At 43.4% G+C, this 144,179-nt stretch overlaps 1 protein-coding gene across 4 annotated transcripts; it reads left to right on the top strand.

Annotated features, from left to right (window-relative positions):
• The first annotated feature begins 45,939 nt into the window (after positions 1–45,939).
• On the top strand, positions 45,940–143,109 carry ARHGAP29 (Rho GTPase activating protein 29). Of its 4 annotated transcripts, XM_090047127.1 has the most exons (25): positions 46,121–46,159; positions 47,159–47,266; positions 48,733–49,078; positions 96,404–96,547; positions 107,728–107,824; positions 108,237–108,309; positions 118,054–118,120; positions 118,630–118,767; positions 119,019–119,083; positions 119,639–119,749; positions 119,873–119,953; positions 120,250–120,438; positions 120,708–120,845; positions 123,994–124,184; positions 127,767–127,933; positions 129,997–130,125; positions 130,312–130,410; positions 131,887–132,050; positions 132,175–132,363; positions 132,518–132,655; positions 134,601–134,833; positions 137,113–137,419; positions 137,593–137,701; positions 138,084–138,203; positions 141,167–143,109. In XM_090047127.1, exons 3-25 carry the CDS (start codon positions 48,817–48,819, stop codon positions 142,066–142,068), a joined length of 4,113 nt encoding a protein of 1,370 aa, XP_089903253.1. In that variant the 5' UTR covers positions 46,121–46,159; positions 47,159–47,266; positions 48,733–48,816; the 3' UTR covers positions 142,069–143,109. The 4 variants fall into 4 exon arrangements, with proteins under 4 accessions (XP_089903252.1, XP_089903255.1, XP_089903253.1 ...); XM_090047126.1 differs by lacking the exon at positions 47,159–47,266 and having other exon boundaries at positions 45,940–46,159; XM_090047129.1 differs by lacking the exon at positions 47,159–47,266 and having other exon boundaries at positions 46,025–46,159; positions 118,054–118,114.
• The last annotated feature ends 1,070 nt before the right edge of the window (positions 143,110–144,179 follow it).

The raw sequence follows: 144,179 nt of genomic DNA, 5'->3' as shown, positions 1-144,179 counted from the left end.
CGTCACGATTCCCCTCATCCCATTAGGTTCATCTGTGACACCATTTTTGGCTTGCACCTCTTTTAGGGACTTTACGGTACCAAAATTCTAGAGTGCCCTTCTATTAGGGTCTTCACAGTACCAAACTCTGCTGGGCGGCTCCCCGGGTGGTAACAAGCAGTTCCAATTTCCGCAGGGTCAACAGTCCTCGCTCTAAGTTCCCTCTGGGGAGCTCGCTCTCCGCAGGAGTCTCCTACTGGCTCTCCACATTGCTCTCAAGGTTCCCTTCAGCATGCATCAGGTTGATCCTCCTCCTTCCGGTTCCACGTTACCCCCTCTTGCCTGTTCCGGGCTCTTCTTTATACCAGCGTTGGAGTTCCCATCCCCTTCCCTCCAGAAACACCTGGTAAGGAGGGTTTCTGCTGGGCTCTTTGGGGCTGTGGGTCTGGGGCCGCTGACCCTTTGTTTAGCCCCTGTGCTTTTGAGCCCTATGACTCTCTCTCTCACACATCCCGCCCCTCAAGACATCGCTAGACGCTTCGCATTCTTGCCTTACTAGGTTCTCACTCTGTTTGCTGGCTTCTTCTCCTTCTTCTCTCCTTTTCATCTCATTCGGGTCGCTTTCATCACAATGAGATAGGAAGTCAGCCACTGTTTTCACGTTTCCTGGCCTGTACACAACACAGAATCGGAAAGGTTGGAGAGCCAACGCCCACTTCATTATGCGGGTATTATCCATTTTTGTGATGTTTAACTATCTCAAGGGGCATGGTTGGTTATCAATTTAAATTCACGGCTCAACAGGTAGTAATGAAAATAGTCCACTCCCCAACGGATAGCGAGACATTCACGTTCCACGGTGGAATACCTTTTCTCATGTTCGTTCAATTTTTGACTGGTGTAGGCCACTGGCCGCTTCACTCCATCCACATCCTGAGATAAAACTGCTCCCAGCACGAACGCTGAAGCATCGATCTGCAGGGTGAAGGGCAGCACGAAATTGGGGGTATGGAGTATTACGTCTTGGCACAAGGCCTGCTTAAGATCTTCAAAGGCTTTCCATCGACCTGCATTCCATTCAATGTGATACGACTTTCTGCCCTTAAAAGCCTTGACTAAAGGGATTGCTACCTCCACAAACTTAGGCATAAACCTCCAATAACTCGCAAGCCCTAAGAAGGCCCTCATTTGCTTCTTCATTGTAGGAGTGTGATATTCTCTAATAACTCGCACTTTGTCAGTGAGGCGCCTCACACATCCTTGCCCCACTAAAAATCCTAGATATTTAGTTTCCCTCTTCCCCAATGCGCACTTCTTTGGGTTTGCTGTCAGTGCTACTTGCCTGAGCTCGACTAAGATGGCTCTGAAAGCCCTTAGGTGTTGTTCCCGTGACTTTGTGTAAATTACGATATCATCAATATATGCCGACGTGTAACCTTGATGCGGAGAGAGTACCCAATCAATCAGCCTCTGAAAAGTGGCTGCTGCCCCATTAAGCCCAAATGGCATTCTTTTAAATTCAAAAAGACCCCAGGGTGTACTGAAGGTGGTCTTGGGTTGGTCTTCCTTTCTTAAAGGCACCTGCCAGTATCCTTTGGATGAATCTAGCATTGATATAAATCTCCCCTGTCCTATACGCTCCACTAATTCACTCACCTGCGGAATGGGGAACGCATCAAGTTGGGTCATGGCATTTAGTTTGCAAAAGTCTATGCATATCCACAAACTTCCATCCAGTTTTGTAGCTGCTACCAACAGACTACTCCATGGACTACGTGATGGCGTGATAATCCCCTGGGCTAGCATCTTTTCTAGCTCTTCCTTAACAGGTTGATATCTATGATACGGGGTCTTCCGCCATGTATCCCACACTACATGACCCTCTTTGGTAATAATTTTATGCTCAACGCCCTACAGCTTTCCCTGTTCTATCCATGAAGACATCCTCAAACTCTTTGACTAAAACTTTGTAGCTGTTCCTGCTGTCCTACCTCAAGTTGCCTCCCAACGGGGACCCTGTCAAGGTCTCCTGGGTCGCCAGGATTATCCGTCACCTGGTGCCCAAACTCCTGCGACTTGCAGTCGGGAGAAATCAATAGGCCCTCAGGTTCGTGCCACTCTCTAAGAAGATTTATGTGGTACACCTGTTTTTCTCTCACTGGGCAAGGCTGTGCAGAGATCTGAAGTGAGGTGCCATCTGTATGCTAATAAAACCCAGCTTTACCTCTTCTCTCTTCTGAACCTGGCCCCACATTCTCAGTCCTTTCCCAGTGCCTCACTGCAGTTGGGGACTAGATGCAGATGAACCAAATGAAGCTGAGTCCAGACAAGACGAGGGGGGCATGGAGGTGGGCAGACTGCTCGTCTTGGGGAGGGGGGTGGAATTAGGGGGCGAATTAGGAGTAGGGGATTCATTGATGGGGTTCAGCCTCCCCTTGTCATGGAGGTGAGGTACTTCTGTATCCTCATCTTAGCGGTGGCTAAGAGTACTTTTTACCAACTCCATCTTGTGAGAAGGCTGAAACCCTTTCTTTCAGATCTGGATCTGCCCTCATAACCTCAAGGTTAGACAACTGCAAAGTGTTCTACCCAGTGCTGCCCTTGAAAATCATCTAGAAGCTGCAGCTGGTGCAGAATGCAGTTGCCTGCCCTCTGACAGGGGTGGCTTGCCTGAAACACATAATTCCAGTGCTCCAGAGTCTGCCCTGGCTTCCATTTGCTTTCTGGTCACAATTTAAGATGCTTGTTTTGACCTAAATGTTCTGGGCCTTATTTACCTAAGAGACCACCTTCTTCCCTATACCCTGTTACAGTCCCCAAGGTCAGCTCTGGAACTCACTCTTGAGGCCTGCCAGTGCCTGAGCCTGGAGATATTGTTTTGGGCTCTCTATTATATATTGATATTCATTTTAAGTTGTTTTGTTCTCTTGATGCTTTCCTGTTTTATAAGTTATTCACAGAATCATAGAATCAATGAGTGGGAAGGGACCTAGACAGATCATTGAGTCCGACCCCCTGCCATGGGCAGGAAGGAGCACTGGGGGTGGGCAAGGTCATAAGACCCCAGCCAGGTGCCTAGTCTCCTCTTGAAGTTTGCCAGGGCAGGTGAGAGCACCACCTCTCTGGGAAGCCTATTCCAGGCTCTGGCCACCCTTACAGTGAAGTAGTTCTTCCTAATATCTAACCTAAACCTATCCTCCCTCAGCTTGTGGCCATTGTTCCTGGTGACTCCAAGGGGGCCCTGATGAACAGACTTTCCCCGAGTCCCTGCCGGTGGCCCCTGATAGGGTTGTAGGCAGCCACAAGATCCCCCCTCAGTCTCCTCTTGCAGAGACTGAAGAGATTCAGGTCCCTCAGCCTCTTTTCACAGAGCTGGCCACGGAGGCCCCCAACCATATGAGTGGCCTCCTCTGGACCCTCTCCAGGTTCTCTACGTCCCTCTTGAAGTACGGCGTCCAGAACTGGACACAGTACTCCAGCTGCGACCTGACCAGCACCGCATAGAGGGGGAGCAAGACTTCTCTGGACCTGTTAGTGATGCCCCTGTTGATGCAGGACAGATAATGGTTGGCTCTGCCTATTGCTTCGTCGCATTGGCAACTCGTATTCATCCTGGAGTCAATCATGACTCCAAGATCCCTCTCTGCCTCTATGCTGCTGAGAGGGTCAGCCCCTAACCTATAACCATAATACTCGTTCCCTCTCCCCAGGTCCAGCACTCTGCACTTGTCCTTGTTAAACCGCATCCTGTTCTGTTCTGTTACTCTTAAGCTGCTCTGAGCCCTTGCTGGGAAGGGAAGCATATTGTAAGGGAGCGGGGCCTAGGGGCGGCCGTGAACTTCCTAGCGCCCCCTACCGTCACATTAGGGTGAACGTAGCACCCTCAGAATCTCGCCCGCCACGCCTTTGATGACCAATAAGTAGTATGGGAGGCTGCCTGTTTCCCTAGTGGACGGTACTGATGTTCCTGTCCCTACTCCAGAATGGGGTATCTATATGCGCCCTGCCTTAAGGGCTATGCGTGCCTCCAAACCTCCCCTTTAGCACGCCCCAAGCCTCGCAGCTGTTCTGGGGGACGTTTGTATAGTCCCTCGCCCCTCGGGTGCCCTCGTTCTCTCTCTCGGGCACCCTGGGCTCCTGGCCCACCTGGCGCCCCCTTGGGCCGGGCTCCTATCTCCAGCCCGCTCCCTGCGCCCTGGGCCTGTCTTGCTGGCATCCAGCTAATCGCCGGCGCCCTTGGGTCTGGCGCGCTCCTGCCGCCCTCTCTGCCGGCGCCCTTGGGTCTGGCGCGCTCCTGCCGCCCTCTCTGCCGGCGCCCTTGGGTCTGGCGCGCTCCTGCCGCCCTCTCTGCCCCACTCTGGGGCCTTGCCCTCTCTAGGGCCGACGCCTAGCGCCTCATGCTCTCTTTCTCTGCCCCACTCTGGGGCCTTGCCCCCTCTAGGGCTGACACCGCGCGCCTCGCGCTCCGTCTCTGCCCCGCTCTGGGGCCTTGCCCCCTCTAGGGCTGACACCGCGCGCCTCGCACTAGGGGCACAGGCACTCGCCGCCGTGCCTGTCCCCTTGACCCTTCTCTGGGTCCGATTGCCCCACTGGGCAAAACACCGCCCTTATGGGCTGAGGTCTGCAACCCTGCACACCGCGCCTCCCTGGCGCAATACGGTGCCTCTCTGGCACTGACAATAGTGCTCCGCTGGCACTGTGCCCCTACTGGGCACCGGGAACCCCCAAGCTGTTGGGGAGCCCCCGTGAGGCCTCCTCGCTCCCCTACAGCATCACCCAGTCCTCTGGTGCAAACTGTAACATAAGCTCAAGCCATCTGGCTGCAACATAAACACAGAGGCTCCATACGCCTAACCATAACTCCAAGCCCCGCCAGGGCTCTCAGTCCTACCTCCCTTCAGGGTGATCTTGTTCCCCGCATCATTGCAGCCGGTTAGTGTGGTAAGGCTGCGACCACTTAACTCGGGCCACTCAGCTCAGCCGCAGAGCTCCTGCTTCTGCAGCAGCCAGAAGGGAACTGTGAGGCAGGCTCTGGCCTAAGCTGTTTATAAAGGCCTGGCCCTGCCCCCTTCTGGCCACGTGACCCGCCTGGTCGCCCTGGTAACCGGCACCTGAGCTGCCCGGGTGATTGGCAGCTCTACCAATCACCCTCACAGTCACGGGGCACTTACGTGACTCCGTGACACATATAAATCAAATAACTTACTAAATAATCAGTAGGTAAGGAAAATAGCTCTAGTAATTGTGTTCTACATGGACAAGAGTGCAACAAAGAGGGAATTGGGCAGTCCAGGGAAGAGGACAGACAATCATAGCAGACAAATTTAGGTGTATAGAAAATATAGGAAAGAAGGATTATAATTTTACCATCTATAGAAAAAGGAAAACTTTGTTTGTTACTGGTTCTGAATACAGTTTACTCATAGTGATCTGATGGTGTTAGATAGCCATGCGGAAAGCCAAAAGAGTTCCTCTGCTCAGGGTGTCAAAGCAGAGTGTTTCTTTTTTCTGCAAAACAGCTTTTTTTTTTTTATCAGAGAAGCAAAAGAAGTTCTCTCTCAGCAAGGTCAAATATACACCCATATAAGCAGAACAGCCCTCTGATAATTTGGAAAAAAAACAAAGCAAATTAATCTTTCTTTGACTAAAAGAAAACCATCAGGTATAGCAACTTTTCCCTTTCCAGCAAGAAAAAACAAGTGGTAGACTTTAGCTTCAGGACACAAGCATACATTTTCTGTAATCAGTGTGAGAAAACTCTCAGCTCCTCCTCACAAGCACTCCACCCTTTTGTGACTAATCCATAATGAGGCTCCAGTCATGCTTGCTAATTAAGACAGAGTTTACAGGATATTTACAGCTTTCACTTCAGCAAAGCTGACACCTTTACTGTTCAGCTGGGTACACAGTAGAAATAATAAGTATTATTGTTAAGCAGGCACCATTACAAATGTACTCAGTAATACAATAAAAATTCATGCTGGATATGGACCAAACCTTTTAGAGTTTGCCTTTGTTATTAAACAATAAAGAACATAACTCATCCTAACTTCATCAGATTTTGGATATGCCTCATGTTTCTCCCTGCAGGAATATTCTCAACCCAGTGCTAAGTCATCAGGGTTATGATTACTTTTGTTATTGGAACTATGAGGACTTGCTTGGTGTAGCTGCCAGGGTAAGAGAGCAGAATGGCTCTAAAGATATCCAGCTACAAATACAGTAGATGCTCATTACTAATAACATATTAGTGCCTTGCCTACAGATATGCCTGGAGGCTACCCCGACACACTGTAATTACAGCGTGTTGGAGCAGACTTGTAGGGACGCTGATACACAAGACACCACGGGAACTTTAATTAGAGCAGCTCTCAGAGCTGCTCAAATTAAAGCACCCCTCCTCCCCCACTCCTGAGGCACGTGTAAAAATGTCCAGCTACTATTATTATTGTATTGTATACTACTATCTGCCTTGAACAGAAGCTAAATTAGATAACCCCCTGAGTTCTCTTCCAGCCCTAAAATTCTACAATTCTATGATTATTTAATTTTTAATATGCACTCCATCCAGTGCATTTTGCTGTAAGTTTCTTGTAAGTTACAAAGCATTTTTGGGGGTGCTTACACATACTATATCAAAGTAGTAGTATTGACTGAGCTTCCTCTATAAAATGAAGTCTACAGTGGGTATCAATATTAGTAGATTACTGACTGCTAAAACAGTACAGTAAGTTTGGCAATATAATACTATGATTTAGTCACTAATAAAATTACACCAGTTTAAACAAAAGTAAAATAAAACATAATATATGATGATACAAAACATAGATAGAATGAAACAGTATACAATAGTAAAGTAGGGAAAAAAAACCTCAGGGGAATTCGGTTTCATTTCGGCCAAATTCATTTGGGCTGAATTTGGGCCAAATTCATTTGGGTGGCAGACATATCATCTTTTGGGCCTCTCCTGCGACCCTCACTGGGGTAGTGGCCAGCCAATTACCCAACCAGGTCTAAGCTTGCCCTGGCCCCTTTCTGGGGTCAACTCTATACATATAAATATACTGGGCTCTCAGCCTGCTGGTTTTCCCCCTTCACTGGGGCTCCACATCTCACACTGTCCCCCTTCACTGGGGTCACGGGGCTTCCCTCCCCGGTGGGCTTAGGAGCCCACTGTGGCAAAGTGGGGCTCCCCAACTAGCCACAGTGCTACTAGCCACTTGCCTTTGGCATGCCACCCACCTGACTCTCCTGCCATGCCTTGTTATTAATTAATCAAGCTGTTAATTAAGACGGGAGGCTGCCCATTCTTGCCCCAATGCCAGGGGGCACTATCTGTGGCTCCGTTCCTCCCCTACACCACAGCCCAAGCCTTGCAGCCCAAATCTCACTCCTCGGGGTCTTGCACCCCACAAGGCTCAGGTGGCCGCAGCCATGCCTGGCCCTACTACCTCCGATGTTACATAACCCATCTGAAGGTGAAGGCTAGGGTTAAGGCACCCCTACCCACCTTTCACTGGGGTGATAACTGGCCTGGCATTTCCTGGGGGTTCCCATGCCACTAAGAGTGGGAAGGCATGTCCATACATTACATCACATTACATTACATCTGGCCTTCACAAATTTTGTTCTTAAATAGCAGCTTCATTGGTGTTACTGAGTGGATAATACATGGCTGGGAAAATGTTTGTGGGAGAACTGTTACTCTGTAAGTGGTTGTTGCTCTTAAAAGCTGTTGCTGCAAATTATCATCTACCCCAGCTACATTTTCCAAGTATCTTGCTGTATAATGGGTCCTATGGAAACTGATGCATAAGAGAATTGTCAAGTATATTAAAGATAGTAAAAAGATCAAGGTAGATGAGGATGGAGGTCCCACAGGCAGTTTACACAGAGATTAGTTCACTCACTCCTAAAATCCTACTATCTAAAAACTCTGCAGGATCATTTGCCTTGCTGTCCTGTTGCAACAGCTTGAGGCAGCTTTTCTGATTGCAGATGGACCTTCTCTTTCCTGAGAGTGTTTTTTTTCTTCTCCTTCCCAAGATTTTCTCAGTTCTGTGTTGTTTGGTTGCACAGAGGGAGGAGAACCCTGAACCACTCCTGGTCAAAGGGAAGATGACTATGGGAGTTTTTACACATGCTCCTGGGCATGGGGCTTTAATTAAAGTGACTCTTAGCAGCAATAACAATTTAAACAGCAGCTCTGGATGCCCCCTTGTTAGGAAGCCCCAACCTAGAGGGAGGGCAAGGGCTTTTGGAGTAAAGCAGGGCCTAAGAGAAGGGCAGCAACAAAGTGAATTTTATGTTGTGTAAGGATAGGAAACCAAAAAATCGTTACAACTTCTGAAGTAGAAGACAGGGAATAAATTATAGGAAGAGGGACTGCTGAGAGAGAAGAGAGAAAGAAAAGTGGAGAAGAAAAGAAGGCCTTCTGCTCTTTGACCACAGATGACCTCTTACCCAGTTTACCAGCAAAAAAAGCAGACCAGTGTCTTGCTGGAGGAAAGCATGGTTACACATGGGCACCTTATTGGGTTGGTAAAGGAAATGTGGGGTTCTTCCCACATTTGCTTATACACATTGTTATTTTGATATTGATTGAAGCAGTCCTTTGTATTTGCTTAAAATGTTTGTGCTAATTTTATGTATGCTTGGGGAGGGGTTGTTTATTTTTTGTTTGGGGGATTTTTTTCATCATTTCAATATTGTGCCAAAATGTCATAGATTAATGCAACATCTTTGTGCAAACCACAGAGTGATATTTTTTAAATGTCATAAATTCTTTTTTAATAAGTGAAGTGGAGCAAGTATGGTGGAAATTAAGAATTCTCTGGATGTTGCTTTAATCCCAAGTAGTTTCCCTTCAGCACTGTAAAACCCTTCCTCCAGCCTTTGAATTTTCTTCAAAAACAAGTTAATAAAATGGTGTCCTGGAAAAGCTGTACTTATGGCAGGGAATCCTCCATGGGCCAGGACACCAATGACCAGAGTTAAATCCAGAGCGGGGGCAGTGGAGTGGTTACACCTGCTTTTGGGCCTGGAAGCAGCAGTCCAAGGCCTATGACCCTGGGGCAGGTAAGAATTCTCCACTCTCTTCCCCTCCATGCTTAGTGCTACATCCCCTTTCCTCCCACTTCCTACCTCCCCTGCTCACTCCTGCTAGTGCTTCTGGCTGAGCCAGGGACCAGGGGAGGTCCAAAGGAGCTCCTGCCCCAATCCAAGTAGGCCGCATGGGGAGCTGGGCTCAGCCAGAAACAGTAGCATCAGCAGTTGGATTCCCCCTCCCTGCATCTGCTCCTGAGCTGCCCAGGAACACCTTGGGAGACTGGGCAGGAAGGCATAGTAAAGGAATCTGCCTGCTGCTGCTGTTACTCCCTCCTCCTGGTGTCAGTAGAGACAGCAGCAGTGGCTGGCAGGGAAGAAGGGAAATGGTAGGGGAGAGGATGTGCTTCTGAGCACAGAGGGATAGGGATAGAGTGCCAAGCATGAGCATGAGGGCAGGGGGATTCTTAACTGATTTGAGGACTTAAAAAAAGTCCCTGGCTCCTGCTCTCACAACATGGTCTATCCACCCAGGGGCAAGCTGGGAGGAAGCATGTAGCTACCCTGCATCACCCGTCACTGCTCCCACACGCTCCTTTACAAAATCCTGAATTTGCCTATGCCAGAGCCAGCTCATCAGTCTTTCAAGCCTTTTTTCCAGGTCACCATTTTATAATTAAAACTGAAACTTGCAAAATATTCACAGTCATGGACTGTGGTGATCATGAAGCTTTTCACAGTAATCCTGCTTCTCATTGCTCCAGTACTAGTCAACAGAGCCAATCTTCCTCATGTACACCTTTTCCCCAGTTAAGTTTTTGCCCTTTGTAGACAGTGCTTTCTATCTTCTTAACAGGATCCATTAAATGGACAGGACTAACCAGTTCCTAGCTGATCCAGGTGAGACTGGACCAAATTCACTATAAAGGTCCAGGCTTGGAAACATCTCCAAAATATAGCATTTCAGCTGCTGGACATAGATGCTGTCCCTGTCATGCCCCCCTCCCCTGCAGATGGCAGGGGATGACACTAGTACATACAACAGAATGTTCTTCAGCTGGGGCTGCAACAGGGGTCTGAAAGAACATGTGGATCTGCTCCCCTGTCCCCTCCACTGCATGGGTGGAGCAGAAAAGAGTGTCAGTGCTGCCTTGTAGCTCCTGTCTTCCTGGGCTGGTGGCTCCACTCTTCCCATGGGAGTGCAGCCAATACTAGTGAGCGCTTTTCTGCCACTCCACTTCTGCTCTCCCAGAGCACCCCCATGCCAGGACCAGGAGACCAGAATTGGAGAAGTATGTGGAAATTGGGAGCTGGAGAGCTCGAATCCTGGTTCCTACATGGCACAGAATTCCCATGGTGGTGGCAGGGACATGGGGGACCTGGTAGCAGTGGCAGGCCTGCTGCACTCTCGTGGTTGGTGGTGGCGGCATTCTTGTGGCGGCAGTGAGGGTCTCAGGTAGGGGCACTATGGGTCTTGCAGAAGAGGTGGAAGTATGGAGGTCTGTGTTCTTCTGGCTCTGGTGGTAGGTGGTTCAAGACAGCAGAGGCAAAGCAGCAAGAGAATACTCACTGACAGTCTTCCCTGATCTCCCTCCCCATAATCTACTCTCTCCATTATGGGTAGTGGAGAGAGAAAAGCACTGTGTGATGCTGGAGGACCCAAGGGCCCCCTGTGGCATTTTGTAGAGCATACAGATGTAAAAAGAAGCAAAGCATGTCTAAAAAGTACCTCATCCTAACGGGTACTATTCTGGAAAACCTCAGCTATTCAGGAGTACTTCAAGGGGCACATACATCACTATGGGTGTGATTTATATGTTAGTGGGTGCATCTACAAGACATTTACTGTACAGTAGATTAAATAGTACAGTGAACTTCACATATCTTCACACTAAACTTCACACATCTACACGTGCCCCCCATTAGGCTGCCATAAACTAATTTTCTCCGCAGCAGGATAGCATTTATAAGAACAATACTATCTTGCTGTGGAGTAAAAAACTCCACAGCAGCACGTGTAGATGCTGCCCCAGCTGGCTGGGGCACGAGGGTGCTTCTTCATGGGGACTGCCTTCCAGCTAGCCCCACACTGAAGTACCCTTGTGCTCCAGCTAGCCAGCCCCTCTACAGCATGTTAAGCCAAAGCAGAGTACTGTGCGAAATTTCACCAGCTATTTCATTTTGACGCTGTTTCAACTTGTTTCTAGTTTGAAACAGCAAAATCGAAATGAAATAAAGGGCTTCAGAACAGCCTCAAAACAAAACGAGGCATGTCAAAACGCTTCGAAAGTTTTGAGTTTCAAAACTCAAATTCAGCTTGCCTGCAGGGAAACAAAGTAAAGAGAGGGAGGGGGAAGCAGGGGGAAGGACTGCTCTCATTATTGACAGTGTAGCTGGCCAGTGACTGTCATCCTTCCCTGAAGTCCCTTCCAATCCCAGTGCTCTGAACGAGGGATGGAAAAACAGCATAAAAGGCACCATGGTTTGAACTGCCCTGCTTTGTCACCCATGTCACAAGTTTTGCTTGTCAGCAGCCTGAGGTGCAGTTTCCCAGAAACCCTGGCACCTATGTCCTTGAAACCTTGCAGGCTTCGTGGCCTCAGGAGGGGGTACCCTCCCTGCAGTTTTCACCCTGCTGCACCTTAACACGCACACAGTGTTACCCATGTCATGAGTTTGCTTGTCAGCAGCTTGAGGTGCAGTTTCTGAGAACCCCCTGAACCTATCTCCTTGAAACTTGGCAGACTTCATGGCCTCAGAAGGGGCTACCATCCCTGCAGGTTTCATTTGAATCAGGCAAGAACTGACAAAGTTATAGGCAGTTTCATGGTTCCCCAATATAGCCTATGGGTGAAACATTGAAATAGCGTTGGAACAGCAAAACAGTTTGAAAAAAAACGAAATGAAATAGTGGTTTCAAAACAAAATGCAACTCGAAACAAAACACTGTCCTGGCAAAACAGTGAAATGGAAGTCTAAATGAAATGGTACTGTTTTGCATGGGCCTAAAACAAAGCAGCTTCCAACTGGCAGACTGTCCCACCCCGGCTTAACGTGCTGCAGTCCCAGGTGCATGTGAACGTGTGCCTGGGAACAATAAACTCTGTAGCAATAGGCTCCAGAGTTTATTTAAACACATTAATATGCATGTGTAGATGTATCTAGTGAGTGCTAGTTCTAAGGAATTATTTATTTTGTGGATGCAAATCCACGGAGCCAAGCAATAGCTGTTATGTTAACTGAATTCAAAGTTATTAATCTACCTCTTAGTTTGTAGAGGGGACAATCCTCAATAATGTGTGACATTGTTTGTGTCTCTCCACAAGAGCACAATGGGTTAGCATTAAGGCCCCTGGGATGAGGGTTGGCTGCACAGGGGCCTTGGCCTGTCCTGAACCTGTTTAGCAGAGACTACTCTCACCATGTTAATCCAAAGTCAGAAAGTTGATGAGTGGGGTTTGTCACAGGGAACTTACTTGTGACTTCCCCTGTTTCCCATTCCTTGATCCAAGGGTATCTGCAGACAGGTCCTGATCTGGGAGGTTGCTCCATAAGGGGCGTCGCAAGAAAAGGCAGGCCTTGGGTGGATTAAACAGATCATCATAAAGTGGTAGGTGAGATGCAGCACAAATGGTTTTGACCAATTTTCAAGACATCATCAATCAATGGATGTGTGGGGAAGTGTTATTTGCAAGGACAAGAAGCCAAGGGAAGGGATTTGAACAGAGGGTTCCAGTTATGATATGCATGGTTGTGTTCAGTTGGGTGTCAACAAAATATGTGTGTATAGACCTTTGCTAAACAGGTGCACAGTACTGTGCTACTGAGTATGATAGGGCAAAAGCTGAGGTCTGGAGTGTTGTAGCTACAGCTCCCCATGTTGATTCGGCAAGCTTGGCTACTAGGTTATTTCAGGATTTTAACTTTTTGCTGTTTTCTTTAGATGTTCCCAAAAGGTCAGGGCTCTGTGTAAAGATACTTCCAAATATGTTGGGCAAGGATTATGCTTTAGGCTCTGACCACCCATGTAGATGTTAAGTTCTGTTTTGGTGCTGGCATTGTGTAGGTGGAATACACTGGATACAGTCTTGGCAGGACTTCATGTGAGCTGCCATGTGGTACAGCAGGAATTCTTGCATTCTGAGGAATGTAAGTCTGTGTTAAGGTTAACCAGTACTAGTAATCAATCACACATTTGGAATTAATACCTCCTCTAATGTGCGCTGCTCAGACCTGCTGCTAGAGGGCTGGGAAGAGGGTACAAGTATGCTCCATGCCTGCCCTTCTTACCAGCTCTCTAGCCACACCTAGGGAAGTGGGAGTTGGGGGAAGGGCCCCTTTTTCCTATTGGATCACTCCGTCTAGCCTTCAAAGTCACCCTGCTGCCATTCATTAGTCCCCAGATCACCCTCCCACCCTCCAATTGGCTCCTGTCATCCCATCAGCTCAAGAGCATTGGTGGCAGCAGCAGTGAGGGAGGAATTCTCCCTCCCTGCCTGCTCCTGGGCTCCCTGCAGCCTGTGCAACCCCCACATGCCTCAACTAGTACCCACCGTGCTCTGCAGCTGCTTGTCCCCACCCTCTTCTCCTCCCTGCCTCCTCTTTAGTTGCAGGGCCTGGCAGCGGCTGGATCTGGGCATGCAAAGTTGATGAGGTCTGCAGGAACCCCAGAAGCAGGCAGGGAGAGGGAACTCCCACACTCTCATTTCTGCCACTCTAGGGCTGATCCGGGCAGCAGGGTAGCAATCTGGGGTTGAAGCGGCTGATGGGAGGGCAGAGGGAGCAATTGGGGTGATAGGGGGAGCAATTAGGAGATGGAGAGGCAATTTGGAGGGCAGAGAGGGCAGCAGCCTGGCAGCTCCTCCTCCCTTCCCCCCCCCTCCAATCACACCCCTCTCCCCCTGGTTTCCCTACCTTCTTCACCCCTTTTCTCTCCCTCCCCACTAACCTATAGCCTAGCTGTTGGCCCAAGGCCTTGGAGTCCTGCATTATAGCTAGTCCACCCAGTGCCTCCTAGGATATTGGATGGTTTTAATCCAAAGTGAACACCCCTCAGAGGTTAACTCAAGCTAGGTAGCACAGCTCAAAGATAATCCTTCTCTGAAATGGCCTAACTTTAAGATGCCTGAAGGGTACTTAGCACTTGTTAATAAGCATTAATGTGTGATCATTCAAATTTTAAGTGCTCTTGATATTGGGCACAGACAGAAGTGACAATTTTTGCCCAATCTGGCCATAGAAAGCAGTTTGCAGCCTATCAGGGAGCAGGAGCCATTACTAAGGGAAAATGGCTGCAGGCCTGCAGCCAGAAGCTAGATTCCCCTCCCTCCTGGAACCAACAGTGAACTTCTGTTTGTTCCAGGGAATCCTTGTAACTCAGAATACTTCCTGCAAAGCGTTCTCAGTTACAGCAGGAAGCTGCACTTCTGTCTGCACCCAACATGGTCTAATTGTTATGTGTAATCTTACCCTGTGTCTTGTCCTTTTGATCCCTTCAAAGGCATTTGAAATGCTTTTATATGTGATGTCTGTCTGCTTCCTCTAATATTTCTTTGAGGACAGTTGATTTAGTACTAGCCTGAAGAGGTGAGTCATTCACACCATTTTCTGTAGCTAGTTTTTACTCAGAGATGTTTTATCAAAGTGTTTACTACATCTAGCTCAGCTAACAAGTTAATGTCCTTAATTTTATTTTCAAAGTTGCTCATAACTTATTAGGTAATCCTCAGAATAGCTCTATGAGTAGGGAAGGATTATGATAGGACTGGAAGGGACCTCAGGGTAATGGAGTCCAATCCTCTGATATAAAAGGGATCATCACATAATCCCTTTCAGAAGTTGATCAAGCTCCATATTAATAGTAGTTAGGGTTCTTGCTCGTGGAAAGATGGAACAAAATATCACCCTTCTTAAAAGGGACCTTAAAAGGGGTCTTTATTCACAGCTAGTGAATACATTTATTCTTGTGTTAACATTGTCCTTTGGATTAAATAGCTCTTCTCCTTCCACGGTTTTTCTCCTGTTCATGCACAGAATACAATCATACCTCTGCTTGTTTAGTCTAGGAAAATGAAGGCTAAGCTCTTCTACCTTCATAGATTGTAAGGCTGGAAGGAACCTTCGCAGATCATCGGGTCCAGCCCCCTGCACCAGGCAGGAAAGACAACTGGGGTCAAGTGACCCCAGCAAGGTGACTGTCCAGTCTCCTTTTGAAGATTTCCAGGGTAGGCGATTGCACCACCTCTGGAGGGAGTTTATTCCATAATCTTATACCTTCTTATCATACATCTGGTTATCCTAATGGCCTTTACTTCGCACCTGTAGCTGAGATTTCATGTGCTAGTTCTTTCAAACTATTGGGATGGAGATCATTATACATTAAGTTCCTTAAGTTTTTCTTCTACCTCAGACACAGTAATTTCTGTTTCCGTTCCCTTGTTCCCATTATATATCCTGGCTTTGCCTCATGGTCAACGTTATAATTATTTTTTTAAATTGCATCAAAGTATTCATTTATTATTTATGCCCACCTAGATTATTTTTAATTACTACTCTGTTTTTGCTGCCTAGTAGCCTCACTTGTTTCCTTGTCCATTCTCTATCTATATATCCAAATCATCTTTGTTATTTGTTTAATATCCTTTGTAAGGTCTTAACTCAGCTTGACTTTTCAAAAACTCTGGCTTTCTTCCTATGCTTCTTGATCCCTAAAATATCCCTTTCTTTTTTCTGTTCCTTGTAGGGCCTCTGCTTTTTCTTAATAACCTTCTTGAGGTGCTTAATCATACATTTAGGAGTAGAGATCTATCTTACAGCTTTTTCTGAATTCTTGGAATACAGATTCCTGATAGCATTTGCAGCTTTGACTAGAAGACATGGGTCTCCCTGAGCTCTTCAGTCCACCTGATTTGTATATATTCTGCTTTACAATCAAGTGTAATGTTTTTAATATATTCCCCATAAATATGAAGGTTACCATATCAATTAGGTAAGAACAAATACTTTTGTAATAATAATGAAAATCTATAGTATCAGTGAGGCAATGAAAGGGACTACTAACCTCAGCCGTGATACTGACTGGGGGGAGTCTGGATATGCACTGGAGAAAAGCCAGCCAGTTCCAGCACCAGCAGTAGTTTTCAAGATTTCACTCTACAGTTTTCAAAATTTACATAATCCCAATATAGGCCACAAGATGGTGCTGGATGTTTAGTTTTGTAAACCTTTCAGCTGCACCCTTACCTTACAGTAGAAAAGCTAATACCAAAGAAATAATCAGTTTTAATGTTATACATACCAGGATGAAGGACATGATCCTGGATTCCCTGTTGTTGAACTTCAACCTTGTGCAGAGCTGTCATTAATCTGCCTTAATTTGTTATCCTGTTGTGTTTCTTTTACGTGTAAAGTTTCCCAATACAAACACAACACAACAGTAACAGAAATGTAACTGCATAAACAAAACCTTTCTTCTATAATATTATTTTCCATCTTTATAGCTACATAAAAAAAGAAAATAGTATATCTTACTATATTTAAAGTAACAACTGGCACGGATCTTTGAAAACTCCTGGCACTCTGGTGTAGTGCCCGAAGACTGGAAGAAGGCCAATGTGGTACTGATCTTCAAGAAAGGGAGGAGAGTAGATCCGGCTAACTACAGGCCCATTAGCCTGACTTCTATCCTGGGGAAGATCCTAGAAAAGTTTATTAAGGAGGCCATCCTTGAGGGACTGGCCCAGGCTAACATTCTAAGGGATACCCAGCACGGGTTTGTTGCGGGTAGGTCTTGTTTGACCAATCTCATTTCCTTCTATGACCAGGTGACCTATCATCTGGATAAGGGAGAAGAGGTTGATGTCATATATCTTGACTTCAAAAAAGCTTTTGATCTGGTATCCCATGATCACCACTTGGCCAAACTGGCCAGTTGTGGCCTTGGCTCCACCACGATCCGCTGGCTGGGAAATTGGCTCCATGGTCAGACCCAGAGGGTTGTGATTGATGGCAGTCACTCATTGTGGTGCCCTGTGACCAGTGGGGTCCCTCAAGGCTCTGTCCTGGGACCCATACTGTTCAACATCTTCATTAACGATGTGGACATTGGAGTCAGGAGTGGACTGGCCAAGTTTGCCGATGACACCAAACTTTGGGGCAAAGCATCCACGCCAGAGGACAGGCGGGTGATCCAGGCTGACCTGGACAAGCTCAGCAAATGGGCAGACGAGAACCTCATGGTGTTTAACACCGAAAAACGCAAGGTTCTCCACCTTGGGAGGAAAAACCTGCAGCACCCTTATAGGCTCAGCAGTGCTACGTTGGTTAGCACTACAGAAGAAAGAGACTTGGGGGTCATCATTGACCACAAGATGAACATGAGCCTGCAATGCGATGCTGCGGCTAGTGAAGCGACCAAAATGCTGGCTTGCATCCATAGATGCTTCTCGAGCAAATCCCGGGACGTCATTTTCCCCTTGTACTTGGCCTTGGTGAGGCCGCAGCTGGAGTACTGCGTCCAGTTTTGGGCTCCACAATTCAAAAAGGATGTGGAGAAGCTTGAGAGAGTCCAGAGGAGAGCCACGCGCATGATCAGAGGTCAGGAAAACAGATCTTACGATGACAGGCTGAGAGCCATGGGACTCTTTAGCCTGGAAAAGCGTAGGCTCAGGGGTGATCTGATGGCCACCTATAAATTTATCAGGGGTGACCACCAGGATCTGGGGGAACATCTGTTCACCAGAGCGCCCCAAGGGATGACGAGGTTGAACGGTCACAAACTCCTGCAAGACCGTTTCAGGCTGGACATAAGGAAGAATTTCTTTACTGTCCGAGCCCCCCAAGGTCTGGAACAGTCTGCCAGCGGAGGTGGTTCAAGCACCTACACTGAACACCTTCAAGAGTAAATTGGATGCTTATCTTGCTGGGATCCTATGACCCCAGCTGACTTCTTGCCCTTTGGGCAGGGGGCTGGACTCGATGATCTCCCGAGGTCCCTTCCAGCCCTAATGTCTATGAAAATCTATGAAACTGTATGAGTCTTTCATGCAATTCTAATAAATTGGACTAAATATGCTTAAAAGGATACTGTAAAATAGTTTACACACCAAATTCAGGTTTTTGTTTTAAAGAATATTGTTTAAAGAGATTTAAACAAAATCTCTGATCATTCTAATATTATAAAAGCCTACATCTGTCTGTCTGTCCATAACACTTTGTTCGCACTCGGATCAGCTGACGGAAACAGCCAATCATAGTTTCATAGTCTCTAGGGTCGGAAGAGACCTGAGCAGATCATCTAGTCCGACCCCCTGCCATGGCAGGAAAGAGTACTGGGGTCAAATGACCCCAGCAAGATGTTCATCTAACCTCCTCTTAAACACCCCCAGGGTAGAAGCCTGCACCACTTCTCTTGGAAGTTGGTTCCAGACCCTAGCCGCCCTGACCATGAAGTAGCGCCTCCTGATATCTAACCTAAACCTACCCTCTGCCAGCTTGTGACCGTTATTCCTGGTCACTCCTGGCGGTGCTTGGGGAAACAGTGACTCCCCCAATGCCTGCTGATCCCCCCTGACTAGTTTATAACAGGCCACAAGATCCCCCCTCAGCCTTCTCTTTTGGAGGCTAAACAGGTTCAGGTCCCATAGCCTCTCCTCATAGGGCCTGCCCTGCTGTCCCCTGATCATGCGAGTGGCCCTCCTCTGGACCCTCTCCATGCTGTCGACATCCCTCTTGAAGTGTGGCGCCCAGAACTGGACGCAATACTCCAGCTGCGGCCTGACCAGTGCCGCATAGAGGGGGAGGATCACCTCCTTGGACCTGCTCGAGATGCATCTGTGGATGCATGCCGAGGTGCGGTTGGCCTTCCTGACTGCCTCCCCACACTGCTGGCCCATGTTCATCTTGGAGTCAATGATGACCCCCAGATCCCTTTCCGCCTCCGTGCTGACAAGAGGGGAGTTCCCTAACCTGTAGGTATGGTGCCAGTTGTTTCTCCCGAGGTGCATCACCTCGCACTTGTCTGTGTTGAAACCCATCCTATTCTCATCTGCCCACCCTTGTAACCTGTCTAGGTCTGATTGTAGCCTGTTGCATCCTTCCAGTGTGCCCATGTCCCCACACATCTTAGTGTCAGCAGCAAATCAGAACAGGGTATTTTTTACCCCCTCGTCCAAATCGCTGATGAAGATGTTGAACAGTGCGGGCCTGAGGACCGAGCCCTGCGGAACCCCACTGCCCACGTCCCTCCAGGTTGAGAAGGACCCATCCACTACCACCCTCTGGGTGCGGCCCTCCAGCCAGTTGGCGACCCATTTGACTGTGTGGGTGTCTACACCACAGCCCCCCAGTTTCTTAATGAGAACGGGGTGAGAGACAGTGTCAAAAGCCTTCCGGAAGTCTAGGAAGATTATATCCACTGCTACCCCTGCATCTAATGATCTGGTGATCTGATCGTAAAAGGCCACCAGGTTGGTCTGACAGGACCTGCCACTGATGAACCCATGTTGGTTGCCCCTAAGCATGTAGTCCCCTGCTGGCCCCTCCTGGATGTGTGCCAGCATAATTTTCTCAAACAGCTTGCCTAGGATCGAGGTGAGACTAACCGGCCTATAGTTTCCTGGGTCCTCCTTCCTGCCTTTTTTGAAGATGGGGACAACGTTGGCCCTCTTCCAGTCCTCCGGTACCTCACCAGAGCACCACTAGTGCTCATAAAGTTGTGCCAGGGGACTTGCAATGACCTCGGCCAGTTCCTTTAGAACTCTAGGGTGGAGATCATCCGGACCGGCTGACTTGAATACGTCCAACCCCTCCAGAAGCTCCCTAACTAAATCCTCGCTAACCCGTGGCCCAGGTGTGCCTCCCCTGGGGCCCGAGGGGGGCCCAGCAGGGAGGTGGCTGTTCTGGTCCCTACTTAGGAAGACAGAAGCAAAGAAATCATTAAACATGTTAGCTTTGCTGTCTGGTGTGAAGACCAAGTTTCCCATGGCGTCCTGCAAGGGCCCCACATTACCCAGGACCTTCTTTTTACCCCCTATGTATTTAAAAAAGGACTTCTTATTGTCCTTAATCTGGGAAGCTAGCCCCAGTTCCATCTCTGCCTTGGCCTTCCTAACTACCCCCCTACATCCCCGAGCAACTACAGAATAGTCGTCCCTGGTGATGACCCCTTCTTTCCATTAGGTGTAAGCCTCCTTTTTAGCAAGGAGACATTCCTGGATGCTTTTGGTGAGCCACAGAGGCTTTGTGTGCTCTCCTGCTCCCTTTGATCCTCGTTGGGATTACCTTCCTTTGGGCTTGGAGGATCGTCTCCTTAAGGAGCGACCACTCTCCTTGGACACCTGGCTCCCGTCCCCTCCGGGACCTCAGCGCTTCTCCAACTATCCTCCTTAGCTCGTTGAAGTTTGCCCTCCTGACATCTAGGGCCGCTGCCTTACTGCATGCCTTTGCTACCTTGCGCTGGATGGTGAATTCCAACAGGCGATGATCGCTGTCGCCCAGGTGGTCGAGCACCCGCAGCCCCCTCACCAGGTCATCATCCGTGGCCAGCACTAGGTCCAGCAATCAGAGTGCTCCAAGCGTGGGGGAGCGCTGCCATGATTCTAAAGCTGCGCTGAGGACTGGACAGAGGGTGGAGGAGGCTCCCCAACCCCACTCCCTGCAAGAGGCAGAACAGCAGCAGGATGGGGCATTAGGTGGCAGCACCTCACCCCAGCCCTTCCCCCCACCTCTTCCGTGTCCTCCCCCCCCCCCAAATGCTTGACTGGCAATTGGCTAGTGTTACTAGATTTAAAAAGTAAAGCCGGTGTTTGTTTAAGTTTAAACTCTTCTGAAGCTGAGTAGAACAAAAAGGAAATGTATTAGTCTATTTCCACAAGGGGAAGTGGAAAATATATGCTAAGTAATAACAAATAACAAGTAAAATAAGGCCTTTCTCAGGCAAGTCCACCTTATGGATAACTTAACTTGAGCTGAGTTTTTTAGTACCTGTCTCTGGATTTTTCTAAAGCTCTTTCCATATTAACAATTTAAAATATTGTAATACAATTAAAAATCTATATTCATTTTAATCTTAGAATGCCTCTTAAGCCTTTTACAATTCAAATACTTTCCATCTTCTTAGAGAATGAAATAGCTAGCTTTAAGATGTATTAAAATGCTTTCTTAAAGACATTGTGTTTTTTGTTTGCTTGTTTTGGGTTGGTTTTTTTCTGGTATAGTTGAAAGTCCAAAAAAGGTAATGTTACCAATAGTCAGTACATTCTTTCAGCTGTACCTTCTCTGTACAGTTGAAACTCAGAACACCAGATGGGTACCATATAACATAGCTGTTTATTTAATAAAGAGCAGGATTAAGGTGATATCATGCAGAAAGAGAAAGAGGTGGTGGTGCAAACAATAATGAGAATGAAAAAAACAAACAAAGAAGAATTTTTTGAGGAGACAAGAAAGCAAATTAATATGAACGGTCATAAGAACTGAATAAAACTCCAGATGTTCTTAGGATGTACAAAATATATATGGTAATAGGTAATTGCTTTTTGTTGGGATACTTGCTGTTCTTAACCTTGCTTGCCTGCCTTGGTATTATATCTTTACAACGACAGCTATATGTTACAGACAGTGCAAGTTTTGTGACGTCCTGAACTTAGGCAAGAACAACCAAATGCATAAATAGAAATTGGGGAACAACTGGTTGGGCTGCAGGACCTGGGGGTTATAGTGAACCACAAGCTGAATATAAATCAACGTTGTGCTCTTATTGCAACCCCCACAATAATATACTGTATTAACAGATGTCTCCTACAATCAAAGGAACTGATTCTTCAACTCTATTTAGCACTGGTGAGGTCTTACCTGGAGTACTGCATTGGGTTTCAGGCACTGCTCTTCAAGAATGATATACTCAAATTGGAAAGAGTTCAGTGGAAAACAATAAAAATGATTGGCAGTCTAGAAAACATGACTTGCAAGGAGAGATTGGAAGATGGCTTAAGCTGGAGAAAAGAAGACTGAGGGGGATTTGATAACAGTTGTCAAATACCTAAAGGGTAGTTACAATGAGGATGGTGATAAAATATTTTCCCTGGCCACAGGGGACAGGACAAAAGATAAATCCTAATTTGCAACATGAGAAATATAGTTTGGATGTCAAGAAGGGTAAGGCTAATTAAACGTTAGAAGAGATCACCTACAGCACATCTGTATGTCACCATACAGTGATGTTGCTATGGCACCATGCTTTACTACTTCCTTTTAGAAATATTAAAGCCCAGCACAGCATGGGCAGTTACTGTGCCATGTGCACGGCCCATGGTTAGATTTCACTGCTACGTCGCCATAGCAATGCGCTATAACTGGGAAGCATGCCACTGTGGCAAAGTCACTGGCAATCGTGTAGACCCACATGATCGCTATGTCACCATAGCGTGTTGTATGTCACTAGACTGCATTGCTACATTGCTGTAGGGCAAAGTGTAGACACACCCCTAGAAACATTGTGGAATCTCCATCCTTGGAAGTTTTTAAACAAACTCTTGTCTACAGTGGGTTAGACAAAAATGATCCTGCCTTGAGCAGAGATTTGGATTTATGACCTCCTGAGTTTTCTTCCAGCCCTATTTTTCAGTGGTTCTGTATAATACTACTACAGTTTGATTTCTTTTGGATTTGATCTTACCCCAAGGAAATTAATAGTAGCTTTATAACTGGCTTAGTGAAAGCAGATATAGACCCTATAGGAAAAGGAAAGGTATAGTAGCTAAGGTGAAATCCTGGTTGGAAAGAAAGCTACTTAGTCTGCAGCACTGTTCCTGTATGATCTTAGTGATATAACTTATCACGGGGCTTCAGTTTCCCAGTCAAGAAAATTGAGAGTATAGCACTTTTCTAAACTTACAAAGGTGTTGTTAAGCTAACATAATTACATTTGTTCATGTTTTAGATGCCAAAATGATTGCTATAGATATGTCTGCCAGTCATTTAGTCCTCCTCTTACTCATCTTCATTTCTAGTCCCAAGGCTAATGATGTTATGGTTGACCTTGAGCCTCTGGATATGAACTTCCAGAATCCAGAGTTGGAATTAGAGTTTTGGTTCACACCCAAGTCTAGACTCAATTCAGCTGAATTGAGAAAGTACTATTCATAATACCAGTATGTTCTTCTCCATTTGAGTCCCTTTTTCTCTCTTATTTACCACTTGATATAGCTTAATATTAAACACAAATATGGTGGATATTTTAAATCGGTTATGAATATAATCAATGAGTAATAATACTCCACTAATGATTTTCCTTCTTGTCTCAAAATCTTTGTTGCCAATACAGGATGTTCCTGGCTAAAATAGCAGTTCTTTTCCCCATACCTGCTAGTCCTGCATGTTAGTTTACTGTTCTCCATATCTTGTAAGGTACAAGATACCCAAATAAAAAACCTGGGTGCCAATCAGTTAGTTAGTACAACAGTATAACCCACCATCATCAATGTCTTATCTACAAGCCAGTTACAATACAGCACTGATCAAAAAGATTGCCATGGTTTTTAGATGCTCTGAAAATAATGACAGACAAGCTTCTTTTATTAGACTAACTCAAAGAGTTGGAAAAATTCTTATACCCAAAAGCTTGCAAAGAAGAATTTTTCCAACCCTTTGAGTTGGTCTAATAAAAGATACCAGATTCACCCAAATAACTTTGTCTGCCTATGTCCTTAGACCAACACGGCTACAAGCTATACCACTGTGGAAAAATGACATGCACAAAGGGTATCCATAATTTAAAAATATTCTGATTCATTCCACCAGCTATACAACCAAGAATTACAGTATTGCTCCTCCCCTTGCACTGAGGGAGGTAAAACAAGCCATCTCCAGCACAATTATACTTAGCAGAACTACTCTACATAATGAACCACCTTTATCAACTCATAGTTACACAGCCCAAACTTCACACCCAAGTATTGATAGTTGTGAAGAACTGTTAGCATACTTGACTGATAAGATCAAACAAATATGCATGGAGTTAATTGGGAAAGAAAATGCCATCCCTCATTAGACTGTATAATCTGCCTAACTGGACCAGACAGAGTTTGGCTTATTAACATATCCTGAAGCTCAAGAACCCCAAAAAACATTTTAAAGTCACAGCCTAGGGAAGGCCCTAGCTTCTGGCTGGTTCTCTTCTGCTTCATGTCCTTGTGACAAATTAAGCTGTCAACTGTGCACTTCAGTGTCTGTGCCAGATATGTTGTGATGTTTAACTTTTAGTAAAGCTTCTACAATTGTAGAATGCCCCACTGGGGTCAGATTAACTAGTCTGTAATGTCCAGGTTTCTCCTTCCTGCAGCTCCTTTCTGAAAGAATAATAGGTGTGCAGAGTCATTCCCTCTCTCTGTGGAGCCATCTGTACTATCCATTATCCTCCTGGTAATCTCAGCCATCTTTTTTAGGATCACAGGGTATATAACCAGTTCAGTCTGGAGTTTGATTTATCTTTAGGAAGACTATCAAGATTCACTCAGCTGGAATTGCTAATATCCTTAATCTTCCATTGTTTTTCCCTTCATGCTTAAAATTCAATTTTCCTTTGGCCATTTGGTTTCTTAGGACCATTCACTAAGTAAGTTTTATTTTATTTATTTATTTCTTGTCCGTTCATTGTTAGCAGCTTCCTTGGTTTACCGCTTCCCTGTTATGCATTTCAAAAAGTCATTGTTTTTGCTCTCTCCTTCTGTAACTGAAAACATTAAAGGTGGCAGTCCATTTTGACACAATTTCATCTTGGAGGCTTGACTGGTGAAGCTCAGAACCAGGCTGAGAACCAAAGGCTACTCTTCCCAAGAGAGTGGAATTGTCCAGATTCAATGGTGTCATTTTCTTCACTTATGTGGGTGCATGGTTTTCTGCTTTTAAAACTGACCTACTGGATCCTATATGATCTTGCTTTTCTATCAGGTGGAATAAATATACTGCCAGATGATAGGAAACAGGTGACCAATACAAAACACCCATGGAAAACCCTGATGCATTACAGTGTAGAATGGAATTAGGACTGTTTATTTGAACTGTTGTAGTTGCATCGTTGTTGACCATCTACACTTTTGAGCAGTTATACAGTAGCTCTGCTGTTAGTTTCAATCTTTGCTCAAAGCAACATCAGTAACTGTGTGTACTGAAAATAAAATTACCATGCTAGGAAAGAATATCTTAGGTCTGTATCAACTTATTTCTTTTTCAAGGATTCCAAGTTCTTCTTAGCTATAGGAAACCATAACAATGTATCATTGGGAATACCGGTGATGACCATTTAATGCGCTGCTTAATATGTTGGTGTTGGATGCTAATTCCATCTGTGGCTGCTGAAGTGACAAAGGCAGATGGCATGTTTGATGAGTCTTCCTTATACTTGTAACAGAGATAAACAGGGTGAAGTTTTTGGCTGGCAAAATGCAATTAACTCTTTTAGCTTTCTTAATCTTGATTTCACAACACTAGTGCAAAAACAAGCTGAAATCATATTAGGTATGTTGTTAGTGAGCTTATTTGTATGCCATAGTAGATGCATTTGTTTGTTTTCAGTCTTTCTAGTGTATTCAATCAGTATACAATTCTTGCTGTGATAGTAGTTAAACTATACCAACAGATAATCTGGATAAAGTTTAATTACTCAAGGGAGCAAAAGACATGGTAAAGGTTACCTAGGAACAGAGGTTCCATTCCATTTCTATGCTGAACAGTAAGAAGTGTTTCATACACAGAGCTCTGTGCAATAATCAAGGGACTCCATCTGGATCTTTTTTAAAAGTAGTGTTTGCAGCTATGTTATGTACTTGTGCTTAAAGCAATTGTTTCTTCCAAGCACATGGAGCTTCCTGGAATCACCATCCAAATCATCCCTCCTACAACTCCTGTTCCAACTTACAGGTTCTTGCAGGAAGATTCCTTTTCTATTCCTTCACAGAGAAGGAAGAGGTACTAGGAATGCCTACCTAGCCACATCTAGATGCCAGAGAATAACCACTAAGATCAGTCTCTGCAAATAGATGCATTTTTTGACTGGCATATTTGGATATTTTCTATGGTGGATACAGAATGGCAAGGCAATTCCCTTTTCAGTTCCACTTTAATGGAAGTCCTTCCCATGTTCAAAATCTTATATTCTCTCAGCTTTACTTGGACGGTAATCACATGACTTTGCAAGACTATTTATAGTTAAATACATTTGTGGTCAAACATACATATGCTGACATCAAGGCTAGGGACAGAAATTACACACAAGTGGTTGGAAACTGGTTCATCTCTGTAACACAACCAAAGTTCAGGGCATATAAACCACTTTTAAAATGGCCAAAAATCAGTTTAAGATAAACCTGGATGGATGCAGTATCAGACTTAACTGATTTAGGTTACATCAGTTTATTAAACTTCTGTCCCAGATCCCCTCCAGATTCAAGTTAACTCACAGTCCCCCAGAATCCCAGGATGCTTTGTACCTCCCCTACAACTCCACCCCTTCCTCTCTACAGGGTGTGTGGGCTAGCTTTGACTCAAGCTTCCTGTTTCAGCAGAGCAGGGACGTGTGCTCTAGTGCATCCCAGCTTCTGATCTGAGCCACTGCAAGCATGTGGCTGCATTTCTGGAATCAAAATCAGTGTCTGTTCACTTGCTTATCAGTTCAGTCTACACTGCTTAGACTAACCTGTGAAGATTGAATCAATTCAACCTTGGTCTTTTTTACTGTCTGTACGTAGCCCAACTGTGCAGCATTTAGCGACTCCACAAAGCAATAGCTGTTTCCTTGCCCATAGGAATTAAAGCTTTAAATTTGATAAATGTCACTCCAGTGTAGGTCTGTATACAGCCAGTAGAAAGAGTTTTTTCTTCATTCAAAATTATCAACCATTCACTTCTACTTTTCCAGTAGTCCCCCTACAATATATTAGTCTCTCAACTGGTAGAACAAAGTCTGAATGAAAATCAATGTTCCATTCAGCAAGACTCGTAGACCAAAAATTGATGAAATAAAGCATTTGCCAGTTCCCTCTTGGTGCTGCTCATACACATGGTTATAGTGTTGCATATGTTAATCTTTTCCTGAATTAAATGCATCATTTCTAGTTCTTTGCAGTTTTGTATCTTTCTTTACCATCTAGTCCCTTTTAAAACTGGATGGATGCTCCTTATTGGTCTCAGCAGGTTCAATATAGTAGTTGAAATACCAGTAGATAGTATATGTTCACTGATGGATCTGAGTTTCTGGAGGTAATGGTAGATTTTCTTCTAATTTTTTCTTTTCTTGCTCTGTTTTTTACTTTTCTACTGAAGTTGTGCTCTAGGACCTTATTCCTATCTATTTTTATGCTTTTAAATTCCAATATAAATCAAGACCACTAGGTTATTTCATTGGAAGTCAAATAGTGAATAACATACCATTCCAGATAATATAATACAAAATATACTTTCTTAGTAAGTAACTATTGCAACTTTCTTATTTTTAATCATATTTCCTATTGCTTATCCTACATAGAGCTTGCAGACTTGGGCTAGGGATAGAAGTTGCACATAAACCAGTTTAAGTCATCACTCAGAAATTGGTTTAAACCTGTAACAGAAAACAGCTAGGGACAGACATTCAAAAAGCCTGAGCCTGCATTGATTCAGTCTTTGCTGGTTAATCTAGTCAGAAGTCTGGGGGCACTACAGCAGCCCTCCCTTCCATGGGGAAGCTAAGCTGGGGGGGGCATGGCCAGGCCCTGGGAGGCCTGCCCCAGCAACTCCCTGACAGCCAGGAGCAATCTGGGCACACAGGGCAACCAGACCCCAAAGGGGAACTCTTCTCCCTCCTCCCTCTCCCCCACCACTGCGGGGCCAAGAGGGAGATGCTGTTTGGTGCTGGCAGGGCTCTTCTCCCTCCTCCTCCCTACCATGTGGTGGGGTGGGGAGGGGGGCTCTGTGAGGTTGCCGGGCCCCAGAGGAAGACTCTTCTCCCCACCAGGGCAGAGGCAGGCTCTGTTCTATGCTGGGGGGAACTCTATCCCCTCCTCCTTCTCCTTCCCCTGGAGGGGCAGTGGGAGCACAGAGCTCAGCTAAGGAAAGTGTGGGGCTGTGGGGACCCCCACACATTCCCCCCATGGTGTGCAGTCCCTGGTTCCTCACAGCAGCAGGCAAGAGAGGTCAGGGTGCTCCTGCCCAGTGCAGGCACAGCTCCAGCCAGTGCTGTACAGGGGGACAGAGCAGAACTTGCCTTATCCCCATAGCTCTGCTCCCTGAGCCTGAGCCTGAGCCTACAGCTCCAGCCCTTCCAGTGCAGGAAGCCCCGTGCTGTAGCCAGCTGTTTCCCCCAGTCCCCTCTGTGCAGGGCCCCACACTCTGCTGGGAGGGAGCCCCACCCCATTTCCCCGCAGAGTCCAGCATGGGGCTTCCCCATGCAAGTGTGGAGCTGCAGGTGCAACGCGGAGTCATGGGGATAGAAGCGGCCAGGCAGGCTGTACAGGGCTCCACTCTTCGCCCCCAGCTCAGCGCGAACTGCCTCTATCATAACTGAACTGCATCTGCAGCTCCGCACTCAGAATCCTTCTGCTATAATTCTGGACTGCAAATCCCAGAGACTTCAGGGGCAGCAGGAAGAAGAAGTGAACACACAGCCCATACTGGCTATATGCCAGAGAACTGTGTTGTAATGCCCCCCCCCCCCCGGCTTGTGACCTGAACCACTGCAGGTATGTGTCTGCATTTCCTGAATCAAAACTGAATACTTTTCCAGTTGCTTCTCAGCTGAATCTCTGCAATTTAAACTAACTTGCGAAGACTGAACTGATGCAGCCTTGGGCTTTTTGACTGTCTGTTCTTAGCCCTGGTCATTAAGTTAAATTCCCACATCTTTTCTAACATGTGTGGCCTAGCTGAATTTAGAAATGGCTTCTAACTTGTTTATAGAACTCGACTCACCTACTTGCATGAGGATGAATAACTTTTGTGCCTGGGTTGTATGTCTTCATCACAGATTCACAAGATTGCTTTAGCACCCTTTTTGTCCATGCCTGTGTTTCCAGCTTGGGCTCTGCTTCCTCTATCTGTTGCATGTTAATATGACTGATTATATCAGTGAATCTTTCATTTACCCTGAGGTAGTATTCAATTATGTTAGTTCGTAAAATTAATTTTTACCCTGTTCTTTAACCATTCATTTCAGGCATATTTGTCTCTCTAAATCTATGTATTTTATTTTATTTTAGAGTTGTATACCACCCTTTGCAACAAAGACTCAAGGTGGCTTATAATAAGATAAACTATACTTCTTGAGGCAGTACTTTAAAGTATGCAATACATGCCCAGTATAACTACCCAGGCAAATAATTTTTTTTTTTGATACAATCACAAAAATATATTACTAGATTTGAAAATTGAAACAAATAATTTCTAAAAATGTTTAAGTGGTCCCCAATTTATAGGATCTCAAATAACCAAAGTCTAATTATGATCTATCTTGTACCGAGGTAAATCAGAACTATAGTATTACCTACAGCATAAAACCAGCATGAATCTGAAATAGTCTTAGGTCCTTTATTGTCCCTCTCAGAGTTTGAGGATTGAAGCAAGAGACTCAGCAAAGACTCTCTGTTTTACAGTTGTATGAACAGGACTGTAATAAGTATCATTAGCTTGATTAGATCTGTATACTCAAGTCTGTCAGCAATTCATTATTCCAGTTTTGTTATTGAGCTGTTTGTTTACAAAGAAGCATCAATTTTCTGTATGGCATTTATTTCATTCCATTGTGATTTATGACTTTCCCGTTATTCTGCATGATTTTTCTTCCTTAAGGCACTTCACATGTGAAATTTGGCCTAATATCTGTGATGAATAGATTGTGTGAGAAGGAATTGCCACTTTCTGGGTTCTGGAACTAACTCCGGGACATTTGGATTGTCCTCCTCAATAATGCTGTGCACCAGATATCACACAGACTTGCATTATTGTGCATCTACAGACCCACAGGTGGAAATCAGCTTTAGTTATTGTTCCCTTCATACAACTCTGTTAATCTTCAGTTAACAGTTTTTAAAAAAAATCTCACTCACTGGTACTGCGCTTGCAGTACAGACATACCTTTTCTTTTCGCCATCAGTTCTGAACCTCATATTTTATCATATCTAGCAAGAGACACTTTTAGAGAGACATTTATATCCAAGGGTTCCCAAATCATATAATAAGGAAATCCGTATGTTTATACATGACTATAAAGCAGACTGCATCAATCTACTGAAAATTTAATGTTGAGGTGCTGCAGAAAAGAATAACACCTCTTTCCAAAAGATGCCACCCTTACCTATCTTCTCCCTTCATAGGCGCTAAATTAGCTGACAAGAATGCAGACAGTGGGCTCCAGGTGAAGACAATTAAGGTATCCTAGCAAATCTGGAATGTGCTGGGAGCAGTGATGACTGGTTATAAAGGTAGGAAGGAAGCAATGTGTCCTGCTTTTCCTTGTTAGAGCTTGCTACCACCCTGAGGACATGGGAAACTGTTTATTTTCTATCTAGTGAGAAAAAGATAGTGCTTTTATGTTCTATGAGTGAAGGATGATCTGAACAATTTAATCCTTTTCTAATGGATTGGACAATAGGCCATAAAATTCCCTAGACTGGTCCAGGATTTACTGGTCTGTGTGGCTGTGAATCAGGACAATTATCTGATGTACCCTAAACACCTGCCCACAAACTCCTCGAACACTAGTTCTGTCAGGCGCTTTTAGAAATTCCTGTTTGGCATGGGGTTGGGTAAGGGGCATCTGCTGTGCCCCCCTAGCACATAGACAGTGATCTAAGTCCAGAGTGGCAACACCTTCACTGGTTTTGGGAACAGTAATTTTTACCCTCCTTTAAGGGAATGCCTTTTGGGTCCTTTGCTTTTATTATAGCTTTTAAATTGTTAACACAATTTTTCAGTTCAATTTTGTTTGACTTACTTGAATTATGTTGAGATTGAAAGTAAAGTCCAAAAAACTAAGGTAGATTTGAACAAGCATAATTGCACCATGTGAGACTCTTTAACAACAGTTCTCAAATGCCAACTTTACTACTCCATAAGTAGGTCACATATTACTGTCATCTCATCCTTCTTCTCCACAAGCTGTTTGTTTTCAACCTGCCATGTCACTAACCAAATCTCCAGGCCTGCAATCTGCTTTGTGCAGGGGCAGGAGTCCTTCTACTTGTAGTAGCTTGAAGGACAGGAACCTAAGACTGTAAGCATGACAGGCATGTGTCTCTTGGACATACATGCTACAATCTTGTTTATATGTGAACTAGCACAGTAGAACCCCGTGACTCTCAGCTGTTCCTCATTTAGAAGCAAGTCTACAATGTCAGTCCCAAACTTGTTTACCTTCCACACAGATGTTGGGTCTTCACACTTATTGGTGGAAATTATTTACATAAAAAATAGAAAATAAACAACCTTCAAAAGTTATCAAAGAGTTACTAATGCACAACATTTTAAGTTTCCTGCCTGAATACTTTTTTGTGATTTTAATGTTGGATGCTTGCCATAAATTCCATTCCATATTTGGGCTCTAGTAGGCTAGGTGGCATATAGGCCCTGGTCTTGTTTCAGGACCACTACTATACCAGTACTACTACTTTCTAAACTGTGTTATAAAAGTCCTACTGTGCTCCCGACTGATAGATCTGAAACATGATTCTGGTCTGGTTTCAAAACATGTAACATTTATGCTTTCCACTATTAACTGTTGTGCAGAAATATTGGCTACTTACTTCAGTGCAGAAATAATGGCATTAACAACAGTTAGTAAGTAACTATTTTTCTATGGAATACAGTATTTTTCTACTATTTTAATAATGCTGTAGAGCTCAGATTGGTAAACTTCCTGCAGTAATAACACATCACAAAATGAAAAGAGTTCATTTTCAACAAATATCTATAACAACTCTGTAAGTAGGATTCGCACACATTTGCTTTTAGTGAAATAAAAAGTCTGTTTAATAATGTAAAACTAGGAAAGTGTACACAACATTTTTATGTCACTGAAATTACATATGGGGTTCTTCCACTTACTTCTAGTAACTTTGAATCAGGCCCTTTCAAATCAAATTAAATATGTTTATACAAGCAAATTGACAGAAGAGAATCAGTGTTGCTATCATATTGTACTCCTCATTATACTACTTTCTATTTTTAGTGGTCCTTCTGGTGCTCTCAGTAAAAGGTTGCATTTTATTTTTTCACATCTTCTGGATTAGCGACAACAATATTTTAGTTTCTCAGTAAATAATACATGAATAATTAATAATAATAATGACCCTGATCTTGCCCTCATTGTTCAAGGCAGACATCCTTCTAAAATGAATTTGAATGTTGCTTTATAAAGAATGACAGTACCAGCCTGAATTGTGCAGGAAAATGTTAAATGATAGTATAAAAAGTTCTAAATCAAATATGTCATTAAAAACCAAGGTTACCAAAGCCTATTTTCACATCCGGTATTCTAATCTGACAGCAGCTGCTGTCCTAGGACTAATTAGATTAATCATCATTATCCAAAGTAGCAGTAAAAACAAAAATAAAAGAACCAAGTCAGTGTTGGTCTTGGAGTAGAAATTTTGGACTGGATCTAATGTGACACTTAACTTGCAGGCTCTTAGACTCCAGAGTTGACTCTTTACCCTAGGAGCAATAGGTAAGCTTCCTGTAAAATGCCTGAGGAGCATTAGAATGGGATCCACAAATGCAAGTATGTCAAGTGAACAACTACTCAGGTAAGAGTCTAGTTAATTCTTCAGTGAAGATGTGTGCTTTACTGGAGAGAGTTTACCTTTCTGTCTAAATAGTACCCTTCTTAATAAGGCATAGATTCTGTGTTTTTTCCTCCTGATGGTCCACAGGAAATGATTAATTATTACAGAGCGGCCTGAGTTGAAGGGACAACCGTGTACCCTGGACGAGGAATAAAACCACAGTCTCCTGACTCTCACTTCTGTCACTGACCTTCTGTGTGACTCTTTACATTTCTGTCCTGCATATAAGACTGTGAGGTTTTAAAAAGTGATTGATTGTAGTTGAAAGATTTTAAAGATACCCCATATACCTAGATGGACTATTCTGTCTAGTGTTCAAGAAAGAATTGCAATTTTAACAGTCCAAATTCAGCTAAGTTAGAAATATGGTATGGTAAAAACAGACTACATCATCTACCATTATGTGGTCTGGCAAGAAGATCAAAGCAAAGAAGAACTTGATAGAAGCATTCAAATTATGAAGGCTGAAATAGAAGCAAATTAGTTCCCCGGTACCCATCCTCATCCTGAAGGAACAAGGGGGATGAAACTCTGTATAAAAGGAAATACTTCCTCAGGTAATGGGTAGTTGTGTGCGTTATGGAATGCAGTGCAGGTGAGCGTCAAATACTGCAACTGGATTATCTTTTCCATTCTTGAATGATATTAAAACCAGATGTGCTATCTAGAATCATGAGTATCGATGCTTATACTTCAGAATATAGATGGATTAAACTACAGAGCTGAAAAAAAAGATTTCCTTTTCCACAAAAATATATTATTTCACAGTAATGAGTTAAATTACCTGTGTTTTCTCCCTACAGCTTCTAAAGTATCAAGTATTGGCTGCTACGTCATGTATGACAGAATACTCTATAAAACAGTGGTTTTATCTAGTACTGAAAGTGTTAAGAGCCTGATTTTGCAAACCAAACCTAATTAGTTGCACTATGTGAGGGAGTGGGGCCTAGGAGCAGCTGTGTACTCCCTAGCGCCCCCTACCGTCACGTAAGGTGGACTCAGCACCCTTGGATTCTCACCCGCCATTTCTTTGATAATAAATAAGTTTAGATGGGAGGCTGCCTTTATTCACCTGGTGAACGGTACGTATGTTCCTGCCCCTACTCCATATGGGGTACCGCTGTGCACCCCTGCCTTAAGGGCTATGCGTGCCTCCAAACCTCCCCTTTAGCATGCCCCAAGCCTCACAGCTGTTCCCTGGGATGTTGTGTGGTCCCCTGCCCTCTGGCGCCCTCTCTGGCAGCCCGGGCTCATCACTCACCTTGCGCCCCTGGGCCTGGCCCATGGCCACCGCCCTGCTACCGGCGCCCCTGGGCCTGTTACACTCTTGGGCTACTACTCAGCCCGCTGCCCCACTCTGGGGCCTATGACGCACTCTCCGCAGCTGTTGCCCCCTTCTGGGCCTATGCCACGCTCTTCACACGCACTCATTGCCCTTTCTGGGGCCTCGCCCTCTCTGGGGCCTAAACCGCGCTCCTCACACTTGGGGCTCAGGCGGCCGCAGCCGTGCCTGGCCCCTTGACCCTTCTCTGGGTCGTTTGCCCCACTGGGCAAAACACCACCCTTACGGGCTGGGGTCCGAAACCCCACGCACCATGCCTCTCCGACACAAACGGTAGTGCCCCACTGGCACCGCTGACTGTGCCACTACTGGGCACTCAGGACCCCCAGGTTATTGGGGAGCTCCCGTGAGGCCTCCTCTCACCCCTACAGCCTCACCCGGTCCTCCAGTTAACTATAACTGAAACCCGAGCCAACTGGCTGTAACACAAACACCACAGAGCCTCCCCGCTCATAAAGTAAACTCCAAGCCCCTCTAGGGCTCCCACCCTACCTCCCTTTAGGTTGTTCTCATCCCTGGCATCATCGCAGCCAGTCAGCATGGTAAGGCTACCACACCACACCACACCACACCACACCACACCACACCACACCACACCACACCACACCACACCACACCACACCACACCACACCACACCACACCACACCACACCACACCACACCACACCACACCACACCACACCACACCACACCACACCACACCACACCACACCACACCACACACACACCACTGCTCCTACTTCCTGGGCCCAGGCCTGAGCTGTTATAAAGGGCCTGGCCCTGCCCCCTTCCGGTCACCTGACCAGCTGGTTGCCCTAGCAACCCACAGCTGCACTGCCCTGTTGATTGGCAGCTATTTACTTATCTAAGGCACAGGACACCTCAGTGCTCCTGTGACACACTACTTCTGTGAGCAAGGACTATGTAACAGCTGCATGTATTGCTTCCAGCGTGGGAAGGCCCCAGGAGGTGTAGAGACCACCAGAGAAGTTCAGCCAAATGCCCAGTAAGGGTGCAAAACAGCCAGTCCTTACCTGCAGGTGTGGAACTGACAGAAGTGGCACGGCGAGCAGCACTGCTATGGTGATTTATAAGCACCTGTGGCTGTGCAGGTGCTCAGGGCATGATGCCACAGATGTAGGTGGAGGAAGAAAAAATTATTTGTGGGGGGACTGAGTGTGCACGCACCTGCTATTTGAGACTTGCTATATGAGGGAGCCAAGAGATCCAACATTAAATGGGAATGAAGACCACCTTCTTTTACATCAGCTAAACTATACCAGAGCCCAAGCAGGACTAGAAAACTGGTAGTGTACTACCCAACTTCCTGAAGCAACATGCTCAGTTTTATCTATGGTGATGCTCAATTTCTAGGGGAATCGGGGTCCCTCTCTCTTGCTGATGTGACTGAATAACACTTGTTTTCATATAATGCATTTCCGAGTTACAGTGAACTATGCATTCATTAAATTATATCTTACAGTGAGTCTGTTAGCATATGCATGGAGCAACAGAGCCAATATCCTGAAACTGTTTTTTAACTGGAAGTGGGAAAGTAGTACATTCCTAATCTACATCAGTGCACTGTGTACTAATGGCTGGAAGCTACAACACAGAGTTGAGAATGAAATGAAACATACTGAAATATAAAGATGTTTTAAAAGAGCACATCAAATTATATAGCCCCTCTATGGTGTATTTTAGGTCTACATCCCTCCCATCCATCATAGTCTAATCCAGATATTTCTGAAACTAATTTGTACAAATGTCCTTCTGGCCTTGGTAGCAGTATTTTACTTTGTTTGAAGAGTATCTTCCTTAAAAGAGTATTTCCATGGACTTCACTGGGATCACTTATGTAAGTAAAGTTCTACTTGGTATACAGTAAATAAAGATAGTAGAAACCAGTGCTAGAAACTTACTTTGTATGTTTATTTTCATTTAAAAAATCTTGCTGGAGTTTTTTGTTTCCTGAATGTCTCTTAGTTTATGGACCTTACACAGTATGGACATGATCTGACAAGACGGTCTGGCACAGTATGGCACTCCTTATGTTTTAATATCTATTAGAAAAGTCTCATAAGTGATCTTTTCTTTTAACAATTTGAAATTTCCTTTTAGCTGGCATTGAAATCTCTCCATTTTTCATAAGAAGAAGCCTGATTTTAATATTTTTCCTCAGAAAATACATTCTTGAGACATGGCATCATCTTCACTGCCCTTCCCTGCACTGTGAGACCTAATTGTTTATTGTCGATTGTTAGATCCAGACAAGCTACACTAGGGAGTTACAGGCAAAAGTGGCTCTACATCACTAATGCACTTGCTTTAGTCCTGGAGTTGTTCATGGCTCTCCCTCAGTGCCACTCCAAATTACATTTGTTTGTGGCAGCTCTCAGGGGCCAGCACAGTAGCCAAGAATAACCAGAATATAGAATTTCTCTACCCTCAGCCTTCTCCCCCAGCAAGTCCATTATGCTGAGGGGTGAGAATGATACAGAGCTGTGATAGCTCATTTAATAAAATTAAATGAAATAGTTCATTTGACTCAGAACATTCTGATCTCAGACACTTAGAAACTATCAAGGATTAACCTTTCCACAATGTGAAAGACCCAGGTGCATGTTGCCTCAGATGCTATCCAACATATGCATTTACCAGGGCAGTGTCCTCCTAACCACCACACTGTAAGATATCTCACATGAGGATACCCTCGGTCTTTCTTGTTAATATTATTCCACTTTCCAAAGACTGCTAACATTTTCATTCAGCTGACAGGAGAAGAAAAATGGGAATGGCTTTATAGTTTGATGGTTAGTGTAACACCTGGGAGGCAAGACACCTGGATTCTAGGCACTGTATTCCATGTATAATAGAATAATGTCAAGTGGAGAAAGAGACTGAAGGACCCTACCCCAGTCTACAGCTTGGTAGTTAGGCTAATCTCTTGAGAGCTGTTGATTCAAATCCCCTCAGGTAACTTTAGCCTGGGTCTCGCGCCTCCTGATTGGATGCTTTAATAACCACTGGGTTATTAATTAACGGGTTTTCCTGAAACTTCATTATTGGCTTTGGGGAGCACCCTGGAGCTGAGCTGGCTTCACATCCAGCTGCTCACCACCCCTCCCACCCCCCGCTGCCGTGTCCACACAGGCTGATTTGCCCTGGGCCCCACACCCTGCTACGGTCATCTCTGGCCAACACCATCTGTTTTAGGGATGTGATATAAGGGAGGATCCAAAACTGCTACCAGTGTACCTAACTGTAGGCTGTCTGAAGGAATGGAGATCTGGCCTAACTTTGGATAAAAGCTCAGTATGGCTGAGTTGGCTTATTCTTCCAGCTGGATTTTAACAAGTGACTAGAAGCTGTACATTTATATTAGAATACAGTTGCTTCAGCCTATTTGCAGTGGAGAATTATACTACCATAGCATGGTTGTCATATTGCCTATGTAGAAAAATCTGAAAGGAATAACATTGATTCTTTTGTATTTTAGCACTTAGTGAATACATGTGGAATTTCTTCACCCTTTTTTACTACTACTCTGCACTCATGTGACAGTTTCAGTGACTTTTCCATAATTACTCTCAATCCTTTTCCTCATTGTCTGGTGGATTGCATTATTTAGGACATATTCCCTATTCCTTGTTCCCACTCTAAATTATTTTACATTTGTTTACCCTGTCCTGATTTTGACATCTGATGGATCAACCACCTGAATGACCCAAATCCTTTTGAACCTCATATCATTGTTCTCCTGTGTTTGCTTTCCCCCTAAACTTAGTATCAGGAGACTTAAAGAGCTTGTAACCATTTAATGGATTCATAAACGAACACTAAATTTTACTTAAGCAAATGAATTAAACAAATTAGAAGAAAGTAAAGAAAACAAACATTGATTAATAGTGCCTAAAATTTGTTACCAAAGTGTTCAGAGGTATTTCTTTATTAGTAATAGTGATTAAATGTTACTTAAAGTAATAAATAATACTTGCTTAGTATCCTTCATAAAATTCTGAAATTCATTTAAAGCTCTAGCAGTAGATCCCAGTCCAAAAATCTCATGTGCAGGCTGCAGTCACAGAAGTACTGCATTTTGGGACTTCCATTTTCAGGCTAAGAGCACCCTCAGGCTTACCACTGGATACATAAACAGCAAAGCACTTTTTTTTTCTCCTGGCAATTTCCTAATGTGTTCCTTAACTGGACAAAGGTTGGGCCCTGGTTGCCTGAGGAAAACCACATAATTGAAGAGGATGTCTGGTGCAGACAGCACAATGCACCATTCCCAAAGCAGGAAGCAGTGACAGCATTTTAAACCCTATGCAAAGGGGAAAATGCTAATTCAGGTTTTCAAGAAACAAATTATCCCTGGGAATGACTATTTCAGTCAAGACAGAGTGGTGCATTTTGTTGGTTTTTAGCTTTATATTTGTTTTTATTTTTTTTAAAGAAGTTAGGTCTGCAGGATGGGGGGGATTGGTTGACTGGGGACATCTAGCAGGGGGCTTGGAGAAATCTGGGGGGACTAGTGAAGTATGTGGGAGGTTGCTGGGGTCTGAGAGGCTTTGGCAGGATCAAGAAGGCTAGTGAGATCCATGGAGGAGTTTGGGAAGATGGGGAGGCTGTCTCCTTCCCCAGGACCAGAGGCTATTTTTAGTCCCCAATGAACACCCCCAGCAAATCAAACACCATGATGCCACCCACCCTTCCCTCCATCACAGCTTAGTTTGATCGGCTCCCCACACCAAAAGCAGCTTGCAGAATTGGGTGTTCGGCAGGGTCAGGAGGGAGGAAGGGGTATGGGGAGGTAAAAGTAGCTTGGTGCCATGGAGGGGACATGTAGATAAAGTGCAGCCCTGGGACTGGCTGCACAGGAAACTGTACAGAATTTCAGTTGGGTCAATCTCACTGGACTAAATTAGAATACTTGAGAGGTAGGGTTAACTTAGATTGGGTTGGCCATTTTTAGATGGATCTAAACTTCTGTACAGTTCACTCTTAAATCCCTAGTTAGGTCAATTTAAGTGTAATGTCCGCACTTGGGTGATCTAAGTTAGATTGGATGGCCATTTTTAACGTGATCTAACCTCTCCCCTAACTTCCCTGAACATCTGTACCTAGGTTGTCCAATACTCCTTGTAACAGGGGACTGGCTCCAGCCCCTGTTCCAAGCATTAAAAGCCGGTAGGACAGGGTTGGGTAACAAACTTACCCCAGGAAGTCCAGCAGGGTTGCATGGCTGTTGGAGCTGCTGGGAAAAGTGTCTGGGGTGACCTGCAGAAAGGGAGCAGGATCCCAGCCCCACACGGTCATGTTTGTGGGGAGTGAGCCCTTGTTGGACCCCTGGAGTTCCAATGGAGCAGAAGAAGGGAGCTGGAATACAGATATTCCCCAGAGAGGGTGACATACAGCTGGCTCAGAGAGCTGTGCACTCTGAGTGGAGACATGGAGCTGGAACACTGTGGCTGGACCCAGTAAACCAGGAGAGTCAGGATGGGGCTGGGGAGATTATGACAGAGAGAAGAGAAGTGGAACTGATAAACCAGTGGTGCTTCAAGGGATTTGATGAATCCATTGCTACTGACTCCGAAATACTGATGAATTGACTATTTTTATATTAAGAATTTGATTATTTATCTATTAGATGAAGAATGGATGGACTGTCTGTTGATTGACTGAGGGTGGGGATAATTAATTGATCTTATATAATGAGGAGAGACTGATGGATTCATTGAGGATTACTTGGAAGAAGGAAATGAAGGAAGACTGCTAGCATTGCAAAACTGATTAGTGATGGCTGAGAATCCTAAATAGATTAATTAATTTATTTGTATTGGGGGGGACTGATGATTTACCTTTGCCAACCCTGAGGGGAGAATTAGCTTGGGAGTGCTTTATTCAGAATTTGACTGGTTTGATCGTTGAGCTTCCTGGAGAGTCATGAGACTGAGTCAATTGCTATAGGACATGGAACTCCAAGTCTTATTTATCTGATGAGCCCCAGTGCCCTTTCAAGCAAATAGGACTGACAAATTCAGGTGTGATCCCTTCCTGGATACAGACAAGAATTGGACATTTTGATTGAAAGCATATAAAGAATTGGATAAGAGATGAAGTATCGCCTAACACATGAACTGCGTCTGTCCTGGATGGTGACATGCCAAGTGGCAGTTGCTTTCTGAGTGGGTCTGAACTTGGGAGTTAAGGCCACAAAACTAGGCAACCGACCTGGAGTGGAAAGGGGCAGGGTGGAGAGGGTGAGAAGGCCTGAAAAGAGGACTGCCCTCAGCCAGGTGGATTTTTGCCCCTTTTCATAACTTCCAACCTCCCTCTAATATTGAACAACAAGTTGTGGCAGGAAAAGTGAAGCTGGGGTGGAGACCCGGTAAGCCCAGAGAAATTTGCACTCCCCATTAGAAAAAATATTCTTTTGGTTTTCAGCTTGGCCAAACTTCAGTCACTTGGACTAGCATTTTCCATGAGAAGTGTCTGCCTCAGCCTGACTTTGTATTTTTTAAAGTTTCAGCTAAAATAAATTAGCCATTTTCACATTTCCAGTCAGAACAGAGGTTGTTTTGCCCATGTTGCTCAAGGGGTACAGAGCCATGTATTACGCCCTTGGCATCAGGGCATTAAATGGGCAGCCTCCCACCTTGAAACAACTATTTAGTTACAACAAAGGTGTGGCCAGGGAGTCAGGTGAGCAGACTGCCCTAGACAGATAAGAAGGCCAACATTTGGACCAGCCTCGAGATGGCCCCCTGTCACAGCGTGTAATTGAATTCTGTCCAAGGGGGTGCCTTTGCTTTACGAATGCACTTTGTCATAGCAAGTTGGCACATGTTCAGCAGAGACTTGTTGAAGCCTGTCAGTTACTTTCTTGGAAGATTTCACCTATAATAAGCACGCTCAAGCTCAAAACTGCAGGGATTGAACAAGATTTCTCTACACTGCCCCCTCACTACAGCTAGTAGTAGATTTGATTCCAGGCACAGGAACTGAGAACACAGACTTTTTCTCCTGTATCCTGCTTCCACTTCCAGTACCCTAGCATCCTGGATGAATGAAGGGGAGGAGTTGAGTTTTGTGAGGAAAAGGAATGGAAGACTGAAGGAGTAGACTAGTTTAAAGAGCAGATTGTGGCAAGTAGTCTGTGGAGAAGATGGGATAGGAGCTGGCAGCGTGGGCTTGGCTGAGCAAAGAAATTATCTCAGAATTTGGAGGAGGTGAATGACTAGTGCTCTGATTCAAGGACCAGAAATGGAGCCTGGAACTGGTTGGGGAAGGAGACTGGCACTGAGATTATGAGGAGGAGCTGGGAGAGGTTAGGAGAAGGACACTTCCCTGCAGAACCTGTTACTGAATTCAAGAGTCCTGAGTCTTTCTTCTGCTACCAGCAAACAAACAACTGAAAAGCATACTAGTGAAGTGTGCCTTCTGCCCCTAGTGGCTAGACCACACAGAGAATTGCTATCAATTCAATTAGTTCAAGTGGCAGATGTCTGTGAAATGCATTTAAAGGTTCTGACATTACCAATGAATGCAATGAAAATCAATGTGATGTCTCACAGTGGAATATTTTTTCAATTTGTCTTTTAAAAAAGCTAATACATTTCAAACACGGGAAAAGCTGTGCTAAATTAACATTCATGTTGCATAGTCAACAGTCAGCTAATGTAATGGTCCCTCATCCATTGCATGGTTTTTAAATTATCTGGTGGTATTTTTTTCCCCTCCACAAGACCTCTATCTCATTCAGCACTCAGGATGAATTCTGATCAGGGGAATAATCAGGGTTGTACAGTGAAGGAGGAAATTATTTGTAGGACTCAGACATCGTGCTACAAATGGATGGCATGTAGTGAATGAGGAGGGGGATCACAAACAGGGAAGAACTGGTGGGGAATGTAAATGTGGATGGTAACTTGGGCAGCAGCAGCAGCCACTAAATGATTGAGTTCAGGATCCTAAGGAAAAGGAAGGAAGGAGAGCATCAGAATAAAGACCCTGGGCTTTACAAAAGCAGACTTCAACTCACTCAGGGAACTGATGGGCAGGATTCCCTGGGAGGCCAGTCTGAGAGGGGAAGGAGTCTAGGAGAGTTGGTTGTATTTTAAAGAAACCTTACTGGGGGTACAGGAACAAATCATCCCAGTGCATAGGACAACTAGCAAGTATGGCATAAAACCAGCTTGGCTTAACTGGGAAGTCTTCAGTGAGATAAAGCACAAAAAGAAAGCTCACAAGAAATGGAAACTCGGACAAATGACTAGGGAGGAATATAAGAGTATTGCTTGGGTATGCAGGGATAAAATCGGGAAGGCCCAAGCACAACTGCAGTTGCAGCTAGCAAAGGATGTGAAGGGTAACAAGAAGGGTTTTTACAAATATGTCAGCAATGAGAGGAAGATCAGGAAAAGTGTGGGTCCCTTACTGAATGGGTGAGGCAACCTAGTGACAAAGGATGGAGAAAAGGCTGACGTACTTAATGCTTCTATTACCTCAGTCTTCACAAACAAGGTCAGCTCCCAGACTGCTGCACATGGGAGCACAGTTTGGGGAGGAGGAGAGCAGCCAAGTGGCAAAAGAACAGGTTAGGGGCTATATAGAAAGCTGGACATGTACAAGTCCACAGGGTCAGACACTATGCACCTGAGGGTTAGTGTGATTGCAGAGCCACTGGCCATTATCTTTGAAACTGTGTGGCAATTGGGAGAGGTTCAGATGACTGGAAAAGGGCAAATATAGTGCCTATCCTTAAGAAAGGAAAGAAGAAGGATCTGAGGAACTACAGACTGGTTAGACTCACTTCAATCCCTGGAAGAATCATGGAGCAGGTCCTCAAGAAATCCATTTCTAAACACTTGGAGAAGGTGATTATGAAGAGTCAGCATAGATTCACCAAGGGCAATTCATGCCTGACCAACCTGATTGCCTTCTATGATGAGATGGCTGGCTCTGTAGATGCAGGGAGACCAGTGGATGTGGTGGACCTTGATTTTTAGCAAGCCTTTTGATACAGTCTCCCACAACATTCTCACAGGCATGCTAAGGCAGTATGGGCTAGATGAATAGACTGTAAGGTGGAGACACAAACTGGCTACCGTGTCAGGCTCAGAGGGTAGCAATCAATGGCTCTGTGTCTAGTTGGAGCCAGTATCAAGTGGATGCCCCAAGGGTTGGTCTTGGGGCCGGTTTTGTTCAATGTCTTCATCAATGACCTGAAAGATGGCATAGAGTACATCCACAGGAAGTTTGCAAATGATACCAAGCTGGGGGGGGGATAGTAGATACACTGGAGGGCAGGGCTAAGATTCAGAGAAGCCTAGACAAACTGGAGGACTGGACCAAAAGAAATCTCATAAGGTTCAACAAGGACAAGTGCCAAGTCCCGCACTTAGGATGGAACAATCCCATGCGCCGGTACAAACTGGGGACTTAACTGGCTATGCAGCAGCTCTGCAGAAAAGGACCTAGAGGTTAGAATAGACAATAAGCTGAATATGAGCTGCCAGCATGCCCTTGTTGCGAAGAAGGCTAACAGCATGCTGGGCTGCATTAGTAGTATTGTCAGCAGATTGAGAAAAGTGATTATTCCTCTCTATTTAGCACTTGTGAGGCCAGATCTGGAATACTATGTCCAGTTTTGGGCCTACCATTATGGAAAACAGGCAGACAAATTGGAGAGAATCCAGTGGAATTCAACAAAAATGGTTAAGGGCCTGGAAGACATGACTTCTAATTGGGGATGGTCTTACTTCAAGCAGGGGTTGGACTAGATGACCTGAGGTCCTTCCAACCCTAATTTTCTATGATTCTATCTATAGGGTATAGTGAATGAGAAGAGGGATTACAGGAAGAGAATGCATGATTTTATGGCTTAAGACAGCGGTTCCCAAACTCTGACAGATTGTACACCACCAATTTAAAACCATACAACCTTAAGTACCAGCAGCAAATTTTTCAGTTCAACCTTAAGTACCATCAGCACATTTTTGTCATATAAAGTAATTATAATAAATCTGTTAACGTATATCACTAACAGGTTGTCTGCGTACCACTGGTGGTACAGGTACCAGATTGGGAACCGCTGTCTTAAGAAATTGAATAATACACTGGAGAAATGGATTCAATGCTTGCTTCTGCCAAACAGTTCCTGTATGATGGTATTAAACTCTTCCTATGAAAACAGTACAACAGTAGGGTTTACATTTAGCATTTCACTAACTTTTGTGCGCTTGATTCGGCAGTATGAACATATTTTACAAATAACTCTTTGTGTACTTAATTTATTTACATATAATACATTACACCTACTATTTGGGCTCTCCATTAAGTTTATGACACATCATCCTTTCACATAAAATCCCAACAGTGCACAGGAAAACATGAAATTTTGAGTAACTTGATTCTGCCTAGGACTGCCCACCTTGCACTCCTCTCCCCTTCCAATATTCCCTTGCACAAAACCAGGAACAATTGCTGATGCAGAATCACACCAGTACACATATACTTCCTGTTGTCAGCTAACAATGCACAAGCCTCTCTTTTGTTTGTTTGATCAACAAAGTAAGTTGCACCTAGTTTTCGCATTTTGTGGTTTGGGATCATTTTCTGGAAGCCTATTTTCCACTTGGTTAGTCCTGTACATAGCCTTGATTTTATTTACATGATATTCACTGAATTGACTTCTCCTTTGCTTTGTGCTGGGGCAAGTTAATTTCCTGGTAGGTCTCTCATCAGAAGGCTTCTTATCAGGACATAGGGTCCAAACTTTTCTTATTTCTGGCAATTGGATATTGCTATTTGGACACTGGCTGGCCTGGGAGAGACACTGGGATGCTGGCAACCAGCTTGGGCAAGTGAGATCCAGTGGCAGCTGGATCACCCTGCTGAACTGATCAAAGGTGCTGAATCCTGAGCCTATGGGCAGATCCAGCTCAAGGAGCCGCATAATCTGGGCTGTGGAGCTCCTCACAGCTCTGGAAATTTGGCAGTGGGAGAGAAGTGGCAATTAACACTCTCACCCACTCTCTCGTTGCCAAATTTCCGTGCCCTGCACAGCTGCATGGGGCTGGCAAGGCTAGTGCCCAATGCTGCCCTGTGACTGCAGTGACCATCCCTATGCTGTGGCATTAGCCCCTATCCCTGCATGGCTGGATCAGGCCTTTTCTGTGTGGTTGGATCAGGCTCACGGGTTGTTGTTTTTTGTAAAACTTTTCTTATTGCAGGTCAAATTAGCAGTTCTGAATTTTTTTAATGGAGCACACAATCGTTCAAACACCGTATGTGATGCTACAACCAGCAGGTATCCTCCACCGCAGATTTTTCAGCCCTGGGCCTCCAACACTCCCAAATCCATTGGTGGGCATCCTCCATGCAGGCCCAAGCCCAGAGGCTTGTGGTTTGGATGCCCTCAGGTCACTTAGCCAAAGGCCGCAGGAGCAAGTTAGGGAGGAGTCCCCCACTTCCATAAAGTAGGGTGTAGCCCGGATCCTCCCAGTGGCCGCTGTCCCGTGGGAAGCCAATTACAAGAGTGGTGGGGCGTCCTGGCCTCAGCGCACTGAAGGGCTGCACCGTCCACTACTCAATGCCATTTACATCCGTCTCCTCGAAGTAACGCACCCGTGCAACAGCTACTCTCGGTCTTGGCCCACACGAGGCCAGGAGCGACGAGCCCCGCGCCGCTCTTTCAGGGCCCTGAGTGAAGCGGCCCGCGGCAAACCGCACAGCTGAACCAGCAGAGGAAGCGGCCCTCGTCACGTCTGCAGCGGGGCGGGGGCTGCGCCTGAGGGCACGTGGCACCCGCCCCCTCTAGCACTGCCCACCTGTCGTATATTAGCATAGCCCCGCCCCTAGCGCGGAGCCGCCCAATGGGGGAGGCGGGGGCGTGTCCGGGGCGGGCGCGGCGACTGAGGGGTGCGGAGGCCCGCGGCTGCGGCGCGGATGCTGCTCCCGCCCGGGCGGCCCCTCGCAGGTCGGTAAGCGCCGCGGGGCGCAGCGCTCGCGCCCAGCCCGGGAGCGGGGAGGGTCCGGTCCTGACCCCCACCTGCGCCCGCGGCCCGGCCGCTCGTGCGCTGCGGGGAGGGTCCGCGGCGCTCAGCCCCACGCGCGGCAGGACGCGCGCGTCGGCAGCTGCTGGCCGGGCCGGGCCCCCGAGGACGCGGGTCGCGGGGACGGCCTGGCCGCGCTGGAGCCGGGAGCCGCGGGCAGGCGGGTGTAGCTCAAGGGTCTTGATTCCTCTTGGTAAGAAGGGCGGCCCGCCCCGCCCGGCCCCGCCCGGCTCCCGTTGTCGCGCCGAGAGCAGCCGCCGCTTGGCCGGAGCCGGGGGAGATGGTGAGGGAGCGGCGGGGCGGCTCTGGGAGGAACACGAGACACTTTCTCAGTAGTGGACAGCACGTGTCGTGGGGCCCGAGGCTCCTGGCCCTTCCCTCCCGCCCCGCGGGGCGGGCTCGGGCTCGGGCTCCGGCTCGCCCGCCGCCGGCTCTCGCCCTTCTGTCTGAACCTTTCTCTCCCCGCCCCCTGCCGCTTCCTCTCTCTGGCACTGCGCTCTGCCCTTCTGCTGGGGTTTGCACGCAGCAGCAGAGGAGAAACTTCTGCAAAATAGCTCTGAAAGGAGCTTGAAAAGGTGATGGCACTGACAAAGCATGCACCTGTGGGGGGACCAGATCCCACGCTGCTGCTTCTCTTCTGGTTTTGAAATCCTTGGGACTTAAATGCAATGGCTTTCTCTTCAGTGAACATGAAAATGTTGCTCGAGTCCCAGGAGTAGCAGATTCCATGCTCCTTAAAATAAGGAAGGGGCTCTGCAGCAGGCAGGGTCGTGAAGTAGCTTTTTGGTCATTAGAGTGAAGGAGGTTGCACAAAGGTTTTGCTCAACACTTTGTTAAATGTAAACTTTGCATACCCCTGCCTTTGGTCAGAGGCCGTTTCTTTGCCTGTAGTTGTGCGGTTGAATTACTTTTTTTTTTAAAAGGGAGAAAAATAATTGAATTTCATAAAAGTGCTACTCATCACATTGCACAGTGGGAGAATTCAGGAGATGTGATTTGGCTTCGAAACATGGCTTCTTCAGCTTGAACTGGTACAGATATGAGTGTGATGCTATACTGTGGCTAATATCTGCAATTTAATCTGCCTTTGTGTAACATGCATGGTTTAAATTTACTTCATCACCTACATGCAAACACCTCAGCAATCCAATTCTTAACCAGTGTGTTGCAATGTACAATAGCTTTCTTTGATAAAGCTAAACATGCAGTTTAAATGTAGTATTTTCTCCTTTTAGTGTTTAGGGCAGGGCTGGGCAAAACATGGCCCAGGCCGGATGTGGCCCGCCAAGCCATTCTATCTGGCCCATGGGGCCCCTAAAAAAATTAGAAAATTAATATTAATCTGTCCTGGGCTGCCTGTCATGCGGTCCTCGATGGCTTGCCAAAACTCAGTAAGCGGCCCTCTGCCCAAAATAATTGCCCACTAAACCAGGGGCGGGCCATAGTAGGCATTGTGATTAGTTGCTGGAGCTGTACCTCACTTTGCCACCTGGAGCTTGATGCTGTGAAATTAATTACTTCACTTGGCATAATGAAGTAGCCATAGCTGTTTTTTTCTTAAATGGATGCAGACGATTGCTTAGTTCTATCAACATGCTTGCTTCAAAGTATGAACTTTCCTTCTGTGTAAAATTTGTAACTGTGCTAAAGTTTTAAAATAAAATAAAACCCTTCAACTGATAAATAAAATCAACTTAACTGAAATCTTACAGATTGTATCTGATATTAGAGAAGTTGCCTTTTGAAAAATCATTAGCCTCTTTCTTCATCTTCTGTTTTAACAAGTTCTCTCTTAAAAATGTAGTTGGTTTTAACATTTCATGTAGCTGTTGAAAGTTCATCTTCTTTAGAACACGTTTCTTTTTTCCAGCAAACATTAGTAAGTCAAAGAACGCTAAACCAGGGTTATGTTATGAAAGTTTAGCATCACTGAATGTAGTGGCCTCTGATTTTACCAGCTGACAGGATGCTCAACATCACTTGGTGACTGAGGTTGGGCAGAGCACTGAACAGGAAAAGTAGTTTCTTGGTAATTTTTACATAACTTCTAGCAACTGTGTTCAGTTTTGAAAAAATGTACAGTGCAAAACAGACCTCAGTCTGCATTACAAAGATGAGTGTTAGGACTTCAGAAGGAAACTAACCAGGAAGCAAGTGATCTGGAATGAGTTATAGAAGTTATATTTGGGTAGGGAAAAATTAATTACTGATTTTTGTGGTGATTTATTTACTGATTAAAACCAGCATCGGCTATTTGGGGGTTCTGTCTTTGGTATCTGCCTTACAACCGAAGTTAACTTCAAGTAAATAAAAGATTTTAAAATATATACTCTATTACATATTTTAATATCCAGCTATTTAGTACTAGAAAGTCATTGTCCCCCTGTGGGATTGTTAGTACAGAAGTTTATATATTTCATAAATATTTGTTTATTTTCTTGTTTTTCTGTTTCCACTAAATGTATTCCTCTCTTTTTCTCTCCCTCTTAATTTTAAGGGCTTCATCTTTGGCTTGTCAGATGGGCATTAAGCGAAGTTGACTGTTAACTGCAGACATTTCAGAGGCATTGTATTAGCTGGGATGTTGCGACAGAACGGTGGAAGTAACAAGCGTGGTTTGGGATTAGCCCGACTATCTACCTCCAGCTTCTTCACCATCTCTAATTCAGGAAACTGGGGAATGGGGCGCAGCACCAAGAGCAGTTCTCTGAGCAGCATTAGCTCCAACTCTGACTGCTATGACAGTCCTATTGTGGATCCAGAGTATATCATGCAACTGGTAAACGATGTGAGAAAATTTGCAGATGTGCTACTATATTTGAGAGAGGCCATTCTTTCAGAAGGTACGTAAGATATTTTTTCTTCATTTCCTAATGAAGAAGTTCTTTAAAAAAAACTGCTCATAGGAGCTGTAATAACTTTATTGTGATTTTGTTTGTTTGTTTTGTTTTGTTGGGGTTTTTTTCCTCCCTGTCAAGCACTTTCATGATGCTTACAGGAAATGGTGGTTGTTACTTTGGGTGCTATGTTTTCTCAACAGAACACGGTGCAATCTGTTTCATAATCAGACATAAAATCTAGAGCTGCTAGAATTGGTAAGACTTGAGTAAAGAGAGGAGGAGGGGCAGGGGAAGTCTGTTTCCCATCAGACTGACTGAACTGACATTGGAAAAATAGTGCGACTGTTTAGATCAGCCCATTAGAGTTTTTAAACTACTGACTGCTTTTGTAATTCCAGAGTATGCTGTTGGTGATTTGGCTGAGATCCAGTCACAGTTGTAATAACATGGGAGACTGTTCAACAGTCTGTTATTTCAATCACTTGAATTTACTTTTCAAGTTCTGTTTTGTTTTTGTTTGTTTTTAAATAGATTTTAACTCTTAGGAATACTACCTCTTTACAACTCAAGGTACTTAAATGCTACGTTTAGAGAAGCAACAGGTGGAAACTGTGCAGGTTTTTTGCTGAGCCTTAGATCCAGCCTCAAGAATGGGTTGGCAATGTTTTTGACACAGAGGCAGTCCACTTCTAACCTGTCTGCCGCTACACTCTCACTCCCCCTACATCTCCCCCATGCAGTACTGCTGCAGCTTCTCAGCATGGGTAAAATACCCCCTTCAAAGCCCCCTCCCCTTCTCCCCGCCCCCCCCCCCCAAAAAAAATGCTTTAGAAACCCCCTAGCTGTGTGAGCCAGATAAAATGACTCCATGGACTTAGATGGCTGACTGCTGCTGTAGAGCATGTAATTTTTTTTCCTTTCCTTAAGGTGGCAATGGCATTGGGTTCTGGTTTTGTTGAGGCTCAATAACCTTTACTCCTTCACTATTTAAGAAGGATTTTGTTGGTAGCAATTTATATTGGACAAATCTGGACAGAGTTCAAGATCTCATGAATACAACACTTATTCCCCTCTATTTACCTTTAGATGGTTTATCTCCTTTATACTGTCATCAGTGCCACCACCCCAATGTCCTTCTCTAATTTGCAATTTGTGCTTCTAATGAGCATGTTCAATAAGTCTTAAGTTTTAAAGTACAGGCAGAATCTTGAGCTATTCCTGCATGGTTTGATTGCCACTGGGCATGTATCTGTCTGCTAAACACAAAAGCAGTGGACTTGCTGCTGGAGTTGATTAGCATCATTTTTGCTGCTGAAGGGACTGGAAAAGGCAAAAAGCACTGGTGGTTTGGATTTCATGACATTTGCAGCACATCGGACATTTTTAGTCAGGACAGTATTTTGCAGATACCAAGAGTTAAATTAGCTATGTGATCTGATGGCTTTCAGTTTCTTCTTTGTGGGAGAATACTAACAGCAGAAAGGTTCCTTAATTGGAATGTGGCTTCTTAAAATGAAATTATGATCATGTTTATACCTGGTGTGTAGACCACATTTGACCTTCCTTGTATAAATATTTTGAAGATTTCCAGGCAAGAGGATTTAGGATCTCTCGGATACATCCAAGTTTGATCATAAACAGGATAGTAAATATTACCTGGAATTAAAAAAAGCTGGTGTATTGTGGATTTGAGGCTTAGCCAACTTAGGCTTTGTTTAGACTGGGAAAAAGGGTTCAAGATGGGAATATGGATGGCATCGTTCTGAGCTGCAAGGCAAGGGATTACCTTTTTTATTGTATAATTGGCAGAGGTTTAACAAGCTTTGGAGCATACTCTGTTCTAACTCAGGTCTAGCTTTGAGCCTGTACTTAAACTGAAGCAGTTGCACCAAAAAGTTTGAGTGGGTCTAAAATACAGGGCAACTTTGAGTTTAAACTTAACCACTTTGAGGTGAGTCCTGTTCATGTCTCTGAACCAGATATCTGTCTGGCATATTTTGACATCATATTTAGGCATTTCTTGGAAAACAGCTTCCAGAACACAAGTAGATTCTAGTAGCCTCAAAGACCATTTTAACTAATAAGCTTGTTCAGTTTCACTTTAAACTCTGAGGAGCCAAACAAATAGTATGGAAGATGACTAATACAATTAGTGTGTCATCTGTATACTTGCCAGGACTACAGACCCAGGTCCGCAGCCCCCTACCCCCGCCCCCCTGCTGCAGACTTGGGTGGGGTGGCTCCCCACCACTGCATGCCAAGGGAGCTGTGCCCCCCCAACTCCTGGGGGGGCCAAGGGGACCTGTGCCCCCCAGCTCTGTACACAGGGCAGGTGCAGGCTACGAGCTTGGGCTCCCACCCTGCTTCCCTCCACAGCTGAGTGGGCACAACCTGGCACAGCAGGGAATGGCTGGGCCACGCAGGGATCTCCTTGCTGCCGTGAGCACCACGCTGCCCTGGTGACATGCCTTCTGTGTGAAGGGCTCAGCCCTGCACAAAGGGGGCATGTAAGCTCCGCTCTGCCCTGGTGACAGCAACGAGCAGCTTCTCCGCAAGGCTCCTTTGCTCTATGCCACCTTGCGCCTGCTGGGTTGTGGAGGCCTTGCGGGAGGGGACCAGGGTGGAGCTTGCAGAGGCGAGCAGTTTCTCTGTGTGAACCTGTAGTTCCCTGCTGCCCTCCCCAGGGGCCTCTACAGCCTGGTGTGGCAAGGAGCTGGGGAGCTGCGTGGAGAACCTGCTCTCTGCTGCAATCTCCGTGCTGCCTTGGTGATGTGTGCCTCTTGTGCAAGGAGCTGAGCTTCTCAAAGCAGCGACACGGCCAGGATGCACATCGCCAGGCAGCATGGAGCTCACAGTGGTGAGGAGATCCCTGTGCGACCTGGCTGTTCCCTGCTATCCTGAGTCATGCCCACTGGGCTGCTGAGGATCTGGGGGAGGGAAGCAGGGTGGGAGCCTGCAGCTTGCGCCTGCCCTGTGTACAGATGTGGGGGGCACAAGTCCCCCCTGCCCCCTGGGAGTGCGCGTGGCAGTGGGAAGCTGACCCTCTCCCTCCCCTGGATGTGCCACCTGTGGCCTGGTCCTGCTCCTCGCTGGAGCCCCACACATTGCAGCCCCAGGCCCCAAACATTACCTGGCTGGGCAGCAGCCTAAACCCTGCCCAGCTCCCTGCCTCCCTGCAGGGGCCTCAGTCCCCCTCTTTCTTCCCCTCCCCCCTTATCTGCTGGAGCTGCTCTGCAGGCTGCCTGGGGCCATGTACTGTACATGAATGTGGTGCCCCCTGTCTCACCACCTTCCTCCCACTTCCTGTCATTGCAAATTGCTAAATCCATGGGTTTCTCTGATAAAACAAGACATCTGTGATTTACTCTGTTTTTCCGTGGGAAACGGAAAACCCGGATCCTACTCACTACCTTGCCAGAGGCCTGGCTGTACCTGCAGTGGTTGGGTTTGCCTGTGGTGCCACTGGGGCTGCCAGCACCCCAGCTCTCACTGGTATACGGGGTGCCACAGCGGAGACCTGTGGTACTGCTTTGGTTGCCAGTGGCTGCCTATGTAAGAAACCCTGCCATGGTGGCGAGAGCCCTGGCTCTGGTCACAGCAGAGGAGCTTCTGCCCAAGGAGCTGCACATGCCCCTGAAGAAAACAAGGGTCTGGCTGTTGCTGTAGTAAGCTGCGGCTCTTGCCACCGTAATAGAGCATCTGACCACGGTGTTTTTGGCTGCTGCCGGTAGCCCAACCACTTTGGCTGTAGGCGTGAAGTTTCTGACGACGGTGCTGCTCAGGTTGCTAGCACCCTAACTTGTCAAGGGTTCTGGATGCTGCCACAGGAAGCCTAGTCACCGCAGGGCTTGGCATGTGGTGCTGCTGGGGCAGTCAGTTCTCTCTGAGGAGGGTGCAAGCTGCTGCTGTGGGAATACGTACACACACACAGACACACTGTCTCTGTACATGATATGCCCACACGTTTAGTTACAACAGTAAGTGAAAAGAATATAGCAATGGTAGGTAATTGAAAATTAAGTTAAGTTGCATTAATTACTCTGAATTGCACCTCTACTCAAAATGGCCCAATATTTGGGCTAAAACTAGCAGGTGGCAAACTGGAGTAATCAAGGAATAATGGAATGCTGTGGTCTTAGCATGATGAGAGGTCCTTGAGGCAAACTGTTAAATAAAAAAAACAAAACTTCTGACTAGTTATACAATTTAAGAATTGTATAACAGATTTGTTCTGAAACTGTAAAATAGTGGTTCTCAACATTTCTAGAATTGAGGCACTCCTTAGTCTTGAGACATCCCTTGGAAAATGCCAGCTCTTAGTTTTTGTTCAGTTTCTGACTACAGAAAAATAATAGAACAATTTTTCTGTTGCAAACACCTCAGAAAGATTCCAATAGATCAGAATGTTTTTAATGATATGAATTTGTATTTGAAAGGTTTGGGTTTATCTTGTGAATCATGTTTGCACACCTAACAGTAGTAGCATTGTGTGGCACCTTTAAAAGCATCCCACGGTACTACGGCACTGTGGTTAAGAATCATTGGTGCAAAATAATCAGCTGCAGGGACCAGATAAGAACTTCCCATGCTCCTTCAGAACAATATTGCTCACATGATTTGTTGCAGAAGTAGTTGTGTATACAATTTTTAGATAGTTTTAAAACTAAAAACTCAACTATGTAGAAAGGAATACATCCATTTGACTTCAGAGGACTGTATGGATAAATAACTTATTTATAAGTTAACAGAGATCCAGACTTTTCTATAATTGCTTGTCATTGTGCTGTTTGGGTTTTGGAGGGAGTGTTGCTTTTAACCTGCGAGAGTCTGCTGAAAAACATCATGACAGTGATTTGCTGTGCTTTCTAACCTGCATTAACTTTGACCTTTGTCCTACTTAAGAATTGGTGCTACATAAAGTGGGACTTTAAAAAGAGTTTGTGTAAAGTACTTATTGGGAGTAAGAAATAAGCTTTTTCACTTGCAAAACTAAAGATTTTATTCTTTATGTAAAAACAATTAATTGGGATTGACAAGATGGTCAATTGATTGGTCAAATATTATCGATTGACTGGTCAATTGCCTGTATTTTTGACCGGTCAAAGATTATAGCAAATTACAAAAAAAACTACTTTTTTTTGTAGTTTCTTGGCAAAAGTATTATTTTTCAAAATTAGTTTTTAACACATTTCTTAATAGAAAATTTGTGCTTTTACTTATTTGTGCTTTTATATATTTTGGACCTATTGGCAACTGTTTACAATTTTTGACGAGTCAATTGACCCAACTTTATTTGACCTCTCAAATATCCAATTCTCACAATTATACTGTGTATGGATATAGAGAGGACCTCTGAAATATAATTGGAGTATAAACTACCAGATATCCTTTTCCTGAGTATGCAGGCAGCTCTTGGGGCTCCTCTGTGGATCACAACCGGGCAAAGTCATAGGAGAGCAATGTTCACTAACTACAACTTTTGAATTGCATTAGTTTATGAACCTGTGGCACAGCTGTATTTCTGATCTCTGGAGTTTCTTGTGGGATAAGAGCCAAAAATGGTACTGGAGACAGAGTAATGGGTATTTTCATCCCTGATTTCTGTCTCTTCACAGCCAGCACAGGTAACTGGAGAGAGGCAGACAAACCGGAAGGCACACAAGATGCGACTGAGGGTGGTCGAGCATTGGAACAGGCTACCTAGAAAAATTGTGGTATCTCCATCCCTAGAAATTTTTAGGAGCAGATCAGACTGACACTTGACTGGGATGGTTTATTCAGGGGTGATCCTGCCTTGAACAGAAAGCTGGACTAGCTGACCTTGTGAGTTACCTTCCAGCCCTACTTTCCTGTGATCCTAAGGGAAGGGATCAGACGAGGCCCTTTTCTTTTTTCAAACTCTGGTTGCAGTGGCCTGAGCCTTCACAAAGTGATGTTAACCTTTGGGCTCCTCTAGTGGCAACTGTTACACTTTTACAGACCTCCCTCCCTCTCTCCTCTTGATTCTCTTCTAGGGCTCGGTCCTATTGCTTATAGCTGTATTGAATGGTGGAGAAATCATGTTCTAACTAGAGTGGGCCTCTGATTTCAGACTTAGTTCCTAGAAAAGTGTATATCCCAAATTTTAACTACTAAAACATTCCAGCAGCTGTTTAAAAGCTGAATTAAACAGTTTTGAAAAGTCTCAGAAGTTCAGCTTTGTCCATCCTGTTGGGGGTGGAGGATAGAAATACCTTGCCTTGAAGGATGTTCTAACAGGTAACCTATTATCTGTGCTGTGGGCAGTTTGCAACATATCGTACTGGAAGAGAGGTGGTCTCTCGTATAGAGAGCATCCACAAGGAGACTTGGGAAAACACTAAAAACAGGCAGGTGCCTACGTTTAAGCCATTTAAAAGCCCTAGGGAATATAGTGCTAAATTGTTTTTGGTTTTTTTTGTGAGTTTGAAAATATTCCTTTGGGCTTTTATAAGCATATGTAAGGCCCTTTAGCTCACATGCAGATTATTTTGCCTCGCTTGTAATATGTGCGTAAGCAAGGATGCCTTTTAATGATTAGGGTGCTGAATTCTCCGCTGGCTTCAACATGTTTACAATGTAACCACAAGCATTACAGTAATCTAGGGTTGAGCTGGCAATATCATCAGTTGGAGCAGCAAGGTCTGTACCCAGGAAGGAAGGCTGCAACCTCCTGAGCAAACTCCAAAGAAGAAAAGCCCTTTCTGGCTACTTTCTGAAAGCTGGTATCTGGGTCTTTAACTAGACCAGTGGTGCCCAATCTTTTTGGCTTATGAGCCAGATGAGCAGTGCCAGGTGTATCTCTGGGCCAGATCTGGTGTGTTGTACTGGTCCAGCCAGAATCTAATGTAGAGCTGTGTGGGGCTTGGAAATTTGGCAGCAGGGGAGCAGTGGGGGTGGCCGTGTTAATTACCATAGCTCCCCCACTGCCAAATTTCTGGACACATGGGGGGACCGGCAGTCTGGATTACATGGCTCTGTGGCTCAGATATGCTTTGTAGGCCGGGGGCTGAGTACCCCTGAACTAGATGCCCAAAGTTACAGGTACACACCCCTGATTCAAAGAGATGGGTGCAGGCTTTGTCTAGTCTGCACGCCAGTATCACTTTGTTTCATTCATCTGTATTGACTTTTAGCTAGCTTGGCCTCTTCCATGTCTCAGTCCCAGACCCCAGGAAGGGTGATAAGTTCATCATTTGTAACAGAAGAAAGATATTAAGTTGGGTGTCATTTACATATTGAAGACGTTGTTGCTTGTGTTAATTGATCTAATTCTCTCACACCCTGAATGAGGGTGAGAGAGAATAATTCAGGTTTGCTGTTGGAGTGGAAAAGTGGAGCAATTGCTTAGTGTCTCCAAAGGACTGTGCATGCTGCAAAGGAAAAACATATCACTGCCAAAGGGAGCATGCTTGCCTGCTGGACCTAGGCCAGATCCATGTCTGCAGAGGCACATAGCTCATTCAGCATCTATGGCAGGGGAGGGGATGCCACCTGACCAGTGGCAGCTGCCTTCTCCATGCAGAGAAGCCAGGCAGCAGTGGCACAGAGTCTGGCAACAGCAGCCTCATGGTGCAGGCTGCCTGGGAGCTGCCCATTGGGGTTGGTCCCTTTTGCTTTAGCCCAGCCCAGATATGCTGCTGGGTGCTGGGCTGTGCCCTACTGTAAGAAAACTCAAGGGGCAGGGGGAGTGGACATTCAGCTCACCATGTCCCTGGCCCCAGATGTACTACCTGGCTCTCAGAGCTGGATAGCACAGGGTTACCCCTGCTGTAGTAACAAGTCCTAGGGTGGGTACTCTGAAGCCTGGGGCTCAGGCTCTGCTGGCCCTTCACTCCCTAATTATGTTAATTCATGCTTGCGTGCTGGATCTAGGCAAAAAAAAATTGCATAATTCTTTCAAAGTCTCCAAAATATTATATTGCAAAAATGTTCAGTACAGCATCTTTTTAAAACTAAAAATCCAACTGTGTGGAAAGGAATACATTTGGTTAGCTTCAGAGGTCTATATAGAAGTACAGAGCTTCCACTCCAACCTTGCTGTCCATCCTGTTAACTTGGTTTTTACTGGACAGTCAAGAATCTTCCAGTAAGTGCATGTAATTGTGTTGTTGCATTGGTAACCATTAACTGTACCAAATTACAGAAGGAAAAAGTGCTTTCCTCCCATCTTCGATTGTAGCAAATGACAAGGTCCTGTGACTGTGCCCTTTGCAATACTCTGTAGAAATTTAATGCATCCCTTTCATTTTTTTGGCAGGTGTAGACTGCAGTTTCTAGGTCTTTCATAGTAGCTCATTAGGAGCAATTGAAAGACTAAACTTTGCATCTGGTATTAGTATGACTGCTTCAGCATTTTATTGTTCTGGTTTTTGTTATTCTTTGCCTGTAGTTTACCTGCTGGTTTCAATAAAATTTGTGATGAAAGTAATTTTCAAAGTGGTGTCCTTTATACTTTATGCAGGTGTTTCGGGGTCCTTTCTTGCACAAAGCTTATCCCCAACCCCCCCTCCCTCCCCCGGGTGCATTCTATCTTCGGTTACTATAAATGTAGCTTACATTCCAAAATGGTAACTTGGTATTTTGGAATTCTGCTTGGATATTGCCTTTAATACCACACTTCTTAATCATGTTTTGCAGCATAGCTTCTAGGAGTCTTAATATCTCAGCTTCCAAACTGCAAGATATTTTTAGAGTGCACAGTGTGCATAAAATGAATACTACAATATTGAGTCCAGGGTCCTAGAAGGATGTGTTACAGTTCAGGTAGATGGGGTTGCACATTTTCCTTCTTTATACTGAATCAGTGAAACATTTGTTAGAAAAATGTGGCAATGTGTAGAGTACTTTTTTCAAGCGGTAAAGAATTTTGGATGTGTAAACCTTCTGCTTGGGTAGGTAATTAATGATCCCACCTAAAGAAAGCAGATATTGATTTGTGGCAGGTAAGGAGTTGCCTTTGGTAAGCTGTAGCTTGACTTCTATAAATGATGCAAGATACTTGACTTAGACATATGTAGTAATTGCAACTTGTGCAGACTGTATAAAGCACACCTTTGGCAAGGCTGTCTTCTCTGCTTTGTTCTCGGCATGCTCAGTGAAAGCAACTTCAGTTGTGTGACTTCTGTTCAGGATGGTACCTAAATTGTGAGCCCTGTGGACACAGGGCAGCAAGAGAGAGAATGCATCCAAATATGGGAGGAGTAGCAACTACATTTCTGTTCATGTAGCAAGGCTGCATTGCCTTCAAGATGCTTCTTCACTAGGACTCTTTCTTCTGTTGGTTGGCCACCCCTGTGCTACACTTGCGGCTCCAGAGTCCAAACTTCGAGTCCAAGCTGAGTAATGAGCCCACTGCAAGCAGTGACATCACATGATGTGACATAAGAGCTATGGAAGTTGGTCACTCTGTACTTATGCAAAGATGCAAGAAGATGCATATTAACTTCTGAAAAGCCACATGTGGCTCTGGAGCTGCAGGTTGGCCACTAGCATCTTTGCAGCTGGATTACAACAGCTGGAAATGCTTACATACTATCTAGATGCTTTAAAAAGTGTCCTGACCTTTCAGAGGATGAGTGGTCAGCCCTTCTGGAAATTAGGGCCTTAAAATGTCAAGGTGGGCAGCTCTCAAAAAGAGACTCTTCAAACTGATAGTCACTTAAAAAATGGCTTATCATAGTCTTAGGAGCATTGGTACTTTTCCTGGTTTAACTTAAAGCAGTCTCCTAGCATCCCAGGTGCTTTGCAGCCCTGGGCTGGGCTCTGTGCTCCAGAGAGCCCCTCCCCTCTGCTCCCGCACAGGAGTTACAGCAGAAACTGCAGGTACAGTGGCATCTGCCTGGCTTCCCCCTGCCCTAACTTCCCACCACCACTCCCTGCTCAAGCAGGGATTCCCTCCTCCCTTCTCGAACAACGCTGAGTAGCCAGCATGTGGTATGCTAGCTAATGCTGAGAGGTGTCTGTGTAAGGCAGACAGGACAGTGTCCACTTAGGGCTTTTTTAAACTAATCAACAGGTCAGCTGGTAATGCCCTTGGTTCCTTCCTTGGAAAAAGTGGTTTAAGAAGAGCTTAAACTGATGAGAGAGGCTTTTGTTTTCTGATGGGCTGATGAATGCTTTATTATCAACTCTCTGCTGGGCTGGGGGTAGGGGCAGAGGCTAGCCATGCCCTCCTCAGCTCAGTTTAATGGAAGGGAAGGGAGGGCTGCTCTAGTGCCCCCCAGCTTCTAGCCTGAGCCACTGTAGGCATGTGCCTGCATTTCTTCAGTCCAGAGGGGATGTGTCTGTGGTTACAAACTGGTTCAGCCTGGCAGGTTAGACTAACTTGCAAATATTAAATCAGTTCAGGCTCAGGCTTTTTGAATGTCTGTCCCTAACCTATCAGTACTATAGCAGATGTCAGAAGAGTAGGGTGGTTAAGGCAGAAGAGTTGCATATGAAAGATTGCTTGTTTCAGAAGTCTTTTAGTTCTTGGTGTTTTGGTAATTTTGCCAGAGTCAGTATTCTAATCAAATTAAAAATAGTGCTGGGTTGTTGGTTTTTTTTAAATCTAACTCTTTGTTTCTTTTAGGAATGTCTCTGTGTCCAAAACATGAGCTTCAGTTTTAACAAAGTTCTAATAAACTAACTCGAGTAAGTGAAGAGATCTGATATCAACAGTTGTCTGTAATAACTCTAGAGCTAATTAAAGAGAGAATGCAATAATTGTTATAATACCAGGAATTGTTCAATATTTGTTGTTTACCCTAGTTGATGATTTCCTAATCCATTAGTTCTGGTATGTTTCAATAAGAGCTCCTCTTTCTCTAGTATGCTGCATTAGAAGGACCAATCTAATGACATCTGAGACTCTAGAAGAGTAGAATCTGTATTCTGGGTATGAATACATAAGGCAACTCTGATAGCTGTTGTAAGCCAAGTTCTGATAAAGGTTTCTTAACTTGCCTTACAGTCACTAAACAAGTTCTGCCTCTCGCACGTTAGCGTGCTGAGCCACATTTTTTTTTTTTCATTTCTAAAACTATAGTCATACTCTCAACTGGTGGCTTCCTGTTTTATAAGGTTCCTTAAGGTATAAGACCCAATTAAAATACATAAATTAAACCATTATAAAGCAGTTATGTTCTGTCCTTTCAGTAAAGTAACTGTCACATGCATAAGCAATTTGCTTGTTGATTAAGTAACCTTTAGGCATCTTGGAGAAAGGGAAAAGTAATTCAGGTAAAGAAAGACATGTTGATCCTGACATAGCAGATAGAGCAGAGCAAATTAAAAAAAAGTCAGTTTAACCTTCTCTGATTATATCAGTTAAATGATAACACAGCAGCATGGACATGGCAGCAGCACTCCCTTCCTAGGCCTTTGAGGTGGGGAGGGGGTGGTGGCAGACCCTGCCAGACTAACACAGCCCAAGTGAAGGGGCAGGAGTGGGGGGCAGCAGCAGGCCATGCGTTTTCCCAGTCTTCTGCAGTGGCTAATAGGCTGGGTGGGAGGGAGCACCTGTGAACAAGCAGTTAATTGCTTAATTGATCATGATATCACTAGGTCATCCACTGTCTGCCTCTTTAATTTCATAGGCTATGGATACTAGCCCCCCTCCCCTCCCCGCTCCTCCCTTTCTCTCTCCATCCCCCCACCCCCCCTTCTTGACCTGCAGCCTTTCTTTTCCTGAGCTACCACGTGGCTCCCATTCCCTACCAGACTGCACCCCACGCTAAATGTTAACTGGTAATGCATTACTGGTCTAAATGCACTTATTGTTTAAACATTTAACCTTTTACATCCCTAGAACAAATGGGTAAAACAAACTGACCTGTCCAATTTAATACCAAATCCTGTAACAATAATTACAGAATCCCAGAATATTGGCAACTTTGCCTAAAGCACTTTTCAGTTCATTTAACTTTTCTGAGGATTTTATAACTATCATAAACTAATTTAAGGTTTAAATGGGTATCTGATATCTTTTATCTTCTAAAGCAGCACCTCAGACTTGGCCCATAATGAACTAACAGCATGTTTAAATGCATCAGCCTACTCTTGCATAGATGTGACTGTAGGTGCGCCACAATATCGGTCCATATTGAATTGGCACCGATAAAAGGCAAATTGATATTATCAGCAACAAGCTTTTTTTTGGCCAGTGTGCCTGATTAATGTCAGGGATAAATGCCGTGTGCAGCCGCAGCATGCACACAGCCAGGAATGCAACCCGGCAGCTTGGAGAGCAGCATCTGGCCAGTAAATCTGTGGCGGGGAAGGGGTGTGGGGGAGGGATGGGGCATAGGGAGGGCAGATCAAGGCCCCTATGATGAGGGAGGGAGTAAAGCTGGGACAGGCCTTGCCCAGGCAGGGCATGGGACAGAGCTGTGAGCAGCTCATCGGGGTGGGGGGGGGGGAGGGAGGGGTATAAAGTTAGGGCAACTCCTGCCACTATGCACCCTTGAAAGAGACACAGAGGGCATATGCCCCCATGGATTTGTACATAGGGTGGCCATCATAGAGGACAGTCCGGTTTTCTGCTACTCTGTCCTCTATTGATACACAGCTGGATGCTTTTGTCCTCTCTTTTTCTCTTGAAAAGAAAAATAGAGGACATAAAGGCATTGGGTTTTGTATCAATAGAGGACAGAGTAGCAGAAAACCGGACTGTCCTCTGTGATGGCCATCTATTTGTACACGGGGCAAGGGTGGGGTGCTCGCTGTGGGCTTAGGGCTTAAGGCTGGGGGCTGTGTTGGCCTCTTCCCAATGCAGGGGGCTGGGCTGGAGCTGCACTCTGGGTGGGGAGGGGGCTGGGAGGCAGGCTATGGCAAATTTTGGGGTGGCTGCAGTCCCCCTCCACGTAGTCCCCCTCCCCGTGCCACTGCCACCTGCCCCAAGCACAGCCCTGGCCCAGCCCCTACTCCAGGAAGAGGCCGGTACAGCAAGCACCTGCCCTTGCCCTGCATACAAATCTGGGGGACACATGCCACCCATGCCTTCCTTAGAGGTACATGCAGTGGTGGGAGCTGCTGCCCCCCCACACACATACACCCAGGCAAGCCACCCATGGATTGGCCCTGTGCCCTGCCCTGACTGGGCATCCCCTGCCCCACTCCTTCCCTCACTGAGGGGCCTTGACCTGCCTCCATTCAACTAGGGTCTGCCCCCCCTCCCCCCCCCCCCCCGACTTACCAGCCAGATGCTGCTCTCCAAGCTGCCAGGCTGCATAACAGCAATTGGATTGGTATCTGCTGATTATGGCTGGTTAATAATCAGCCATCAATATCAGCCAAAAAATCTTTATCAGTGCACCAGCAGAACGGACTTCTTGGTATGTAATGGTTCTGGTGTCTGCAGAACTACTGCTGTACTTAATTTTGCTCAGGGTGGAGTCTTATATAAGCAATGAGTTGGGGATTTTCCTCTAAACTCTTGCTTAGGTACCTGACCCTACTGTCAATTGGCCTGTTAGGACCCTAGTTGAATGGGAGGCATCACATCAGGTTATGACAAAAAAAAAACTAGGCTCAGGTGGAAGACAGAGTGATATTAGGCTCCTGGAGTTTCTCTTTGTGAATGATAAAAATAATTGAAGTTGAATGTGAATTGGCTTTCTGTGCTGGTTTTAACTGGTGTCAAATATGGCCAAAAAGCTTGCGGAAGGTTTCTGACCTGTAAACTCTTCAGTAGAATGCAGCTGCAGATCTAGGATTTTGAAGAGGAGGGGTGTAAATAGTGGGTGGCACAGCACTCACTGTACATGTGCCACACAGTCTTAGTGGCATTAGTGCCATGCTGAGGAATCGAGGAACAGTGTGACCATATCACTGTACCCTCCCACAGATCCTGTTCTACACCCACTACTGTGAAATACTTACAGTAAAAATGTTACAGCTTTGCCTGCTTGAAAGTGAAGCTGATGTTATTGTTTCAAGCTGAGGGAAATGCAAGAAGTAAACAGGAATAAATAGTGGGCAAAACTAAATATTTAAATTTAGATTTAACACCTCATGAGGCATGTACTGTTGCCAAAGACAATGAGTTTCTGTTTACAGTGACTCACCTTTCCAGCTAGCTTGTGAGGGAGGGCACAGCTTCTTAACGCTTTTTGAGGGTTCTTCCTGTGAGCAAAACTTGAGGACTGCAGAGTCCCTCTGCCTTCTCTTATGCACCCACCCGCCCCACCTTCTCTTCAACCTCCATGTCTTCCCCAGTTCCTCTTCCATGCAGAACTGGGATCCATGGGTGGGAGCCCTGGTTTACAAATTTGTCAGGAAGGTAAAAATATCTGCAGACCATGCAGGTGCACGGCACGTTTTGCAGATGTGAACTCCCCTGTTTTGTGGGCCTGCTGAAGTTAGCAGAAGGACAGTTCTTTCCTCCCCCTCTATAAATAGGGACCTACTAAGAACAGTGAGGCTAAGCCATTTTTGCAGCTCTGTCTCAACACAGTCCATTTTACAGACATTTTGAAGTGGCCCTGCCACTTGGTGCTGATTGGCAGAGAGTTGCTGGGGGAGAGGAGGGAAAAGGGGGCAGTCGCCATCTTGCCTGCTAGCTGCCCTTTGTCTAGCCTCACCCCTGAATGCTGATTGGAGAGGCTTTGGGTTGGGGGGGACAGGCAGAGGGAAGAGGAGAGGTAGCCACCATCTTTTCCGCTTGGGCTGCAAAGCCCACCTGGGAAGGGAAGATTTATTAAAAACTTATTTAGGCTTTTTTTTTTTTTTCATGGATTTCACAGGCAACCATGGATTTCATGGTTTCTATGAAATGTGCAAAACTACTATTTAGGTCCCCATTCTTAAATCTATAGAGGCTTCTGGGTCAGACGAGCCTTGCTAGGGTTACAGAAACAACTTGAATCCATAGGGGCCTTGTTAATCTTGTTTGCACTCCAGAATCTGATTCTAGTTTAAGCCTGGGGCCTGGTGACTGTAAAGAAAGCACTTTTCTGAACCCTTTTGGTACTTCCTGCTAATACATCAAAACCCCCTGCTGTAATTCCCCTCACTCTGGAGTCACTGGTTTGTCAGTACCATTCCTTCCAGGGATCTGGTAAAGAGTCCCTAGGTCCTCAGATGTTGGGACCTGCAAAATCAAGTGGGACTTTTTTGTGAAGATTTGAAGTGTACAATGTTAATCGCCATTTTCTGAAGTGGAGTTCTAACCTCTCCAGCTAGTATGACATTTTTGTAGCCAGCAAATAATGGGGACATGGCCCTGCTTTCTAACTCCTTGAATTCTGCTGGAGGGAACACCAGCTCCTTGTTCCTTTGTGATGATGCACTCCTTGAGATCAAATAAGGAAAATTCAAATACAGAACTGTAAACTTATTTACTAGTTTCTAACTTGAGTCTGTCCTTCCATCCCCCTGTCCCATCTGTCGCGATAATGTTCTTGACAGGCAGTATACATTCAAATTACAATGAGCCTGCAAATTTAACTTAGTTTTCTGTGTGGAATAATAACAGTCTACATGGCTGCCAAGGGAAGGTGATGAGGCATTGTCAAATACAGGTGAAAATGAGAGTAGAGTTTCAAGAATTTAGGCGCACTTAAGATTTTTTTTTTTTTTTTTTTTTTTATCACTAAAAACTCAAGTAGATGAACAAGAGTTGCACTATTAATGTTGCTAGTCCTGTGCAGAACTCTGTATCTTAACAGTAACATCAGATTCATGGAAAAGTTCTACTCCAATTACTTTGCAAGCAGAACAGAAATCCTGAAATTCACTTCTTGCAAAGTTGTCTTCTGCATCTTTATAGTGTGGCGGGGAGGAGGTAAAGAGTCTATTGAATGCAGATTGTAAATGATGGATGTTAAATACTCCCCTTTCCAATTAGTTTATTTGTAGTTTTAAAGTTAAAAGATAACCAAATAGACCCTTTGATTAGCAGACTGGTTTGTGGTTGAAACTGCCTCCCCTCCCCCAGCCACATATTCTGCATTCCTTCAGAACAAATGTTCACTTGTTGCTATAGTGTCTAAGAACAACAGTCCGTAGGGGTGTGTGTTTCGAGCTCATGTGAGTGTTTGAAATGTAAAATCAACCTCAGTACAGAAATTTCAGATGATTTGGTTGACTTAAAATAATTAGATATTTAATATGTCATTAAAACAAGTAAAATATCTTAATTAGGAAAATATTATTTGCTCTTAAATTACATTTTTTGCACTTCACGGTTGGTCTAGAAAAGGAAAAAAGTTTTCCTCCCTTCTCCCTTTTTTATATCATCAAGCTGTACAGAGACGACTTGAGCATTTAAAATCTTTTGTTACAAGTCCCCATTGGCCAGGGGACAGGAGAGCTAGTGGGACTGATATCAAGAAATTGATTTGCTGAAACTTTAGCAGCTGAGAGGGGAGAGATTGTTTAGTCAGATTCTCTTCTTATTTAATGTTTAACTGAAAACAGCTGACAAATGATTTAGGGGAAGCTCATGCCCACCAAATGAGTTGACTCCTGAATGCTCCTTTTATTATTCCTGGGTACTGCTAGTAAAAATTTGAAAGGCTAGATTTGATGCATAAAGGTGCAAATGAGCAAATAAAGGGAGAAAGCATTCAATAAATGCAAAGGAATGCAAGCTCTTGTGCAGAGCCTTTAAAAAAACCCAAAAACCTTAGTTTAATAGACTCATTTTTAAAGGGTTGAAGTGTTGGAGCTGGAAAGGTCCAGGAAGTGTTCTAGAAGCAAAGATTCTTTTTGAAATGGTATTGATTCCTGTAAGTTTGTCCAACAGCTCTTCCAGTTGACGCAGAAAAAGTTATCACTCAAAATCCTTGCCTTTCATTTTAATTTTTTTCTTTAAACAGCTAGTACTTGGAAGTAAGCCTGTCAACTGTAGCACTGTAGGCTTCAGTACAGCATTGAGACATCTTCACTAGTTTTAAATGAGAATCAAGGGCAATTAGCTAGCTCCATGCTGCTGGGAACTAGTTTGCCTCCGGTACATGGACTGTCATGTTATAAAGCTAGGTCAGATACAGTCTTATTGCAGGCATGAATCCTTTGAAGTCATACAGAAATAAAACTGATTTCTGCATGGATTTTCTTTGAGTCCTTCAATCTTCACTCCTGTCACAAAATGTTATGGCTGTGGTGATATCCTGAATCTCTGCTTTAAAATTTACATTTCTAGTGTATAAAGTGGGTCAGGTGAACTATGCTGTTTTTGTTTATTTTTTTTTTCATTTTTCCTGAAACAGCACATTGTTGTTAATGTTGCTGTCTCTTGGGTGCTTTCATATACTGCTATGGCTTAAATTTTTTTCTGCAATTTATGCTTATAAAAGGAATTGAGGTTCCCAATCCTAGAAAGTTAGGGTTGGAAGGGACCTCAGGAGGTCATCTAGTCCAACCCTGCTCAAAGCAGGACCATACCCAGTTAGATCGTCCAGGCCAAGGCTTATCAAGCTGGGTCTTAAAAGCCTTGGAGGATGGAGAGTCCACAGCTTCTCTGGGTAACTTGTTCCAATGTTTTATGACCCTGCCCTGATGAGAGAATTTTTCCTATTATCTAATCTGAACTTCCCTTGCTGCAACTTGAGACAGTTGCTTCTTGTTCTGTCATCTGCTACCAGTGAGAACAGTTTAGCTCCATCCTTTTTTGAACCCCTTCCCCCTTCAGGTAGTTGAAGGCTTCTATTATATAGTTTCATAGTTTCTAGGGTTGGAAGGGACCTCAGCAGATCATCTAGTCCGACCCCCTGCCATGGCAGGAAAGAATACTGGGGTCAAACGACCCCAGCAAGATGAGCATCTAACCTCCTCTTAAACACCCCCAGGGTAGGAGCCTACACCACTTCTCTTGGAAGTTGGTTCCAGACCCTAGCCACCCTGACTGTGAAGTAGTGCCTCCTGATATCTAACCTAAACCTACCCTCTGCCAGCTTGTGACCGTTATTCCTGGTCAATCCTGGTGGTGCTCGGGGGAACAGTGACTCCCCCAATGCCTGCTGATCCCCCCCTGACTAGTTTATAACAGGCCGCAAGATCCCCCCTCAGCCTTCTCTTTTGGAGGCTGAACAGGTTCAGGTCCCGTAGCCTCTCCTCATAGGGCCTGCCCTGCTGTCCCCTGATCATACAAGTGGCCCTCCTCTGGACCCTCTCCATGCTGTCGACATCCCTCTTGAAGTGCAGCACCCAGAACTGGACGCAGTACTCCAGCTGTGGCCTGACCAGTGCCGCATAGAGGGGGAGGATCACCTCTTTGGACCTGCTCAAGATGCACCTGTGGATGCATGACAAGGTGCTGTTGGCCTTCCTAACTGCCTCTCCACACTGCCGGCCCATGTTCATCTTGGAGTCAATGATGACCCCCAGTTCCTTTTCTGCCTCTGTGCTGACAAGAGGGGAGTTCCCCAACCTGTAGGTATGGTGCCAGTTGTTCCTCCCCAGGTGCATCACCTTGCACTTGTTTGTGTTGAAACCCATCCTATTCTCGTCTGCTCACCCTTGTAACCTGTCTAGGTCTGATTGTAGCCCGCTGTATCCTTCCAGTGTGCCCACGTCCCCCCACATCTTAGTGTCATCAGCAGATTTGAACGGGGTGCTTTTTACCCCCTCGTCCAAATCACTGATGAAGATGTTGAACAGTGCGGGCCCGAGGACCGACCCCTGTGGAACCCCACTGCCCACGTCCCTCCAGGTTGAGAAGGACCCATCCACTACCACCCTCTGGGTGTGGCCCTCCAGCCAGTTGGCGACCCATTTGACTGGGTGTCTACACCACAGCCCCCCAGTTTCTTAATGAAAACAGGGTGAGACACAGTGTCAAAAGCCTTCCGGAAGTCCAGGAAGACTATCCACTGCTACCCCTGCATCTAATGATCTGGTGATCTGATCGTAAAAGGCCACCAGGTTGGTCTGACAGGACCTGCCACTGATGAACCAGTGTTGGTTGCCCCTAAGCATGCAGTCCCCTGCTGGCCCCTCCTGGATGTGTGCCAGCATAATTTTCTCGAAATTTTCTCAAGATATCCCCTCCTAGTCTTCTTTCCTCCAGACTAAATAAGCCCAGTTCCCTCAGTCTTTCCTCAGAAGTCATGTCCACATCCTTTCTGTAGTGGGGGACCCAAAACTAAACACAGTACTCTAGATGTGGCTGTACCAGTGCTGAGTAGAGGGGAATAATTAGTCCCCTTGACCTACTAGCAACGCTCCTACCAGTGCATCCCAGAATGCGGTTAGGCTTCTTCATGACAAGCCTTCTTTTTAACACTGCTGGCTCATTCAGCTTATTGTCCATTGTAACCCCCAGTTCCTTTTCTGCAAAGCCTCTGCCCAGCCAGTCAGCCCCCAGCCTATACTGGTGCAAGGGCTTGTTTTGTCCTAAGTGCAGGACTTTGCACTTATCTGTGTCAAATCTTGTGCGATTCCTTTGGGCCCAATCCTCCAATTTGTCTATGTCACTCTGAATCCTAGCCCTGTCCTCCAGTGTATCTACTACTCCCCCCAGCTTGGTGTCATCTGCAGACTTGCTGAGGGTGAACTCTATGCCATCTTCCAGGTTGTTGATGAAGATATTGAACAAAACCAGTCCCAGGATTGACCCCCTTGGGCACTCCACATGATACCAGCTGCCAACAACACATGGAGCCATTGATTACTACTGTCTGAGCCCAATGCTGTAGCCAGTTTTCTGTCCACCTTACAGTCCATTCAGCTAATACATTCTTCCTTAGCTTGCCTGTGAGAATGTTGTGGGATACCATATCAAAAGCCTGGCTAAAATCAAGGTACACCACATCCATCAGTCTCCCTGCATACACAGAGCTAATCGCCTCATCATAGAAGGCAATCAGGTTGGTCAGGCATGACTTGCCCTTGGTGAATCCATGCTGACTGTTCCTAATCACATCCATCTTCTCCAGTGCTTAAAGTGGATTCTTTGATGATTTCTTCCACAGTTTTTCTAGGGACTGAGGTGAGGCTGACTGGTCTGTAGTGGAGGTGCACTGATACATCGGTCTGATACCAGATTGACACAAATATAAAGAAAATTGTCTATATCAGAAATTGGCCTGATATGGCCAGTAATAAGGGCTGATAAATGACCCATGCATACACACAACCACAGTGCAGCAGGGAAGCAGTGAGGAGCATAGCTGGCAATATGGAGAGTTGCATGCAACTAATAAGTCTGGTGTGGTGGAAGGGAAAGGGGCATGAGGGGGCAGATCAAGACCCCCATGGTGGGGTTGGGGGTAGTGGGGCTGAAGCAAGCAAGCGCTGCCAGGTTGGGGCAGGTGCAAGACGGAGCCACGACTTGTCCAGGGGATGCGGGAAAGGAGGGGTGGCAGTTCCCACTGCTCCACGCCACTCGTCTGAGAGCTGCTTGTTGGGGAGGGCATGGGGGGTGTTGGGGTGTGTGTCCCTGGATCTGCGCAGGGTGGGGCAGGGCAGGGCAGACTGGGGTCAGGGGCTGCACTGGGCTCTTCTCAGTGGGGTTCGGCCAGGCTGTGCTGGGGGTGGGTAGCGGCAGCGCTGGGAGGAGGGGTTGGTGGGGCTACAGTGAATTTTAGGGTGGCTGTATCTCTTCCCCCCTACCCCACCCCGTAGCCCTCCCAACCCTGCTGCCACCTACCCTGAGCACAGCCTGACCCAGCCCCCACCGAGAAGAGCCCAGTGCATCCCAAGCTCAGCCAGCAGCCACACCCCACCCTGCCCTGTGCAGATCTGGTGGGCACGTGTGACCCCATACCTTCCCTGGGTGTGTGCATTAGAGGGATCCACCTCCCCCAGTGAGCTGCTTGCAGCTCTGTCCCCTGTCCTGCCCTGGTGGGGTAGTTTCTGCCCCAGCCCCACTTCTTCCCTCACCACAGGGGTCTTGATCATGCCCCTGTCCTCCCCCTCCCTTTCCACCACAATAGACTTACCAGCTACCCACTACTCTTCAAGCTGCCAGGCTAATATCAGCTAATATGTGTCCTTACAAATTGACTGTTGGTGTCGGCCCCAAAAATCTCTATTGGTGCATCCTTAGTCTGTAGTTCCCTGGAGCCTCCTTTTTCCCTTTCTAAATTTGGAACTATGTTTGGCCTTTTCTAATCATCTGGTACCTCTCCTGATCACCATGAGATTTCCAAGATGATGGCCAGTGGCTCTGCAATCATATGAGCCAACTGCCTCAGCACCCTCGGGTGTATTCCATCTGGCCCCATGGACTTGTTTATCTCCAGCTTTTCTAAAGAGTCCCTAACTTGTTCTTTCACCACTGTTGGCTGCTCACCTCCTCTCCAAACTGTGCTGCCAAGTGCAGTAATCTGGGAGCTGACCTTGCCTGGGAAGACTGAGGTGAAAAAGGCATTGAGTACTTCAGCCTTTTCTGCATCCTGTCACAGGGTTGCCTCACCCATTCAGTAAGGGACCCACACTTTCCCTGATCTTCCTTGTGTTCCTGACATACTTATAGAAACCCTTCTTGTTACCCTTTATATACCTTGCTAGCCGGAACCCCAATTGCACTTTGAACTTCCTAACTTCATCCCTGCGTGCCTAAGCAATGCTTTTATACTCCTCCCTAGTTCTTTATCCAAGTTTCCACTTCTTATAAGCTTCCTTTATTGTGATTTTAGTTCACTGAAGAGTTCCCTCCTAAACCAAGCTGGTCTTCTGCTATACTTGCTAGTCTTCCTGCACATCAGGATGGTTTGTTCCTGCACTCTCAGTAAAGCTTCTTTAAAGTACAGCCAGCTTTTCTTGACTCCTCCCCCCCAATCTGGTTTCCCAGGGGATCCTGCCCATGAGTTCCTCGAGTGAATCAAAATCTGCTTTTCTCAGGTCCAGGATCCTTACTCTGCTGTTCTTCATCCTTCCTTTTCTCACGATCCTGAACTCAATCATCTCGGGGTCACTGCTGCCCAAGTTGCCATCCACTACTACATTCCCCACTAATTCTTCCCTGTTTGTGAGCAGCAGGTCAAAAAGAGCATGGCCCCTGGTTGGCTGCTCCAGCACTTGCACCAGGAAGTTGTCCCCAACACACTCCAAAAACTTCCTGGATTGCCTGTGCACTGCTGTATTGCCCTCCCAGCAGATGTCAGGGTGAGTGAAGTCCCCTTTGAGAACCAGGGCTTCTGATCAGGGAAACATCCATTAGCTATTTGAAGAACACTTCATCCACTACTTCCTCCTGCTCTGGTGGTCTATAGCAGACCCCCACCATGACATCACCCTTGTTGCTTTTCCCTGACCCTAACCCAGAGACTTTCAACAAGCCTATTTCCAGTTTCATACTGGAGGTCTGGGCAATGATATGGCTCTTTTATATCAAGTGCAACTCCTACTACTCCTCTCCACCTGTCCTTCCTGAATAGTTTGTACCCATCCATGACAGTGCTCTAGTCATTCGAGCTCCCACCAAGTCCCTGTTATTCCAAACACATCATAGTTCCAGGACTGTGCAGGGACTTTCAATTCTTCCTGCTCACTTCCCAGGCTCCGTGCATTTGTGTACAGGCACCTGGGGTAACTGGTCGATTGCCCTGATGTTCTCATTCGTTCTGAGAAATCTCCCCTGTTGTCCCCTTCTGCTTGCTCTTCCTGCAGTTCACATACTTCACCACTTACCTCAGGGTTTTGGTCTCCATCCCCCAGCGAACATAGTCTAAAGTCTTCCTCACTAGGTTAACAAGCTTGTCTGTGAAGATGCTTTTCCCTCTCCTCTTCATCAGGTGGATCCCATCTCTTCCTAGTGGTCCTTCTTGGTACAAAATCCTATAGTCAAAGAAGCCTAGTAGTCTAGGCTTAGGGTTACAAAAGATAGGGATGATGGAGTCTGATCTGAATGTGAGGGGAAAAAAGGTCACAGCCTTCTCACCAAATGGAGTTGGTGAAAAGTACTCCCAGCTACCATTGTCACCCAGAGATCCAGGTGCAGGAGAAGGTTTGGGAGTACCCCAAGGCTGTAAAACTGAGTGACAGGAGTAGAATAAAGGCAAACCTCATCAATAATAGGTGTCCCAGTCCTCCAAAAGTCAAGTGGTCTGCCCACCACCATGACCCATCATCTGGATTCTGTTTGAATTGGTTTGCTTTCATCATGGTTGGCAGTCACCAACTGTCTCCAGGTACTGAGAAAGAACTGAGACTGGAAAATCATGCACCCTGTCCTCACGAAGGTAGGCACTGACTGCCCCTCCAGCAGTGGTCCCAGTTTCCCCTTGCTGACTTTTTACAAGCCAAGATAGGCACGGATCCAGTTCACAACTCATCCCCCTGCAAGCATATTGCCCTTATCAGTGGGAAATAGCAATTTAAAGCCATCCATATAAACAGGACAAGGCTGGGCTTTCTTAACCCCATACTCTGACTACAGCAAAAATGGTGATCTCCAAGCTGTGCTGGATACAAGCAATTTTGTCTGCTAAGTAAAGGGCAGATATGCCGGTGGATAAAGACTAAAGTTTTGGACCAAAGATTAACTGGATTAGCCAGGGCATTCACCCCCAGAACAGTTCTTTTAAAAGGCACCTCATCTTGATCTGAAGACATCAAGGCATGGAGAATTCACCACTTGCCATAATAGTTTGCTCCAGTCGGTAAGCACCCGCCCCACCCCGTTGAACGTGTATGCACGGTTTGCAGTTTGAAACTGTGTGGCTTCAGCTTCCAGCCATTGGTTCTGTTATACTTTTAACTGCTTGATTTGTAGAGACCTTTATTATCCCTTTTTTCCCAAGAAGGTAGGTAGGTAGGTAGATAGATAGATAACAAAGTTAAGTCTTGGTTTGTTTGTTTGTTTTGATTAAGTCTTTCAGTGTAAAGGGTTTTTTCCCAGAACTTGAGTTGGTTCTGTTGCTTGTATCTGCATGATCTTTAGTTTATCAACAGTCTTTTCAAAATGTGTAGCCCAGAACAGTATGTATTGTTGTAGTATCATTCTTGTCAATACTATACAGACCTTACAAGTCAAACCAATTTAGAAATAAAATAGTCTTCATGCTTTTACTTGCTTCCTTCATATCTTATGTATCCATGGATTTTGATAGCAGTTTTTGCTACAGCAGTGCATTGGGAACTAATATGCCGTTGCTTGTCTACTATGACATCTAAAACCTTTTCAGGTACTTCCAGGAGACAGTTTCCCTTTCTGTAGCTGTGACCCACATTCCTTGTTCCTAGAGGCAACCCTTTGCATTTTGGTGCATTAATACTCCTTTTATATGAGTCCAGCTTGCCACACAGTTCTCTGTGCTTATGGTTGCCCCATCCATCTCATTTACCATTCTGCCAGTCTACCATCCACAAGGTTTTTGTCAACAGTGATGTTTGTAATTACTTCTAGATCACTGAAAATGTTGGGTAGCCTTAGACCTAGTACTCACCTCTGAAGAAGTTTACTAGAAATGCTCTCATGTGGTGGTGATTTTCTGTTGGTGACTACTTTGAGATCTGATAGTTAGCCAGTCCTTAACCATTAATGTAGTTTTTTAATTGACCTTAATAGTGCTATTTTTAAGAATACTGTACAATACTACATCTTACATAAACCTGTAACTGTAGGTGTACCTTTTTCCAACCAAACTTGTAGTCTCATCAAAGAATAAAATTCACTTATTTGCAATGCCTCTTGGTTTGTTTGGTTTTTCTAAACGTATTGACTGACATTATTTATATTCCTTCCCTTTATTTTTCATTAATTGAATCCTGCATCAACTTTTTCTATGACTTTGCCTGGGATGGATGTTAGGCTGACCGGCATGTAGTGACGGAAGTCATTTTGTGTAACCATTTTTGAATACTAGCAAAATATATCAGGTTGCTTTAAAATGCTAGGAGCTAAAAAACTACAGTAAATCCAGTCCTTAATTTGCTGCATCAAACTGTTGTATATACAGTTTGGTTTAACACAAGCTTTTACTGTGGCTTTCAAGAGCACTTAGCACTGATCTGACTGTTAAGTCAATGATGAAATTCATGAATTACTGAATGGGGAGCAAAGGTGGCCCACCACTATGAAGTTGTAAAGTCCTCTTCTTCATTGTCAGACTTTTTCTATGGTCAGTAGTAAAACGATGAATACCTTTTTCTTACTTTTATAAAACTGGCTTATTTGCAAATTATTTAAACTGATTTTGCTTAGAATAACTTATTTACTGCATATTTATCTGTGTTCACTCTAGAATGAAAATAAAAGGTGAGAAAATAAATAGGAAGTGTATGCATTTTGATTGGCTGTTACTAGAATCAATAAAAAAGTTTTGTTTTTTTGTTAAATGGGATTAATCTATATGGTTGCAAGGCCAGAGTAGAGTAGTTGATAAGAATGTTCACTTTTCCAATGGATATTCTGACACTACTGTTCTAAAACCTGCTTGTAGCTTATATCTGTCCAGAAGAACAAGTGAACAGAAGGAATGCACATTCTCAGCTATCTGAAAGCTAACCATTCCTCTCTTAGTGTGTGGGTGAGAAGAAATTGTGTTCCAGTCAGTTTGTACTAATGTTCTAACTAGGAATTGGATGGGGGTGGGGAGAGGATTGGGGAATGTGTGTGTGATATGGATGAATAATGGCCTAAGACTTTAACTGCTTCTGCAGGATTGCCAAAGAACTGGAACACTAATTTGCTGCATCTCATTCCTTCACACCTTCAGCATCTTTTTTTTTTTTTTTTTTTTTAAACAAAATTATTCTTCCACTGTTGTACATTACTATGGGGTCTCTTTATGCTAGAAGCCATTGCTAAGTGTTGTAGCAGCCCATTGAAACATTATGAAGTTGTAAGCACCAAAACCTTAGCATCCAGACACAAAATGGTAGTGATCCGGTGTATGTGTGGCATGCATGCCACACACAATAATAAATCTTGAACAGGAAAACTCTCCCAAAGATGGGAATGGAGTGGTTTCTGTCTTTTTCCATAACTTCTGTGTGATTTGTGAAAAATCAACTTGAGAAAGTCCTGAATCCAAGTTATTTTAAAAGCATGTAATTAAAAAAAACACAATTATTTTCTTGAGTTTTATTTAGCTTTGCTTGCATCCAAATGGATGCCCAGTATTCTATCTCAACAACTCTGTGAAAGGCATCACTTCTGGGTGTCTATAAGTCTTAGAAATGTTCCTTTAAATCATCCTGTCAAGTTCTTGATGGTTTCTCCATGTGTCAGGTGCTTAATATACTTTATCAGTGAATAAACTTTGACCTTTGTTATTCTTTATTCACAAGTTATTCTTTAATGTATTCATAGGTGTGAGCCTGAAAATCTTAAACAAAAGGGTCTGTGTGGGTTATTCTTTATTTGGATTAGGCAGTTTTTAAATGTTGTCTCTTATTTGGTTAAATCCCCACAGACTGGACTTGAATTTACTGTTCATTTAGGTTTTCCCTGTTTAATTGGCTGTACCTCCTTTAATTTGAATATTGACTTTATTGGAGAGTAAGAGAGTTCACTTTTGAAATAGCGGAGTTAATGTAACATTTTATTAATAAACTGTGTACATAAGTTATGTGTATTTGTCTTCTACCATTCGTCTAATGTGCAGGCTTGTGGCTTTTTGGTACCTACTGCAGTGGATTATAGTTCCCCTTTGGGATGCTCTTGCACTTGCATAGTAGCAAATAGTGTTCTTGTGCGTATTCTCTATCTTTAGTACCAGAGCACCATAAAAAAAAAAGTTTTTACTCTGTAGTTTTGTGAATGAATTATGTAGAAAGAAACTGAAATTTATCTAAGTATACCACTTCTCTATCCATTTGATTATTGCCTGTGTTGTTACTGCATTAACTTGAGTTCTACTTAAAGATCAAGGCATTGGTTTTTAATTGTTAAAACAAAAAGTGACTGTTACCACACAGCATCTAAACATTAATAACGAAGTGCAGAACATTGCAGAGTTCCTGTTTATATAATTAAAGCTATATGAAGCAAAGTTCATGTCTTCGCTAACACCACATAAGCTCATAATCCTAGCTGTGTTGTGGCCTTTGACTAGGTGGGCTATTAGGAAGAAATTGCTTCTTCGTTCTAGCAATTGCTGAGGCCAAGAGAGGAGGAATTGGCTGTTCAGAACAAATGATAGATTAGGATGCTGAAAGTAAAAATAAAGGAAGGGTTACGTGAAGTTGTGTTATCCTTTGATGTGAGTTAGCAATTTTTGTCTTATTTAAATGAACGAAGGAACAAACATGAAGAGGAGTGGGTTTTTCCAACATGGGATGGTAAAATCAGCTTTCTGAGAATAGTCTTTTTCAGTTTTACTATAGCTTGAAAGCTTCAACAACAGTATTACACTACATAGTTTTTTGGCCTAACGTAAAAGGTAGCGAGTTATATAAAATATGTATTAAATGTGAAAAGCAGGACTGTCTTACTGTGTTTAAGTAGTGTCAGGCACCTACTGTACTGTAAAATAATACAATGTAATATTGCCAAGTCTGTGTAATCTAGCTTTCGGTATTTTTAACAAACTTCTAAGACTTTCTGAAAAAAGATAATGGTTACTTTAATTTTAACATATTCCTGATGAAGAATTTAGTCCTAGTAGAGTTTTAATATCAAAATCAATCCTGTCTAGGTGTTTCTGTAATGAATAAAATGTGTTAAAAGCAAAGGCTTCAAGGCACTGTGTTCCCTTAACTTTATTCCCTGAAATGGATGTTATCAAGTATTAATAGACTCTGGAAAGTAATCTAGTTACTGGTTAACAGAGTCAACTTTTTTGTGTTGATCCTTACTTCTCAGAGCACAATGAGTATCCATATAGTATTCACATTTTTATTTTTAAAACAAAATCTAAACTCCTAAATCTGGCTTTAAAAAAGATTAATGTATTCTCAAGATTAAACTGCATGGCTGAACACATCTAGGTTAGTTGAGACTGGAATCTCAAGTCTAATAAAATACAAAAGTTGAAGGAATGTAGCATACAGCATATTGAAATAGATTGATCAAAAGCTGCATTGTGGCATGGTTTTTCCAAAGGCTTCCTTTTAAAATGGAGAGTTAACCTATTAATTTAAATGTGAAATGAATGTAAAGGAACAACTGGGTTGCTGATATCAGTTGACGATAAACTTGTTGAAAATATTTAACTATTTTAAAGGCATGTGCAAATATAATACTGTTAACAAAAATCTTAAGTTCAACCGTGTGTGGGCATGGTTGCAGGCATACCTCCTACAGCCTCACTTAAAACAAAAGCTCTATTTAGTATTTGTTATCTTCTCTAAGTTCTAAAAAAAAAAAAATCACACTTTTTGATTTAACTTTGCTGTAATGGTGAGAGCTTATGGGAGCTTCCTGCACAAATGCTATATTTAGAAGGGCAGAAACGGCTCTGAGACTTGAGTGGAGTAATCCCATAGATTTGAGTGGCTTCATTGCACGTAAATGGGACTCCTAAAGGGTACTTCTCAACTCTTATGAAGGGTTACTTTAGTAGATAGGCTCTATGGGCTTTTCTGTTGGTTTTATCATAGAATGATCACTGTCTGTACCCTGGACATCTGAAAGAGTAAGTTTGGGGTAAGCCACGATGCCCTGTTTTTTGTTTTATTTCATTGTTGTCTCTCTCTTTTTTGCGGGGGAGAGGGGGCGGGGGGGGGTGTTAAATTGTAAACATGTGACTCTGTCCTTAAAAGTAGTTTAGCCCTGTCGCAGCAGTGGCCAGTTTGGATGAATTCCATTTAACTTTGTCACTCAAATGCCTCACTTCCAGTGCAGAGACTCCTTGTTTGTATGCAGCTGCCCCACAGATTTGCTCCAGGTTTATGTCCAAAGCTTTAGTGTAGTCCAGAGGTATGCCCTGTTTATTGGAGTTTGGCTATTTTGATCTTACGGTCATATGCCAAACAAACAAAAAACCAGAAAGCCTAGTAAGCCAATTTCTTAAATAAACTCAACATTAAACCTTAACACAGTTTCTGTTTTTTTATAAAAAGTTCAAGGATTAGAATCTTCCTGTTACAATAAATTAAAACATTTTACGAACTCACTGAGCACACAGTGGTGATGATAAAAATGACACTTGCATACATTCCTGGAAACACCCACAGGAATTGTTCTTTTGACCACTAACTCCTGTGCTTATCCTTGTGAGTAACATGTCTCTCACAAATGTCAAAGGCAGGCTGCTCTCCTAGAACAAATTCCAGTGGGCAGTCATTGTGAAACACAAATAGAGATAAGCAAAATTAATAGCATGGATTCAAGCCTCTGAATGGATTCTACTTCTAATACACCTGCTTCATGTATACAAGATCAGAAACTTTGACCAGCAGTGTCCATTAGGTTCTACCTTCACCCTGGGTGTTCTTGTGCTATGCTCCCATGAGATCTGACAGTATAAAAAGTAGAGTGAGTCCAGCCTTTCCTCAGTTCCTTCTTTCTTCCTGGAGCTTCCTAGGACAGAAGCTCTACAGTGTTTTATCTAAATGTGTGTATAGTTGTAGCTTGGTATAACTTCACTTTTTATACTATTTCCCCCTGTATGTATGGCTGAAAGAAATCACCCTGTGGCATAAGGCCAAGGGGGAGATTAAACTGTAGGACCTAGTCCCACAGCATTTTACTACTCTGGAGTCTTGGGATCAACAAAGAAGAATAAAAATTTGAAGTTCATGAGGTCAGTGTTAGGTTCCACATCAACATGAGCATATCTACCACAGGAAGTATTAGAGATCATGGAACAGACCTTGTCAACGGGCTAAAAGCCCATCCACAAATGTCCTTAAAGCTAAGTACAGATAGTCAAAAAGCCCAATGCTGAATTGATTCAGTCTTTGTAGGTTAGTCTACACTGCAAAGATTGAACTAATAAGCAAATGAACAGACATTCACTTTTGATTCAGGAAATGCAGCCATGCAGTGACTCAAGCCAGAAGCCGGGGGGTGGGGGCTAGAGCACGGCTCTGTGACACATAGCCAGTGTGAGCAGTGTGTTCACTTCCTCTTCCTACTACTCCCAGGACTTGCAGTTCACAATCACAGCAGTGTACGGCAGCTTGTAGTGTACAATCACAACAGCAGGACTCTGCAGGGTTGCTAGTCACTTCTTCCTGTTTCCAGGTTCCTCTGGGACTTGTAGTCCACAGTCACAGCCAGCACTAAGTAAGCCAGGAAGTTAGGGCAGCTCTGTACTCAGGGGAAGGTGAGTTTAACCTCCCTCCCTGGCCTCAGACCCCAGCCAGGGTTTGCCGGCGGGGGGGGCAGTGAGCCAGACCTCACTGCTTCAGCTAGGGAGCAGAGGGGTAGGTACAGCCCTGCTCTCTGAAGCAGACAGCCCAGCCCAGCCCAGCCCAGGGCTGCAAAGCATGCTGGAATGCTGGGGGACTGTAATTTAACTTGAACCAGGAAGGGGTCTGAGACAGAAGTTTCACCCAGTTTGACCCAGACCACTCAAGTCTGATACTACATTCAAACCAAGTTTATCTCAAACTGGTTTTGGCCATTTTGAAACTAGTTTATGTGCACTGATCTGTTCTGTTACAGGATTAAACCAGTTTCTGATCACTTAAATCAGTTTATGTGTAACTTCTGTCCCTAGCCTAAATGTATGTCTCGGTCTCCTGGATCCAGAAGTCCCTTGCTTTTATCATGCAGCATGCCAGACTTCATTTGTGCTCCATGTACATTTTCTTTTTCAAGCTGTGCTCCATGCATGGGATGCCAAACTATGTGCTTGTTCTTAGCGTTTGTTTTGTTTTTGTGGTTGTTTTAACATTGCAATAACAGAACAAGATCCTTCAGGAGCTTCTCTAGGCTGTTGTATAGCATTTGCAGTTAGGATGAAGAGACCTTTCTAATTGTACTAGCCTGTCTAATGGTATGAAAACTATTAAATCATGCTGTGAGTTTGCTAGATTAGGTCTGCTCACACTTACTTGATCCTATTCCACAAGCTTGTTTGAGGGGCATACCTATTTCAGAAATTCACTGGGCATTGCACTGGGATTTATTTTTGCTTTTGTGCAGTACTATTCCTTAGCCTTAAGATATGGAAGCCTGCTTTGAAAGACCAATCCTGCAATAATTTAATTAAGGGTCCAAACAACCACCTCCTGACCAAGTTTGCTAGTTGCTGGTGTCTAGAAGCAGAAACTCTGTGGGGAATTGCTCAACTCCTTTCCCTTGCCAGACCCTGCATCTTTTTTATTTCTTACAGTAATGGTGGCTCTTTGAGATGCTGTGCACAATTTTCATGGCCCATTCTCTTTGAAAGTGTGATTTACAATCTTGATTCTGTGTTGGTCAAGGAACTGAGGGATGCTTGGAAGAGTTTAGATTGGGTATGTACTCAAAGGCACAAACTAGAAATGTAATCATATGTACTCAAAGCCCCTTCAAACTAGAAATCTTACCTGAAACTCTGGGCACAGGTTTGGAACTACTTTATGACATAATTGTGAGAAGGGCTAAAAGCACAGGTCCATTACATTGGCATTTTCTACAGCAAACTGCTTCAACAAACTCTCTTCTTTTAAATGGAAGTAGTTTAGGGTACTTACCATCTGTAAAATGTTAAAATACAAGTAAATGTTGATTTCTTTGCCTCATCAGGGCAGTCTCAAATTTGAGAGATTTGATTTTGTTAGAGATTAAAATGAGTTAATTCACAGTTTGCAAGTCAGTGCTTAAAATATTTGGAAAGGAATTTACAGTACAATAACTGGAATTAAACACGGCTTCTGTATGCTTCCCAAAATCCAAAATTAAACTTAAAGCAACTTTAAAGTAAGTTTTTCAGATAAGCTTATTTCAAGTGGGATGTGGGGCATCTTTATCCCTCGGCCTTAAGGTAAAATACCCAACCTGATGTGCTGATTTTAAATGCGAGTTTTCTTGTTCTTTTGATTTCTTGATTAGTAGGGGGAAAAGCCCAAGTCTCATCTATCCTTCAGATTTCCATCAAAGAGAATAACTAAATCGCTGAAATGAGTGTCTGTTTTATTTGGTTCCTGTTCATTAACTTGAAAGTATCTTACTGCCCCACGTCACTACCTTTTCGTTAGAATTTAGCATGATAGAATTTTAGCTGCTGCAAATTATGGCATCTGCATTGTTAAAACAAATATATATGAAATTGCTTTAGTCTTTCTCTCTTTCAAATGATTCTGTGGCAAGCAATCTGATTTCAGTGCTCCCTAATACTAATTAACAAAAACGAGGTATTACTGAGCTTGGGTCTTTGGGATTGTTTCTGTGCTTGTAGTTTCCAAGACCAGTTCTGGGTACAAAAGCTGTTTAAGGCAGTTCATTCTTTCAAATCCACAGAAGTGTAGACTGCTTTCCCTTCAGTACGCTGAAGATTTTGTGAATAGGAAGAATGGAAAACAACAACAACAAAATGGCTGCGTGTTTTGTACAAAAACATGAATTTAGAGCTGATCAGTGATAGTAGAAAGGCCAGTTGCCAAATCTAAATCAGCATAAATCATTCTCAGAGGGCTCTTACAGTCACTTTTTATGTACCTCTGGTAAAGTCTCTTTATCAACACACCACTTGCTTTGAATGAAAGTATTTTGAAAAGTACATCCCATTTTGGAATAGATTGCACAGTACACTTTTTTCACTTCATACAAAAGTAGTTTGATTTCCTGTGTTGTTTTTCCAAAACTAAATTAAAATTTGAGTCAGTACAATAAGAACTAATCTGTTGACAGTTAAGTTACAACTTAAAAGCTGTTTATTTTGAATAAACTTTTTATTAAATTTATAGTAATTACTATCCAAATATAAATGTATACATACTCTTCTGTCTTTCTATATTGGGGTAGGCAACATTTTTGGGCCAGAGTGCCGAAACCACAATGTCTACCTTGGAAGGTGCCGGAATGCCGGCATGCCATAAAAACAAAATAGGGGGGACATGGCAGGATGCACTGCGTATTAATATAGATAATAATCATAAATGTTGTCTTTCTACGGTAAATAGTAGATTTTCTAAAATTGCATGTTGTGATGAGAATGAGAAAGAGAAGAGAAAGGAGACAAAAAAGAGGAGAGAGAGAAAAAGAGCCGCAGACTCCAGGAACCGCCATTGCAGGCAGTGCTTAGGGCCGGGAATCTGCAGCCAGCAGCCCTGCGCAGGGCTTGACCCAGGCCTGGCCCATTGAGGGGAGCTGTGGGTGGACAACGCCGTGGCCCAGACAGGCTGGGTCAGCTGATGTGGCTGTTCCTAGAAGCTCCGACGTTCCTAGGAGCTTCCACGGTCAGGCCCTTGCACTGGGGGCAGCTCTGCCTTGCTCAGGCTGTTCCTGGCATGCAGGGAGGCTGAGCCCGAAACCCGCCCCAAGCCCGGCATCCTGCTCTGGCCAGGCAGCATCCCTTCACAGGCAGGACAGCTGTGGCCCTATCCCTGTGGAGTTGCCTGGGTTGGACAAGGCTGGGCCCCACCTTGGGTACTGCTGGGCACCCCCACCTGCTGCAGCCTGAGCCCACGGAGCCCTAAGGCAGCCCCACTTCCTGCCCAGCCCCTGCCTTCCTAAAGGCTTGCCCAGGCTGGCCTGCTTCTCCCCAATCATCTGTCCCTGACACCCTGGTGGGACAGGGCATTGTCTGCCTGATCCCTGGGCATAGGCAGGGGGATCGGGGCCGGGACCTGCTGCTTCCGTGCAGCTGCTCTTTCCCCCACACTTGGGGTTGTTGACTGATGCTAGCGGTCTCTGCGAACTGCTGCCTCTCAGCTCTGCACCAGTCCCACACTGCCTGGGGGCTCCAGGAGCCAGAGGCCAAAGTGGTGCCAGCCTCCGCTGCACCACTGGGCCGGAGGGGACAGCTCCCGAGATGCCTGTGCCCACCCTGGATCGTCTCCAGGAAGAGCCCAGTGCAGCCCGGCGGCTCCTCTAGAGATGCTGCACCCGGTGCCTCTAGAGATGCTGCACTGGGGAGCCAAGGCACTGGGCTGGCCGGGCGTGGGGCCATGTGTCTCACTGCTGGGGAAAGCAAATGGGGCCATGCCACTTTCAAAACAGCAGAGGCAGCAAGCAGAGCTGTAGCACCCTCACCCCGTGCAAAGATTGGGGGTCCACATGTTCCCCCTTGGCTCTCTCACACTGCTTCCCTTTCCCCCCCTTCCCCCCCCCCCAACAAACCCAGGCAGTAATGAATAAAGCAGCTTGAAAGAAACTTGGCTGCCTGTGGCTGGGCTGGCTGCAAGTGCACAGGGTATCCAAGTGTACCTACCCCTGCAGCTGAAGCAGCCTGGGCTTGCCCATCTGCTGGGAAGAACAGTCAGCCAGGTCTGAACGCTCACATAGGTTCTTGGCCAGAGTGCAGGACCTCCATCTAACCCAGGAGGTGCACAGCCCCACCAGGGGGGACACCTTGTTGGACCTAGTGCTGGCCACGGGTGATGACCTGGTGAGGGGGCTGCGGGTGCTCGACCACCCAGGCGACAGCGATCATCGCCTGCTGGAATTCACTATCCAGTACAAGGTGGCAAAGGCATGCAGTAAGGCAGCGCCCCTAGATTTTAGGAGGGCAAACTTCAACGAGCTAAGGAGGATAGTTGGAGAAGCGCTGAGGTCCCGGAGGGAAGGGGCTCCAAGGAGAGTGGTCGCTCATTAAGGAGACGATTCTCCAAGCCCAAAGGAAGGTAATCCCAATGAGGATCAAAGGGAGTGGGAGAGCACACAAGCCTCCATGGCTCACCAAAAGCATCCGGGAATGTCTCCTTGCTAAAAAGGAGGTTTACACCTAATGGAAAGGGGTCATCACCAGGGAGGACTATTCTGTAGTTGCTCGGGGATGTAGGAGGGTAGTTAGGAAGGACAAGGCAGAGATGGAACTGAGGCTAGCTTCCCAGATTAAGGACAATAAGAAGTCCTTTTTTAAATATGTAGGGGGTAAAAAGAAGGTCCTGGGTAATGTGGGGCCCTTGCAGGACGCGTTGGGAAATTTGGTCATCACACCAGACGGCAAAGCTAACATGTTTAATGACTTCTTTGCCTCCGTCTTCCTAAGTAGGGACCAGAACAGCCACCTCCCTGCTGGGCCCCCCTCGGGCCCCGGGGGAGGCACACCTGGGCCAAGGGTTAGCAAGGATTTAGTTAGGGAGCTTCTGGAGGGGTTGGACATATTCAAGTCAGCCGGTCCGGATGATCTCCACCCTAGAGTTCTAAAGCACCTGGCCGAGGTCATTGCAAGTCCCCTGGCACGGCTTTACGAGCACTCATGGTGTTCTGGTGAGGTACCAGAGGACTGGAAGAGGGCCAGCGTGGTTCCCATCTTCAAAAAAGGCAGGAAGGAGGACCCGGGAAACTATAGGCCAGTTTCATAGATTTCATAGATTTCATAGACATGAGGGCTGGAAGGGACCTCGGGAGATCATCGAGTCCAGCCCCCTGCCCAAAGGGCAGGAAGTCAGCTGGGGTCATAGGATCCCAGCAAGATAAGCATCCAGTTTACTCTTGAAGGTGTTCAATGTAGGTGCTTGAACCACCTCCGCTGGCAGACTGTTCCAGACCGGGGGGGCTCGGACAGTAAAGGAATTCTTCCTTATGTCCAGCCTGAAACGGTCTGAAACGGGTTAGTCTTACCCCGATCCTAGGCAAGCTGTTTGAGAAAATTATGCTGGCACACATCCAGGAGAGGCCAGCAGGGGACTGCATGCTTAGGGGCAACCAACACTGGTTCATCAGTGGCAGGTCCTATCAGACCAACCTGGTGGCCTTTTACGATCAGATCACCAGATCATTAGATGCAGGGGTAGCAGTGGATAGTCTTCCTGGACTTCCGGAAGGCTTTTGACACTGTGTCTCACCCTGTTCTCATTAAGAAACTGGGGGGCTGTGGTGTAGACACCCACACAGTCAAATGGGTCGCCAACTGGCTGGAGGGCCACACCCAGAGGGTGGTAGTGGATGGGTCCTTCTCAACCTGGAGGGATGTGGGCAGTGGGGTTCCGCAGGGGTCAGTCCTCGGGCCCGCACTGTTCAACATCTTCATCAGTGATTTGGACGAGGGGGTAAAAAGCACCCCGTTCAAATTTGCTGATGACACTAAGATGTGGGGGGACGTGGGCACACTGGAAGGATACAGCGGGCTACAATCAGACCTAGACAGGTTACAAGGGTGGGCGGACGAGAATAGGATGGGTTTCAACACAGACAAGTGCGAGGTGGTGCACCTCGGGAGGAACAACCGGCACCATACCTACAGGTTAGGGAACTCCCCTCTTGTCAGCGCGGAGGCGGAAAAGGATCTTGGAGTCATCATTGACTCCAAGATGAACGTGGGCCGGCAGTGTGGGGAGGCAGTCAGGAAGGCCAACCGCACCTTGTCATGCATCCACAAATGCATCTCGAGCAGGTCCAAGGAGGTGATCCTCCCCCTCTATGCGGCACTGGTGGGGCTGCAGCTGGAGTACTGTGTCCGGTTCTGGGCGCTGCACTTCAGGAGGGATGTCGACAGCATGGAGAGGGTCCAGAGGAGGGCCACTTGTATGATCAGGGGACAGCAGGGCAGGCCCTATGAGGAGAGGCTACGGGACCTGAACCTGTTCAGCCTCCACAAGAGAAGGCTATGGGGGGGATCTTGTGGCCTGTTATAAACTAGTCAGAGGGGATCAGCAGGCATTGGGGGAGTCACTGTTTCCCCAAGCACCGCCAGGAGTGACCAGGAATAACGGTCACAAGCTGGCAGAGGGCAGGTTTAGGCTAGATATCAGGAGGCGCTACTTCACGGCCAGGGCAGCTAGGACCTCGAACCAACTTCCAAGAGAAGTGGTGCTGGCTTTTAAGGTTTTTAAGAGGAGGTTAGATGCACATCTCGCTGGGGTCATTTGACCCCAGTATTCTTTCCTGCCATGGCAGGGGGTCAGACTAGATGATCTGCTCAGGTCCCTTCTGATCCTAAAACTATGAAACCTGCTGGGAGTCTTCAGGGCCTGAGCCCGGCTAGAGAGCGCAGCCCAGGGACAGGGGGCAGGGTCAGAAAAACCTGGACACTGTCCCTGCCTGTGTTCTCCTGACTCCAACCCCGGTGTCTGCCACGGCACTGTGACCTGTGGCTGCCCTGGAGAACCCAGAGCAGCAACTTAAAAAACATTTTATTTTATTTTTAAACAATTTTCTTGCGCACCTCCTGGCATGTCAGGGAAAGTGTTTCCGCGTGCCACTAATGGCACACGTGCCGGGGTTGCTGACCCCTGTTCTATATTTTGCTATGGAGAGTTGTCATTTTAGCTATTTGTAAATATGAATCAAAACTGCCAAAGCATGGGGAGCACAAGAGAAAGACTAAGTGGTGCAAAAGAGAATAGATTACTGCTAATTGCTTTTTCAGATGATATTATAGTTTATTCTATAAATTGTAAACTCTTTGTGCCAGGAGCCATCTTCTTGTGTGTACGATGACCAGGGATCTGGATTGTCTGTTCCCAGCAGAAGAAAATGCAGATTTCCCCTTTTACCCGAGAAAAATGTGGACTTTTCATTTTAACAGAGAAACATGGATTTTACACTTTTGCAAAGAGCTCCCTGCAGGTTGGCAGAGTTCCAGCCTGCAAGGGGCTCAGGGGAATGAGAGGAGGGTGGTCAGGCAGTGGGTGCCACATTCCTATATATGTGCATGGCCACCAGGCACCCTGGAGAGCAGCTCCTGTGGGTACATAGGGGGTGGGGGGAAGGGGAAGGGGAGAGAGGCCTCCAGAGGGAGTGAGGGGGTTGGGCTGTGCGTGGGGCTTGGGGCTCAGGGCCCTTATGTGCAGCAGCAGGGCCCTGGTGGGGAGTGGGGCAGGGCTGCAGACAGCTCATCTGTGGTGATGATGGGGGTAGAGCTGGCTCCCTGTCACTGCACACACTCTGAGCTGGCTGGGGGGGAGGCATGTGTACCCCCTGATCTCTGCACGGGACCGGGATGATTGTGGGCTCTGTCTCCTCACCCTGCTGCCCTCCTCCCAGGGCCTAGTAGGTGGGACCTAGCATAGCAGCACAGAGTGGGGCCAGGTAGAGAAGCTCCTTGCTAGTGCAAGCCCTGCATTACCAGGAACAGCAGGGGCAGTGGCATGGGGTTGTGCCTCTTGCTGCTCTGGAGTGGGCAGGGGATGTGTTGCCCGGGCAGTGCAGAAGTCACAGTAGCAAGGAGTTTCTTTCCTGGCCCCCCAGTCTGCACTGGGTTCTACCTGCTCTGCCGCAGAGGCCCCAGGGGGAGGGCAGCAGTGCAGGGAGCCCAAGCCCTAAGTGGGCAGCTTGCCCCACCCCTGCCCTGTGCACGGATCTGGGGAGCACATGCCTGTCTCCCCTCCCCTGCAGAGTGTGCAGTGACAGGGAGCCAGCCTCACCCTTCCCGCCCGAGCTTCTTGGGGAGGGAGAGCTGGCTCTGTGCTCAGCTTTGCTCCACGGCAGCAGCTGCCACCTCCTGTGGATGCTAGCCAGGGCAACTACTGCTGTGGGCGATAGGGGGCTGTGGACCCAAGTCCCTGGCTCCGTAGAGCTTGGGGGGTGGGCAGCAGGGCTTGGGGGCTGTGGCTTGGGGGTAAGGGGCCTGGATCTGTGTTTTGTGAGCTAAGGGGGCAGGGGGAACTCTGATTTTCCATGAAAAACTCAAAATCAAATGCGAACATTTATAGGTATTTAGAATTTATTTTGCTATAGTGGTTGAGGCATTGGTAGGCTTCACATTTGTTGTAAAATAGTGTATACAGTAAAAGCTTTGCTATCTGGTATGAGTGGGGTAAGGGGGGTGCCAGTTATCAAAAAATTAGGTTATCTGGGAGTTATACGGAAGACCATGCCATACTTGTAGTGTAAATACTTGATGTGCATGCCAGATAGACACGGCAAAGATTCCAGTTGCCAAAATGAGGATTTATATTGGGGGATATCGGAAATTCCACTGAATAGAGTATTCCTGTTAGCAAAATACTGCTTAATAAAGCTTTTACTGTATATCAGTAAAACATTGTGTTCATTTGACACCAATATATAGAGTGGTGTTTCATTTTAATCGTGGATTTGGGGGGGTTTATCAGAGAATTTGCGGGCCTTTAAATCAGAATTTAATCGGAGAAAACCAGGATCCCTGGTGACAACTAATGTACTGAGGCATACATCCCTGATTTGGAACACATGAGTACACGTGTAGTGCACAAATGGCATGGGGCTTGATTGATGCTAGCTGGCCTGCATGTAGTGTTTGATGTTGGATATCTGAATTGCAAGCTGTCCTTTATAGCTGGATATGTTTTAAATCACTGCCTTTTTATAAATAGTTCTTTGGTTTTTAAATAACCAGAGTACACACAATTTCTTACCACCACAACCCTTCAAGTATGTAATTCCAAAAAGGCAAAGTACCCAGAGTTGATAACTTCTCATTCTATAGCAGATTTCATGGTAGAAATTCTAGTCCTCATGGTTGCAGGGGAAAAATGTGAACATGAAAGGCTCAGCAAGGAAAGCAAAATAAAAGCAGCTGTATATTGTCTTTCTTCTTATTGTTTTAAGCCAAACATATGTTTTGGGGATCCCGATTCATTATTTTCCAACGCTCAGCAGAAGCTCTGCCCACTGATTTCCTTTTGGTTCCGAGTATTCCCAGGAACACTCTTCTTCAGTTGCTTCCATGTGGTGCTAGAGACAGCCATAAGGATAAATTCAAAAGAAATTAACAATGCCTGTTGAAATTAGGAAATGGCAAACTATTGATTTTTGTCATAATCCTGCTCTTTGTTCTCCTAAAAAATGTTTATATCTTAAGTTTGCCGTTGCAATATATTAGACATTATGATCCAAATTATGCTTAAACAGTGTAATGGCCATGTATTGTCCTGTATTACAGATTGCAACTACTTCAACCCTGCAGTCTATTTTTATAGCGAGTCAGAGTTGCCAGTGTCCAATATAAGTTACTGCTCCACTGCTATAAAGTATTTGTGGGTGCAGCTGGAATGGAAATAAGTTAAATGATGATTCCTGTACTTAGAAGGCAAGCATGAGCAAATATTGCTGTAAAATTAGTTTAACACAGGACGTAACCTTTCAATAGTATTTATTATTATATTGTAGAAAACAATTTTATTCCAAACCTCTGTTAGTGTGTTATTTCTAGAAACTAAACATGCATATCTTAAGCCTTGTTAGTTCTACTGAAAATTAATCAAATATATTAGATTTGTTGTTCTCTGAATAGTTTGGATGGCTGATCCTTTCCCCATAGCCTCTCCCCCAAACTTCTTCTCTTCCTCCCAACCATAATCTTCATGACGTGCCTGGCTTGTACAGTTCCCATGAAGACCTGGGAAAGTATGGCTTTCACAGATGCTCAGAGCTAGGAATTCCTGGCTCTGCAGTCCCCCTGCCCACCTCCCCCTCTTTGCCTTGACCTTTTTTTCCTTAACTTTTGTTTTCTGCTTCAGTACCAGTTTGATGGTACCTTGGCAGTGTTTTTAGGCTTATGGTGTTTGTAAAGTGCTTTTCAGCATTTATTCATTATTTTATAGTGTAGTTTAACCAATGTCCATGCTTGTCTGATAAGAATATCTCTTTGGATTGGGCTGAAGAGCACTTGTTGCCTTTATTTGCTATATATTATGTTGATATGTAACACTGGAAACTTTTTTTTAGACTTTTTGTTTGGATTTCAATGTTGTACTTTGCCAGATTAGACAAATGCAGTACAATCTTAGGTGGGCTGGTCAGGGGGGAATACAAAATCACCCAATGGGTTTAATCTTGGACATTTTCCAAAACTTTCTGATGCATGGGTTAGATAGCTTCAACATACTTCATTGTTGCACACATTTTGATTAGTCTGCAGTGCTCATCTGGGAGTCTCATAGTCTGGATTCAGTACAGATCTGAATGCTGTTTCCTACTATGCAGGTTGGGAGTTAACAAATTTGGCAGCAAGAGATTTTGTTTTAAAGCTGCCTTGCCTTGTTAACTACTTTGCTCTGAGGCTTGATCTTCAGCCATCTGACCTACAGGTATAATTGTTGATAACACCTAAATCCTTTAAAGGAATTAGTAGAAATAGAAAGGACATCAACAGCCAAGAGGGAAAGAACAAGCTTCTTCAATCCATGATTGTGTAATGGAAACTTCTTTCCTGTTGAAGAGAGCTATTTAAAATTTTCTTATTTTCTAAAGGATTTGGGTCAATTAGATGCATTTCTTAAGAAAGGATCTAAAAGTGAGCAGAGGTAATCGGCCTCATGGTATCTTTGTCCCTAAAACAAATGGTTTTCCCATTTGAAAGCTAAAATTTTCACAAACTTTTGGGTCTATAGAAGCCACATCTTGATCATTATAAAAGCTACTGCCCCATGTTAAAGCTTAATCTTAGTTGGCATAACACAATTTGTAGTGTTCATCTGCAAACTGTTTTACACTTTTTACGATTTCATCTCAGGTTTAATTTAGGAACACACCTTTTTACCTAGTGAGCATAGCTTGTGCTATAGAGAGAGGGCTGTTTGAAATGTGGTAAGTAATTTATTGTGTTCAACGTGCATTTCATTAATCAGAAATCTTTGCTAGCATTTTATCTAGTTCTACCCCTCTGCCCAAGGAAGGACCCATCCTCTAAACTGTCTCAGCCTAGTGTTTGCTTGACTTGCAATTTAATTTTGAATAACAAAAGTTCCACACCCTCTCTAGGTGATCTGTTCTAGTGTTTAACTGTCCTTGGCTATTAGGGAAAACTGATTCTAGCCTAAATCTTTAGTATTATAACTTAAGGCTGTTACTACTTACACTGTCTGTGGAGCACAGACAAAAAAAAATACCCTCCTTTTTCATAGCAACCTTTTTGTTGTCAAATACAAAAATGAAATTTCCCCTCAGTTTTTTCTTTCCTGAACAAAATAATCCTGATTTTTTTTTTTGGATTTCCCCCCCCGCCCCCTTTTCTCATACATCATGTTTTCTAGACTTCTAGTTACTTTTGTTGGTGGCAGGAAAGAGTACTGGGGTCATACGACCCCAGCAAGGTGTTCATCTAGTCTCTTCTTAAAAACCCCCAGGGTAGGTGGCTAGCCAGCACCACTTCTCTTGGAAGTTGGTTCGAGGTCCTAGCTGCCCTGGCCGTGAAGTAGCGCCTCCTGATATCTAGCCTAAACCTGCCCTCTGCCAGCTTGTGACCATTATTCCTGGTCACTCCTGGCAGTGTTCGGGGGAACAGTGACTCCCCCAATGCCTGCTGATCCCCCCTGACTAGTTTATAACAGGCCACAAGATCCCCCCCATAGCCTTCTCTTGTGGAGGCTGAACAGGTTCAGGTCCCGTAGCCTCTCCTCGTAGGGCCTGCCCTGCTGTCCCCTGATCATGCGAGTGGCCTCCTCTGGACCCTCTCCATGCTGTCGACATCCCTCCTGAAGTGCGGCACCCAGAACTGGACACAGTACTCCAGCTGCAGCCCCACCAGTGCCGCATAGAGGGGGAGGATCACCTCCTTGGACCTCCTTGAGATGCATCTGTGGATGCACGACAAGGTGCGGTTGGCCTTCCTGACTGCCTCCCCACACTGCCGGCCCATATTCATCTTGGAGTCAATGATGACTCCAAGATCCTTTTCCGCTTCTGTGCTGACAAGAGGGGAGTTCCCCAACCTGTAGGTATGGTGCCAGTTGTTCCTCCCCAGGTGCATCACCTTGCACTTGTCTGTGTTGAATTCCCATCCTATTCCCACCCACTCACCCTTGTAACCTGTCTAGGTCCGATTGAAGCCTGTTGCATCCTTCCAGTGTGCCCACGTCCCCCCACATCTTAGTGTCATCAGCAAATTTGAACAGGGTGCTTTTTACCCCGTTGTCCAAATCACAGATGAAGATGTTGAACAGTGCGGGCCCGAGGACCGAGCCCTGCGGAACCCTACTGCCCACGTCCTTCCAGGTTGAGAAGGACCCATCCACTGCCACCCTCTGGCTGCGGCCCTCCAGCCAGTTGGCGACCCATTTGACTGTGGGTGAAATATGTAGGTCCTTGTGAAACATCATTGAGTTTTAGTCTCCTCTTAATTATGCATGCTTTCCTTTTGTCTTTATCATCGGTTTAAAATCAAGGTTGGTCCCAGATATCACCTTTTTCAAGTATGACAAATCCACTTATGCACTCTTGGCTTTGCCTTCCATAGACTTGTGAAATGAGGCTGACAATGGTGACTGTTCAATTTTAGCATACAGTGATATTTCCAAAAAAACATGGTGAAACAAACAGTATTACATTGATTCTAACTCATGATCTTCTGTATGGCTCTAATGAGCAATGTTGGAAACATGATAGATATTTGGCTTTCAAAATATAACTTAGTTGCTTTTATTTTTGCACTTTCCTACTGGGACAAATCTGTTTTCATAAGGGCTTCTCAAAAACAGTTTCTTACAAAACATCTGGGCTTATGTTAAAACAGATTGAACAAAGGAATACCAACCCAACTGGCACAGAAGTGCTTTTCTCAACTTCATGTAACATAATTGAAATTGACTTCGCAGGAAGTTGTATAGAAGCTGACAAGCTTGATTATAAAAGCTTCATAAAATTTTAAAATGTTAAAAAATATAAAAATTGTTTTTAAATAGCAGAATCCATTTCTGTAAGTCTGTTGTTATTTACTAATATTTGCTAGGTAGGCTTTTCTTGAGAAATGTCAGAAATTAGTAATGGGTAATTTAATATTATTCTGACACTGATGAAGATGGATGAGTTGCCGTAAAACAGTGGGAGATTTGAAATTCTTGGTATGTTTGGCACTAACGACTTAACAATGTGCTGACTATACGTCTTAGAAATATTCTGATATACTTTTCAGTTACTTTAGCTTATAATTGCCTTCAGTTCGAACCTGAAGAATGCCCTGCATTCAGAAGCTTGTCTAAGTCTATCCCAACCAAGCAGTTGCTTCAATAAAAGTTATCCCCCACAAAAATCTTTGCTTTTCTCATTAACTAAGACTGAAAACTTTGAACAGAATTTTATCTAAGACTGATATTGCTTCATTCCTAGATTTGTGATGAATACATTCATTCTGACTATTTTTAGCCCCCCCCTTTCCACATCTAGTCCCCCAAATGGCACTTGTTTTATAACTGTACTTAAATTTTTTTTAAAACTTTCTTTCCTGTTAGAGAGAGAGGTGGCAATTTTTAAATTCCAGTCAAATCTAAATGTCATACGCAAGCAAATAAACTCAGTGTGTGAAAATACATTTTCCTTCTTTGGGCATGAATTTATGTTCTTGGGAAGGTTATTTATGGTCTTCTACAGATTAGCTTGCTTTTTTTTTTTTTAAAGTCACCAAGGGAAGTGAAGGTGAAGTAGAGGCTTCAGGATTAACACCACAGTCTTTACATTTAGGAGGCTGAGAAGGCCAGTGCCTATTGCAGGGTGTCCCTGTCTGCCCCTCCCCCCACCGTCCCAATCCCCCCAGTTCTTATACAGACTAGTATAACCCATAACCCTCCATTCTGCAAGAGGATCAGAGGATAACTGCCCTCATTTTAAGAGTTGTAGCTGATCTTTTAGGGGTTGGTATCTTTACAACAAGGAAAAGGGACCTTGAAATTGATGCAGAGTTCATTAGAGGAATTACCTGCTTGCCTTGATTTGACAAGAGAATTTGGATTGGGAGGGCAGTGAATTTGGGAAGGGATGGGAGGGGTAAATGCAAAGCAAATATTCTATTTTTGTGACTTAAAAGGAGGGTCAAACAGGAACTTGTCAGGCACCAATGTGTAAAGTATTCTTTTCATTGTAAGCTACTTTCTCCTGTTTAGTGACCAGGTAGGGCAGGCTGGCAGTAGAAATATTTTTATCAACCTGCTATATTGTATTTTTGGTGGTTGGGGTGGTGTGGGCATTCAGGCACACAGTTGACAGAGGTCACAAGTTCAAGGCCACAGCAGAAGTCCTGTCAGATTCTGGCAAATATGCAAATTCTGCTAAGTACCTTGTCACAAAGATGTGAAAAAAGAAGGGGTTGTCCTTTTTACCTCATGATGTATATTTTCTCCAAATGGACAAATACAAATACAAAAGGCTTCCTGTCCTGGATAGTTTTAAAATGCTAACTACAATGCAACTCTAGTTCATGGTGACCTTTTTTTCTTATCAGAATTATTTGCCTGAGATTTATTTTGTCCTTTATCATCACTGAAAACAATACATGTTTTCAAATATTTTGTAAAAAAAAAAATGTAGTATTGTAAGACATTGGATAACTAACCCTAATTTTAATGTAGCTAGATTCTTGCTTTTGAGAGGGAATTTGAACACAATATGTATTTTCATATTTAAATATATTATCATGGAGATTGTATTTCAGTAATTTTCTACTAAGATTGTGGCTTGAAACATATTGTTGCAGATTTGATACTTTATTAAATAAGTGGAATGGTTCTCAATTTCCAGGGTCCACATTGCCCTGGCATTCATTGGATATTAGTGCTGTATGCTCTGTGGAGTGCCTTTGGATACACTTGTGACCCACTTAGCATTTCAGTATTCATCAGTATTGCACTATTGGACAGTCTTTTGTTCTGCTGCTTCTTGCCTACAGCTACATACAATCTCAAATAATATTTACTGTTAATTATGTGGAGTGGGACTGAGGTTCTCATAGATCAAGGCCTGAAGGGACTATTTATAATTAACTAGTCAGATCTCCTGCATTCAGGCCAGAGTACTTCACCAAGTGTTCCTGAATCAACCGCTATCCTGAGTCACCCCTTAACTTCTGTTATTTAGAAAGATTCCCATTTTATTACAACAGTAAAAGTTGTGTTAACTGGCATGAGTAGGATGGGTGGGGTGCCGGGTATCTTAAAATTCTGGTTATCTGAGGCAGGGGTTTTCAACCTTTTTGAAAACCTGTGTGGAGCAAGGGGGGTAGGGGGAGGCAGCCATACATGGAGCAGGGGTGGAGGGGTGGCGGTGGCTGCATGCAGAGCAGCAACAGCACAGGGTGGTGAGTGACGGCTGCTGCTGCATGCAGGCTCCGCTCCCCTGCATCCAGCTGGCCAGAAATTCCAGTTAATAGAGTATTCCAGACAGTAGAATGCCGGTTAACACAGCCTTTACTGTAGTTAATTATCTCAGTTGTTAAGATGCATACCTTCTTTCTGGTCTGAATTTGTCTAGCTTCAGCCTTCAGCCAGTAGATTTTTATTGTATCTTAATCTCCTATAATAAAGAATCCTTTTCCCATGTAAATACTTACTGACCAAGATTTAATACCACAACTGGACATTCTCTTGGTTAAATTAAATATATAGAGCTTCTTTAGTCTTGGACTATGGCCACCATTTTGATCAAGTGCAAGAATTTCAACTTTGTCAAATGAAGTGATTTTTTTTTTTCTATTTAAATGGGATCATTGCAGTTGATCCAACAAAACCCAAAGCACAGAGCTGCTTGTCAGAGTAGAATTATCTAAGCCAGACATTGCAACTTACTCTTGCCTCTACTTAACAGAAAATTGATCCATGCCAGTATAGCACCACATTGACCTTTTAGCAAAACCTTAATGTGTTGTTTTTAAGGAGTTGGTTTTAAAGATGGGTCAAAACTGAAACTGTTCAGACTTGAAATTTACTCTTTGATCACAAACACCACAGTTACAGTTGTCACCTCTTTTTGCTTTTCAGGGAAGTGAGTCAACTTATATTAGGTCCTCTTTTTATTTCTCATAAGTCCAGTGTTTCCTGACTCTTTGAGCTTGTGACTGCAATTCAGACAACAGCACCCTCGTCCATGTAAAATCAAAATTCTGTGCCTTGAAGCCCTTTTCAACATAGACCAGAAAATCTTTGTTTCAGCCTGTATCAGATAATATATAACTATAAAATTACTTAAGCTGCATAGCAGACGAAGTAGGGAGAAAAAAAGCATGGGTAATAGCCGTAGTCATGCATATTAATGACTACTTCGGATGTTGGCTATTTTTCAGCTGAAATTGAAGTTGAGACAGTGAACCATGTTATGCTTTCTCTTGTGCAGAATAGCTTGGTATTATGTTTTTTGGTTGAATTCCTATTGCAAATATACACTTTAAAAAAGTTATAGTAGAGATCCTCTTCCCTGTGATGTTATAGGGCTTGGTTCATTTTTCTTGAGGTTTGGAGATTTCTGTTGTAGCATCCTTAAACTTTTAATGATTTAATCTGGTATCCTTTTCAGAAAGGAGTTCATACTGAATCTTTCAGGTTGCCATAAAGCAAATAAACCTTTAGTTAGTACTGGCACAAAAAAGTACCATTTACATGTCCTTTTATTAGTTTAGGGCTTACTAGTGAACTCAAAACTGGCTCTGGTAAGTTTCAGTGTAGCTTTAGTCCTTCAGGGAACACAGCTCAAAAGGATTTAATATCACTGTGAGGTTAGATATATGCATTTAGTTCTTTATCCATTGCTTCAATTTTTTTTTCTTCCTTCAGAAAACCAAGATTGTCTGCATCAACTAGTCCACGAACGTTTAGGGGAGCTGCTACGTGTTCTAAAAGCAGTGATCAACAAACATCAGACTCTCAACTCAGTTGACATTCTTAGTGCTGCAGGAATGGTCATTGCAAAAGTAAAAGGTAAGAAAACAATGCCTTTCAAATGCCAGGAGAATTCAACTAGTTGGATATAATGTCGATTTACTTTTTGTCATATTTCAGCATATTAACTTTGTTCCCTAATTTTGTAATAGATTATGTATATGTAAAAAAAACCAAACAGTTTAATTATACAAGTGATTTAATAATCTGTGTTGATATGCGAGTACCTCCCCCAAGTCAAGTGTAGCATTAAATAAGCTTTTAATTTTTTTAACATAAAAGTTGGATGGCAGTATACGGAAATCAATCTACAAAAGAACTTGGCTCATGAAAGCACAAAACACTTTTCACACGCATGCATGGCTGTGAATTTAAATCAATATTAATATGTTTTTCATCTCTTCACATTTACTCTGCCATGACGACCCAGCAAGTGGATGAATAAGTTACACAAATATATAGACAAGAGCTTTTAGATTCATATCCTAACTGAAGAAATATCCAAATTAGTGTATAAATCTGTAATAGTCTGGTAGTGCTTGTTCGTATAGTCCCAGAACCAGGGGAAAATAAATTTGCTAAAGCTGTCCACAAATGACAGAGATGTAACTGTTGTTACAGTAAGATAGAAGGCACTAATTCTGCAGATGGCTATACATCCAGCCCACCCAGAAAGTGGCATTGCTGTGATGAACTACATAATCACTCTAGCTCCCTCTCATCCATCTATATCTTTTACTCAGCCTTTGAGTGCAGTTTTCTTCAGCCCTAGAACCAGTTAGGTTTGAAAGTTATTGTGAAGTCAGTAATACTTTTACCTGCTTGACAGAAATAATGTTTTCAAGTGTGAATAAAAATGCTGCTGGAGATGCACCGATACGTCAGTCCCCTATCAGATCGGCACCAATATGGGGAAAATTGACAGTACTGGAAATCAGGGTTTTTTTGCCTAATGTGGCCGATTTAAATGCCCCATACATGTACACAACCACACCATGCGTGGAGCCAGGAGCCCAGCCCAGTAGCTTGGAGACCAACATTGGGCTGGTAAGTCTGGTGTAGGGGAAAGGGCAAAGGGAGGAGTGGAGGATTGGGGGGTACAGATTGAGTTTGAGCTTGGGGCAGGTGGCAGTGGCACTGGGAGGGGACTGCGGGGGGGGGGGAATGCAAAATTTGGGGTGGCTGTAGCCACCCCTCATAGCCCCCTCCCAGCAGTGCCGTCACCCAACCCAAAGCGCAGCCCAGCCTCCCCCCACCAGGAAGAGCCCAGCACAGCCCTCAGCCCACCCTCGCCCTGCACGCAGATCCGGGAGCACGTGCCCTGCATGCCGTTCTGGGGTGCACACAAAATGGGAGCTGCCCCGCCCCCTGGAAAAGCCACTCGCAGCTGTCTTGTACCCTGTCCTGCCCCGGCTGAGCAGTGCCTGCCCTGGCCCCACTCCCCTCAGTGCAGGGGCCTCCATCTGTCCTCCTCCCACCCCTACCCCCACAATTGACTTACCAGCCCAACGCCGGTCTCCAAGCTGACTGGCTGCATATTGGAATCAGATTGGTATTGGCCAATATAGTTCCTTAAAAATAGGCCATCGGTATCGACCCAGAAAAATCAATTGGTGTACCCCTAAATGCCATTTGCTGTCTTTGTCCAGAACAGTGGTTCTCAGCCTTTTTCAACTCACAGCATCTCTTGTTAGACTCAGACACCCCTTGAAAAATACCAGTTCTTGGTTTTCACTCATTTTTTACTATAGAAAAATAATAGTGCAATTCTTCGGTTGCAAATCATTCATTAAGATGACAACAGGTCAGAATGTTTTTGACAGTGAGTCCCTATATGAAATTTTTTAAGTTTTATCTTGTGAATTGTGTGTAGGTGTCTGTACACCTAACAGTGCTAATATTGTGTGGCACCTTGCAACACCCTTAAAACGATCTTATAGCACCCTCATTGAGAACTAGTGATCCAGAGCCATGTGGTGTATCCTTTGTCTGCAGATGTTTTTTATATTTAAACTTTTCCCTTGCTGTAGCTGTTATTTTCTCTTATAGTCCACTTGCAAACTTTAGTAGTGAGGTCCATCTTTTTATCTACTTTCCTAGATTTTTCCTGTATTTCTGGTATGAACACTTGCTGTGTCAGTCAGCAATTCCAATGGATTTTTCCACTCCCATGCATGGATGGTAAAGCCTCTTCTGGAGATTTTGCACTAGTCATATAGGTTTACTTGCTTGCACTTTAGAGGTTTCTGTAGGTCAGTCTTTGGCATCTTAAAATTCTTCTGGCATCTAAGCTCTGCTAGTTATGTACTAGTTACAAGGGCTGTCACAGAATTGTAGGGCTGGAAAATACCTAAAGATCATCTAGTCTATCATCCTGCTCTGAGACAATATCAGCTATGTCTAGACAGTTCTAACCTGTTTTTAAAACCTTCAGGAACCTGTTCTATTGTATAACTGTGCTTTTATAGTTAAGTTCTTGTTGTTATAACTTTAATCTTTTTTTCCTTTGAGTTTGACAGTGAACTGTTGATAACTAATGTTTGAGTAGTTTCTAAAACAGCTTGCACCAGTTTTTAATACAGAAAACAAGATAGAAAAAAATCAAATAACCCCTTCCTTTTCCTCCCAACACCCCTCCCCCCCCAACCAGCACCACTTATCAAGTCTAATTCTGGTGTTTATGTACCAATTTTGTGTACTGTCATACTTGAAGATGGCCTGCAAACAAAGCCAAAAAGATTTTGTGGCCTTTTAACAATGTCTAAAAGCAGCTTCATTAAAAATAGTTAATGAGAACATTCGCTTTTGTTTCGTTTGCATCTTGCAGAATTTGAAACTAGATGTAGAGTTTGTCAGTGGTTGGGAGTAATGAAGCTATTGCACAATGTCCTGGGTGGGAAAGAGAAACCACAAGTTGAAAAAAAGTATATATTGTGTAATGACTGAATTATGAAAGAATTTCAAACAACATTTATTATTTTTTAAAGATAGAACTAAAGAAAAAACAGTGAAGTCATATCAGTCATCTCCTGACAATGGAGCTGTGCTAGGTCTGGTAGCATGACTATAGTTGCTTGTATATGCAAAGAATTGGCATGCAGACAATATTTATTTAAACAGTCTGGGGTAGGGGTCTTGCATTATAGGAATTTTTTTTTTTTTTTTTAATAGAGAAAAGGTGGGGGAGGGAGGAAGTATGGCATGAGGGGAATTTGTTGTTGAAGTCTTTGTCCTGACCTGGAATTGAGCCAAAGTTCCAGTATGTTGCTACTGCAAATTCATCATCCTTTTTGAAGAACCTCTCAGGTGATGTTAAAACGCAAGGTCTAGTTATTTTTTTATAGTTTCATAGCTTCTAGGGTCGGAAGGGACCCGAGTAGATCATCTAGTCCGACCCCCTGCCATGGCAGGAAATAATACTGGGGTCAAACGACCCCAGCAAGATGTTCATCCAACCTCCTCTTAAAGACCCCCAGGGTAGGAGCCAGCACCACTTCTCTTGGAAGTTGGTTCAAGGTCTTAGCCGCCCTGGCTGTGAAGTAGCGCCTCCTGATATCTAGCCTAAACCTGCCCTCTGCCAGCTTGTGACCATTATTCCTGGTCACTCCTGGCAGTGCTCGGGGGAACAGGGACTCCCCCAATGCCTGCTGATCCCCTCTGACTAGTTTGTAACAGGCCGCAAGATCCCCCCTCAGCCTTCTCTTGTGGAGGCTGAACAGGTTCAGGTCCCGTAGCCTCTCCTCATAGGGCCTGCCCTGTTGTCCCCGATCATACAAGTGGCCCTCCTCTGGACCCTCTCCATGCTGTCGACATCCCTCTTGAAGTGTGGCGCCCAGAACTGGACGCAGTACTCCAACTGCGGCCTGACCAGTGCCGCATAGAGGGTGAGAATCACCTCTTTGGACCTGCTTGATATGCGCATATATATATAGCAGGAAGAGGGGAATATCTGCTTAGGTGACGTAACAAAAGTCTTATATGAGTAGCTGCTGTCCTACCTATTGTAAAATTCCTGTTCCTTTTAACTGGCTACAGCCTATCTGAAAGCTGGTAAGGAATTATTTTAGTACTGTTGATCCAAGTCATTTGCTGTATTCCTTATACCGGGGAAGATAATGATGCAAGTGATGCTGGAAGTCGTCTTCTTTCATACTCTTCCCTGTAATTATATTTGTCTCTAAACAGGAGACTGCATTTCTATGAAAAAGGCTTTCCTCTCCCCTGCAGTGCCAGCTCTGCTGAACACAGAGATATTTTTACGTGCCCATTTCAGTTAATTTGAGCCACGTTGCTTGTGGTCTGGGGAAACTTCTTGTGACTGTCTCACCAGCATGAAAGACCTTCATGCAATTTCATCCTGGATTTTAAAGAACAGTGCTCTGCTGTCATAGACAATCATATCACACAATCCCTTCCATCTTAAAACTTAAAATGCAACCACCATCTTAAAATGACTAATGTGATGTTGTCATTGTTTTTGGGCGGGGGTTTTATCTTCTTCCTCTCTACTTTACCTTCCCATTCCCCACTAGAAAGCTGTCCCATCCCTCCACCCCCCTTACTTTTTTGGCCATACTCTTCTGTACAGTTTAATCCTTATTTTGTCCATCCTTAACAAGAATCCTGTAGAAATGAGAGATTCTACAAAGCAGTTTTTAAACCTGTAGAGTTTAAAAAAGAGTGGTCTTTTATTCAGTTTATGAACTGTCCTGTAGTACTCTGTAACAGAATTTTCTGTGATTCAAAAAATACCCATAAAACTTTGGATGAGTTTGGATAGGGTGTTTCCAGAAGAATGCAAGTATACAGCACGTGCTTTGAGTCCACTTTTGAAGTCCTTCATATGGAGAAGGAAAGGGTAAGAGCCAGTGTCTGAACTGAAGTATGAACATACATGCAGCCTTTCTTAGTGGTGCAGTGTGTGAACCTACCTCTGTTCCTTAATTCCATTGTGGTGTGTCACCTGTAGTCTCTAAATTGTGTGGATGCTCTGAGGTCCCTTTAATGCACTGAAGTTTGCATGTGGATGTTTGCAGAATGCTCATCCTGACACCCAGTAGGCTGGCTAGTAGTCAGAAAAGATGAGTAGGGCAAAATTAATACTTGTATCAGTTTTCATGTTGGAACTATGGGAATAGATCTTCAGCGTGCATGGGAGGAGGCTACCTCTTGAGCCATTTTGCCAAATACTTTCAGGGAACCAGGTACTTGGTACCTTCAGCACTGACATCTTTTTAATAAAGAATTTTACCTTTTGGGGAACAATTAAATATGGAACAATCCTAAATTTAACTTCTAAGCAAAGAAAACAATGCAAAACATGGGGCTAGTCAAGTATTTTGATCTGCCATCTCAAATAAGATCACCTGACAACTTGCAAGTATTTTTCTCCTTTGTCTTTACCTCCTCCTGTCCCCCTCCCCTGTGTTCAGATTTACCCATATTAATAAGTTACAGATTTGGAGCCAAATGTGTTTCCCTGACTTCTGTGCATTTGCACCTTTTAATGTCGATGATGAAATTAAGCCTTTATTTTTTTAAATAGAAATTAAAAGAATGGCAAACTTGTTAAGTTCTGATGGTCATTTCACATGTAGCGGATGCCCAGAGAAGCACAAATTGCAGCTCTTGGAGTCCATACATGTTGCTCAAAAAGGGGCATTGTGGTTGGATGGACTACTACTAGTGTTGAGTTGATTCAAATTTTTGCTGCTTCAGTCCAGTAATAAGAGGGGTTAATCTGTTTTTTCTTGTGTTTTCTTTTTTTTAAATGGGCCACCTTGCTTCAAGTTGACTGTAAATTCTTGATAAAAAATACCAGTTATCTCAGCTAATTAAGAATATGATTAGTAAAGTTCTTTTTGCTGTTCATTTGGCAGACACCCTGTCCTCTGTTGGACAATATACCTAGATGAAAACATCACTGTTAACTGGAGCAGGAGACCAGATCTTCCATTAACATTGCATGCTTGTACTCCTAAGGTCCTTTTCAGCCAGTGACACCCTAGTACTTCCACATGCATCATTTGTTCTTAAGCCCTAATGAAAACTTTGTTTCTGAAATGTTCCTGGGTTTGTCTCGGGCATGCATACGTTATGTAGTCTGAGGCTGGCTTACTAAGCAGAACACAAAGGGGAAAAAAACTTCCTTCAGATAAGCCAGTAACCGTGAGCCCACCCCTGAGGCAAAAGCTTAGAGGAAGAGAGTGGTTTCTGTAAGATCCTAGAAGGTAACAATAAATTAGAAGCACTGTAAGTCATAATTTCTCTTTGTAGACTAATACATTTTTTAAAAATTGTCAGCTAGTCGCATGTTCTAACAGCATGGTACTTTTGGGGGTGGTCCCCTTTCAACTCGGATGAATTCCAGATTTCAGGGCATTCCCAAAAAATAACTATCTACTGCTTGATTTAACTCTTTAAGGGCTGTTGGTTTGAGTGCCACAAATGACTTCATGGCACAACTGCTCAAAAGTAAATATGAAGCTGGTGCAACTGTCAGAAGGATAGATCTAATGCCTCCCGTGGACACTACATGCAAGTTCTCAGTAGTTTTTAAATCCAACCACAATCAGAGTGTGTTGCATTATTGCATCTCTTCAGGTTTGACATGACTTAATTGCATTTGTTCATTGACTTCAGGAAAGAGTTAATTTTGTATCTTCCGTGAATGGGAGTTTGCAAAACAAACTTCTAGTCAAGAAGCAATTACAGACACAAATGACTATAAACTGGTATTTGGAGTTCTTGCAAGCTACTTTTGATTTTGACAGCATACTTTAATTTTAATGTATTTTTTTTATATCAAGCAAAAAAAGGGGGGGAAGGGATGACAAGTGGTTTATCAAGAAGACAGCGGGTTGTCAAATTTCAACCTATGTTTAGCCTAAAGGGATAGGGTGAGTGGAGAGAGAAAAAGTCAGCTGTGAGGACTCAGCCTTTGAACAGGGACCTGATACCTGCCTTGATTTCTACAGGCATGTCTATAGCACAGACTAATTGGTCAACCGTGCCAGCAAGGAAATAAGTCCCACCCAGCCACTCCTGATGTGCATACATCAACTCCAGAAATGAGGCACTAAGGATACCCTTGGGGTAGTCTTGGCACCAAGCTTAAAACTTGGGTTCTGTAATGTTTGAGTACCTGCTTGAGGCAGCCTTTGAAGGAAAAGCGCCCCTTTCCTCCTACCCACCTCCGTGCCACCACCCCAGGGTTGAGATGTGCAAACCAAGAGAGGATAACAGATCTTATTTTCTCAGTGGAACAAATGAGCACTCTGCTTCTGTGATGTAGACATAACCTGAGACCTGATGCTGCTGTGCACATTTGGCTGTTGAGAGGTTGTGTTAGTTAAGGCCATTCACTTTAGACTGACCTAGTTCTTGATTTATCTATCTTGATTTATCAACTATCACTCTTCATTCTGGAAACCCTGTTGCTCCCAATTGTGTCCTGAGGGTGCAAATTGCCTGAATGTGCACTTTATGTAATTTTATAAAGATGTTATGGAGGGGAGGAGGGAGAGGAAAAAGATAGCTGCCCTCATTATCTAGTGATACTACATAATAGTGTCAGTAAACCACAGTCCTTGTGAGGAAACACCCACTTGGATCTAGAGGCAGGCAGAGGACAAATGGGTAATCAGTTTTCATTGATGTTCCCTCCAGCAGCAGTTTTGCCCTTCAGCTTTTAAGTTGGAAAAAAACAAGTGAACTAAGTGTGGGCATTTACTGAGAGGTGCCTCAAGTCTGAAAAGGTTGAGAACAACTGAATTAAGGGAATAAAATGACTATATGAGTCTGTTGTATAGGTAATAAGGCAACTGGGCCATTTGACACCAGAAGGCAGGTTAGAGCTGTAATCCTGCTGTTGATGCACAATGTCAGTCTGTCCAGGTATGGTAATGTTAATCTGTAAAGAGAAATTAGTGATCTTGTCCACACTTTAACAGTGCACCAAATCTAGCTATACCAGCAGACCCTCTTAATGAGCAGCGGTACATGTTGGCTGGCATGGCTTATGCCAGCTTCCTGAGTAAGAGAAGGTGGGGTGGTGAATGAGTGTACAGCACAGGCGATGGGTATGGGCGAGGGGGAGGGGGTACGTGTCCCCCGAGATTGGCTCCTGACTCGGCACTGCTCAGGACGGGGCAGTTTTTTTGCCGCGCAGGCTGGCGTTGTGTTGTGGGGTGGGGGGGCACTAAGCCATGGCACAGAAGTATAGGAGTTGATCTGGAGCTTTTGGCTTGCCCCCCGGCCCGCCCACAAATTGTGCCCCCCAGACACATGAGGCACCGGTCAGCCCTGGCTTATGGGCAACTAATGCTGCTTCTGGAATTCTCATTTAGAAAGATACTGGGTTGGAGTGATCCACACAGTCTGCTTTGTTATAGCACTGTTTGGATTCACTTTCTGATTTTATTGGTCATGAGGATTTTTGTTTTACACATGACGTTTTACTTGTTCAAGCTGACAGTCAGTAAATGCAAATCCATTTCCTTTGGGAGCAGCATAAGAAGTGCCATTTTGGCTCTAGAAGCCAGCTTGTAAAGTTATCTTCATAGTATTTTTTTTTTTAAAGTGTCTTGCATATAACTTACATATTTCTTCTCAAATGCCATTAATTTGCATGCTCGCTTTGAAATTTGTAAAACTATAGATAGTTGCCATTTCCAGAGATGGAAATATTACTACAGTTCATTGTTGTCAGTAGCTATTGTGTGCACTCAGGATGTCCTGGGGAAAGAGTGTGTACATGTTTAAAGTTGATGTGAAGTACATCAGCATTCCATTAGTAAGACACAAAGAAAGCAGTCTACCTCCAGCTGGCAATAGGGATTTGGGGACATTTTTATTAGGAGTGTGGCAGGAATCCTGAAACTTTTGATCAAATAATTTTAAAAAAAATGTAACCTCATGTAATGTAATGGAATATGAAAAGGCAGGATTTCTCCAGCGTATGAAGTGAAGGCCTAATAAGACTGATCAACAGTCTTCCTGGAACAGGAAAGCTGATTAAGGCGAGCAGCTTTTCTTTAGGGTGAGGTTACGCGTTAAATGTCTGTCTTGTACAGTGTGAGAAGAACTTCTCTGAACATATTTTGACTGATGGATATACTAGATATTTTCATGGTAAGTGCTCTGAATACAGTATAGTTATTGTGTATTATGACTTTTCAAATTCTGAATTTTATGCCTGTAAGATGATTAATAATCAATAAATCCCTTAGCTAAATGTGCATTAGGCTTGGATTTATTCTCTCAACTACTTTTTTAATTGAATAGTTTTTAAAATATGAAGTTAACTTACAAATAGGCTCTCAAATGTTGTAATCCAGTATGGAACATGGCATGTTTGCTCCATAGAATTTTATAGTGCCTGTTTTATTTCCTTTAGTAGTACCAGTGGCACTATTTTCATGATAATACAAGAAGGAAGGAGAGAAGGAAAAAGACTTGAACTGACTTGAATAGTGACTAGTGTAGTTGATGATATTTGTATGGCTGTTACTAAAAATGTTTAGTTTGTTGAAGGATGTTCTAAACAAGCCACAATTTCTGTACAGTAGATTACTGCATAATACCAGTACTTGTTTTCTTTTGTTTTTTTTAAAGGAAAATATATAGCATAGTGTGTAAACGTATAAGGAAAGCGGATTGGATTTAATTTATCTGATTTACTGGTGAAAACTTTTCCTTTCACAAAGGAAGGGGAATAGAATATCTGATTGCTGGACTTTCTTTTTGTTTTTAGTTGCCCATTAGTGTTTAGACACCTGGCAGGAAGTTTTGATGCTTTTTAAGATCACAGCCTCAACTATATCAACTCATTAGGAAAACTGCTTTATGTGGACTAAAATTTGCACATCTCTCAATTTGTATTACTAATTCTAGTAGTACATAAAGTGTGTTTTTTTGGGGGGGGGTTGTTTTTATTTGAAGCACAATGTACAATGCATTTTTTTATTAATTATTAATCTAGCGTTGCTAGTGTTGCAAAAGTAATTGATAAGGAAAGTACTAATTGTATTTTTGTCCTTATCAGCTCTTGAGAATAGTTGGTAACTGGTACAATGTTTCTGTAGGATCTGGGGGGATTGACATTTTACAAAGCTCCAATAGTAAGCCTTTCTGAACAGATAGTGATCTAAAAGTCCAGTGCCTCACAAAGAAGTAATTAGGACTGTCCATCCCAAAAACCACCAGCCATATTCAGTGGAGGATATTTTGTGAGGACAGTTGGAAAGAATACTACTCCAACCTCCTTGTTGAGGGTTTAAGTTGGGAACAGATCAAAAGCAACCTTGTATGTCTGTCTGTTCTGTTTTGTACCTCCCACTCTTCTCCCCATATCCTTCTGCTTCTACTTTGTTGAGGATTACTGCTGTGAGTGGAAAGGTTTTCTTCCAACAGCTATATTAACCCAAGATAACACTCGGTTACTAATCCATCCTCAATCATATGTGTTTATAGTAGCACCTAGAGGCCTCCATCATAACTGGGTGCTCCAGTATCACGGCTTTGTTACTGCCTTCCACTTGAATTGAAATAAGCCTCCCTTTCCTATTTTGTGGGGAGATTTTTCTCCCACCTTAACAGGCAGTGCAAGTATTGGTACTAAGCATGGTGGTCAGGATACAGGACTAACAGTCATGGAAGCATTCTGCCATAGATATAGATTAGGATATTTATCTGCTCATTTGCATGCATCAAAGGAGGATTCCTATATTCAGATATAAAATGGCAAATGGAGTCCTTTTTATTGTGGTAAATTTGTTTTTAGATTCTTTTGACCATCCTGGAAAACACAAAAATGTGGCTTGTGCCATTGTTTAAACTTCTACACACTATACTTGCGAACTATGTGTTGCCCACCTGTGAGACAACTGAATCTCTTCTGTGAATAGTGGTCACCCTCATCACCTTCCCTTACCTCAAAACTCCCACACACATTTTAACTGCAAGCAAGAAGATATCAAGTGAGAGGTGTTAATTTATATCAGTGTGAGAAGCATCTTGCTTAGTATACTCCATGTGGTTGCCCCCAACCTGAATTATTTTTAGTTTTGCTACTAACAACTTTTATAAACAATTCTTAAAGTATAGTTCCAAATACAATTAATTACCTTTCTCTACAGACATGTTATTCTCAGGCCTCTCTAGGCTTTGTAAGTATATTGGATTTTCTTTCCTTATTTGGATTCTGTTTGTTTCCAAAGCTGTGAACTTTAAAGAAGTTAATGAAGAAAACAAGAGAGAGCTATTTGGTGAAATATTTTCATCCATTGACACATTGGCATTTACCTTTGGCAACATGTAAGTAAACACAGGTTGATTTGAAAGGAATGTTAAAGAGATAAAGAAAACTAACACAAAGGAGACTACTAAATGGCAAATAAGGGGGGAGGGGTGTTTGGTTTTGGGGTTTTTTTTTGTTTTTTTTTTTTTTAACAGTCTGGTTGATCTGTGAACTTAAGTAAAATGCACCTTAAACAAGTTTGTTGTTTTCTTTAGGTTTTGCTTTTTTGTGGTTTGTATTTAAAAAGAAAAAAAATAATAGCTTCCAAGTAGTAAAGAAAAATTGATTTATGTAGAACCTATTGTTATACAAGCTTGTAAAAAGATGGGTCTGTACTAAGGATACTATGTGTCATTTTAAGTGACATAAAGTTATTTCCTAAGTAACTATGTAATGAAGCAAGTTTTTTCACTTCTGTTTCTATGGCAGTGTTTCAGACTTCCTTATGGGAGATGTAGACAATGGTTCGTCATTGGGACTTCCTGTATCTCGGAGAAGTCAGGTAGGCTGAATACATTCTTTTGGGGAGTAGAGAATAAATTTTAAAATGACAATGTCAGAGCTTTTTCATCTTTCATGGAATGTCTTTTGTTTGGATTAACTGGCTTAGAGTTTACCAGAACTGTAGACACCTTCTAAAATGACACTTGATATTTTTTAGTATTACTACAGCTTTCTAACAGAAAATAATTTTATATTTTAAAAGAAGTACCAATGTTCAAATATTAAAGAAAATGTAGTTTGTTTAGATTATTATTACAGGTATAAAGTAAGCTTAAATAAAAGAGTAAACACATTGTGTGTGCTTCTAGTAAAGCATTCATTTTTTTTAAAATCATGCTAGTATATTTAAAAGTAGGTATTTCAGGCATTGGACCAGAGTTGACATTTAAGTACCTTTTTAAAGATACTTAAAATAGTAGCATGTAAACCAGAAAAGTTCTCTGAATTACTTGAACCTCTAGTTCTTGCAAGCTTATTTTTGGCTTGGCTGTTTTAACAGGATTTAACTAAAAGAACTAGAAATAATGGTGTCAGCTGGTACTCAGTATAGCAGAGCTAAAAATGTTTAAATTACCCTTTATATTGTCTTGAAAATGGATGGAAGTATTTTAAAGAGTTTTTGTTTTAAAAAAAAAAACCATAAGAAATGCTGTTTTAAAAGTGTTTTGAATATCCAGGTATGAAAAAAGTTATTAGAAATAGTTAACATGGATTCAGCAAGGACAAGCCATGCCTAACCAACCTGATTGCCTTTTATAATATGATGACTGACTCTGTGTATGTGATATACCTTGACCTTAGCAAAGTTTTTGATATGATTGCCCACAACATTCTTGCAAGCAAACTGAGGAAGTACAGGTTGGATGAATTAAACTGTAAGATGGGTAGAAAACTGGCTGGAGCATTGGGCTCCGAGGGTAGTAATTAATGGCTTAATGTCTAGTTGGCAGCTCATATCAAGTGGAGTGCACCAGGGGTCAATCCTGAGGCTGATTTAATCTAATATCTTCAATGACCTAGAAGATGGTATGGAGTGCACCCCCAGCAAGTTCACAGATGATACCAAGCTTGATGGAGTAGTAGATATGCTTGACAAATTGGAGGATTGGACCAAAAGAAATCTCATGAGGTTCAAAAAGGACAAGTGCAGAGTTGCACATTTAGGACAGAACAGTCCCATGCACTAGGACAGGCTGGGTACCAAATGACTAAGCAGCAGCTCTTCAGAAAAGGACTAGGGAGTTACAATAGACAATAAGCAAAATATGAGCCAGCAGCGTGCCCTTGTTGTGAAGAAGGCTAATGGCATACTGGGTTGCATTGATAGGAACGTTGCCAACAGTTTGAGGGGAAGTGATTCTTTCTCTCTGGCACTCATCAGGTTGCATTTGGAGTACTGTGTCCAGTTTTGGGCCCCACATTACAAAAAGACATGGACAAATTGGAGAGAGTCCAGTGGAGGCCAGTGAAAATGGTTAGAGGACTAGGGCACATGACTTCTGAGGAGACATTGAAGAAACTGGTCTGGAGAAGAGAAGACTGAGAGGTGATTTGATAGCAGCCTCTGACTACCTGAAGGGTAGTTACAAAGAGGATGGAGGTAGACCAGTGGTATTTAACCCATGGTCTGCAGACTCCTGGGGTTCCACAGGCTGTCAATGAGGTCTGTGAAAGATGACTATGATTAATCAAAAGTATGTGAATAACCTACAGTTACAATTTAAAGGGGTCCACACCTCTATTTGATTTTTTTTTTTTAGGAGTCTGCAAATGAAAAAGGGTTGAAAACCACTGAGCTAGACCGCTCTCAGTGGTGACAGATGACAGAACAAGGAGCAGTGGTCTCAAATTGCAGCAAGAGGAAATTTAAGTTAGATATTAGGAGAAACTTTCTCACAAGGAGGATAGTAAAGCAGTGGAACAGGCTACCCAAAGTGGTTGTGGAGCCTCTATCTTTGTAGTTTTTTTACAAACTGGGTAGACAGAGCCTTGGGTGGGATGATATAGTTGGACATGGTCCTGCTTTGAGTAGGGAGTTGGACTAGATGGCCTCCTGAGGTCCCTAATTTTCTATGATTCTATGAACTTTCCTGTAATGCAAGCCTAGTATATATCACATGTAACACAATCAGTGAATATATTGAGACAAACTGTTATAGCCTTAAAAATGAAGGGTGAAATTCAAATTAGAGTATATTTTTAGGTGGTGTCTATTTAAAAAAAACAACAACAAACCTGTCAATTGCAGTTGCCTAGTATTATCATGGCCAAGTCTGAGTTCAAAGTTTTCTTTTTGTGTGTACTTCTAAAATAAAACTTCTTGTGTGTGGATGACCTCTACCTGACTCAAGAAGTCTATGGGCCAACGAGAGGCAAAGCGCTGCTTGACCTGGTACTGGCTACGGGGGACGACCTAATCGGCGACCTAGTGATTGATGGGAAGTTGGGTGACAGCGACCATGAGCTAATCACCTTCACCATCCGCCGTAAAGCTGGCAAGTCAGTCAGCAACACAGAAGTCCTTGACTTCAGAAAAGCCGACTTTGATAAGCTCAAGAGGCTAGTCAGTCAGGCCCTCAGGGACCATGACCCCAGGGAGATGGGAGTTCAAGAAGAGTGGTTGCTTCTCAAGGAAGCGATCCTCAGTGCACAAGTTAAATCCATTCCAACACGGAGGAAAGGCAGCAGGAAGGCACAGCAGCCCCCCTGGCTCTCCAGAGACCTAGCGGACCTCCTGTGGCTAAAAAGGAAAGCCTACAAAGGATGGAGGACAGGATTCACCTCCAAGGAGGATTACTCCGCGCTGGTCCGGTCCTGCAGGGACCAAACCAGGAAAGCCAAGGCTGCAACTGAACTCCAACTAGCTTCAGGCATCAAGGACAACAAAAAGTCCTTTTTCAGATATGTGGGGAGCCGGAGGAAAAGCAAGGGCAATGTTGGACCCCTGCTAAACCAGATGGGGCAACTGACAACTGACGCCCAGGAAAAAGCCAACCTATTAAATAGGTACTTTGCGTCAGTCTTCCATCAGTCACACGGGATGCCCATGCCTGCTATGGGACAGGGAAATCTGGGTGAGGGGGATCCCCTACCCTCCATCAATGCTGACCTCGTGAAAGAACACCTTGAGAAGCTGGATACCTTCAAGTCAGCAGCATAGCCCAGCCCCTGGCACGGATCTTGGAAAACTCCTGGTGCTCTGGTGTAGTGCCCGAAGACTGGAAGAAGGCCAATGTGGTGCCGATCTTCACGAAAGGGAGGAGAGTGGATCTGGCTAACTACAGGCCCATTAGCCTGACTTCTATCCTGGGGAAGATCTTAGAAAAGTTTATTAAGGAGGCCATCCTTGAGGGACTGGCCCAGGCTAACATTCTAAGGGACAGCCAGCATGGGTTTGTTGCAGGTAGGTCTTGTTTGACCAATCTCATTTCCTTCTATGACCAGGTGACCTATCACCTGGACAAGGGAGAAGAGATTTATGTCATATATCTTGACTTCAAAAAAGCTTTTGATCTGGTATCCCATGATCACCTCTTGGCCAAACTGGCCAGTTGTGGCGTTGGCTCCACCCCAATCCGCTGGCTGGGAAATTGGCTTCGTGGTCGGACCCAGAAGGTTGTGATTGATGGCAGTCACTCATCGTGGTGCCCTGTGACCAGTGGGGTCCCTCAAGGCTCTGTCCTGGGACCCATACTGCTCAACATCTTCATTAACGATGTGGACACTGGAGTTAGGAGTGGACTGGCCAAGTTCGCCGATGACACCAAACTTTGGGGCAAAGCATCCACGCCAGAAGATAGGCGGGTGATCCAGGCTGACCTGGACAAGCTCAGGAAATGGGCAGACGAGAACCTCATGGTGTTTAACACTGAAAAATGCAAGGTTCTCCACCTTGGGAGAAAAAACCTGCAGCACCCCTATAGGCTCGGCAGTGCTACATTGGTTAGCACTACAGAAGAAAGAGACTTGGGGGTCATCATTGACCACAAGATGAACATGAGCCTGCAATGCGATGCTGCGGCTAGTAAAGCGACCAAAATGCTGGCGTGCATCCATAGATGCTTCTCGAGCAAATCCCGGGACGTCATTCTCCCCTTGTACTCAGCCTTGGTGAGGCCGCAGCTGGAGTACTGCGTCCAGTTTTGGGCTCCACAATTCAAAAAGGATGTGGAGAAGCTTGAGAGAGTCCAGAGGAGAGCCACGCGCATGATCAGAGGTCAGGAAAACAGATCTTACGATGACAGGCTGAGAGCCACGGGACTCTTTAGCCTGGAAAAGCGCAGGCTCAGGGGTGATCTGATGGCCACCTATAAGTTTATCAGGGGTGACCACCAGGATCTGGGGGAACGTCTGTTCACCAGAGCGCCCCAAGGGATGACGAGGTCGAACGGTCACAAACTCCTGCAAGACCGTTTCAGGCTGGACATAAGGAAGAATTTCTTTACTGTCCGAGCCCCCAAGGTCTGGAACAGTCTGCCAGCAGAGGTGGTTCAAGCACCTACATTGAACACCTTCAAGAGTAAATTGGATGCTTATCTTGCTGGGATCCTATGACCCCAGCTGACTTCCTGCCCTTTGGGAGGGGGGCTGGACTCGATGATCTCCCAAGGTCCCTTCCAGCCCTAATGTCTATGAAATCTATGAAATATTTTTATAGCTCTAGAAAACTATGCTGATAGCAAGGTAGTAACTCTGGCCTTATCAAGTTGGGGGAAAGTGTGTGTTGATAGTGGTCAGTTAATGTCAAGAGCCCCAATACAGATAAGTTGCTGTCAATTGATACCATTTGAGCCTTGTACCATTCAGATTTGATCCCACTGGTTAGAGGAGCCTGCTAGTATGCCATGTGCATTAAAGGGTTTCCAGAGTTGCCAATACTGGTTTACTTGAAAGGTCTCTGCAGGAGTGGGAAGCTTTAAAAACACACTTATGGAAACCAGGCCTTCAGGAAGTATGCTTTAATCCACAGTCATGACATGGTTCTCTTGCTGGCTATTTATTAGGCATTTTCTTGTCCATGCAGGTTAAGAGGTATTTTCGTAACATATTTTGCTTACAGTCTCGTTACACAGTGAAAGAGACTAATTAAGTTCATTATACAAATGTTTTGGTGGTGCAGAGGGGGTTGTGAGAGGAATTGATTGGCAGAGAAATTTAGAAATACTTCAGCAGCCAAACTTGTCCTGACTTTAAAATACAGTAATGAACAAAGATGCCTGGAGTTTCCATTTACCAGTTGGAAGGACATTCAGAGATAACATTATTTAATGTTTTTGTAAAGGTGTTAATCAAACCGATGCCACCATAACCATCAATACCAAAATAGAAACTATCCAGGGTTAATTTTAAGTTCTGTGTGTTAAGAAAATAAATTTGTAAAAAAATCAGAACAAAATTATGATGTACTAAAATCAATCCACTTGATAGAACTTTATTTTCAAGCTCTTGTTCCACAAACTATGGGAACTGATTAAATTCTAGAAGTATTTGCATTATTGTTATAGCACTTCAGTTATTTGGATCAGCATCTCAAATGAGTTTCACTTTTATGGTTTTTCTGATCATCATAAAGAGAAAATTGCTGTGAAACTTAAACCAAGTATTCCTGGTTTGTGTGGCTTATAACAAAATACAAATGTTTAAAGGTGAGTTCTAGAGAGAAAAAGCAACCTCTTGAGAGAGTTACTTTGGACAAGTTCTCAAGGAAAGGGAGATGTGCATAAGAATAGCATGAGATGCACAAGCAAGCTTGCAAACAGTGTATTAGCTATGTTACTAAAATTATCTGACGCGTCAGTGGATCTACTCTGAACAAACTCCGCAATGGAAATAGCGAATAAAAAGTGTGAAAATTGCATGCAGTTCTTTTAAATCAACTTGTAAGATAAAAATGGGATTTTTATAGAAAAAATAGAAATGGGGCATTAGCAGATGAGGATTCGTGCGATTCTCCAGAATTTGACTTGGGAGACAAAAATGCAGAAGTTGTTTAAATGAAGTGAAAGAGCAAGCTTCTAAATGTTAGGGCAAGTGGAAAGCCAAGGAGGAAGTTGAACTAAAACACAATGAAGAAACTTTATGTTAATTATCCCGTAAGGCTCACCATGTCATATTTCATGACCTGTTTTTAGTCCTGATGTTTTTCTTGAGGGGAGAGGATTAGAATCAGTTCTGGAGCAACTTAGAAGACCTGGGAAAGCTCACATATTAGACATCTGCCCTAAATTATTGCACCATTATTAAGCACATATACTTCCAAACAACTGCACGGGTACACATTTTAACAGTATATTTTGTCTCAGTCTAATACAAAGAACAGAGTTGGAGGCATATTGCAGTTAGTGGTTAAACTAAACACTTGACTAGATATCAGCTAGTCAGTCCTATGTGAATGTTTACATGCTGTGGCTAAAAATAATAATATGTAACTATAGTTTAAAAAAATGCAAAGCTAAAGGAGTTTTTTTTTTTTTGCTTGTTTCCAGATACACTAAGTAAATAAGCACTTTTTGTACAGAAAGTTTTTTGCATTTTTCCTTATAAAACCACAATTTTATGTAAGCAGAACTTAATGGGGGGAGCTGGCTAAAGCACCTTTCAAAATGAAAAATATGGTTTTAAAATTTATATCGGAACTGGTGAGTTGTATCTTTTATGCCTCTAAGCAAGCCTTTCAAAGAGGGAAACCTATGCGTATTTGAGTACATGGCAAAGGGGGAAGTTCTTTTCACCCACTTCAATTATCTTAAGCTTAAAAGAAAATGTCTTTGCTGGGAATGAAGTGACAGGGGGAAGGAGAATTATTTTAACAAAAAGTAAGTTGAGAATTGAAATCTACCAAGGAAGATCAGTGGTGTTCTGTCTCCGGGATTATAGAGAAACAGACAGCTGAGGATCTGGACCTAAATGACTTGTGTGATGTCTGTTTGCTTTGCTACTTTTTAATTTATTCCTGAATGATCTAAAATGTGACAATAGGGAATCAATTCCATGCACCCACAGTATCTGTGATTGTATCCCTGTCTTGCTTTATGCAGATAATGTGATAGGCAGATAGGTATCCAAAGGTTATTAGATGCTTTTCATCAATACTGTGTCTCAAATAGCTTGGAAATCAATGCTCCTAAATGCAAGCTATTGCCTTTTGGGGATGAAAGGAAGAAACAAGTATAGTTTTTGTGCAAAAAAGAAATTAGAGATGGTGTCGTCATTCAGAAACCTCAGAATTTATTTTACTGAAAATCTGAGCTAGAATAAATGCATTGAAAATGTAAGCATTAAAGCAAAACCAGCCTCAGGTGATGTTATATCCCTTTACAATATGACTGGTAGAGAAGAAATACTAGCAGCACTAAGGGTCTATAGATTTTGAGTCCATTTTATGGCATAGACCAGAACTATGGTGTGTGGACCCCATGGTTCATTCCAAAATAGAATACATTTCAAATAACTGTTGTGGTGGCTTTTATCGCTGCCAAATTCTACAGTGGGTGAAATTATATGATCTGAAATAGAGCTGTTTAATGAGTTCTGTAACTCAGTTAAAAACTCTAAATTATTGGATAAAAGTTATAGCTTGTACCTCTATCAGATACCTCAAGAAGTGTATTTTAGAAGCCTCTTTTCCAAATAAATCCTTATGTGGATAGTTAAATAACATTTATACTCTCTTCCAGATGAATCTTCTGAGAATGTGCTGACAGTTTTTGCCTCAATATTCCCCCCATATTTAAAGCAAGATACAGATTTTAGAATTAAAGTAGCCAGCATGTGGACAGATATCCAGGCAGTGAGATTTTCTCAATCTTCTTTTTTGAGATCTATAGGGTGCTTTTTTGCCTAGATAGTTCCCTCTCTGAAATACAAAGCCACATCTACAACGAGAAGCCATTACAAGACTGCAATTCACTCTAATGAGATCTGTAGACGTCATGGGCAGGTGGTTATATTTGGATAGGACATGTTCTTGTGGGAAGAGTCAGATAGATGATTTAACTCTATGTTTGTGGTGTTCATCATTCTTTGATGAAATAAGATGGAAATAGAGGTCTCCATTAATGGAAAATTTTAATTACTGGGCTAATGAAGAAAAAACAAGTTGGCTTCTCTCTAACAACTTGTAGCCTGTCCTATACTATGTAGGATTTTTTGCGCTACTGGCACAAATAAGGGCCAAAATCAACTAGAATTGCCTGTTTCACTTTTTTCACTCTACTGTTTTATCTTGCTTCACTTTATTTTTTTCCATCATATATTATGTTTGATTTTGCTTTTGTTAAAATTAGTAGACTGTGTAATTTTATTGTATACTTTTACCAATAACCACACATTGTATAACTTTATTATCATATAGTATTTACTTTGATTGTTAATTTTATTGCAGTTTTAGTGAAAGCTGTCAATAAGTTACTGCTACAACTACTAAATGACTTTTATCCTAAAGATCCATATCAGATGTTTACTTCTGTAAGCTTAAGCATTTGATTAATGCAGGGTATCCATTTTTCTTTCTTCTTTTTTTCTTCCCTCGCCCCCTTTTTATTCATCCTTAGAGGCTTACAAGTTATGTAAAGCCCTCTGCCATACCAGAGTCAGAAGTTTAGATATGTCTCAGGTGTGAGTAGAACCCAAATCACTAATCCATATTGATCTAAAACTATGCTCATTTGCTGTTTTGCTAGTTTGACAAGACAACTTTGAATTTCTTTTGTTGCATTGCAAATCTATATCTCCAACCAGAACATCTAATTAAACATGTGGTGATTTGACTTTCATATGAGAAGTGGGGGTTCTCTAGCCTTTGGCAATGATTTGATGATTGCCCGGGTCTTTTGAAATTTTCTCTGTGTGACTGATGATACATATCTTTATTTTGGGAAGGGAGGAGTTGGATATTGAGCTGCTAGCATGTTGCTCAAGAAAGTGGTGCAGAAAAGCTACATGTATACTATTTTTAACCTTAAGTTTGTTTCCAATACTAATTCTATCCCAGCTGGTTTGATTTTTACATCTGTTCCCATAAACATTACAAATAAATTGCAGTTATTTTTAGCTTTCCTGTATTTTGCCAAATATATTTAGTCTATTTGGGTAGAGAACTTAAAAGATGGGGTTTTAGTGAAGTATTGGGGGAAAATCTTCTGTGAAGCATCAGGGGAACTGTCCAGGTAGAAAATAACTTATTTTATAAATGGTGATCAGTAACTATAGATTTGGATGAAATTCTTATAAGTTCCCTTGTTTTACCAAGGATTGTTTCCCCCTCTGTCCTTGTTAGTAGCAGTGAGCATCTGTGAGAAGTTAATTGTAGCTCTGTTTCTTTCCTGACTTGTATCCAGAATGCCACTGAATTGCTGAAAGGCATGTGTGTATTTGACATTAAGCCTGTATAAAGTGCTTAACTCTTTCTAATAGAGGGGTAGAAAAAGTGGTGGATTCAGTGAATGTCAACTGCTTTGTTAAATAATTAACTCAGTCATCAGAACCATTTGAAAAACTGTTGCTCAAAAATGTTTGAAGACTTGCAAAGATTCCCTGGTATTTAAACTGTCTTTGTATCTGAATCCACTGGGACTTAAAGAGTTGCTCCAGGTTCTTAGACATGAATGGATTCTAACCCTGTCTCCTGCTTTTGTCAGTGATAAATTATGACACAAAGGGCAGGTAGCTCATGTTTTGTTAGCTTGCTTTCAGTCCTAGATGTAGCTAGTCTAACCCTGATTTTACTTTTATTACATGTAAGTCTTTTGAAAACCTTTCTGTGGAATCTGCGGGATCACTGCATGAAAGGGATGATATTCAAGGTACAGGTAACTTTTCACATTAACAAGCATCTTTCTTAATTTTTTTTAATGTATGCCTACTAGCTTGCATTATTCTTATACTTTAAACTTATTTCTAAAATCTTTGCATCCTTTTTTTTTTTACATATGCAGACTATCGTTATAACTAAATTAATGTAAAGAACTTACATTTCCACAGGCTCAATATTTGTGATAATAACCAAAATTATGTATCTTTCTGGAGACAAGAAATCAATGCTGAGCCAGATTTGTATGCAGCTGGGGAACTAGACTTCTGTTAGGTCACTTTTTTAAAGAAAGTTTTTATACTGACCACATGACTAATAAAGATAAAACACTGTGACCCTTTAATATGTTCTAAAATCCCTGCCAGTTCTATTTAGAGTCAACTGGTATTAAAGAACAGCTCAAGATTTGAGCTGCTTCAGTATTTGCAGTCGGCTGATGCTAGATTTACCGTTGGTGTGTGGTCATGTCTAAAATTCACTTCTTTACATTTGACCCTTTGTTTTCAGGACAGCTTCAAGCTGAAGAGCTTGATGGCAAGCTCCTAAGAAATGACAGCGGAATTGAATCAGCTCTGTCTTATGCTAAAGCGTGGTCAAAATATACCAAGGATGTAGTCGTTTGGGTAGAAAAAAAGCTTAGCTTGGGTGAGTGGCTCTTTCTGGTATCTAATCAGCTTTGTCATGATGGAATTAAATCTGTTGTCAGGCCTGTGCTGTAGACTGTCAATAATGTAATTTCTAAATGAGTAGCTGTTCCACTCAAGTGACTAGAACTGTTGCCCATTTCCTTTAATTAAAGGGCTGTAACAATGAAAATGGTGTACAAAGAGTATAAAATGTCATTTGTCGCTGTTACTCTTTATATACTTAATGTATGGACCTTTTTTTTCCCACAGAAGTAGAATGTGCTAAAAATGTAGCAAAAATGGCTGAGACTGCTAAAACTGTTGTTGGGTCCCAGGTGAGTGACTAATTGATTTTGAGTTTGTTGTAAAATGTCTTGGATTTGAATAGCATTCCTTGCCATCATAAGTCCCATTTTTAGGCACCACATTCAACTTTTGCATTAATTCGTATAAAGCATGTTACATGATAAATTAATAAGTAAAAATACCCTTCTGTATCTCATTTGGCTCTGTGGATATTTGAAAAGTGGTGTGTTGGAAGTGAAATCTTTGTGGAATTTACTAACTTTAATAAAAGGTCTTTAGATTGCCTTGCAACATGTTTCTTATTTTTGGGGGGTGGGTTTTTATATGTGGTTTTTTTCTAATTTTCTTGTGGACACCTTCCTTTTTTTGAAGTGTTATTTTAAATTAATCCATTTGAGAAAATTGCATAACAGTAACCTTCACATTACTACATAACTCATCATAGAGAGAAACTTCATTAAACTTTACACTCTTTTAAAAAAAACAAAACAAAACACCCAACTAAATCCTAATAGGCTCTAGAATGACTGCATCCCTGTCTTCCTCACTAGAATGTTACCATTTTCCACTGTGTTTAATCCTAGGTTTACATGCCGTTCCAATCAATATTCACAAATGCTTTTCAAAATGATATTGAGAACTGTCAACTTTGGCAACAAACGGCAACTGCTCTGCAGTCTAACAAATTTGTACAGGTAAAAATGGGTCTGACTCGTTCAGATTTTTAAAAAGTTATGCCTGTACTGTTTGTAATAAAATAAAGAAAAACATATTTAGCCTATAAACTTTTATGTACTCTATGAATCTTTCTTATTTAGCCTCTCCTAGGGAGAAAAAATGAGTTGGATAAACAAAGAAGAGAAATTAAGGAGCTGTGGCAGCGAGAACAGAAGAAAATGGTTCGTATTTCTTTGTACCTAACAATATTTTCACATTTTTTCACCATGTAAACTGATGCTTTCAAAAATGAACATCTGATGTTAGGCCTCCAAATTTATACTGAGTATCCTCGCTTCTTACTGACCACAGTTCATAGCTCCTAGTACATGCCAATTCTTCCGGTGTTTGCTTGTTATGCAATTAAAATGACAAAATGGAGGCTGTTGTAGAACAGTCCTTTTCCAGTTGCCTACTTACACTTTTTCTTACATAAAAAAAGATTTGTTCTTTGCTTTTCTACTGATATATAATGTAGCAAGAATTGGAAGCTACTTTAAGAAAAGCGAAGCTACTCTACATGCAGCGCCAAGATGAGTATGAAAAGGCAAAATCCTCCGCTGTTCGTGCTGAAGAAGAACATTTGAGCTATAGTGGAGGTCTTATGAAAGATATCAGCAAACAACTAGAGAAAAAACGAAGGCTTGAAGAGGAGGCTCTTCAAAAAGTAAGTTCTTTGCTTACTCATTAAGGGCTTCATTATAGTGTTTTCTGGTTCTACCACTATCTTGACAATGAGAGATCACTTAGCTGTTCATAATTTTCTTTCCTGCCATGCTTGTATATATAAAAGTAAATTTTCTTTTTTTTCTTTTTTTTTCCAACAAAAGAATCCCAAGTTACCATCTTACTGAAGTATTTTTTTTAGCTTATTTTAGGTACCAAAGTTCTAGAGTCCATCAGTTACCTATATTTAGCTATGTTTATTTTCTTTAGGCTGAAGAGGCCAATGAACACTACAAAGCCAGTATGGCAGAAGTTGAAGAAAAGAGAAATGATCTGGAAAGCATCAAAAGTGATATTTTAACACAGCTACGGGGACTTATTTACCAGTGTGATCTTACTCTTAAAGCTGTAAGGATGCCTTTTTTAAAAAAAAAAAAACAAAAAAACTTTCTTAGTGGAAAGGAGAAAATCAAGTGTAAATGTTAAGGGCTTATTCAGAATGGGTAAGGCTTGATGTATGCAAAACTAGAAGAAAAGTAGCATGTTCTCATATGATTGTAGGCATCTCACTGAAAAAGGCTACAAGTTCTTAAGGTACAATTATGCTGCCTTCATATACATTATTTGGTTCTACCCATTTTTTAATACCTTGATCTTTTTTTCCCCTTAAGTTTTCATAAACTTGAAAGAATTCTGTATGTGGGCAGAATTTTATGAAGCTTTATAAACTTTAGTATAAATGCCAGTGATGACAGTTGCAAAGAGACATGCCCTGGTTTGTTTTGTGTTGCTCATGAAACGTGCTGCATTGTCTTTATTTGTGCATTAAAAATGACATTTCATGGACTAAGAGTTACAGTATGCAAGCCAGTATAACAGGAGTGTAGTTTTGAGCTCATTAACCTTAGTGACATTCTTGAAGCTATTATGCATTTAGTTTTGACTGACTCGGTATGGAACTTTGTGAGCATGTGTAAACACTCCAAGAGATATAGTATCAGTATTTTAGAAAATATATGAAAAGATCTGCTGTCTTGTCTTAGTTAATCTTCTTTTCAGAAGACAGACATAGTTATTAAGGTTAGAAAAAGCTTAGGCCAACTTGACAATTCAGGTGTATGTTACTAATGACATTAACCACTTTATATAATGCTCCAGATATATCTAGTTAAGAGGACACATTGTTATGGAAATGGGGGGGAATGGGGTCCTTATTTAAAAAACACATTGAAAAAGATCAGTTGGCAATATATGGTAAAATGATTGTGCATATATCTGAAGGGTGAGGTGGTATGGGCACACCCCACCTGTGTTGCTATCACAGGTTCCTCCTTTTAGCACCTCCTCTCTGCCTGTCCCTCACCCATAAGTGTCCCCCACTGGCTGGGATCAGGCACTGAAAGGAGGAACCTGTGAACTGCTGCTGCTGTCCCCAGCTGATGGAGGCAGGCAACCCAAGAGCCATTAATAACCCGCTCCTGCCCTGTGCTGTGGTGAGCAACTGTGTGGGGGAGCCCAGCTCAGCTGAGGACAGTAGTAGTGGGTGGCATGCATGTTCCCAGTCAGCAGGAGACACTGGAAGGGGAGGGACAAGGAGTAAGGGTGGAAGGAACATATGCACCACTGCCTCTGTCCCCAGCAAAGCCCAGCTTCCCAAACAGCCACTCCCTGCAGTGTGGGGTAGGGGCAGCTCCTGACCCCTTGTCTGCCCCCAGGCCGGCTGGGGACAGTGGCAGCTGGGGAGCAGGTCTTTTCCTTCCTGTGCCTGCTCCCTGGCCATCTCCCCAATGTCCTACACTAACCCAAGCCACACCTTGCCCCTACCCTCTCTCCAGGCTGAAGGATGGTGTGTTGCACTGTTTAGTAAATCCTAGTAGTCAAAGACTTTCAAGGTAGCTCAAAAAGACCAAACATCAAATTAACTAATACCAGTGTGGAGAGCTTCCAGATTCTAACTATGTCAAACCATTCTCAATAGAAATTCTCAGTTTCTTATCTTGGCATGTTCATTCTAGTTCTTCTCATATTCTGGTTTAAATGCTGTGATGTTTGGTGCAGTTAGTGAAAGGGTGTAACTGACCCAATGTCATTTGCCTTTCTAGGCAAAAAACTGTTTATCCAGAATAACCAATCTAAGTTTTGTTAGAAAAGACCAAATCCAAAAGAGAGCTATGTATTATGTTTCAATGTGCAATAAGGATAGCTTTGCTAAATAGCATTTCTAGAGGTACTTACAATTTTTTTATTCACTACATAGTTAAGTTGTACCTTCTGTGGAAAGAGTGTTGAAAAGACACCACTTGTAATGTACACTATCAGGTGGTGTTAGTCCTACAAAACCTAGGAACTATATTGCATGTACCTTATTTGTTAACTTGCTATTTCTGTATATACTCAAACATATAGACCCAAAACATTTATCCAAAGTCTACCGGAATTGTGCTCAGTGCTCATCACTTCCCCTGCTTAACAAATTTGGAATGTGCAGAACTGGCACAGCTCCTTTGCTTCTGAGTCCAGGGGAGGCTGTGGTGACCCCACTTCAGGTTCACATCCTTTGCGTCTTTTGCTGCTCTGCAGGGAGCATAGTTTCTGGGGTAACAAGAACATGGATCTAGAAGGCAGGAAGTCATCACCTGTAGAGTAAGGTGGAAGGCCAGCAGCAACGGTAGCAATTGCAAAACTACAGCTAGAGCCATGCCATGACTGGGTTGTCAGTTTTGCTCTATGAGAAGATAATTTCTTTCCAGAGCTGTTCAGACGCCAGAAAATAAGTTGTTCTTATTTTATAGTCTGCATCCTAGGGAAAAGGTTTTTGCTTCTTATCTCTTACTAGCTAATTGCCCATCAAGAATGATGGGGGCAGAGGGGACGGGAGGGGGCTGGGATGGAGTGCCGCCATCTAATGCCCCATGCTGCCGCTGTTCTGCCTCTTGCAGGGAGTGGGGTGGGGGAGCCAAGGCCAGCTGGCCTTGGCTCCTCCACCCTCTGTCAGATCCTTGGCGCCGCTTCGGAAGCATGGCAGCACTCCCCCATGCTTGGAGCACTCTGGCTGTTGCCATCAGCCAATCAGAGTGTGAATAAAGTGTTACAGACAGACAGTCTTAGGGTTTTATAATATTAGAATCCTGAGATCTAACGTAGAGACCAAGTTGAAGTTGGTGCTTCAAGTCCTTCACCATTGTGGAGGTGACTTGCTTGTTCCTGTTGAAAAGAGGATGCAAGTTGCCTATGTGTTTTGCCATGTACCAACCTCAAGTAGAGAGAAGCTGGAGTTATAGTTTTCAAGAGGGGAGGAATGTGTATAAGAGGGGGCTGAAGGGGAGAGCAGAAGTGTGGTGACACTGATCTGCAGCTGTTTTCTGGAAATGCTGGGAAAGTCTGGCCATAAACATTTATATTTGGCACTGTTAGAATTGCTTAACTTTTTTTTCCCATAATAAAGTGACCATGAGGGGTAGACTGAAGTATAAGCAGACTTGTAAATGTTCTTAAAATATCTAAAACTTGTGTTGTGTTGTTCTGTTTTTAACAAAATGCTTTTGTTTCGTAACAGGCAACAGTTAACCTATTCCAGCTGCAGCATGCCCAGGTTGTGTCCCTTCCAGTCAACTGTCAGTCCCTCTGTGAGAGTGCCAAGATGTATGACCCAGGACAGCAGTATTTGGAATTTGTGAAAAATTTGCCAAAGGAAGATATTCCCATTGAGTCGGGTTCCTTTGAAACGCAGAGCTCCCAAGTGGATGGGTGAGAACTAATATATTAATACCATTTGTTTATCTGGAATTAAATCTAAGGAAAAATGTTACAGAAGAAAACACAGCGGTGAAACAGAACTTTTACAAGAGTAAAAAGGAATTTGCCATTTCACCATGACTGGGATATGATTTATGCATCCCCTTAGCTCTGTATATTCAGTAACTACATTAAACAAGTACAATATTAATCATATAACTAAAACCTGACTCTTAATTCCTACCTGAATGTCATATTTAATCTTTTTTGTGTGATAAAGCTAAATAGAGTATAGCTAAACCATTTGATTCAAGTGTCTCAACTTACTGCTGTTTATCTATGCCAGGGGTGGGCAAAATGGCAGATCCAGCCAGCAGGCAGAGTCCATTTCCCCGCAGCCTCTGCCTGTATGACTGGCCAGTTTCCAAGGAGACCCCAGGAGCAGCGGTGCTCTGAGAGCACAGGGCCAGGATTTCCATTGAGACTAGCCACAGCAGCACTGGCACGTGCAGCTGGGTAGGGAGCTGCTCTAGTGCCAGGGCTGGGATCTTGCAGTGGTGACAGCATGGTCCAGAGCCAGGGCAGAGCTGCAATCCACTGCCTGCACACCTCTGCCTGGGACATGCAGGCAACAGACCTCAGCTCTGCCCTGGATTCAGACCACACTGTCACTGCAGCAAGTTCCCATCCCTGGAGTAGCTCCCCATCCAGCTGCGCACCCTACCAGAACTGCTGGGTCTCCATGGAAGCCTTGGCCCTGCACTGTCATGGCCCCACCACTTCTGGGGTCTCCATGGAAAGGAGCTGCAGTGACACAGGCAGAGGCTGCTGGGAAATGGACTACCATGGGTCTAATTTGGCCCGTGAGCCAGACTTTGCCTGCTCCTGATTTATACACTGGGTAAAGATGTAAATCCTGAACTCTGTATGTAGAGCATCTGTTGGGTATGTTGTATCGGAGCTCCTTGATTCTAGAAACCTAAAGTTTGGAAGGTAGAAGTGAAGGAAGGCATGGGTGCTTCCAAGACTTACAGTTTTTGTTGCTCTGTCCCAAGTGCATTTTGTCTTAGGTTTTAAGCTTTTGGGGCAGGAAGTATCTCCTGTCTGTCTGCCCAGCATCTAGCAGATTGGTGCCCTCTTCTGGTATAACCTCTAGATCAGTGGTTCTCAACCCTAAGCTCAAGGCACCCCTCAGTTGACTCAATTTTTGTGAATTGAGCAGCACTCCACTTTAAAAACTAATTTATTACAGTGCTGACCTACTTGCAGAACGGCCAAGTAGTGGGATAGAGTAGCAGCCAGGCAGGAATGAGCTTGAGCCTGCACTTGCTTCCTCCAATCTGGCCCATCTCCTCACACCTTGTGGAACTCTTCAGAATGTCTCATGGCACCTTCGTTGAGAATCACTGCTCGAGATGCTATTAGAATACAGATTGTTAAAATGGTATGGCAGGCTTTGTTAAACAAAGCCAGATATAAATGCATCACTCATCCCAAGTGAGTACCAGTCTGTGTGTGCCCTGAGAGCTTTTATTGCTTGTTTGTTTTTTGGGGGAGATTTGTAAATTAGGGCTGTGTAAAATTTTGCCAGGTGTCATTTCGAAGCTGTTTCGATGCGTTTCAAGCTCGAAACAATGAAATCTAAATGAAACAAAAGGCTTCAAAACGGCTTCAAAACAAAATGAGGGTACTCAAAAGGTCTTGAAAATTTCAAAACATTTCACGTTTCGAAGCCAGCGCTGGTCCCAGCCAACAGTGGCAGCCTCCTGTCATCCTGCATGCAGATCCAGGGGCCTGCACCCTCTGGGAGGAGTCTGGCACAGCCCTGCAGCCCTCCTGGGGGGCACAGGCCCCCAGATCTGTGCGTGGAATGACAGCATGCTGCTGCTGCTGCCTGGGGCCAGCGGCAGCAGCAGTCTTCCCGGTGCTGGGCACGGGGTGCACCCAGCACCACTCCCAGGTGGCAGCGGCAGCCTTCTGTCATCCCACATGCAGATCCAGAGGCCTGCACCCCCAGGAGGAGTCCAACACGACCCCGCAGCCCTCCCAGGGGTGCAGGCTGCCAGATCTGCAGGCGGGATGACAGGAGGCTGCTGCTACTGGCAGGTGATATGAGTTTTCCTTTCAACTGTTTGAGGTGCAGTTTCCCAGAAGTGAAGCTGAAACGAAATGGTGCTGTTTTGCACAGCCCTATTAAATGTAATGGTGGAGAGGCTATAAACAAGTATTTCAACTTGTTGCATACATATGCTAAGTGATTTTCCACATTTAATTCACTAGAAAAGTCTTTTTGGCACTTAAGCTGAAGTGCCAAAACACCCATTCCTATCTGTGTGTTTCACAGTTCTACAGGAAGGCTGTCGTCATATTGTTTCAAAAGGAAATTAAGTACAAAAACTGAATGCTTGAGTCGGACGTGCACCAACAAAAGCCAGGAAATTCAAAGTTAAGGCAAAGATTCTTAGTTCTTGTCTTTAAATTTCCTGCCTTTCATGAGTCTGATTCAGTACATACGCCTGAATTTTTCAGAGTTGTCAGAGGTTTCAGTTATGTCACTCCAACAAAAAAAAGTGGGTGTGGAAGTCTAAAATCCCTATGTATATTTACCCGCAGTATTTAAAATTGGCTTGTTTCAGAACTAATTCTTTTTCCCAGCTTATTGATCTTCTCATAGTGCCTAGCAATCTCTCATATACTCTTAAGTGATTACTTTAATAATTGTCTAGATCTGTATATTCCTAAGAGGCAAATCCCTTACAAAAATGTAAATTTAAATGTTTTCAAGCCCTCATCGCAGCTTCCATCAAATGGGTAGAGACAAGCTGATTAAGTGCAGTCTCCCCTACTGTTAAACTTGGCTAGCAAGCAGTTTAATCCACAGGGTGCTTCAGCATTTTAGGCTAATTAGATTGTTAACTTCATTCTATCTTAAGAGCAGAATTTAACCGCCAAGTACTAGGCAATTTCTGTAAAATTGTGAAGCCATGCTTAGTACTCCTAAAAATAATATTAAATATTCTAGGGAATAAGTCTAAGTAAACATTTAGACCCTTACTTAAAATCTGTGTCTTTTATAAATCAGTAATTTTTAGGCCAATGGCATAAAGAGTTCACATTCAGCTTAGAGTACTTTTAAGTAGCAAATAGTTGGGAAGAGATGGTATTTGGAAGAGAGAACAGGACGGGAAATCAGAACTGCTGAGTTTTAATCCTAGCTCTACAACTGAGTCCCTCTAGCTAAGACTTACATGTGTCCTGTTGCTGTAGTTTCATAAGGACAAAGTAGGGGGTATAATATTTTTTAAATAAAGATGTTGAATGGGCCTGTACTATATGAAACATGGTACTGCTATGTTAGTAGGAGAATTTATTCCCTATGACCATTTAACAGGTGGAATTCCACCAATATAACAGAAAGCAAAATTTGGCTGTGTAAATATTCTCCACGATGTATACTGTGAGCTTAATTATGAGCTATTGATGAGAACAGTAGAAATACTGAGCAATTAGTGCTTTGAAAAATAAAATGTATTAGGACTTTAATTGAATGCTAATTTAGTCGCCTCCCCAATAAAATGACTTTTCTTTTTTAAGTGTTTTTAGTAAACAAGCAACAAACAGTGCCCATGCATCACATGGAAACTTATTTCAGTGTTCGGGTGACTTCCCTACACAGTCGTTAGAGGATGTTGGAAGCCCGACTTACTGTCGTTCTCATAAGATTGGAGAGAAGAGATCTGCCAGCAGCACAGATATACAAGGTAATTCTTTCATGTTTCTACAGGCTTTCATTTCTAAATAGAAAGGTCAGCTTTAATAGGTGACTAGTCCAGCTCTTTGCTACAGTGGGATGAATCATGTGATGGGTCATAACTCAGGCCCAAAATGTAACATTTGTTTTTAAAAAATGTAAAAACTTTTGTTGCTTTATAAATGTTTCATACATACTAATGCCCAAGATTGGATGCAAAACCATTCAAGCAAGCAATCAAGATTTCATAGATTTCACAGACATTTGGGCTGGATGGGACCCCAGAGGATCATCAAGTCCAGCCGCCTGCCCCAGGGGCAGGAAGTCAGCAGGGATCACAGGATCCCAGCAAGATAAGCATCCAAATGTGTCTTGAAGGTGTTCAAAGTGGGTGCTTGAACCGCCTCTGGCAGCAGTCTTTCAACCCTTGGGGGCTCGGACAGTGACAAAGTTCTTTCTTATGTCCAGCTTGACTTTATCGTGGTGGAGTTTGTGACTGTTCAATCTTGTCATCCCTTGGGGCACTCTGGTGAACAGATGTTCCCCCAGTTCCTGGTGAGCACCCCGATAAACTTATAGGTGGCCACCAGATCACCCCTGAGCCTGCACTTTTCCAAGCTGAAGAGCCCCATGGCTCTCAGCCTCTCATCATAAGGTCTGTTTTCCTGACCTCTGATCATGCGTGTGGCTCTCCTCTGCACCCTCTCAAGCTTCTCCACATCCTTTTTGAATTGCAGAGCCCAAAAGTGGATGCAGTACTCCAGCTGCGGCCTCGCCAAGGCCGAGTACAAGGGGAGAATGATGTCCCAAGATTTGCTTGAGAAGCATGTATGGATGCAAGCCAGCGTTTTGCTCGCTTTACTAGTCGCAGCATCACATCGAAGACTCATGTTCATCTTGTGGTCAATCATGACCCCCAAGTCCCTTTCATCTGTAGTGCTCACCAGCATAACACTGCCAAGCCTATAAATATGCTGCAGGTTTTTCTTCCCAAGGTGGAGAACCTTGCATTTTTCGGTGTTGAACACCATCAGGTTCTCGTCCGCCCATTTGCTGAGCTTGTCCAGGTCAGCCTGGATCACCCGCCTGTCCTCAGATGTGGATGCTTTACCCCAGAGTTTGGTGTCATCAGCAAACTTGGCCAGTCCACTTCTGACACCAATATCTATGTCACTGATGAAGATGTTGAATAGTATAGGCCCTAGGACAGAGCCTCGAGGGACCCCACTGGTGTCCGTGCACCAAGGATTGGCTTCTGTCAACCACCACCCTCTGGGTCCTACTGCGGAGCCAATTCCCCAGCCAGCGGATCACGGGGAGGTCGAGGCTTCAGTTAGTGAGTTTAGCCAAGAGGTGATCATGGGATACCAGATCGAAGGCTTTTTTAAAGTCAAGATATACAGTGTCAATCTCTTCTTTGCCAAGAAGTATTAGATGCAAGTCAAACAGCAACTTCTGACCATGAATTTATTTATTAACATTCTTCTCATCCCCACTCCCTCCAGAAGAAAATATTGTATAAAAATACTGGCAGTTTTTAAGAGGCTTTATTTGTCTCTTAAAGATAATGCAATTTTGGTTTCAGCTGCTAATAAACGTCAAGTTTCTGGAACTTCCTTACACACATACTGTCAGAGATGACCTGAGCAAGGTGCAGGACCCGGGGCAGATCAGCCTGTGTGGAGGCTCCACCCCTGCATGCCCCAGACGTGAAGAAGCCAGCAGCGGATTCAGTGGTGGGCAGGGCAGTGGTGGAGGGCGCCTAGTGGCCAGATGTAAATCTGTGGCCACTTTGCCTGGCTCTGCAGGGCCCCGCAAAGTGCAGGGCCCCGGGGCGGTCGCCCTGATTCGTCCTCCCCTAAGGACAGCCCTGCATACTGTAAAACTCTTCTTGAGAATACATGTTACATCTTTTATTTCCATAAGGAATAATGCATGTCTTCTCATTTAACATTATGTATTTTTCGTCTTATAAAAGACAAGGCTGCCTGAATATTCCCTCAGCTGAAAGAATCTTGTGGTGGTAATGGTTTTATTATCTGTTTTATTATCTGTGGATTTTTTTTTTCCAAGCAATACGAGGACCCCCACCATTCAGATCATGGTCAGTAGGTAACCAAGGTGGAGGAATGTGTAGTGATTCTGAAAGTGCTGGAGGAAGCAGTGAATCGCGTTCTATGGATTCTCCATCTGCTAGCCCAGGTATAGCTATTTTCCAATTATTGTTTGTTTTAAAATAATTTTGTAAGGCCCAATTCAAAGACTATTGAATCAGTGCAAAAATTATTATCGACTTATATGAGTGTTGCTTTGAGCATCTACTGAGAATGAGCCATTGAGTAGACACTATTTTTTTGCCATCTGAAAAAAATATTTCCTCCTCCACAGGGGATTTTAAGAGAAGGCTTCCCCGCACACCCTCTACTGGTACTATGTCTTCTGCAGATGATCTAGATGAAAGAGAACCACCTTCTCCTTCTGAATGTGGTAATATGCTATGATTGTTTCTTAAATTCTAACTAGTTAGTATGTGGCCTTTTGTTTTAGTAAGTGTTTGTTTTCTTTGATCTGCTTTGAGGAAAACTTAAATTGACTAATTATCAATTATTTCAGATGCAAAGTGAATCTGCAACAGTTGGTATGTTCTCAAGTTCCCTGATTTAAGAGCTAAAAAGAACTGTCTAGGCTATGTAGTTTCTCCGGAGTATAGCAAACTTGTTCGTCTCATTTAGATTAATGCATTATCAGCATTTGAACATGCTTTATGATGCTTTTTTTAGCTTTGCCTTTAGCTGACATTATCTTGGCATCTAAATTTTTATTCATGTCAATGCTATTAACATGCTTCAAAAGCAATAACATCTTTACATGACCTAAATATTTAAGCTATTCAATTTCTAAACTGCCAAGTGGAAGTCACTTGAGGAGTGAGTTATCTGTAAATCTTAAATGTTACAGTTCCAAATATTTTAGGAAGTTAGCTAAGACATTTTCTTATGCTTGAAACTCAGATAAGCTAGTTTAGTAACATCTCTGATGCCCCAGGTTTGAAAATGAAAAATGTACTGTTGGATGGATTAGGGAAGTCTTTCTGGCTAAGAAACCATAGTTTAGTGGTGAACTTAAGGTTAACATATACTGAAATGTTCCAAATCGCAGCTTAAACCAGCATTAAGGCCATTCTAAGACAAAGCCTCTTTTAATTTGTTGTCTAATGTGAAAAAAATGAGACCATACCTCTATTCACAAGACAGTCACAAGATATATTTGAATGCATAAAACAGAGTAAGATTTAATGCTTTTTTAACACTTGTTAACAAAACTAATATAAATAAAAGGTCTGAGCTACTTGAAATATCACTGGAATTGCCATTTGTAATTTTTTCTAGAATCCTCTAGAAGGTAGTATCTTTAGGGTTGTAGGAATAGTATTTTGATGTTCTCTTGTGGGTGTGTATTTCATTACAGTCAGTTCAAAGTTGGGGTGGGGAGAGATTAGTCAAAGTATTTTTTTGATTATTTTACCCATTGCAAATGAAATTTCGTGAGGCTGGTATCCAAGTGGTCTTAACATAATACTTTGGGCACATACAGTGGAGCTTGTCCAGGTGGCTGCCTGAATTGAAGGAGCAATCGAAGTTAGAGGTCCAGACAGCAGTATTTACACTTTCAGTTGATTATGGGCACAAAATGTAGTCCCTTCAAGTGTACATCTCTAAGTGTCATAATTATGTTTAGGGTGTATATGGACTGGTTACTTCACTAGCATGTGTATATAACATTTAAACTATATATGTAGCAGCTACATCCTGTAAAGTGTGATTACTTGTTGTACACAGCTGTGTACTACAGCAAGTTTATAAGAAAAGCAAACCAGCAAACAGAATTATTATGTATCCTCATACTGTGTGCTGTTTTACCGGATACTTGAATGTTATTATAACAGCAGAATTTTTTTTCAAGGTTTAAATGATTTGACATCTGAAACTGCCAATTCTCCTGGACCTTTTAGAAATACCCTCATGTCCAAGGCAGCTCAAACGCACAAGCTGCGAAAATTGAGGGCTCCATCTAAATGCAGAGAATGTGATAGCTTAGTGGTATTCCATGGAGCAGAATGTGAGGAGGTAAGAGGTTACAGAAGGTAACATATGCAGTCATGTAGATTCTTAAGATGACATTTTGATCTAAAATTGTGTTGAAATATTTTTATTTTACTTAATTTCTTCTTTTGTACCTCACTTATTGTAGTGCTCACTTGCTTGTCACAAGAAATGTTTAGAGACTTTAGCTATTCAGTGCGGGCACAAAAAACTTCATGGAAGACTTCATTTGTTTGGAGTAGAATTTGCTCAAGCTGCTAAAAATGTTCCTGATGGGATCCCTTTCATCATTAAAAAGTGCACCTCTGAAATTGAAAGCAGAGCCCTGAACGTAAAGGTACAGGTTAACTTGATGTTATAAAGCTTAAACATGAACAGTCTTTTCCAAAAACAGTTTATGATGATAATGCTACATTGGCTAATTCCAATCTGTTTTACAATTGCTTTTAGAGCTAAAAGAATTGTATACTGTTTCTTTTTTTCCATTTCAGGGCATCTACCGTGTGAATGGAGCCAAATCAAGAGTTGAAAAACTCTGCCAAGCATTTGAAAATGGAAAGGACTTGGTAGAACTGTCAGAACTCTATGCACATGACATCAGTAATGTCCTTAAACTATACCTCCGCCAGGTATATGCTATAACCATTCTGTAATTAGCTGGAAGAACAGAAGTATTATAGCAGCCTTTTCAGTGAGGGAGGAAAATATTCCTTTTCACAAGTCCTGTATTTGTTGCTGGAAAAATACCTTCATTTGAATAGAATAATCTACTGTATTGGCAAGAAATTATTTTTATTTGGAGAGCTTGATTCTGTGTTGCTTGACAATAGAAACCGTAAGGCTACTGATAGAAACAATGTTCCAGCCTGTTTATCAGTCTCAGCAGTATCCATGTTGCTTTTAGCAGCATAGTTTTCTGTATCCACTTGTTAGTGCGAAGTTTAAGTGTTAATCTGGTTGGATTCATGAGATGGGTAGTGCTGTAGCTTGCAAAGTGGCAGCCAGTTTTTACAGATTGCAGACAAAGTTTGAATTAAATTCCTAAAACTATAGTCAATTAAAAAAAAAAATGATAAAAAGCCTTGCATGGTAAGATTTACCACTTTCCGTCTGTGGAAACAGGTTTTAAAGCCTTGGGCATTTAAATACCAGGTAGCCCTTTTGAAATTCAATCCCGTCTCCTAATGGGGGTTTAAGCACCTTCTGGCTGTAAGTGATGTAGGAGTACAAGTAACAATTACTTCTAAAATGCGTTGTGCTCATTTAGTGACTTCAGAACTTTTGTAGATAACGCATTAGCTTTTTACTGCTACTTCAATAGGCAGTAAAAATCTGTAATTCTGTATGCATCAAATTCTGGGGTTTAAGGGCACTATGCTGAATTTTAACTAACAAACTCCAAAGAGACAAATGAACCCAAGCAGTTACCTGCTGGTTTATCACTTCAGTACAAGCTTAGTTAGGACTGGTTGTAAATAATGATGGTTCTTATATGATAAAAATAGTACTAGAACCCTGTAGATAAGATGCTTTCCAGCTTAGGAAAACATTTTTACAATGAAATATGTTCATTTGAACAGAATAGTTAAATTTCAGTACAATTAAGCTGTAAAACTTTATTGGCTGTGGATTTCTGGAGGATTATTACATGCCTGAGGTGTGAGGCAGAATGACTTTAGCCACCCAAGTAGTACAATAATCCCTAAGAAATTGTGTTTTGGGAGGCCACTTAGAACAGTGGGTTAACGTTCCAGCCTTTCATCTCCAAAGAATTTACTTCAGATCCAGTTGGGGTCACCAGTAAAACTAGCCTGCCCTCTCAGTTTGGTCCTTGGTAAATATATATCCACACTAATAAGCTGCCACATCATTGCAGTGTCTACTTGAGGGAGCCAGGGATGTCAAAGGTGAGTTTTTAAGGCAGTGATAGAATTGTTATAGGAAGCCTGTCCAAATATTAATGTTAAGCTCTTAAAGGTATTCATGGTATTTGAGACTTCCTGTTGGTTAAACCGGTTTTAGGAGTTCAAAAAAAGTTCTCCAAAGTTGCTTAAAGAGCTGTTGAATTACTATTTTTAACTCTGATTAATTTGTGTAAGGTTGAGCTGGTGGTTCTGTTTTTACATTTATCTGCATTTGGAAAATGAAAATAGCTAGGTCAGTTTCACTTTATTTATTTTAACTGTTGCCCCTCTGAGACTGATATTCTCATGAACTAGCATAATGGTAATTTCACACTCCAAGATAATGTTTTAATTGGAAAATTCTTCATTAGAATTGTAATAATAAATCACACAGAAACAATAGAATTGTTAACAGGGTTTTCAGCTATGAATAATTATTTTTTGATAAATAATATTTGAACAAATTTAGTAGTTCGTATGCTATATTATCAGGCTTTTGTTATAATGTGTTAGTGTGTGATATTTTTATGTCTAGGCCTCTTTTATGTATTCAACTTTTTCAGCTAAAGGAAAGGCACTAGACTAGACAGCATTTGGTGATAGACAGGAAGGAAACAAACAAGGTAAAATGCAGACTTGAATATGTTTCTAAATGTTTCTATTCCCTCAGCTCCCAGAACCTTTGATTTTGTTTCGGCTTTACAATGAGTTCATCGGACTTGCTAAAGAAAGTCAGAATGTTAATGAGGAAGTGGACACAAAACAGGCTAGCCCCACATCAAAGAAAAGGCAATCAGTCTGTATTGAAATGAACAGGATCATCATTAAAATGAAAGATCTCCTCAAACAACTACCTGTACCAAATTATAACACACTTCAGTACCTTACAGCACATCTTCATAGGTAAGAAAAGCCCTTTAAAGGTAACCTGCAGATATTTTGCAGAGTAAACTGTTATATGCTGCATGCTAGGAAAATTTCTTTCAGATGGTTTGGCCGCCACTTTTAGATGTCCATCCAGAAAAACTACAAGATCTCTTTGTGTTTCTATATCTCCATGCATTTTCAAAAATTAGTCTGTGATTTCTGCAATGGTGAATTATTGCTCTGCCCCAAACTAGGGATATAAATATTTAAAAATATATTTAACCTCCTCTGCTTAAAATGGTTAAACAATTAACTGATAACACAGCAGCTCAGACACTGCTGCTGCTGGGAGTCACTCTCTCAGAGCCAGGGATGGAAGGAGGAGGCAAGCTGAGACAGGCGAAACGCAACACAGCCCAGGTGGACCCTGCGCTGGGAGGGAGGGACCACCTATGAACAAGCAACTAATTGTTTAATCAGTGAGTCCTTAGGCTGCTTGCTGTTTTCCTTTTAGGCCATGGGTACTAGTCCCCCTTGCCCCTCTCCCTCACTCCTCCCTCCCGCCTTTCTTCCTGCCAGCCCTGCTGCCTTCTGATTCCTGTTGGGGCACTGCATGGCTTGCTTCCCTTTTCCTCCTTTCCTGCTAATCTGTGCCCAACCAAGCTAAAGGATAACCAGTAGGCTAACTGGTTATCATTGCATGTATCAGTTAAACAATTAATCGTTTTAATCTTTCACATACCTATTCCAAACATACATTTTCTAGAGATGTTGCTTGAAAATGAGAGCTAGCCATCTACTCTGTCTGCTTAAAACTGCTTCTGAATAATAGCTATATGCGGTACTCCATCTTAGAGAGAGTGTATCTAAATAACCATATGTAATTTCCCATGAAGACATTCTAGCAAAATAGCATGTTCAGCTAGGCAAAAAATCAGATCTGCCACTTTGGTCTTCTAGAAAGATGCAGGTGTGCATTTAGATGCTTCAGTCAAGAACTTTATCTAGGCACTACAGGGACGGGTGAATAACTTGACATTTAAATTGCACCTTGCCTGCATGTCATTTTTTTTTCTGAGATGAGTTTTATAGTTATTCCAGCCATGTTACCAGACAGCAGCTTGCTTTGTCTTACCCTAATATGCTAAAAGCCGTTCCCCAGCAATAGCAATGGTTAAGAGCATTCAAACACAGCTTTCATTCTGCTTGCTTCATTTTTTGATCCCTGAGGCTGTGGCCAACCTGCTTCTGCTGTACTGCTTGCCACAGTGCTGGTAAGGTCATAGTTGGCAGAGAACTTCTCCCAAACATGGAGTTGAATTATTTTTAAGAAGGTGGAGATAAAGAAAAAATTAAGTGATGATGCAGAGCTATAAAATTATCAAAATATTTTTAATAAATAAGAGGCAGAACTTTCCATGGTCACTTAGCATCTTGTAAGCTAATAGCTCCAACATGTTGGGCAGATGGACCACTGTCAACCTTTAGTTGTTCCTGGACCAGTGTCCACCCTGATAAATATTTTAATTAGTTTAGCGAGAAAAAGTGTTGTGATCTGTGGACCCGCTGTCATGGCCTTGCAGACAGTGGTTTAGGAATGTAAACCGTAAAGCAGCTAGAAGGGATCTGTAGAGAATTTTCTCTCTTCAGGAAAGTCTCTTGGCTTATATGTAGCTGGCGCAAGTGGCTCTATTGCCTCTTCCCACCCAAAACACTGCATTGTTGTGGCCTAATTTCCAAAACTGCTGATGAGTCGCAAGTACTAGTGAAGTAAACAGGAGTTGAGGGTACTCATGAAAATCAGGTCAAAAACATAGCTGGTAGTCTTCTTCCAGGTTCTGATGCCTGAAGGCCTGGGCCTTTTTAAAAAAAAGAAAAGAAAAAAGATTAATTGCAAATTGTGAATTGTAAATGTGAACTTTAAATTGATTAATAAATTCCTGTTTCTTAAATAGGAATGTACAGTACAGCATAGCCGTCATAACTGTGATCTGTTATAGCTGAAGAATGAACTGCAAAACTAGCTAAGATAAATATTCTAAAAGGCATAATAGTATCTGCTGGATCTCTCGGCTAACTAGGATATGGAGGCTGTTCAGCTCAAGTAGATTGTGATGTACTTTTTGTAAAGTAAATTAAAAGCCATACTGTTGGAGGGAGGGGGAACTTGGCACATGTATGGGCTTAAGTTTGTTGGCTGTGTAACTTTTTGAAGCAAAGTTGTTTTAAAATTATTTCATGGAAATTAATTAGTATTAACATGGAAGGAAAGAAAACTACAAAGCCTATGTAACTTTGTATATTGTCTTACACAGGGTTACTGAACAATCAGATGAAAATAAAATGTCTGCCAGCAATCTTGGCATAATATTTGGGCCAACTCTGATCAGGCCCCGTCAGACAGATGCCACCATTTCTCTTTCATCACTTGTGGACTACCCATATCAAGCCCGGGTAGTAGAGTTGCTCATCACATACTATGAAAAGATCTTTGATGTTTTGCTGCAACCGCTTTCTACTGTGTCTCAGCCAGAAGAAAGTGCTGCTTCAGTAGAAAATGCTTTACCAATGGAAGAGAGGGAACTGCAGCAGCAGAGCAAATCATTTATTGCTGTAAAGGAAGTAAGTGACTGCTGTGGAGCTGGATTGATATGATGTTTACTGATGCAGAACTAACTCATATTTTGGGACATTGTATTGTTTACAGACATCGCTGTGAAATCTCTGAACTGCTTGTTTAGAAGTATTTTTGCTCTTGAACACTCCTTTACTTCTGATCTGATTTCTATTGACAGGGCATACTGCTAGCCCCTAGTGAGAGTAAGAGTTCAGAAACACTTGCATTACTCTTGGAACAGGACAGCAGCAAGAACATTAGAGAGAGATCGAATGCATCTCGCACTGGTTAGTAGTTCTTTATGCATCTCAGGACAATATATTGTCCTATGGGTTAACACCAGTCATTAAATATGTTTGAGTGAAGTTCAGCCTTTTACTGTTTTGTGAAGATTGAAGTGCAAGCAAAAAAGTCTCTTTAAAAAGAGCCCCAAATCTGACTTGCTCTTAGTTTTGTTGGAAGCAGCAAGAAAATAAACCCTTTAAGAAACCTGTAATCATGGAGCCAAACTTTGTATACCTGCAGGGGAAATGCACCAAATAATATTGAAGTTACAGCTTAGGCTGTACTTTTAATAAGAGGCTGTTGTGCTGTCTTTGGTTTGTTATCTGTGACTCCAGCAAAAATATTGGGGCCCAGCAGCTAAGATATGTTTCTCTTTTTTTCTAGAACGGATGCATCTCCCACTGGCTGGAGCTAAGCATGAGGGGTTTGGGAATTGGAGTGCTCCACTGGAATCCCCAACTGCCGCTATTCTAGATATTCATATTGGTGCTCCCAAAGAGCCAGGTGTGTGCTGCCTTAATTGCACAGTATTTCCCAAAGGATGTTTTCTACTAGTTTGCTTATGCTGTGTTGTTTTTGTGCAAATGCAACAGCTCCTTTATATAAAGGTGGAATATCAATTCTTAAACTAGCGTTACACACAGCTCTCTTTTATTACCTAATAAACACTTGGGATAGGTGGGGAAGACTCTTCTAGCCAAAAATTATATTTGCAGCTGTTGCCCAGAGAAGCTAAATGTTTCCTTGGTTGTGCCCCTTTCAGTATCTGCCTGCATTTAGACTAGATTTTCTGCAGGCACATATCCTCAAGTGGAGAGTCTAATACATCCCAGCCTGACTGTGTATAGTGATCATACTCTTAGGATAGCAAAATTAAACTGAACCTGCTCAGTAGTGGATTGGGCAGGACTTTTCCAGCGGTCATAATCCCTATTGTACAGGAGATATTAAACAACTCTGATTTCAAGCTCCAGTAGTGCAGTTCAGGAAGGGATGAAGACAAGTGCAAGGTATGTCTATGCTGAAGAAGTATCTTTAGTCCCCAGCGCAAGCTGGATGACTGAAGTCTGAGCCTGAAGTAGCCATCACTTTCGTTTAAAGTCTTCTTGTGTATATAAACCCCACTTGTAGCCTCTTGCAAGGAGAGGCTGTTCCAAGACTTCAGCAAGGACTTCCAAGGCTGTTCCAAGGACTTCAGTAAGGCCTTTGACACCGTCTCCCACCCCATCCTCATTAAGAAATTGGGTGACTGTTGCACTGATGCCTACGCAGTCAGATGGATTGTAGATTGGCTGAAGGGTCGCACTCAGAGGGTGGTGGTGGATGGGTCATATTCAACCTGAGGAGAAGTGGGCAGCGGAGTCCCCCAGGGCTTGGTCCTTGGGCTTGCGCTGTTCAATCTCTTTATCAGTGATGTGGATGACAGGGTGAAAAGCACCCTGTTTAAATTCGCTGATGATACCAAAATTTGGGGTGAGGTGAGCACACTAGTAGGGAGGGAAAGACTGCAGCAAGACTTGGATAGGTTACAGGGGTGGGCTAGCAAAAACAGGATGCGCTTCAATACTGACAAGTGCAGGGTGCTGCACTTGGGCAGTAGTAACCAGCAGCACACTTATAAGATGGGAAACTCCCTTCTTGAGAGCACGGAGGCAGAAAGGGATCTTGGAGTCATTATTGACTCCGAGATGAACGTGGGCCGACAATGCGAGGTCACGGTTGGCAGGGCTAACCGGACCTTGTTGTGCATCCACAGATGCATCTCAGGTAGAGCGAGGGAGGTGATCCTCCCCCTCTGTGCAACACTGGTCAGGCCACAGCTGGAGTACTGTGTCCAGTTCTGTGCACCCCACTTCAGGAGGGATGTGGTCAACATGGTGAGGGTCCAGAGGAGGGCCACCCGCATGATCCGGCGACTACAGGGCAGACCCTACAATGAGAGACTGCGGGACCTGAACCTGTTCAGCCTTCACAAGAGAAGGCTGAGGGGGGATCTGGTGACAGTCTATAAACTCACTAGGGGGGACCAGAAGGGTTTGGGAGAGACCTTGTTTCCCTTAGTGCCCCCTGGCATAACGAGGAATAAAGGCCACAAGTTGTTGGAGAGTAGGTTTAGATTAGACATCCATAAGAACTACTTCACAGTCAGGGCGGCTAGGATCTGGAGCCAACTTCCTAGGGAAGTGGTACTGGCTCCTACCCTGGGTGTCTTTAGGAGGAGGCTTGATGCCTACTTAGCTGGGATCATTTGATCCCAGTTTTTTTTCTCCTGCCCTGGCAGGGGGTCGGACTTGAAGAGCTATACGGTCCCTTCCGACCCGACTTCTATGATTCTATGAAGAATTTGAGTAGTGACTTGCTAGATGTCAATTCAGTGACTCTGCTTTGGAGCAGTTGTCTTGTACAGCTGTCAGCAGCCACTATTCTTTCTTGCCTTATTGGAAGGGGCATATACTTCAACTGGACTGTAAGCACATGCTATAGTGGAGCATGTTTTTATATCTGCACTGGGCTTATTTGGCACCTTAAAGAACTAGGCTTGCTATCAATAATAATGCAAGGAAATGGCAGTCCTGCAGAGTGTGATATACTCCCTTATTTCATGTAACAGCATAAAGTTCAAAGAGTGGCCGTAGTTGCTTTTCTGTATTTTTCTGGGGAACGCATGTATTTTTATTATGCATATTTTTAAGCTGATAAGTGCAGGAAATCATTATCTGAACCCTTTCCTTCTCCTGCTTTCCCCCCACACTTTTTTTTTAGTCTGCAGATACTCGATTTGAGTAAATTCAATGACACTTCATACTAGGTTCTGTCAAATTCTTGTACTTTGAGCCTGAAGGGCTGGAGAAGTACTGTTTCAACCAGAATATCTCTGGGGTGAGATTTAGTTGCAACATGTTTTGATTGGCTTAAAAAAAAAAAAATTCCTTCTAACTTTTCAGACTAACTCTTCAGGTCAATAGTGGCCCATATACACATTGGTACAGCTGAGTATCACAGACCACATCAACACCTAGAAGCACTTGACTGGTGCAGGAATACCAGTATATTAAACCAGAAAAAATGGATACAGCTGTAGTGACACATAGCATTCCCTCTAAGCTGTATGGTGTGTGTGGGCACACAGGTACACCTGGCAGTGTGGTGCAAGTGTGCCTGGATAGCCATGCACGCCACATAGCTTAGAGAAAACGCTAGTGACAAAGCTGCCGTTTTTCACCAGGATGGTAAAACCACCCCACCCCAGGTTGAACAAGGTGCATAAGTGAAAGCATAATTTTGCATCGGCATTAGGCTCTAGCCAGCAGAGCTATGTGGGTCAGAGATTGCTTTTCATCATATCCTGGCCAGTACAGTAAGGCTGGCAGAAGCCCTGCTGATCCTTCATGGTTGATGCTAATTCTTTACAGTTTTTAGGTGTATGGTGTGAAAATAATGACGTAATCCTTGTTTGTGTTTCCTAGGCAATGCTGTGACTCCTGTTTCAGAGAGAAATAGTGAGCAGTCTCTCTCTCTCGCTGAGGATGGCTGCAAAGTCAGTTTGTTGCCTGTAAAACCTAATCGTCAAATAACCAAAGTTCAGTTGCGATCTCCAAGGATAAAGCCAGTCATTCGCCCTGTGAGTTTGCCTGTGGAGAGAATTCTTCCTCCATGTGTTCTGAATGAGAGAAACTCACGGAACGTAGGTGTTTCAAGCCCAGAAAAGCTTGGCAGGAGTCCTACTATTGAAGAAGTTTCAGAGAGCAAGGCACTTCCTGCCATTAGTGCCTGTTGCAGGCTCTCTTGTTATGACACGCAGACTCTGAGGAAAACTTGGGACAAGCAGTATAAACAATATGATATAACTGCGAGGACAGCAATGATCATGACCAACGTGCCCCAAGAGCAGCGAGCACCGGAGAGTGGAAGTGCAGGCACTTCCTTTTCAACTTGCAGCACTGGTAATAATTCCACCAGTGCTGTTCCTCCCAGTAAGCCATACAGTGTCCCTGTCAGATCAGTGAGGGTGACAACAGAAGGGAATGCTCCAGATGCTAATCCTCTTGCTGCTCTCAGGGCACCAAGAACTTTGCAGCCACCACCAGGGACTTTTTATAAGCCTCCTTCCAATTACAAGGCCAAACAAAATGAGGAGGGTTCTGCCACCAGAGTTTGTGCAACCAGTGTGAGCTCTTTGCCTGCCCAGGAGAACACTGTGAAACAAATTAAAAATCCAGCCATTGCCTCAGGTGCTACTGGGCAAAACACAGAGCAACAAAAAAATAGCTCAGAGGACATTCAGCAGGCAGACCTGAAACCCCCTTATCAGAGACTGCGACCAAAACGTATACAAGAACTAGAACACAGGGAAGCTCACTTTGTCTAGGGCAGCAAATCTTTGTGGAATGGTGATGCGATTTCCTGATTTTTTTTTTTTCTGGTCAATGCAAATATTTTCCCCCTTTAATCCCGTTCTTGTGCCATATTGGAATTATTTTTTTATCTATAGCATTTTAAACGCTGAGGGGAGACTGTGAAGGAAATATGAAGTTGAATTTTTTTCATTCAGTAGATTTTCATAAGTCTATTTAAATACCTTCCCAATATTGATGCAGCTAATCAGTGCATTTGGTAAGACACTGAACTTCAGTTCCCTGAGTGGGATGAAGTACTTATTTATAGAGAGAAACGACTGTTCTTGCGTGCAGCAATGAAAGGAGCCATTTTTTCAATATAAATTATGTAGTAAAGATGAAGGGTTTGATGTTCAACTGTTTAATTAAGCATAAACCAAAGCTTGTGCTTTGCTCTATGAAAGCTTCTGTGTTCAGTTCTCCAATCTGTGCAATTAAAGCTTTGCCCCTAAATAGATTATATAGTGGCCATTGTGGCCTATAATTATGTATCATATGTGTATATTTTATACCATCTTTATTTGCCAGTTTTCTGTATTGTCACTTTAATATTATTTGTACAGAGAAGATGCACTTACTGAGCTTTACTATTCAAAACCAATAGCAAATTTGCATCCGGTTACCTGTAGTATAACTTAGTAAGTGGGTCTGTGGTACACAGCCTACCTATTTCTGCTGCCCTCTGGAAGAGTACTGATTGCAGTGGTGCTGTCATTCCCTGTTACAAAAAAGCCAGTGCTTTCCCTGCTATAATAGATCAGTTTCACTTCTTGCCCAGTGTAACTGAAATGAAGAATATAGTTTCAAGATACAGTGAAATAGGTGAAAATAACCAAAAATCAGCATTAGTAGGTGCATCTAATGGTTTTCCACTTGGTATTAAATGTTTTTTATATGTACACTTGTATTGGCTTAAATATATTAACTTGTTAACATTCCACTGACTCCATGGTGTTTATAACATCTGGATTTCTTCTAACTTATTAAAATACAGACTCTTGGCCTTTATTATGCTTAAGTGTATGGCTTAGTATTTCCAGGTCTCTTGAAAATGAAAAGTGCATTCTTTGGAGAAGAATGCATTTAACTGGATTCTTCACAATACAAATACCAAATGAGGGGCAGTAGCATGAGGCATTTTTAAAGAAGGAAATCAAAAGAACACCGACAGCAAGAAAAGCAAGGAGAAGGGTTTGGTTTGGTTTTGTTTGCTTGGTTTTATGTCTAAACTAAAGGTTTTAACAAAGTTTCCTACATTTAAAACAAACCACAGAATAAACCCTGACACTGCATTTCAGTGGGCGTAGTCTGAACTTAGGTTCCAGAATAGAAATGCTTAAAGGTTTACAGGACTGAACTTCTGATTCGCTGTTTTACTACCAAGGAAGTGAAACTTCTGTGCTTGCAAAAATCATTCTACCTCTGGGTATTTCTGGTATGTCAGGAAACGTTTCTTTCAATGAGAGAGGGCTGAAAATGTGAAGGAGCAACTGGTGTGAGAAGCTGGCCAGTGGCAATCTGTCAGATTCTGGCAAAAGTATTCAGATCAAAAAGGGCAAATGGGAGAAAGGTCAAAATTCCTTCCAGATACTGTGTAAGAGTCATTCTGTTTCAAAAGAGGGAGAAATTCACTTGATCAATGGGCAGGAATGAGCATTAATAAATAAATATAACAGTCTGAACGTAGCAGAGAGCTAGTGTAAGGAAGGCAACAGAAGTACCATGTACAATGCCTGCTAGATAGAAACAGCAATGCAATTGCCATTAAATTTCTATTCTGTTCCACTTGGTTTGGTTTGATTTATTTTCCTTGGGGACTATTTTACCCTGGTTAGTGTACTGACAAACCGTCAAAAATTGTTGGCAATTCCAGTCTGCCTCTGATAATTCATATCAGGTGCTTCTAAGCTGTGAAACTGTTCTAATGGACACATGCCAGTAGTACACAAAGAAGGTCTACAGACTCCTGGCATACACCTTATGCTTGCCAGATTAGAGGACATTCTGTTGCTGGTCAAGTTCAGTGTGTGTGTCAACTCTATTAATATTTTTTTGAACAGCAAAAGCTTTTATTCTATGAACG

This window comes from Crocodylus siamensis, chromosome 5, assembly GCF_052110815.1.
Source record: "Crocodylus siamensis isolate JL-2025a chromosome 5, ASM5211081v1, whole genome shotgun sequence".
NCBI classification, from domain to species: domain Eukaryota; kingdom Metazoa; phylum Chordata; order Crocodylia; family Crocodylidae; genus Crocodylus; species Crocodylus siamensis.
Note: the sequence above shows the minus strand (reverse complement) of the source record. Positions and strands in the feature narration are given on the sequence as shown.

What these genes read in the sequence shown, in the direction of transcription:
- ARHGAP29 (XM_090047126.1), top strand. Translation starts at nt 48,817, where the DNA reads ATGTTGCGACAGAACGGTGGAAGTAACAAGCGTGGTTTGGGATTAGCC. An exon ending in AGAGGCCATTCTTTCAGAAG is followed by an intron (nt 49,079 to 96,403) that starts GTACGTAAGATA and finishes TTCTTCCTTCAG; the next exon opens with AAAACCAAGATTGTCTGCAT. An exon ending in GCATTTACCTTTGGCAACAT is followed by an intron (nt 107,825 to 108,236) that starts GTAAGTAAACAC and finishes TTTCTATGGCAG; the next exon opens with TGTTTCAGACTTCCTTATGG.